We start from the raw sequence: 144179 nt of genomic DNA on the forward strand, positions 1-144179 counted from the left end.
GTGTCTACACTGCAGCACAGCAGTAGCAACTGCACTGCTGTAGCATTTTCAGAAGTCTTCCACTGACCTAGTGCTGTCTACACTGGGAGTTAAGTCAGTGTAGCTACAGCTCTCAGGGATGTGGAGTTTTCACACCCCTGAGATACACAGCTATACTGGTGTAAGTTCCTAGTGTAGGGCAACCCTTAGTAAGATTCAAAGAAAGTTTAGTGATTTCTATAAAAGAAAGCACCACTGTTACCATTACATTGGATACATAATTTGTATGGCATATAAACACCCATTAATTAGTAGTTAGGATGAAATGTTCTCAAAGTGCAGGTCATTTCATATTTGTTCATAAAAGATTTTTTGCACTTTCTTCTGAAGCATGAGTTAGTGGCCAATGTCAGAGACAGGACACTGTGAAAGATGGGGCGATTGCTCTGATCCAATATGTCAATTCCTATGTTCAAGATTCACTACAGTTTTTCTGCAGTGATGGGATGTACAGTAAACCTGCGCTTTTCATTTCAAATCCTGATTTCAGTAGAACAAAGTGCCATTTAAAAATTACACTGGGTGTTCTTCTAAATACTTATTCAAAACCACAGTTAAATTATTGAACGAACTCTCTGCCTACACCCGAGTTTCCCTGTGCTTTAGTATTGTTTCTGACAGGATGTGCATACTACAGTTATTGAAAGCAAGGTGCACATCTGCTTCTGCCTGATACCATGCATAGTGAATTGGGGCTATATGGCTCCAGTCTGGAGATGGGAAGCTGTCTGTGTACACTGGATCCTTCCTATAGCTAAGGGGTATGCTGTGAAACTACTTTAAGGCAATAGGTAAATTGTATTAGAAAAATAATTTAATCTAATGTGGAAATGCAAAACCTGAGGTTGCGACTTTAAGTTTGGTTTCTGTGTAACCTGCATGTGTTTGCTCTCCTTTTCTATGTCATCTCTGAATCTGTGGGCTTTCTATTAAATGAACTTTTTTTTCCCGAGCAGGTCTCTGACGTGCAAACTGTGTGGCACATGTATACCAAACTGAGCTGGTAACTGGGGGGCTGGTTTCACACCTTTGGGAGATAACGAACCAGAGGGGAATGATCCAAGTGTCTGGCAATTAGAAATGCAGGGAGGACAGATTTGGGGAGACTCAGGACTGGAAGGACTGTTAGCGTCACCCTGCAATGAGTAACTAAGCTGGTGAGAGCCAGGGTGAGACCTTGTACTTGTGGGCTGGTTCCTGGTGTCAGGGATCTGAACTGCACAGCACAAAGTTCCCCTACACTACAGGGCAGGCAGTGACAGAATCCCTTACTGGCCTAGGGACTACCTAGCCTGGCTTGCCATCTGAGCTCTGAGGGAGCTGGATTCTAGCCCAGTTGTCACCTACTGCCTGCACTATAATCATGTGACAGACTCTGTGGGCCCTATCCTGCTCCCATTGAAGCCAATGACAGCAGGATAAAGCCTTAAATTACTTATCTAGAAAGACAGAAATCAATAGCAATGGCCTGGAAAGGCTATCAATGCAAGTAGCATATATTCTTTTGCAAGGTTGATATTGTTGCTTGTGATAAAACAGGTGGGTTAAGAGAAGCTTCAGAAGAGTCCTCTTTTTGGGCTACCTGCTCTTTTTTTTTTTCAGGCTATCAATTCCATATTAGGTCCATAGGTTCCTCCAGGAATTAACTGTCTTGTTAGAAGCAATTATCTCTTTGGAGCTCCAGGCCAGGGCTAATTTTATCTAACGTATTTTAAAGGTGCTGAGATTACAATACAGCAGATGTTTCTGGACAGTTTGAGTTTTTATCACTTGAAGATAAACTTGAAGGCAAAACAAGACCAAAAAAAAGAGAGGTGAAGGACTCAACTCTCATACCATACACACTACAATAGTGAGGGTAAAATGGGAATATGATTTTGAAAAGAATGCAGCTGACTAGTAATTTATACAGAACATATCCTGACTCTCCATTGCTGTCTGCCCCCTCTACATTACTCCAGGGGTAAGCAAGGTAGGGGTGTGTGTGTGTGTGTGTGTGTGTGTGTGTGTGTGTGTGTGTGTGTGTGTGTGTGTGTGTGTGTGTGTGTGTGTGTGTGTGTGTGTGTGTGTGTGTGTGTGTGTGTGTGTGGCGGGACATAGCTGGTGGAGAGACTTCCTGGGAATACCTCCTTTGCAGGACCCTCCTTAGCTGACAGGGAGGTCTTATGGGAAGGCTGGGAACAGGAAGGGGATGTTCCATTCCCAGGAAGGTGCATGGTGGCGTTGCACTGTGCTCTAAGCCTGTTCTGCCCAATGGCTCATACAAGGGCCATGGAAAGGACACCATTACTTAAAGAAGCCTCAGGGCTTCTCTAACTTATACCAGGAATGCCCCCAGCTGCTACAGTATATGGGAGTACTAAGGAAATTTAAAGCCATATTTGTGCCCTTCTTGTACTTAGCTCATGAATAGAGCTGCTCAGAATCAGATCAGGCCAGTTATCTTTATCAACTTAACTTATGGTTTCCCATGCACCAGAATGGGGCCATCATATTCGTGGCTCCTCAGGAAGTCCTGTGCATTATTTTTCATTCACACCTTCAGGACGTGGATGCTTTATGTTTACTTATTTCAATTGGGAGAAACCACTTCCAGATCAATAGGTAACAATGTGTTAACTGCCTACATACAATGAGAATTCAGCTGTGCCTAGAATATTTCTGTTTAAACTGCAGGGTACTTGGCTAGCATGGTGATGAGCATGCTATATATACACAGGCAAGCTAATATGGTTACTGGAGATTATATTAAATTACTCCGCCTGAGTTCAAAGACACCAGATCCATCAAACAGCAGGCAAATTACTTCAACGTAGGGTTGCCAACATTGTATTTCAAAAATAAGGACTTGTTTTTAGCACCCCTACCCTATGCCTCCTCCGATATTATCATGATTATCCTTATTGTTACTATTAATATAAGATGTTAATTATATAAAAGTATTATTAATAATAAGCAGTTCTCAATTACATTCAACAGGGGTATTTTTTTATGCTTTTTGCAGCACTCAGCAACTTTCGAGCTTGTTGTACAGAGATGAGAAAATAAGGGATGTCCCTGGCAATAAGGGACTGCTGCAATGCTACAACTGTGTCAAGTTTCATCAGCGGACACGGTGCTTAAACTGCAGCAACCCCTGCCAATGAGCCTCAAACATTACTGGAGATGCAAAGTTACAAATGGCACTTTGCTAAAGGATACACCCTACGGAGACAGATTTTAAAAACCGCCAGCAGCAGTATTGGTCAGTTTCCACAAACGCTCAGGAACAGTTATAAAATAAGATTAAAATGGCTGCTGTCTCTGCAAATAGGCTGGAGGTCTTAAATGTAAAGGTGCAGTGCAAAGAAAGCAGAATCATACCTAAATACAGCACATGTTCCAATTTTTTAAATATTGAATGCAAGTCCATATCCCTCAATATTCTTTCCATTTCCTCCTGCTTTCCGTCATTCGAACATAAGAATGGCCATACAGGGTCAGATCAATGGTCCGTCTGGCTCAGTATCTTGTCTTCTGACAGTGGCCAATGCCAGATGCTTCAAAGGGAATGAATGGAACAGGGAAATTATCAAATGTCCATCCCCTGTCATCTAGTCCCAGCATCTGGCAGTTGGAAGTTTAGGGACACGCAGAGCATTGGTTTGCATTCTTGACCATCTTTGCTAATAGCCATTGATGGACCTATTCTTCATGAACTTAATTATTTTTGAACCCAGTTATACAACCTCCTTTGGCAACGAGTTCTACACGTTGAATCTGTGTTGTTTCAAGAAGTACTTCCTTACGTTTGTTTTCAACTTGCTGCCTATTGATTTCATTGGGTGATGTCTGGTTCTTGTGTTATATGAAGGGTAAATAACACTTCCTTATTCATGATTTTATAGACCTCTATCAAATCCCCCCTCAGTCATCTCTTTTCCAAGCTAAACGGTCCAAGCCTTTTAATATATCACCATATGGAAGCTGTTACATACCCTTAAATCAATTGTGTTGCCCTTCTCTGCACCTTTTCCAATTCTAATACATCTTTTTTTTGAAGTGAGGTAACCAGAACTGCATGCAGTATTCAAGGTGTGGGTGTACCATGGATTTAGATAGTGGTATGATGATAGTCTGTTTAATTTTCTATCCCTTTCCTAATGGTTCCTAATATTCTGTTAGCTTTTTGGATTGCCTGTGCATATGGAGTGAATGTTTTCAGAGATTTGTCCACAGTGACTCCAAGAGCTCTTTCTTGAGAGGTAACAGCTAATTTAGACCCCCATCATTTTGTAGGTACAGGATAGTTGGTATTATGTTTTCCCATTTGCATTACTTTTCATTACCAACACTGAATTTCATTGCCATTTTGTTTCCCAATCACCTAGTTTTATGAGATCCCTCCATATCTCTTTGCAGTCTGCTTTGGACTTAACTATCTTGAGTTGTTTTGTATCATCTGCAAACTCTGCCACCTCACTGTTTACCCCTTTTTTCAGATCATTTATAAATTACTTGAACAGCATTGGTCCAAATACAGATACTTGGAGAACTCCACTATTTACCTCTCTCCACTCTGAAAACTGACCATTTATTCCTACCCTTTGTATCCTATCTTTTAGCCAGTTACTGATCCATGAGAGGACCTTCCCTCTTATTCCATGTTTGTTTACCCTGCTTAACAGCCTGCAGTGAGGGATCTTGTCAAAGGCTTTCTGAACGTCCAAGTATACTATGTCCACTGAATCACCCTTGTCCACATATCTGTTGACTCCTCAAAGCATTGTAAAAGGTTGGTGAGGTATGATTTCCTTTTTCAAAAGCTGTGTTGACTCTTCTGCAACAAATCGCTTTCATCTGTGTGTCTGAAAATTCTGTTCTTTACTACAGTTTTCACCAATTTGCCTGGTACTGAAGTTAGGCTCACTGGACTGTAATTGCCAGGATTCCTTCTGGAGCCTTTTTAAAAAAAAATCAGCATTACATTAGCTATCTGGTACAGAGGCTGATTTAAATGATAGGTTATATACCACAGTTAGCAGTTTTGCAATCTCATATTTGAGTTCCTTCAGAACTCTTGGGTGAATACCATCAGGTCTGTCCCAAGAACTCTTTATAATGTATGTATGTATGTATGTATGTATGTATGTATGTATGTATGTATTAACACTGTGACTGGGCTCCTCCTGGCAGCTGTCTAAATAAACATCTTCTGCTGCAATGAGTCTTCTTGAATTTTAATTAACTGCCTCCTCCACACCCCAAAAGGCAAGACATTCCCGGCTGTGGTTAAAACAAGTTTCCCCAACTCAGGAGTTTTCTTTGCTTTCTCGGATGCAGGTGAGATTAGCAGGATTTTGTATGCTCCAGAATTAGATTTACTACTGACTGCATCAAATAAGGTTCAGCTTAAGGGGCAACTCAGCTCATCACAGTACCATACAACTATTTTCAAATGACTTCCCCCCTCACTGCAGATCATCCCATCACATCTGATCCAGAAAACAGCTCATTTCTCATTATACCCATTTCATATCTGAGCTACTGAGTGAAACTGAGTGGCATAAATCAGTAAACTGGTTTAAATTACATGTGGGCCATGTTACAGATGTGCTGGGGAAAGCGTGTGTTTCTAGTCATGATACATTTCTCCAGGACAGATGAGGTCTGAGAAGAGGGGGCAGAAGTTTGGGGATCAATCGGCGAAAAAAGCAACCAACAGGAGGTTGGAAGAATGTGTCAAGTAAAGCAGCTCCCTTCCGTTGCCATCTCACACTCCCCTATTGGTTGGTTTTCCAGTTACAATATTCTGTGCATGTAACTTAGACCAGCTTACACTCACACCACCATTTATTGCATCTCTGAATGTGACCCAGAGTCATAGTCACTATGCCTAGATTCTGCCATCTTGACCCATACTAAATAAAGCCTTGCACCATGATTAGTTCCATTGAAACCTACAACCAACTACCTGAAATCAAGGAATTTCTCCATGGTTTAAATCACTGTTGCCACATCAGGCTCATGTTCCAGTTCCTCCACTGGCTCCCAGTTAGCTTTGAGGTCAATTTAAGATCTTCATCCTAATTTTAAAAGCAATTAATTAATCAAGCCCCAGCTCACCAAAGACTGAATTTTGCTTTAGGAACTACCATGACAGTTGTGCTCCTCTGGGGCAATGCAGATCACAAAGCATGTGAGAGCTGAGAACAAAGCATTCTCAGCCCAGGAGATCTGGGCTATAGACCAATCTGCCAGAGGAGATTAGGCAAATGCAGACCATCTTTACGAAACACTGCAAAAATCTTACACTTCAAAAATTCTCCACCATAAGAAGGAGACTCCCAGCATTGAGATCCTCTTCTAGCCAACAAACCCTTAACAATAAGGATAAAAACTCAACAAAACTTTAAAACCCAACAATCCTACCCCAAGCAGAGTTTTCACCCCCACTGGAGATAAATGCCAGGGTCTCCAGAAAGTCCACTAGGGACTTTTTAATTGATATTGCTCTTAAATGGAAGGTGCTTAGATACTCTGGTGATGGGTGGCGGTATAACACAGACAGCTACATACATATTATTCAGTGTGAGGCAAGGTGACAGAATCTGACCCTTTGAAAATCACCATATCATTTCCTTCTGCTATTACTTAAAGACTAGCCATTTTATCAGGGAGCTAAATGAATCGGCAATTGTTAATGAGATAAAAGCTCTTTCGCCTCTAGGTCATTGGCTCAAATTCAGCACAGGGCAGTCACTACTGAAAATCATCACCTTGCACAGCTGTTCTGTGGCTTGAGAGTAAAGAGTGCCAGTCCACTTTCTAATGGCATACATCACCATCACAGCTGGCCATGTTGGTGGAAGTCCTAACAGGAAGGCTCTAACTTCCCACTGAAGATAAAGACTGAAAGGGAACTGTGCTTTCCCTGATATCATTGTAAATTTGGACTAGCTTGTTCAGCCTCTAAGAAGTTACACCAGATTAATAGCACTGCAGTTCAGAACTTGGCTCTCAGGATTTGTCCTGCTGAGGGGTCAACTGAGATCATAGAGGATCAAGCCGTGTAGCCAGGCATAGCATCCCTTCTTTGTAATGACACCAGACTCTCTAGCAGATGTAGTAACACTTCCTTTTCCGCTGGGAGCTGTACATATTTTGGGCCCTTAGCCAAATCAAATCAACAGAAGACCCAGATCAGGTCCCCATTTTTCAGGTGCAACCCACTGTTTCTTTATAGTTTTATAACTACCGACGAAGTGGGTATTCACCCACGAAAGCTCATGCTCCAATACGTCTGTTAGTCTATAAGGTACCACAGGATGCTTTGCTGCTGTTTCTTTATAGTTTTAAACAGTCACTCTTATAACAACTAAAATCTAAATAGTCCAGAATATACAGCAGGAAAATTCCCTTCTCAGCTCTGAGTGAGACTTCTTGCATGGGCATTTCCTGGCTTCCTTACTAGGCTCGCCCTAGCCAACATCAGCAGGTTATATAGCTCCTACTGGCAAATTAGTCAACAAAACCCATTACTGTAATCTCTGCTGGTCCTTGATGAACCACTGTGGTGAAAGCAGGGATCCTGGAATTTCTCCCTCAGGTCCATTTAGAGTGAGGCTACCTCAGCCCAGACGAGTCATTCTCCTGAACCCCAAAGGGCCAGAACACACCTTCTCATAGGCCCTACTTGAGGAAAAAAATGAATTTCAGTAACGCGAATCAGGTAATCGGGGGAAAATATGGTACATATTTCATGTTGGAGTGGTAAGCAGGCCTGTAAGCCGGTAATTGAAGAAACAAACACATTGCAGCAAAGGCTGTGATATTTCAAAGAAATTGTGCCCCCTGCTGATTTAATTAGATTTTTATCTTCAGTTCTAAATCTGATGTGAACATTCTAACATCCTGATTAGTGTTCCAGATTAATAACTCAGATGTCCTGCTGGATAGTAAAATCTTTTCTTTCAGCTCTGAAATGATATGCTTAATACTGATTTTTAGAGAAAGAAAGCAAAAGATGAATGGCATATCTTTGTAGGGACATTCATTTTGAGACTATTCACAGCATTCTATGTGCCCTTTGTAGCATTCTATGGGGACATAAAAGTCTGGAATAATAATATGAACAGAGATGTGCTGCTAGGGATGTATTTGGGTTTATAACACGTCTGTGAAGACTCTGGACTTATTTGGATGCTAAACCGATCTGATTTCCCAAACTGTCTACAAAAGACATTAATCTACTTCCCATTCAAACTGATTGCAGGTATGCAGTATAATAAAATGGGATCATCTCTGAACAGTAATTAATGTTGTTTTGTGGGCTGGCCATTTATACACTAACATTTTATAAGCAACATAACCTGACTGAATGGCCAAAGTTTAAAAGAATGTCCATACCACTGGGTATGTCAAACTGCCTAACCAACATGTCATTCCCCAATGCTTCCCTCTTGACAGCTGTAGTGTATGTCCAGGAAAAATGTCATGGTACAAGCAGTGCTTGACCACTAACACTGTAGAATCTAACACCTTCAAGTTCAAGACAATAGTTCCAAGAAGGATGTCAGAACATGGTGTTGGTAGTTTTTGAGAAGGCCTGATGGGTAGCACGCTCCATTATCTATCTGTAGGCCTTTGCACAGGACACTCACTATTCTGTTGACAGTTTGCCATTTTTCCTAGGAAAATGATAAAAGGTCATGTAAAAACAGAAATGAACAATATTCTTGATTAGCTCTGTATAGCTACTAAGATACCTAATCACAGGCTGCTCTTAAAAAAATTATGATTAAGAAAAAAGGAGCCACTGTCATATTGCTAGCCTCTCTTCTAATATTCTAGCATTCACCTTGCAGAACATGGAAGGTGGATTAATCTAGGCATGGAAATTGACTAACCTTTTCCCCCATAGCTCCTTGTTTGCAATAGCCAACCTGAGTGGTCAGATAATCCTCCATATCTGTAGTACACTGCTGCGATGATCTAATCTGCAAAACCTGCAGGGTAGAACTTCAGTGACATACTGCCAAGCTGAGGTGCCCACCAGTCTCTAAACAGCTGCTTAGTCTTATACCATTCAGTACTACACAATACATGAGTTACATCCTGTTTGTGGAGCACCCCTGCCAGAGAGCTTCTTGCTATCACAGAGGTGCTGGAAAAGAGGGTAGGAGAGATGTCCTGCAGCCTGACACATCCAGGGTCTTCTGAGTCCTGAGGATTTGTGTGCAATTCTCTACTGGCTCCCACACAAGGCAGTCACGTCTCCACCACTTGTGCCATTTCTAGATACTCCACCAAGCATTTAATTGGAGAGTGGGATCTTCAGCTTTGACTGTATCAACATCACAGACTCTCTGGTATCTTCTGAAGTCAGGTAACTGCAGTTAATCCAAGTAACTAGTTAAGCCTGAGTGTGTGATCTGTACTTCTCTTCATATTGCTTATCCTCATATCCCATGTCATACCTCTCATGTCCTTCCCTTCTAGTACAAATTGCCTTTTCTTGTGAGATCTTGTTTTTACCCCTTTAATTTGGCTATTTGTTCTCACTCACCTTCAAAACATAAACAAAAACCAAACCAAACCTAAACCCAACCCTTCCAAACTGTGCCTCTCATCTCATAAAACAGATGTGTTCGAAAGTTTGAAGGAGACTCACTTTGCCCTGCTTCTTGCTCAAAAGGTGTCAAGTAAGGACACTTATTTCTTGGGTTAGTCCCAAAGTTACTCATGTTCCATTCGTATTTGGGGTCCTCTCACTTTTATTGATGAAAATTATTTGCATCAGAGATAAAGAACCACAAAACTGAAATTATAGGAAGGGTGATTTACGCTAAATGATTGAATCCCACAGAATTTTAAATTTCCTGCCTGAATTATTTTTTTGTGACTGGCAGTTGGGGTATTTGTCACACTTTGCATTCTATGTCCGGCACTTGGCCACTTGAACTGAACTTTGACGAGTGGCCATTCTACATAGGACAACAAACTTCACAGTGCACAGACAGCAAGAAAGAACCCTAATATAGGCCCCTGATCTAGCACCACCTTCCATACCCAAGAGCAGAGGAATGTATGGAGACAGACTGCAGCCACTGCCTCACCTATAGCCACAGTTAGCAGGGTAGAGAGTGAATAAGTCTCTTTCACATACCCCTTTTCTACTTAAAACTGCTGCTGCTGAAGGACAGAAGGTTGGGGTTGGGTTTGTACTCATTCTATTCCAGCAGAATTTAAAACTGAAAGCCTCCTGCCAAACCCCGTGGGATTGTCTGACTGTATGTGATATTAGCTGTCTAGTCACTGCGCTATCATTTAAGCATCTTAGTTTTGCACTAAGATTGTATATTAATTCTATCTTATTACTGTTTAGAATACTTTTGCTAAAACACATATTCATGTGGGATTTTACACTGCTAGCTTGCACATATTTTTCAGGGACCTTTTGGGAAGGGCTTGTTTAACACTGTATGTCATGGGCTTCATTCTCAGCCCTGATTCCACATGCTTTGAATTCCACTGGCAGAGGGGAATCATTACGTGGTATAGAGCTTGGGCAGTTGAGGTCTTACCATCACCATATAGGGAGTGTGATGGGGCAAGGCCATGGCATACTAGGGGCAGGATGAAAGCGGGTAGAATGCATGAACTCCATCTGATTCCTGATCAGTGCATGTGGCCTAATTGAAAGTGGTCCCTAGACTGCCTGCTAGTCAGCACAGGATCTGGAGAGCAGAAAAAATGGTTCAGTTGCCTTGACCACCCCACCCCCATTCAGTTCCCCAAAGTGCTCTCTTCAGCCACGCTGAGTGTCTCACCTTATGTCTTTACATATATTTTGGGCATGGTACATGCTTGGAATAGTGACAGTGGTTTTGTATGTACCAGGACAGACTTTTTAAAGAAAAAATACCTAATTTTGTAAATTGTGACAGAGCGGATCTTATTTAAAAAAAAAAAGGTAGATTGCTGTAGACATTTTATATTTTTCATTAGACAACATTTGTGTGTGGGTAAATATTAATTGTGCATCTTTTATAAAGAATAAACACTGGAAATTGCAATGTGTGTTTGCAACCCTAACAAATCACAGCTTTGTCCTAGCCTAAGTGTGCTATGATTAAAATGTAAGGCCAAATTTTTCAAAGATAGGCACTTACATTTCAACACGTAACTGAAAGCAGCTCAGGACTGAATGCTGCTGAGCTGAAGCCCCTGTTGACAACATCTGCATTGTGGGTGTTCAGCACCTCTAAAAGTATGGCCACTTTTATGTAGGTTTCTATATATGGATTATGGGGTCTATATTCAAAATATTGGCCTAACATCTAACCTTTTTCTTTTGTATAGCCATTTATATCATCCAATATTATGACCTGTTATTCCCTACAAAATCAGTGAGGGAGGCTTTCATGAGCATTGGCCTGGATCCTGCAAACACTCACATGCTTACTTTTACTGTTGGGCGTAGTCCCCATTGCAATCAAATGTGATGCTCACTGGTTCAAACTTTGGCATGACTGAAACTGTGGTAAGCAGACAATTAAATTGGATTCAAGACAATTTAATGTTTCTTTCGAGCCAAACTCCATTTCCTCTTCCTGTTTTATTGCATGATTGCTAAACCAAACCTGCATGATTTATTTGTGACATTTTCTTGTTTCTTCTTATTTTTAACCTTAAATCTCTGTACTGTAAACTTCTCTTCACCCAGAGGTTAATCAGTTATCATTGTTCATTCAGTCATTGATCACCCTCTAGTGGCTATTCTTGGAAGATAAATATCAGCATATTATTGGTCTTGAGAGACTGAATAGTGAGTCCTGGAAAATCTGATACCTACATTCAAGATACATACGAGCTGGAACAAGGTAAATACACATACTTAGAATTCCACCCTGCAAGATAGTTCCTTTTGCTTGGTAAAAACAAGTATTAAGTATACAAATTTAAAAATCAGCACACTAATGTAAAGATAATGATTTCTTTAAATCAGTAAAACACATTCACATGGGGCAATCATAAAAAGCAAAAATACTTGTAATTACCAAAAAAAACAAAACCACTTAACAATAATGCTCATCTGTGCTTTGTGGGAGAGCTAGGTTCTAGCTCTGATCTCTGCACATTCTCCATGTCAGCATTTTGAATTCATAATGATGCGTAATTTCACCTGGGGTGGGGAAGGTTGACAGGGGGAGAAGGTACTGGTGCCCCAAGCTCAGCAGTGTACTAAACAGCCTATGTATATGAACGTGGTCTAGGTGATCATGATCTACCCTTCTTCCAAACTTACCCCCAAAAAAAGATGTGCACAAAAAGAAGAGGTTCTAATGTAACTATTTAAATAATGCATATTGCATGCATGTATTGTAAGAGTAAACATTCACTTTTGCTTCTTAAGTGAATAGCCTTAACTTTATATTTTAAAGGCTAACCTGCAGTGCAGTAGAATGAGCTGCTTTCTAAAGAAGAATTAACTTAATCCTGTAGATTTTATGTAGTTAGTAAGATCTCCAAATCTTTATTTTTCTTGTAGTAATATTTTTTTTGTGCCTGTCATAGTAATCTGCATGTATCTTACAGAGGAACAGCATTTTCTTTTAATTTTCCCAGTACTGTATAGATATATGGGGCTTCTTTTTCTTTCTTCTTCTTCTTTTTTTTTTTTTTAAGGATCTGAAACAAATCTTTGGTGAGTTAACAGCCATCATTAAGTGAAATAACGAGTAAAGCAGCAATGCAATCAGTGCTTCAGAACAGAATTTTCCTTCTTATTACTGAACACTGACAATTGCAAGCACTACAATGATACAAATCCCTTGGGACTAGATTGTAAGATAACTATCTGCCCTGAGGAAGTAACAAGTGTGCGGTTGCACTGCCCCGAGAGCAACCAGGATGGAAATTGTGACTCAGTCTCCTCATGCTCCAGATAGGGAGTAAACTGCATCATTTAGCAGAATACACTGTTTTCCTACCAGAATAGCTATGCCATTGGGTGCACTGCATAGGGGAAATAGCAGGGGAGGAGACCCAAGGCTCTGTTCATTCTATATCCCATTCTGTCCCTTCCTGCCCACCTGCACTATGCAGAAGTAGTAACTCTGCGGAATCTGCTTCCACTCTCGTCTTGCTACCAGTGATGCAGGTAGCTGGAGGAGGGGTATGAGGAGTTGCAAAGCATCCCCTCCCACACCATACTGTTCTGCTAGCCTTGCCACAATTTGGACCTAAGGGTGCAACTTTGATGTGCTTGCTTTCTTCTTAGAAGGAACAAGAACATTAAATGATGAATACCTTTGTCATCAGTCAAGTTCTTGTAAACAATTTATTTAAAGTAGGATTTGCACAATATATCAGCCACCTTATAAACTCTCTTTTATTATGGGCAACATTTGTGTAGCACAGATGGGAACCAGCTATATCACTTTTCATTGCTTTGACAATGTATCCCTAATGTAATATCCCCCAGAGAAGCACTATTACACTCCTAGCATTTCAGTTACACTCTAGGTCTGTCCATTTCATACACTTCAGTCTTCCTTCCTAAGCATTATTTTATATTGATTAAGTCTTAAATTGGTCTTCTCAGAATAGTCATAAGTTGCTCTGAGAACCAGAGACGATATTCATTTTCAGTGATATTGTGGGACATGGAAAATCTATTTTAAGATTATCCACTGGTTGAAACTCTTGATGCTAAGGAGAAATTGGAGAAGCATTGCCCCGCTCTTCTCATGAGAATTTCGGGAGTTAACTAGGGCTTGAGGCTGTCCTGAAGAGACATCAAAGTCAGATGTGTCAGAAATGCCTTCACCAATAATAATAAGATGTACCCTTTAATAAAGAATTTAATTTAATGGAAAAAAGCTAATGTTGTGCCAATATTTTAAAAAGAGTAAACAGAATGACCTGGGTAATTATAGTAATTTCAGTCTGAAACTGACCCTGGGCAAGGTAATGGAGCAGTTGATACAGGACTCGATTAATAAAGAGTTAAAGGAGGGCCATATAATTAATGCCTATAAACATGGGTTTGTGGAAAATAGATCTTCTCAAACAAACAATTTTTTTTTGAGTTTACAAGTTTGGTTGCTAAAGTTAACAGTGCTGATGTAACATATTTAGACTTCTCCAAGGTGCTAGAATTGGTACCACATGACATTTTCATTTAAAAAACTAGAATGGATATAAAATTAACATAGCACATATTAAATGGACTAAAAACTGGCTAACTGATAGGTTTCAAAATGTAACTGTAAATAGGGAATCATCATGGAATGGAGGTATTTCTAGTAGTGTCCCACATGGTTCAGTTCTTGGCCCTATGCTATTTAACATTTTTATCAATGACCTGGAAGCAAACAAAATCATCACTGATAAAGTTTGCAGATAACACAAAAATTTGGGGAGGTGACATATAGTTGATACTGAGCAATCTGGACCAATTTATAGGAGGGGGACAAGCACATATTTACATTTAGCTGTATTAAAACTATCTAGGAAAAAAGAATGTAGGACATGCTTACAGAATGGGGGGCTCTCTCCTGGGCAGCAATGACTCTGAAAACGATATGGGGGTGAAAGTGGATAATCAGCTAAACATGAGCTCTCAGTGCAAAGTTGTGGACAAAAGGGTTAATGCAATCCTTGAATGCATAAACAGGGGAATCTCCAGTACAAGTAGAGAAATTATTTTACCTCTGTATTTGCCACTGGAGTGACTGCTGCAGTGTCCAGTTTTGGTTTCCACAATTCTTCGAGTGCTTGCTCATATCGATTCCAATTAGGTGTGTGAGCGCCGTGTGCACGCTCGTTGGAAGATTTTTACCCTAGTAACCCTCAGTGGGTCGGCTGGGTCGCCCCCTGGAGTGGCGCTGTTATGGCGCTGGATATATACCGCGGCCGGCCCATCGCCCCTTCAGTTCCTTCTAACCGCCCATGATGGTTGTTGGAACTGTGGAGCGCGGCATAGCTGATCTCCACTTCCCTAGCTTTCCTCGTGTTTTCTCTATAGATAGTTGTAGATAGTTCACTAGTTTACATTTATAGTTAGCCCCACATAGACCTCTTGGCCTCTTGCGACAATCGGAAGTGCCACGTGTTCTGCTCCTTCCAGGGATGCTCCCTGGGCTCCCTCTCGGACACATTCCTGATAACCGGGGAAAGACCATCTCCTTTACGCCTTTCCACCTTTCCCGCTGGTCCAGAAGGTCCTACTCAAGCTCCGCAGAGACAAGGCCCACTTAATCCTGATTGCTCCAGCGTGGCTGAGACAGCACTGGTACACTATGTTGTTCGACCTGTCGGTGACCGACCCCATTCCCCTACCACTCTGGCCGGATCTCATAACCCAGGAGCACGGCAGGCTTCACCACCCAGACCTGCAGTCACTCCATTTCACAGCATGGATGCTGCATGGTTAAGTCAATCTGAGCTGCGTTGCTCCGCCTCAATTCAACAGGTGCTCCTAGGTAGTAGGAAGCCTTCTACTAGGTCGACATACCTGGCCAAGTGGAAGCATTTCTCCTGCTGGTGTGGTCAACATGATACTGTCCCCACACAGGTACCAGTCCCAACTATCCTGGAATATCTCTGGTCCTTGAAACAGCATGGCCTAGTGGTCTCGTCCATAAAAGTTCACCTGGTAGCCATCTCGGCTTTCCATCCAGGGGAGAACGGGCATTCGCTCTTTTCGAACCCTATGGTTACCAGATTCCTCAAGGGCCTGGAGCTCTTGTACTCGCAGACTCGACACCCGTCCCCATCGTGGGACCTCAATCTAGTTCTATCCAAGCTCATGGGTGCCCCCTTTGAGCCTATGGCCACCCGCTTGCTGCAGTACCTTTCCTGGAAGACAACCTTCCTCGTCGCCATTACATCGGCAAGGCGAGTGTTGGAACTTCGGGCCCTCACAGTGGACCCCCCATATACGGTGTTTCATAAGGACAAGGGGCACCTGCGACCACACCCCGCCTTCCTCCCTAAGGTGGTGTCTGCCTTCCATGTCAACCAGGACATCTTCCTCCCGGTCTTCTTCCCAAAACCGCATTCCTCACGTTGGGAACAGCAGTTGCATTCCCTGGATGTTCGTAGGGCTCTTGCCTTTTACATCGAGAGGACAAAACCCTTTTGAAAAACACCTCAACTCTTCGTAGCGGTGCAGAACGAATGAAAGATCTTCCGGTCTCTTCGCGGCGAATTTCATCTTGTGTGATGTCTTGCATCTGTGCCTGTTATGACTTGGCTCGCGTTCCAACTAGCCAACTCACCGCCCATTCTACTCGGGCTCAAGCTTCATCTACCACCTTCCTGGTCCACGTACCCACCCAGGAGATATGTCGAGCAGCTACATCGTCATCTGTGCACACCTTTGCGTCACACTACGCATTGGTGCAACAGTCCAGAGATGACGCGGCATTTGGTTCAGCAGTTTTACATTCTGCGACATTTCGCTCCGACCCCACTGCCTAGGTGAGGCGTGGGAGTCACCTAATTGGAATCTATATGAGCAAGCACTTGAAGAAGAAAAGATGGTTACTCACCTTTGTAACTGTTGTTCTTTGAGATGTGTTGCTCATATCCATTCCAAACCTGCCCTCCTTCCACTCTGTTAGAGTAGCCGGCAAGAAGGAACTGAAGGGGCGATGGGCCGGCAGGGGTATATATATGGCACCATAACAGCACCACTCCAGGGGGCGACCCAGCCAACCCACTGAGGGTTGCTAGGGTAAAAATCTTCCGACAAGCATGCATGCGGTGCACGCACACCTAATTAGAATGGATATAAGCAACACATCTAATTAGAATGGATATAAGCAACACATCTCGAAGAACTACAGTTACAAAGGTGAGTAACTGTCTTTTCAAGAGGACGTTGATAAATTGGAGAGTGTTCAAAGAAGAGCCACGAGAACGATTAAAGGATTAGAAAACACGCCTTATAGTGATTGAGCTCCTTGAGTCTATCTATTTAGTTCAACAAAGAAGATTAAGGGCTGACTTGATTACAGTTTATAAGTACCTGCCTGGGAAACAAATACTTGATAACGGGCTCTTCAGTCTAGCAGAGAAAGGCACAACATGGTCCAAGGCTGAAAGTTGAAGCTAGACAAACTCTGACTGGAAATAAGGAGTACATTTTTACCAGTGATGGCAATTAACCATTTGAACATTTTACCAACATTTGTGGTGGATTCTCCATCCCTGGCAATTTTTAAATCCAGATTGATGTTTTTCTGAAAGATATGCTCTAGGAGAAGTTCTATGGCCTGTTGCCTTTTTTTGACCCAAGTGTTTAGGTGAAGTTTAGGGCATTGTGGGTATTCCAGTTGGGAGTAGAAATTGGAGGTAGTCAGATATTTCTTTAAAAGCAGCAAAGAGTCCTGTGGCACCTTATAGACTAACAGACATTTTGGAGCATGAGCTTTCGTGGGTGAATAGCTACTTTGTTGGATGCATCTGATGAAGTGGGTATTCACCCACAAAAGCTCATGCTCCAATACGTCTGTTAGTCTATAAGGTGCCACAGGACTCTTTGCTGCTTTTACAGATCCAGACTAACACAGCTACCCCTCAGGTATTTCTTTGATGCAATCATGTTTATTTACAAGAAATGTACAAACTCCTGTGTTTCATGCAGCATGAACCAAGAGAAAAGGAGCCCTTTCTTAGCTTACCAAGCACCCAAATCCTTCTAGCCAACACCAGATCCCAAAAGCTCTCTCCCTAGATTTCCCCAGGGTCACACTGTGTTTACAGGCTCCTGCCTGGTTTTTTCTTGCCTTTTTTCCTCTGCCGTTTTTCTGTTCTTGCCTGTGACCTCAGAATCTGTGTGTTCACCCACACAGCTCTACTCTAAACAATACTCTAAACAAACACTCCTGGAAGAAACTATAAAAGAGTGGAAGTGACATCATCACTTGCCCTCCCCCCACCCTCCCCAACTCAATGCCTGGAGGACTGTCTGGAGGACAAAGACTTAGTCTCTAAGGTGCCACAAGGACTCCTCATTGTTTGAGCTGGGGAAGGTGATCTCAGGCTGGAAATGGAGTCCCGTCTGTGTATTGAGGATCTGTTACCTGCTTGTACCATCCGTCAGGGTGAGACACAGCTTGAGTCAAATCCGTTTAGTGTGTAGAACTTAGACTGAATTTATTTTTGTTTATTAAGTAACCAACTCTGATCTCTATGCCTTCAAAGCTATCATTCTGTAGTTAATAAACCTGATTTATATTTTATCTAAAACAGTGTGTTTTGGCTGAAGTACTTGGGAAATTTCAGTTCAGTTTACAAAGGCTAGCATGTGTCCATTCCACATGGAAGAAGTGGCTAACTAAATGACCTTGCACTGGCCAGGCTTCTGACCAGGGCAAGACAATACAGTTCTGGGGTACAAGACTGGAGAGCTGGGGGAAATTGCCTGGAGCTTCCCTACTGATGGTTCATGAGTGGCTCGGAGATCATTCATGTAACACAGCTGGGGGTGTTCCTGTCTATGGATGTCTGTGTAAGTGCCCTGCCTGCCAGAGGTTTCTAGCTTGACATCAGTATCATAGTGTGAGTGCAAGCTCAGGTTGGTGGAACAGAGGGATCAGTGATCTCACAGTCCAGGTTGCGCCCCACAGACCCCATCACACTTATATTTACAGTTAATGTTAACTGAAGGGAGAGTTCACACCTCTCAATCTCAATAGGGTTTTAACCCAACTAACCAAGGTTTTACCTGGCTCATAAGAGGCCTGCGTTATATAGGAGGTTTGCAGAGTTGTAGCTGTGTGGGTCCAAGGATCTTAGAGAGATGGAGTGAGTGAGATAATATCTTTTATTGGACCAACTTGTTGGTGAAAGAGACAAGCTTTCAAGCTACATGGTCACCTAAAGCGCTTTATATAGCTCCAAAGCTTGGTCCAATAAAAGATATTACCTCACCTACCTTGTGTCTCCTATATAGGAGGTCAGACTAGGTGATCACAATGGTCCCATCTGGCCTTGGAATCTATTCATCTTAATCTTTGATTGTTTCAAATAACATGCTAAATTTTTCAAACAATTTCATAGATTGTACTTGAAAGTAGCTGCATTTCATCATTATTTTCCAGTGTCCAGAATGGTGTCCCCATTCCCAAGCACTCACAAGCAAACCCAGCACTGGTAAATGGAAGTGGCCAGTGATTTGGGTTGCAGGCTGCACTTATTAAAGGGAGCTGGTCAAGTACACTTTTAGAATTTCTAATTCTTTCAATCTATAAATGTTTTTAATCCTCTAAAAACAAATATTTTTTTCTTAACAGTTTACCCCTTTTCTTTAGGGTCTAGTGGTTCCATTTATGGTTCAAGGGCAGCTTGAAAGAGTTTTGTATTTTACCCATTCCACTGGCGCAGCCCACGTTGTCAGCACAGCTTTGTAAATAATGGTGCCAAATTTAGACTCAGCGTAAGCACCGGCAACTGTATTGTAACTGTGTGGTTCCAGTTGAAAGTTGCACCTTGATTACAACAGGTCTGATTCTGGTTCAGTACTGCCAATCCCAAGCACTGAAAACTCTTGAGTCAGGCCCCAGAAATCATAACATTGTCTTAAATATCATGAGAGAGGAACAAATAATATTTTTTTAGTTTTTATTTGCCTTTTACTTTTGAAGCCTTTAAAGTCCATGTTTTCAAACTCTTCTCTACAACCATTAGGGCTAAAAAGTTATTTTAATGAAAGCTGAGATTCCCATTTAATCATACGACTCCAGGAGTTGGGGCTTTAAATTACAAAATATCTCAAGATTCATGGTAAAATTGTGACAATTAGCTGCACCGCCTGTGTTCCTTGACTATAGTTACTTTTGCTACCAGGATAGCAGAGAGGTACAGAAGTGTGCTAGGCAATGGACTCCGTACACACCATCTACTGACTTTTTCTTAATTTTTTTTCTTTGTATAGGTCCTTTGTTACACTAGAAAGAAGACTCAGCTGTAGTGAATACAATGATGATTCTTTATTGAAGATATAGGAAACAAACAGGAGCTTGTACTTCTTTCAGGCTCAGTAACTCCCAGACTAAACAGAGCCTGTTGTACTTTAGTATCATTATAAAGAGTTTCTCTGTGTCCTGGCCTGGGACTTCACAGTCACTGGAAGAGGCTGCTGCATATATTACATTTTCCAAGTGGTGGGTTATTGACAAAAATAAGTATTTAAAGTTCTGAATATATTGCCTTCTGAATTATAACAATGTTAAGGTAGGCAATGTTTGTGCCTAAATGGCAACACATTATTCTTGTAATGCAATTATAGACAGAGGAATAAGCTGTCATATGGCACACAGTGCATACTATATATTAAAACTTATATTCATAATGCCTCAAGATACTATGCAGTCAAAATGACTATCCTAACTATTTACATTGGGAACATAGAGTTCAAACTAGTTTGTCAAGCTGGAACAAGGCAATATTTTCACTGTCCCGGTGATTTAAGAGCCAGCAAACCCTGACTAGTGCTTTTGCATTCATAATCTCAATACAGTCACTCACTTCTAGCCTTAAATTCTGCATATCATCACATTTAACATTAACACATTGTTGCTACGATTATTAGCACATCTTGATTGCCCCCCTACCAGTGGTTTATCAGCATTTACATATTCTCTCCTTGTGAAAGCTTTACTAGTAAAGATAGGTCCAAACCTCCTCCAAAGTTCAAGGGCTCTCAGTGACATGATTCTAGTTTGGCCCATTACAGACATAGAAGTCAGTTGTCAGGTTAGTATCTAGGCTGCCCCAAAGTCCAGGGTTACTTACTAGACATCCATCCTTTGCTTATTATTTTCTATGCTCTTCTATATTAAGTATTCAATACATAACTGCTCAAAGCATATTCACTAATTCACTTCCTGCAAGTTTGCCTTTTCAACATGAAACTTTTTTTAAACAATACTTTTCTGTGCTAACATGTACTTTCCAAACTGCGATACAATATTTTAACTTTCAATACAGCACCAAAACTGAGGAGAGAAATATTTTTTAATCTATATGCCATCTCTGCTTCTTTCATTTTACCCCAGTTCAAAATGCATGCCAGCTAATGGAAATATTTATTGTAATTCCAAAAGTTAATGTTAAGCAGGTTGTAATTTACAGAGCAGAACCCAGCATTCATCGACCCTGCTGGGAGGTGACTGTGTCCATCAGGTTGAGCTGGCAGTGCGGCTGGGGCTGGTTGGGGATCGCTCTGGCCGCTTGGGAACAGCGCGATCAGTCATGCTGGAGCAGAAGCGGAGCCTGCCCAGGAGGCCGGGCTCCCTCACGATTCACTTGCCCAGCAGGGCCCCCTACATTGGATTGCTGAGCTCTTCCCCTGCCACAGTGGGCTGCTCCGCCTTCCCTGCTGGCAGGAACGCTGGAATACGGCTGCATGATGCTGTTTCCCCCTAGGCTGGCCCCGCCCCCTGCCAAACCAGAGTGGGAAACTTTGGATTTTTTTTAAACACACAGCTGGGCTGCAACTGTGTGCTAGGGCTTGGCTACACTGGAGAGTTGCAGCGCTGGTGGTGGGTTTACAGCGCTGCAACTTACTCACCGTCCACAATTGCAAGGCACATACAGCACTGCATCTCCCTGGCTGCAGCACTGGCTGTACTCCTGCTCTGCCTGGGGTATAAGGATTGCAGTGCTGGTGATGCAGCGCTGCTCTGCCAGTGTGGCCACCAAAAGTGCTGTAATTGGCCTCCGCAGTATTCGGAGGTATCCCAGAATGCCTGTTCAGCCACTCTGCTGTTTTGTTGTGAACTCCGGGCTCCTAGAGCTGCTTATCTGAAAAACAAACACAGCTCGTTTGCTCGAGCAGAGGCAGGCAGGGGGATTCCTTTGGAATGTTCACAGTTTGCTTGAGGAGAGAAGCAACATGGTCGGGGGGTGAGGGGGGAGTCCGTTTTGGAGCAGCTGCAAAAGAGGGGCGGGGGAAGGGGGTGAAACTTTTAAAATGATTGAAGGTTGGTGCTGTGTATCTTCCAGTCCTTACAACTTGCAAGGCAGGGAGTGGACACAGTGTCAGCTCCAAAAATCCACTCTCTCTGTCTCCCCCATGCTCCCTGTCACACTCCACCCCACCCCCTCTTTTGAAAAGCACGTTGCAGCCACTTGAACGCTGGGATAGCTGCCCACAATGCACCACTCCCAACAGCGCTGCAAATGCTGCAAATGTGGCCACACTGCAGTGCTGGTAGCTGTCAGTGTGGCCACACTGCAGCGCTTTCCCTACACAGCTGTACGAAGACAGCTGTAACTCCCAGCGCTTTACAGCTGTAAGTGTAGCCATACCCCTAATTGTGCCAAATGCGGTCCATGGCCCTGAGTTGAGAACCACTGCTCTAGCTCTTATCTACCAATCCTCTCCATTTATTCCATAAAGAAAGCAGTCTGCTACAGTTTCTACAAACTGTAAACAGTAGGGGCCAGACTGACACTCTTACTCATACTGAATAGCACCTTTGTCCACAAGCAGCCCAATTGACCTCGGCAGTACTACTCCAGGAGTAAGATTCTATTCCATGTGAATAAGGGAATCAGAATCTGGCCCTAAGAGAGTACAGCCGTTGTACTTGTGTGCTACGACATAACAACGAATGTCTCAAATTGCAATATAAAAAAGTTAACACGAAGCAAAATCTCTCACATTTAATACACAATCTACTAGGTTGCTGGACAACTGTCTCTTTAATATTTACAGCAAAACGCTGAACCATGATTGCTACTGTGGGCCCATTCCCACTCATTTGGGAGTCAATGGGAGCCAGGGTCAAGCCCTAAAGCTGTACGCCAGGGTGCATGTTGCTAAACATGAGTGCCCTGACAGAGAAATATTCTCCTAAATTTCGACTGAAAAATAAACAGAACTATACCTTTGCTAAGGCAATATTTGAGCCCCAAAATATAAAAATACTTAAAGGCTTACAATAATTTAAAAACAAAAATGCCCTGATATATGTTTGGTGAATAATAGTGCAGAAACAAAAGCTATTAGAAAATAAATGCCTTTTCCAGCTTTCAGTGGGCTCTGGATCAGGCTATTGGAGCAAAACAATATAGCTTTTAGACCTATAAGATAAAACACTGTTACAAAAAATGCATAGATTAATGTTGTAACAATAATCTATAGTTCTAACGGAGTTCTTGGAATCTGCTAAAGCCTGAGCTACCGGTGCAAATTTGAAACTGATATGGCTTCTAATTATGAAGACAATTGTTAATGAAAATGCACAGATGGAGAAAAAGCTTGTTTTTCTGCTCCTCTGCAATATGCAGCAGACTATTTCTTCAGTGACTTACATAAACTATAATTGATATGCTGGTTTGTCATGTGTTGTATGTGGGGGCTGATATTCAGATATATGTGGCTATCACACGTTCTGTTTCAGTACTGAAGTAATTTCCAGGTAACTGCAATTTCATTTTCATTCTTTAAAAATGTTTAAGAACATAAGAATGGCCATTCAGGATCAGACCGATGTTCCATCTAGCATGGTATCTTGGCTCTGGTAGTAACCAGTGCCAAATGTTTCAGAGGGAATGAACAGAACAAGGCAACTTCGAGTAATCTATCCCATCCTCCAATTCAGCTTCTGAAGCATGGGTATATATCCCTGATCATCTTGGCAAGTAGCCATTGATGGACATATCCTCCATTAACTTATCTAATTCTTTTTTGAATCCAGTGTGACAGACCCAGACTGGTTGGGTGGAGGAGTCTGGTAGAAGGAAAACATACTGGACACTGGATGAATAGTTTTCTGTTCTCTAAGTGACCAGGGCAGGAGTTGCCCCAGAGCAGTCAGGATGGTGCTAAAGCAATTAAGTCAGGCAGACTCCATAAGACACCTGGAACCAATTAAGAACTGATTAGAAGCAATCAAGGGAAACAGGCTAATCAGATCACCTGAAGCCCATTTAGAACCAGCTGGGACTAGTTTAAAAGGAAGCCCCTTCAGAGAGGCTGGTTGGTAGGAGCTGGGAGTAAGGTGTGTTGGGGAAAGACTGAGAGAAAGACAGTGTGCAGTGAAAGAGCCAGGAGGACAAGCATGGTCAGGTACCAAGGAGGGTGCTAGGAGGGTCCATTTAGGGAAGTAGCCCAGGGAAGGGCTATAGCTCCGGTAGTTGTCCAGGAAACTACTATTGCTGGTGCCATTAGGGTCCCTGGGCTAGAACCCGGAGAAGAGGATGGGCCTGGGTTCCCCACGACACTACAAAAACACTCCCTGAGTAGGAAGACTGGGACAAAAGAGGGCTCTTACACCAAATCCATGGACTGGCTGATGATGAAGGTGGATCAGTAAGCTGTAACCCTTGCCTCTAGGAGGGAAGAGAGGCTACACTGAGGGTCATAGCAAACCTCTGAGGCGAGCCCTAACTGCCTAGAAGTGCAAGACCCCCACCCCCATTCCCGAGGCAAAGCCGGAGCTCTGCAACACCAGTTATACTTCTGGCCTTCACAACATCTCCTGGCAACATGTTCCACAGGTTGATTGTTGTGTGAAGAAGTACTGCCTTTTGTTTGTTTTAAATCTGCTGCCTATTAAATAGCAAGATTAATAGGATGCCTTTTTAACTTTGAATTTTCTATTATTTCCAGATTTTACTCATGTGTATGGTAAAATACATGAAGAGTTTGAACTTTGTAAAATCCATGCCTTTAAGGTTTGCTATGCACCATGTGTCTTAGCAATCCTATTTAAACATTTTGGGCAGAATGCTGCTGTCCTTGATCAGCCAGGACATCCACTGAAATCAGCCAGAAGTGAAAGACAGTTTTGCTCAAATCCAGAGTGAGCCAAGAACATCCACTGATTTCAATAGGACAAGGATTTGGTCCTATGCAAGAAATATTAAATTTTTGCTGATTGCCTGCAATTAACATGACAAGGTTGGAAGGCTTTTTCTTTTTTTCTTAAACTTTGATAGATCACAGAATACCTCATTACAAAATCTCTAACAATATTTTTATTATTTAATAAACACTCATTCCCCCATAGTCCTAAACTCTTGCAAGCAGTGTATAATATGTATGTTGACATCACAGAGTACAAAACTGCAATTTGTCCCTGTAACCCAATAATTAGTGACAAAATTTAAACCAAATATTGTAATGATCTGAAAAGAACTTGTTTGCTCTATTGTATAAAAAAATGCCCACTTTTCTAAAGTGTTTTGACATATTTGGTTTGAAAGCACTATGTAAGTTCAGAGTATTTTTTTCTATTTAATCCACTAACACTATACAGCTTTCTATTTATTAGACATTCTAAAATAAATAAGTAAATTTGATTGCTTTGAATTATGAATGACAAACTGTAAAAGTATAACTGTTTCCTCAGTGCACACAGCAATTTTCTTCTAGGCTTTATAAATTAACTCATGATAACATTTCAGGGCAAAAAGACAGACATGCACATTGGTTAAAGAGAGCTGAGAGAGACAAGTTTCCATTAAAAATTTAGCTGCTATTAAGAACAATTTTTATTGCTTTCTTGGGAAAACCCGGATACATTTTGCTTACACCCAGCCATTGGAAACTGGAGGTTGAACTGAAGAACAGACTAGATGCTAAACTGAAGAAACATGAATCTGGAACTAAATTCTGCAACCCAAGCTGCAGATTTCAAATTTTCAAACATACTGGGCAACAGTTGCTCATGTGTCAATATATGCTAGGGACTACTCTAACTTATAGCAGCTGGCTATGGCTCCTAAGGGGCCATATGTCAGCTGAGAATTGCAGTGAGGGAACTCTGCTCTACCGCTCCCATCCCAGTCTCCCTGCCCCTTATGCCTAGGAATGAATGAAGGAGAGTGTGGTCTAGGAACCAGCTCTGATAGCTTTATGCCAGTTGAGTATTCACCTCCACCAGGGAAATTGTCAACAAGTCAGCTGTGGCCAGATTATGTTCCCTCTGTGCTACTCAGCAGACACAAAAGTGACAGAGAAGGGACTGGGTTGGCCCAAAGTTTATACCTCAACGTGAATTAAAATGGCAATATTCCCTTGGAATCTATTTTATTACATCACATGTCCTCCTACACTCTGTAACATAAAAAAAAAAAAAAGAGGAGAAGCCCACAGAACATATTGTAAGAGTAGGCATCTGACTAGGAGACACAAGCACAAAAAGAAACAAAGCAGATGTAAAGGAACTCTATAGAATAATACTTAGCACTTGTATAGCACCCTTCACCTGCAAAGAGCTTTACAATATTTTAAAAGTCTGACAGATCAAAAGTCAAAGAATTCAGAGCAAACGTTTACTTGTTTATGTACGCATTGTATGTGTGCAGATCTAACACTCTAACTTAAGCAGTTGTGGCCAGGAATTGAGATGCTTGTCATCATTCTAAGTCATTTGTAAAGAGCCGAGTATGTTCACAAAATACTGTTATAGGATATATACATAATAAATAGGTAGCAATAATAATATCGTAATGGTCTCAGAGCGCTGCAGTAGCCAAATACAATAGCAAAAGTTAAGGGAAGAATGAACCTCAGCTCTGAAATTTCCAACTTTTGCTCTGACTCACCATTTGTATCCAGTTTGTTTTCTTACCTTTAAAAAGAAACTAGTAGATGTAGTTCACTTACAAAACACAGGTCTGACATGGAATCATCTGATACTGTTACTGTCTTAATGGCCCTCAATCTAAGGATCAAACCCAAGCTGCATTAGTCTATTAAAAGTCGCTAATAGTCACTAATCTATTTTTTAAAAAAATCAATTTTCCCTCTTTATGTAGCAGGCTACAATCTGTCACATATTGATTTGACAGACAATAGTGATTCTGAATGAGGCATAATCATTTCCATCATACTGAATCTAAAATGAAATTGCTTTTGTTTTCATTTAAGGCTGTCTTAACTCCACTGGTGTTCAGTCCATCAATCAGGGACACCAAAGTCTTAATACTATCAAGACAATGTGTACTAGCAGCCTACAGACAATTGATACAACAGTGCTCAATGCAAGAACCATAATCCATCACATGAATAAGTTTCTGTAATTAACTAATATGTGATTCTCTCAACACATTAAGTAATCAATGTATAATCATATTTGTAGCCATTAGGCCACTTAACAAGAACATAATAACGGCCATACTGGGTCAGACCAAAGGTCCATTTAGCCCAGTATCCTGTCTACCAACATTGGCCAATGCCAGGTGCCCCAGAGGGAGTGAACCTAAGAGGTAATGATCAAGTGATCTCTCTCTTGCCATCCATCTCCACCCTCTGACAAACAGAAGCTAGGGACATCATTCCTTACCCATCCTGGCTAATAGCCATTAATGGACTTAACCTCTATGAATTTATCCAGTTCTCTTTTAAAGGCTGTTATAGTCCTAGCCTTCACAACCTCCTCAGGCAAGGAGTTCCACAAGTTGACTGTGCGCTGCGTGAACTACTTCCTTTTACTTGTTTTAAACCTGCTGCCCATTAATTTTATTTGGTGGCCTCTAGTTCTTGTATGATGGGAATAAGTAAATAGTTTTTCCTTACCTACTTTCTCCACATCACTCCTGATGACCCCCTTCAAAGAACTCTAACAGATTAGTAAGACACAATTTCCCTTTACAGAAACCATGTTGACTTTTGCCCAACAATTTATGTTCTATGCATCTGACAATTTTATTCTTTACTATTGTTTCAACTAATTTGCCCGGTACTGACGTTTGACTTACCGGTCTGTAATTGCCAGGATCACCTCACTACGAAGTGAACCACAACGACACTCAAAGGCACTAGTCCATATAAAGAATTTAGTTTGAAAAACTGACCTTTAACTAAATGCTTTATCTGAGTAATGGCATTCAAGACTGCATCTCAAACCACAGAATATATTGATCCAATTCAACCTTTGTCTTTAGCCCCCTTTGATCTTAATAGAGGAAACGGATAAGTAGTTAATCAGAAACAAGGAAAACAACAAAAAAAACAACCAACCTGACAGCTAAAGATGTAGGTGACATGATAAAATAAATACATAAAATACAGTAGATCCTTTGTTTTCTATCAAATCATTTAATTCCAGAACACTTAACTTGGTCACAAATACCAGCTCTTGGTATATATATAGAGGGAGTAAGTATTGTGCCATATATTACAGAAAAAAATCCACATCTCAGAATGTTTAATTATCTAATTAACTGTAGTATGCATTTTCCTACCTAACTAAGGGCCAAGTTCTGCCCTGACATACACCCCCATATCAGCCCTCTGATTTCAGTGGAGTTGCAAAAAGTGTGAGTCAAAGCAGAATTTGGTCATAACTGTCAACTAAAAATCCTACTTTGGTATCTTTATCACTAAGGGTATGTCTATATTTCATAGTAAATTGGGTCTGTGGGACATACGCATGCAGACTTGATCTTAGCAAGCTCATGCTTGACCACTCACACTGCATTATAAACACGAGTCTCGCACTTGTGTGTTGTGTCCGTACTGCATTCTGCAGACACGAGTAGACAATGTGGCTTCTGGGGTCTGTGACAAAGTTCCTCCACCACCTTGGTGGGTCCTGCGCTTATTTGGCAGATTTGCTCACCTCAGTGATCTTCCCCACAATCTGAGTCAACTTCTCCTGTGTCTGATCAGGAGTTGGGAGGTTTGGGGGGAACCCGGGCCCACCCTCTACTCCAGGTTCTAGCCCAGGACCCTGGGGATTGCAGCTGTATATAGTGCCTCCTGTAACAGCTGCATGACAGCTACAACTCCCTGGGCTACTTTCCTATGGCCTCCTCCAAATACCTTCTTTATCCTCACCACAGGACCTTCCTCCTGGTGTCTGATAATGCTTGTACTCTTTAGTCCTCCAGCAACTCTCAGCTCCTTGCACCTCTTGCTCCTAGCTCCTCACATGCACTTCCTCTCCTTTTAAAACCCAGGTGCCCTGATTAGCCTGCCTTGATTGGCTGCAGGTGTTCTAATCAGCCTGTCTGCCTTAATTGGTTCTAGCAGGTTCCTGATTACTCTAGTGCAGTCCCTGCTCTGGTCACTCAGGGAACAGAAAACTCATCCAGTGACCTGTATATTTGCCCTCTACCAGACTCCTGTACCCCACTGGTTTGGATCTGTCACAGGTCATATCCCAGGATTCTTAGTGCCCTTGCTACCTGTAGCCACTCTGGGGCTTGGTTCATGGTGCGTTGTGGGAGAATTGCCTGGCACTTACCAGAAGTGCTCTTATCCCACCACCACATTCAGTGGAGCCATTTTTGAGTCTGCACTCTCCCTGCAACCAGAACCTGTAAGCTGGATCTAGCACCAATGGGAGAACTGCTCCAACTTGCCCTATCATTGCTATTTCAGCATGCAAGCCGAGCCTCTGTGAGACACTGATGGAGATTTTGGAGGCTGTATTTGTCCTATCAAAGGCACCTCTCCGAGGGGGGTAGAGAAATGGCATCCATGACCCAGCTGATGCAGATCATGCTTGCTGACATAACTGCAGATACCCCTTACGCAGACCAGTGCTTCTGGAACACCACCACAAGGACAGACGGGTTGGATTGCATCGTCATGTGGACCCGGGGAGTATCAGCAGTGGTTCCAGAACTCTTGCACGAAGAAGCAGGAGTTCCTGGAGCTATGTGATCAACTTGTTCTGACCCTTCAGCATCAGGACATACACAAGAGAGGCCACGCCAGTCCAAAAATGGGTTGCTTTGGCCATCCAGCTACAGGTCTGTGACTAACCAGTTTAGTGTTGGCAAGTCAGCTGTAGGAGTTATGGTAGTGGAGGTTTGTGAGGCAATCAGGACTGTGGTTTACCCAAAGGTGGTGGGCATAAACAATGTTCCTGAAATAACTGCCAGCTTTGAGAGAATGGGCTTCCCAGACTGCTCTGGGTCTACTGATGGGACTCATGAGCTCAGTGTTTTTCCTCCACAAGGAGTGCATGGAGTACATAAACCACAAAGGGTACCACTCCATCATTATGCAGGTCAACCACAGAGCAAGTTCCTGGACACCAATGTGGGATGTACTAGCAAGTTGCTACAGACTAACACGGCTGCTACTCTGAAACTTGTCATGATGCCAGGGTTTCCAAGCGATCAGAACTTTACCTTCATGGACAAGTTGGGACATTATTCCCTCCAAAATGGCATTGATATAAATGGAGCCATTGTCCCCACTGTTATTCTAGGGGATCCTGCATAGCCTGTTCTGCTGCAGCTTATGAAACTGTACCCTTATTTCAGAGGCCCTGACAAAAGAAGGTTCAATTACATGCTCACTAGCAGTCAGAGGGTGGTGGAATGTGCATTTGGTTGCTTGAAATCCAGATGGCGTTATCTCTAGAACTGTTTGGATGCCTATCTTGTCAATACCGATCACATTATTGTGTCCTGCTGTGCACTGCACAATGTCTGCAAAGCTAAACCAATTTACCAGGAGTGGACTCAAGACACTGCTGGATTGCTGCAATGGCATATGCATTCAGAAAGTACACCTGTCATTACTGGGACTGAGGCAGGATACACACACACACACACAAATCCAGAGGTACTTTGTGTATTCACATAGTTGACATGGATGAAAGGGAGTGACATAATATAATTTCTGACTGCCATGTAGAATTTTTACAGACAACTATGTTAGAATTTTTATGATTTTTGTTATGTGTTTTATAGAGAGAGTGTTAATGTACAATAAATGGCTTATGGATTACTGTAATGAGGTTCTCTGAATTTTGTTTTGTATTTTATAAAACTGATTTATCTCAAATGAAATTTATGGATTACTACGATCAGGTTTCTTTGTATCAATTTTGACAAAAATGACTCGTATCCTTGTTTACAAATGTTTATTTTAAACATGCATGTAAATAAGTTACATTTTAAAAATCTTTGAGGCAGATTAGTTGCCATCAAGATGTAAAAGACAATAAATAAAAAACAGAGCATAGTAAGAAACCAAATGAAAAAAATGAAAAAAGAGGGGAAAAAAGAGGGGAAACAGCCAAACCATATACATTGCCACTATATTAGTTTCAGTGTTTCTGTGTGTCCCCTGTTCTCCTTGGCCCTTCTAGCATGTTTCAAATGCATGGGCTCTGGTTGAATAGAAATGGAGGAATATACAGGATACATATGACTGTTCAATGTTATGTTCATTGCCTTTGCCATGGACCAGCCAACCCTAAAAGGCTGTCAAAAGGCTGCATAGCCTGCAGGACACGGTAGCATGGAGGGGACTCAGAGCATGAAGCTGGTGCCGAAGACTGCAGCCTGATTGCCAGGGGAATAAGCAACTTCTCAAACAGCTCCTGTTGCTGCACTGTCTTCTTCCCTCAACCTCCACTCTCACTCTATGAACTGGGCTGCCAATCTCTCCTTTGGCTGGGCAGTCTCACCGGCTTTCTTGCCTTCTTTCTTCCTTCATTCTTGGATAAGAAAGTTGCTCATCAGCTTTGCCCAAAATGTCCAGCCTCATTTAATCTGTGACTCTCTCCGCTTGTACGCTGGTGTCAGTCTGCTCCCTCAGACTGCTAGTTCCTTCCCTCGGCCCAGCAGAGTGGAAGGGCCTGCCAATAAAAATGAAAGAGTGCATTATTGTCTATGAAAATAAACGAGGGTTTCTACAGTTTTCCTGGGGCTATGTCACTTTAAGGTCAAAAGATGATATGTGTTATCTTTTGGTTTTACTTTATTCACATAAAATTCATTGCCCTGCACAGAAGTTCCTGAATGTCACAGTTCAAGCCAACATACCAAAACTAAATTAAAAGCATTTATAAATCCCCCTTTTTTGGTGGGCGGGGGTGACGTGGAATCCTATGAAGGACTCTGTTACTAGCTATGATTTCATAATCCTTCCAGGCAGGACAAGCTCTGGAGGACATCGTGGTCTTGACAGTGCCTCAATGGAAGCAAGAACTTTAATTCCAGGCCAGCAGTGGAGAGCCATCAACCTATGAAAAGGAGATGTTTTGGCATCAGGTGACCGATCTACGAATGAATAGGGCTCATAAACTACAGAGGCAGCCCTAAAAGGATTCCCTAGCCCAGAATGTAACCATCTGGAGTTTGCATTCTATGAGAAGTTTGCATGCATGACCACCCAGAAATGGGGGGAAATTAGTGGCAAAATAAGATGCTGATTTTGGATGGGGACACCTTCTTAAAAGTATCCTGAATTACTTGTACAGACTCAACTAGCAGCCTCGGACTAAATATATCCTCAACTGCCATGAGGACTCATATTACAGGTACTGTAGACTAAATACTATTCATACCCATAATACTAGATACTTACTCTGATGCCATGAGGGCTGGCAATACAGGGAGTCTGGGACACTTCAGCTATGCTAGGAGGATGGTCGAGCATGGCCAAATTCGAAGCTGTGTTGTACTTGCAAGAAAGGGAAAGTAAGATGCATAAGTTTAATAACTCAAACCTATGTTTCTAACAATAAGTGTGCAACTAGTAAAATTTCATGCTGTTTAACCCCCCCCATTTCCCAGTATCCATTTTGAATCCCATGTGGTACCTCCCATGTGGGAGGAGGCCAGGGTCGCTAGGGAAATGGTGTGGCTTCTGCCCTCAATGGAAGCACACTCCAACCCAGAGCTTGTACTCATATTTCAATTTCACATAATCCAGAAATCCCTCCCACTATTATTATTTATAACAAAATATATGGCAGCCAATACATACCAGGCTCCGGCTTCAGTGCAACTTCTTCTTGCTGCTGCTTCAGTTGCAGGCTGCTTTCCCCCAGGCCATCTGCAAACAGGTCTTCTGAATATGGACCCAGGATGTGCTGTAGATGCTCTGGCAGCATAGCCTGACCCTTGACAAGCATGTCCAGGGTTACTTCAGCTGCTGGATCCTATGGCTGCAGGCTCTCCTTTGATCTGCCTGAGACTGAGGGGTTGTAAGTGTGTTACCGCTCCTCAGCAGATTGTCATGCAACACTGCTGGCTCTGTGCTTGCTGCAGTTCCAACCACCAACCTCTTCACAGAAGAGGCAGGTAGACAGGGAGTTTCCTCAGGTGCAGTTGTCATCTCTGGCTTCACAGTACTCGGTCTTCAGCTGCTTTACTCATTCCCGGCATTGATAGGCAGTCCAGCAGATCCCCAATGCTGCCAGCCTTGCCTAGATACTTTTGTATACATGGTTGTTTCTGGTGCTTTTGCAGAAGTTGAAGCTCTTCTCTCTTCACACCACATTTTCACCAGAATTTGGCTGTGTTCCTCTGACCAGCTAGCAGTGTGTTTGATGTAGGACTTCTTGTTAGTGCAGGCCATAGCTGAAATACCAGAGGGGTAAGTGTGTTTCCAGTTAAGTATTCTGAGTGGCAATGAAGGGTTAAATGCTGAGCAGCTGCATTGGAATCAGGCAGGTGCTTCTGGTTCCTAGGAATCAAGTGAGAAATTGGGGATGGAAGGACTGGGATACACAGGCCTAAGGGTTTGGGGGATAGCATTGGCAGACTATGGACAGGAGCCTGGTGACCTAAGCTTCAGCTACCTCCACACTGCAAACTGAATGGGTTTGGACCCATAATCCTAGGTAATCCTCAAACCTGAGCCATGAGAGGTTTCTGGCATGAGTCAGAAGACTATGTGGCTGGTGAGAGGGTTGGTCTTAAACCTCAGTTTAAGCCGGGTTTACTAAGCAACACAGACATACCCTTGAGGTATGCCTACATTGCATTTGGAAGCAAGCCTCCTGGCTTGGGTCCACAAACTTGTGCTGATGGAGCTCACAACAGTGCACTAAAAATAGATAGACAGAGGTTGCTTGAGAGCACGTGCCAGCCTGAGCCGCTATGTCAAAGCAACATCTGTCCACCTATTTTTAGTGCACTGTGAGCACTAGCACAAGTCTGTGCTAACACAAGTCTATGGACCTAAGCTGGGTGGCTCGCTCCCGGATGCAGTGTAGACATACCTCTATTAAGCCTGCTTTACCAATGCTTTGTATCTTGTGGGTAGTCATTTGCACCTGAGCAATGAGGGAGCAAAGTAGGTATAAAGCGCTATTAAGTCACAGTTTTCCATTCCTACCAATGATGGGATTGTAAAGGTGTAAATGACTATGCAAAGGACAAGGCCATGGGGAACCAGGCCCAATGTCTGTAAAGCACTTTGAGAGTTTCAGATGAAAGGTGCTGTATAATTACAAAGCATTATGATGCAATTACTAAATCACTTAGCTTTACTTTTTAATTTCTCTTTTCTTAGTATTAATACTGCAAAGAAAGAAGTGTCTACGGCCCTCAGATGGTGCAAGGTTTCTCTACTCAACACTTTCTCCAGCGTACAATAGGAGAGGAGAGGCTGGATTCAGAGGGCTTCCATCAACATGATCATTATACTCAGTCATTTCACTGGCTTCCTTTACTTATTTGAATTACTCTCTCTTCTGCTCATGTAACTAAGGCACAATATTATTGCTGTTACAACAAGCTGGAAAAGCATCAAATGCTAACTCTGCCTAGCAGACAGTACGAGCTTCTGCTGGCCTAAGCTGACATTCAGGACCACATATGGCACACTGTACAACCTCTAAGACATCTATGGAGTGCACAGAATCTAAATTGAAGCCAAATTCTTCACTAAGTTTTCAGTTCCCTGACTAGGACTCCAAAGCCTCCAGACTAATCTGCTCAGCCCCACGCTTAGTTTAGAAAATCACCCAAATCATAAAGTGGAAGAATGTGCCTGAAAAATGTTTCTTGTGAAGTACTGTGCTGTGTGACAAGTTACATTAGAACAAATGATGCAATTAGAGTTGACAAGTTTCACAAAGCCAGTGGGACACTGAGAGAAAAAAAACCTAATCTATATGAAAATCATAACCAGTGAACTCCTGAACAGAATGAAAAATAAATTTTATTTTAATGTTTACAAAAGCAAAGCATCCTATGCACAAGAAGCCTCCCTAACCACTCATTATCTCTATTTACATGCATTATTGGCAAATAAACACACAGAAAGCAAGCATTTTTTCATTCTTTGGAAATAGAAGTAATTGGAACAAATTCTCTGCTGATGTAAATGGGCACAACTCCACTGACTTTAGTGGAATTTCAAGAGCTTATACTAGCAGAAAATTTGTCCGATTAATTCTGGCACCACATTGCTGGGTGACTAGAAGCAGAGATGACTTGCTACTTTTCACCCCTTCTAGACTTCCATTGTTTGTGCTTGCAACTGATCAAAGACACTCAGTAATAAATCTCCCTTCCATCCAAACTGCAACATGCCAAATTACAAGCTTTAATTTGCAAGTTATGGCCTCAGTATTGCACCAAAGCAATGCCTGGTTTAACTTTACACACCATGAGCAATCCCACTGCAGTTGGTAAAGGTGCATAAAGCTAAGCATGTTCATAAATCTTTACAGAATAGGGGCCTGTAAACCCGTATCCATTCCCAGCTTTGAGCACATGGCTGCCAGATGTACTAGAAGCATATTTTGAGGAAGAGACTTTTCCCTTATCCCATTAACTGTGTAGTTTTCTTAAAGTGCTCTCTACCATTGAATGGAGTCGTTGGTCAGCTATCAGAGCATGCATGACATGTGATGTCTGTAGGTATGGATGACAATGATCCCCAATTACTGTGCATTTGAGACATCAATATTTATTTTCATAGAATATCAGGGTTGGAAGGGACCTCAGGAGGTCATCTAGTCCAACCCCCTGCTCAAAGCAGGACCAATTCCCAACTAAATCATCCCAGCCAGGGCTTTGTCAAGCCTGACCTTAAAAACCTCTAAGGAAGGAGATTCCACCACCTCCCTCGGTAACCCATTTCAGTGCTTCATCACCCTTCTAGTGAAAAAGTTTTTCTTAATATCCAACTTAAACCTCCCCCACTGCAACTTGAGACCATTACTTCTTGTTCTGTCATCTGGTACCACTGAGAACAGTCTAGATCCATCATCTTTGGAACCCCCTTTCAGGTAGTTGAAAGCAGCTATCAAATCCCCCCTCATTCTTCTCTTCTGCAGACTAAACAAGCCCAGTTCCCTCAGCCTCTCCTCATAAGTCATGTGCTCTGGAACCCTAATAATCTTTGTTGCCCTTCGCTGGATTTTTTCCAATTTTTCCACATTCTTCTTGTAGTGTGGGGCCCAAACCTGGACACAGTACTCCAGATGAGGCCTCACGAATGTCAAATAGAGGGGAAAGAGCACATCCCTTGATCTGCTGTTTTACATTTGAACAAGTGACATTGTGAGGTTCCCAGTAGCCTATGCCTAAAATGACCAACAAATGCCATTCATGTTTTAAATGCCTGGCATCAGAGCTATAATCAATGAAAGTAGCTTGGTTTTGGTGGTTAATCCCTAGAAGCATCCAAAAGTCCTATTTAAAACTCATCAGTTACTTCTCAAATTAGGAGTACCTGTTAAGAACATATATAAATCCTAGTTTGCTTTAAAAAAATATTAAGTTATCTAGAGATGAAGTTTCACTATGGGAAATTGGGTTGAGAAGATATGTGTGGGATCAAGTACAAATGGTGTGACAGCTGATTGGTCCAAAGGTTTCAAAATTTCTTAGGAAAGACATCCCTTTCAATGGAAAAGTCCTAGGTGCCAAATGGTTAAATAGAGTCATGATTATATAAAAAGTGCATAGCAAAAAAAAAATCACTATACACATTTTCAGCACTGTAGTTTTAATTTTGTGTATATGTACACGTATTTTCACATGCACTCTACTTTGTCTACATCTGGAGCCAAATTCTGAGGTGCCATGGACAATCAGGCAAGGCACAGAATGGGCAAGACAGTGAGTTTTTAGCAGTGCATACATGTGCATTACTGCCTCAAACCGGAGGAAAGAGGATGAACTGCAAGCTGTCAACTTTGGCTGTGTTCTGCAGCTCAGGCTTCTCAGACACAGGAAGGAATAGAAAGAAAGTACAAGTATTCCACTTCAGAACACTCCACCAATAAGAGACATCGTACTCAGGCTTAAAGCAGGACTGAATCATACGGACATCGACAGACAAGAACTGGATCAAGGAAAACCCTGTAGCAGAGGATGGATGCTGCAAGCTCAATGCTATCTCAGTGACAGTGTTGGTAAACTCTATATATAGCAGTGTGCCAGGAAAGATCTCTATAACTGGCTTTGCCTGTGAGCCCAAGTGACATGAGAGCTGTGCCTGCACCTAGATTCACTCAGAATGTAGTTTTACCTCTAGCAAGCTCCTCTTTTACAAGCACCAGCTGACCCAGAATTCCAGTGTCCTAGACCCAAAATTCCAATGCAAGATTTGCCTAACCTCCTGTCATAGGCTTCAGCTGTTTTCATCCTTAAGTGCATTTTTGATGCATACAGTAAGTGGGAATTTGGCTCCCAAATACTGGTCAACATGCAAGATGAAATTTTTATTTCAAAGATGTGGCAGTACCAGAACATTTCTCAAGAGGCTCTTTAGGAGCCAGAAGATGTTACATGTTGCATCACTTCATTTAATTTGGCTTAAAAAGAAAGGAAATAAAAACATCCAAGCCAAATGCTAGTTTACTAGAAGTAGGGAGAATACATGCAGATTTGTTTGAGAAAGACCTCGACCCTTTTCCCCTCCCACATGCTTTATGACTATTGTTACACAGAAATATACATTTGTACAAATCCAGAGGTTTTTTTGGAAAGCATCAAGACTAAGCTAATAGGATAATTAATGCAATTCCAGTGCAATAAAGCTTCTATGCTCTAGCCATCCAGCACCCTGTCATGTATTCTGCTTGGGGGCAGGAAGAGGGCTTACTACTGAAGAACTGACTTCCAATTTAACCCATTTCCAGTACTACAGGCTATGTCCTCAAGTTCTCTTCCTTGCATTTCTATCTTGGTATTTGGATACAGAGAGAGTTTTTGGTAAAATGGGGAAGGACAGAAACATAGTAACAGAAAAGGTGTTGGTTTTGTTTGCCTATTCTTTATTATACGGTGGATGGATAACAGTTGAAAATTTTAAATTGTGTTAGATATTTTAACTTCTACAGATAGAACTTTTTATACATTCTTTACTTGAAAAACTGTACCATTTCCCCAGTGTAAGAGAGCTGACTAGTGATACACCTGTTTTTAACCACGAATGTCAGAAATGTATCTGGGAACTAGCAGGAGTCTAAACAGAGAACTAGGAGTTAAGAGACCTACGTTCTAGTCCCAGTTCTACATCATATTCATTGTGAGCTGGAACAAGTGACAATTCTCCATGCGTCAGTATCCATGTAAACAGAAAAGGAATAAGAAATACTGCCATGCTTTCCTCACATAAGGAAAGATTAATCTTAGTGAAGTGCTATATAAAAAGACTGTCTTCTTATAACTGTTTTGACTAAGGAATGATAGGCAGAGCAACCCCAGAACATAGACTGACAAGAGCCAGCAATACTGGAGGAATGCCAGCCAATCTACTTCTATCATTTGCATTAGGCGGTGGCCTGCAAACAATACCAGATGTGTAGTCTACAATCAAAGACTAACGTATGGGCAGATATTTCCAGAACATACTCACAATGTATTTACTGTAAAGACATATTTTAACTGCAGATTCTCTCTCCTGATGAAGTGTGCCTGTTTTCTATTTAAACATGACTGGCATCGAATGCACGTAGCATTTGCAAAAGAAGGATTAAGTTCTACAGTATGTTCCCCCTCACCATAACACCATACAATCATTTTGAGTGTTATAAGAGTTAGCACCATGGGTTTAATGCAGGTAGGGGACAAGGCAGAATAACCTTACATTGAATGTATTATCTTAGGCTATGAGATGTACTTTGTTTCATATAAATATATTTTTTTAAAGTTTTCTCTCCATTTAACCACATTCAAAATACCATTCCAAGCTTGCACTGAAAGAGACAGATGATAATTCTACAAAACAGGTGAAAATGTATTTTTTCAGGAAAGCAATTTCTTTCTCCAATTAGCATTAACTGACATTTATATTAGAAGACTCCATATTTCAGAAATTAAAGTTATTTAATGTTAAATGTTCTTTTCAGCAGATTAAGAGGTAGGTATATTTCCACAATAGAAGAAAAATTGTAGCAGACACTAAATCAAAACAAAGAGTGTCTGATAGGTCAACAGACTCTGTTCATAACTGTGAACATAACTGTCTTGAGATCTCTCTAATTAATAATGAGAGCTTGTATCTTCAGATAAAAGCAAACAGCATCATAATTTGGAATTTAATAAATTTCTGGCAGAAACAGAAATATTCAAAAGCTGCCTTTTTCCACATAGAAATGTGGGCTTCAACAAACCACTGGATCACTGGTAATATTAACCTTTGGACTGCTAAAACATGTTATTTACTGCAATTCTTTCTTACATTCATCAGCACCCGCGGTCTAAAAGTTTACACAGAGATCATCAAATGCTTGATAATTACATAATTATAACAGAAATTTAACTTGAAATATTTTTGTTAAAACAATCTTCATAAATAATGAAAATATCTGTGTTCTAGCTCTTCAGTAACCTAAGGGTTAATTGGTACAATACTTTTCTTTTTTTAATCTTTTTCTTTTTAAACCAAACTGGAGGTTTCCCACTGCCAGCAATGGTTAAGGCTTGGATATGTTACTCTCCTTTTGCTTTTCCCTTTTTCTGCTTTGTTCCATTTTCCACCACTAGATTGTTTTCTAGTTTGCTTACACCGTTTGCAACAGCACCATTCACTATTTTGCCATTCTTAATGGGTTCCTTGGGCACTTTATATGTCCGATAGTAGAAGTTACCAAACAAGAAAATAAAGGTGACAGCATAGATCATTAAACCCCAGTGCATCCATTTAGGGAAGGGACAGTCGATATAAATAGACATGGCTGTGTGGCCAAGAGTCACATAGAACTGAATCTGAAAAAAAGAAAATATTGCATAATAAACCATTTGATGCCATGTTCGGTTTGACTATATCAACTTTTATTGAAAGTACAATAACGTATTAATTATAAAGAAAAAACTGTCTGTTGTGAAACACAATTCCTGGTTTACATAAGTAATCTATAATTGCAATATTTCTCTACACTAACAAATACAAACAGTAGTAAAACATTTACATTCACAGCATTTTAAGTCTTATAGGGAAGTTCCCAGAGATTAGACAGCTGTTCTTTTACAGTATCTGTCAGAGATCATGGAAGCTGCACAGCAGCTATACAAGTCTCTGTACTCTAGGAACCAGTACTCTGGTCACAAAACAATGTATGCATATGCTGATATAAAGATGGGCACCTCAATTTCTGATATCCTCCAAACTCTGTTGCCAAAGATGGCTCCACTCCCCACTATTCTCTCCTTCTACTGCTGAGGAAGGTCAAGCCTTCAATGCTTACAAATAATTCTTTTTAAATTTAATACAATTATTTTAAAAAGCTCTTCCTTTCCCTCAGCTCCGACCACTATTTTTATTTACCAGACAGAGACAACTATTGTAAAGGCCTGGCTAAGGGCTACTCTAAACCTCACTCCAAAATAACTAATTAAATGAGTCTTAATTTACATTGTCTGTTAATTCAGTGGAAGTCTGCTTGTGGACACGTCTTTCAGAACACAAATATCCTATTCTGACTGAATTAAGAGTGTCCACACATAGACTTGCACTGAATTAACAAAAGGTGTGTATTAAAACTGATTCACTTATTTTGGTGCAAGTTTGTGCATAGATAAGTCCTATAAAATCAACAGGAAAAAGCCTTTAAAATTTTACATCTGCCAGTTAACTTAAGCTTACCTTTTGAAGCTGATAAGGAATACAGAATTACTTTTCTGTTCTGAGGCCCCATGATTAAAAAAAATATGGACATGGATTGGTGCACAGGTACTTACTGTAAAAAGTAGCATATAATATACAACCTTCGGTCTATATATTTTTAAATATTTATTATATAAAACAGCATGTAGATCATAATTTAATACAATACATGCTATCATCACGTTCAAACAGAAAAGACAAAGCTTGGGCAAAGAAGAAATTATTTAAGAAAAATCTTTGATCAGTGACATTAAAAAATAAAAACGGGAGTGACTGCTTATCGCTTACCCCATTATATGCCACAGTCCAACAGTGATTGCAAGTAAATACCTCTTGGCTGCTGTTTGGTAGTTCATGTGGAAAGAGTAAGTGGACTCATTCTAGCACATTATGGATTTTTGTTCAACACAAAACCTATAATTCACAGCTGGAACCAAAGGACACTCTTGTTGACAGTCTGAGAACCCAGGAAATGAATAGACCTGGAGGCTTTCTCCCCTTAGAGGAGATCCCTGGTAGTTCAGAGCTGAAACAGCTCAGTAGGGCACCATTAGGAAATGATCATCACTCTGTGTGTTGCACCTGCTCTGAGGTTTGAAATACATGCTTCAATCTCCAAAGCTGTTTCACTAACATTAAAATTTAAAAATGTAAAAAGAACTAATGGAAACATCATCAGACCCTTAACTACAGTCTGCATTAGCAGGTGCTGCTGTGTAAATAATAAGATTAAATATCAAACTTTACAGTGATTGTCTTTTCCTTTGAAATAAATGATTACGTTAAGGGCACAGAATAGTTTCACAGTATAACTGCCTTCTGGTAATCAGGTGTTCATTATTTCTGTCATGCTGCTATAATCAAAGTAATACTGATTTGATTATTTTGCAAAAGCAAAACAACAGTTTAATTACTATTATTGGCTAATTGCATATTTTGACTGTTTTAAAGAATAATCAAAGAGCAATTTTATGTGTAATTATTTCAAAAGTCCATTGCACTTCTAAAAATACATCAGCTTCTGACCTGATCTGTGAATAAATGACAGACATCCAGCCTCATGCTTAGCTAGTACATGTTTCATTTGACACAGAGAGAGAGACACACAGACAGACAGACAGAGCAAATTTAGAGAGAGATTTTACTTACCAATTGTAATATGGTCAAGTATCGTTTCCACCACAGATATTTCTGCAATTTAGGGCCACAGGCAGCTAATCCGTAGTACATGTACATAACAACATGAATAAAAGAATTCATTTGGGCTCCAAAAAAAGCTGTCCAGATATAAAAAATATCCATATAGTGTTATTTTTAAACATGAAAACCAAAAAGTTATCTTTACTTTTTTTGTATTACACAGTAAAAATAAAATTGGCACATTTTGTACTTACAATCTTCTATGTATTGTCAGCACTAAATAGTAATATGCATAAAAACGGAACTTAAGATGAAATTCACATCTTTTGTCCGTTAGACAGGTTTGACTATGTAGTCTTGAGCCTATAAACATGTATCAAAATTAAGTAATTTGGTCATGTGAGTAGTCCCATTGACTTCAATGGGACTACTCACATGAGCAAGGTTATATGGGTATTTGCAACATGCAATACACCACTTTTAACAATCCATTGTTAAAAAAATAAAAGAATGTTAAAATAATAGCACTGATATTTCAGGATTGCCCTTAACATTTAATAATTCTTTACATTTAGGCTAATATTGCCATCTATGGATGCCTAAAATTAGGCACCCAAATACATAGAATCATTTTCAAAACAACTGAGCACCCAGCAACATCCATTAACATCAATGAATTACAGTCTCCTGAAAAACCAGAACCACTTACACTTGAGTATCGATGGCATTGTTCCCAATTAACTCCATGTGTGGATACTCTTATTTCAGAATAAGAGTGCTTTGTTCTTGTGGGTTAACCTAACCAGAAGTAGCACCGCAAATATGGAGTTCATTAGGAACATGTGTAGACAAGCCCTTAAAATATGAACTTGAATGTCAAACTTTAGGCACTCACTCTTGAAAATCTTGGCCTGAAAACTTTTCAGTAGAAAGCACTGTTTGATAGGATGCAACAGCAGGAGAGGCTATTCTCAATTTGATTTTGACAAATAGGGACAAACTGGTTGAGAATTTGAAAGTAGAAGGCAACTTGGGTGAAAGTGATCATGAAATGGTAGAGTTCATGATTCTAAGGAATGGTAGAAGGGAGAACAGCACAATAAAAGACAATGGATTTCAAGAAGGCAGATTTTAGCAAACTCAGGGAGTTGATAGGTAAAATCCCATGGGAAGCAAATCTAAGGGGAAAAACAATTGAAGACAGTTGGCAGTTTTTCAAAGAGACACTATTAAGGGCACAAGAGCAAACTATTCTACTGCATAGGAAAGATCAGAAGTATGGCAAGAGACCACCCTGGGTTAACCAGAAGATCTAAAACTCAAAAAAGAGTCTTACAAAAAGTGGAAACTCGGTCACATTACAAAGAATGAATATAAACAAATAAGTATGTAGGGACAAAATTTGAAAAGTCAAAGCACAAAACGAGATCAAACTAGCTAGGGACATAAAAGAAAAAAAAAAGAAAAAACATTCTACAAATATATTAGAAGCAAGAGGAAGACCAAGAACAGAGTAGGTCCGTTACTCAACGAGGGAGGAAAGACGACAACAGAAAATGTGGAAATGGCAGAGTGCTTAATAATTTCTTTGTTTCGGTTTTCACCAAGAAGGCTGGTGGCAATTGGACGTCTAACATAATGAATGCCAGTGAAAATGAGGTAGGATCAGAGTCTAAAATAGGGAGAGAGCAAGTCAAACATTACTTAGACAAGTTAGATGTCTTCAAATCACCAGGGCCTGATAAAATTTATCCTAGAATACTCAAGGAGCTGACTGAGGAGACATCTGAGCCATTAACAATTATCTTTGAAAAGTCATGGAAGACTGGAGAGATTCCAGAAGACTGGAAAGGGGCAAATATAGTCCCCACCTATAAAAAGGGAAATAAAGACAACCCGGGGAATTACAGACCAGTCAACTTAACTTCTGTACCCAGAAAGAGAACAGAGCAAATAATTAAGCAATTAATTTGCAAAAATGTAGATTATAATAAGGTGATAAATAACAGTCAGCATGGATTTGTCAAGAACAAGTCGTGTCAAACCAACCTGATAGCTTTCTTTGACAGAGTAACAAGCCTTGTAGATAGGGGGGAGCGGTAGATGTGGTATATCTTGACTTTAGTAAGGCTTTTGATACTGTCTCACAGGACCTTTTCATAAACAATTACAACCTAGATGGAGCTACTATAAGGTGGTGGCAAAACTAGTTGGAAACCTGTTCCCAGAGAGTAGTTGTCAGTGGTTCACAGTCATGCTGGAAGGGCATAATGAGTGGGGTCCTGCAGGGATCAGTTCTGGGTCTGATTCTGTTCAGTATCTTCATCAATGATTTAAATACTGGCATAGAGAGTACACTTACAAAGTTTGCAGACGATATCAAGCTGAGAGGGGTTGCAAGTGCTTTGGAGGATAGGATTAAAATTCAAAATGACCTGGACAAACTGGAGAAATGGTCTGAAGTAAATAGGATGAAATTCAATAAGGACAAATACAAAGTACTCCACTTAGGAAGGAACAATCAGTTGCACACATACAAAATGGGAAATGACTGCCCAGGAAGGAGTACTGCGGAAAGGGATCTGGGTGTCACAGTGGATCACAAGCTAAATATGAGTCAACAGTGTAACACTGTTGCAAAAAAAGCAAACATCGTTCTGGGATGTATTAGCAGGACTTCTGTAAATAAGACATGAGAAGTAATTCTTCTGCTCTACTCCATGCTGATTAGGCCTCAACTGGAGTATTGTGTCCAATTCTGGGTGCCACATCTCAGGAAAGATGTGGACAAATTGGAGAAAGTCCAGAAAAGAGCCAACAAAAATTATTAAAGGTCTAGAAAACATGACCTATGAGGGAAGATTGAAAAAATTGGGTTTATTTAGTCTGGAGAAGAGAAGACTGAGAGGGGACATGATAACAGTTTTCAAGTACATAAAAGATTGTTACAAGGAGGAGGGAGAAAAATTGTTCTTCTTAACTTCTGAGGATAGAACAAGAAGCAATGGGCTTAAATTGCAGCAAGGGCTATTTAGGTTGGACATTAGGAAAAACTTCCTAACTGTCAGAGTCATTAAGCATTGGAATAAATTGCCTAGGGAGGTTGTGAATCTCCACCATTGGGGATTTTTAAGAGCGAGTTGGACAAACACCTGTCAGGGATGGTCTAGATAATACTTAGTCCTGCCTTGAGTACAGGGGACTGGACTAGATGACCTCTCAAGGTCCCTTCCAGTTCTGTGATTCTATGAAAAGTATTATTTAGATAGTAAATATACTTCAATCTTTTAAAAAAATTAATGGTTGCACTACATTAATAAATACATGCATGTTTTAAGATAATATACATTTGCAAAAGTAGTGATGGCCTAGGATTCCAAATCACACATTGCTACACAGCTAACATTGCCTAAAGGATTACTGTCATGCAGGAGAGGGTGTCTTTTCTTGCCAGAACTTATGATAATTTCCTCTGCAGGGTAGGATATCCCTTACAAGAGAGTAATACTTTTTTTTGGCAACACAGACTGTAGGATTTCCCTGTAGTTTCATCTGAAAATCCTCAACCTTAAAGAGACACTTGTCAACTTAAATTTTCAAAAATTGATTCATCCAAAATATAGCATGTAAAGAGTTTTTACTTTTGAAAAACTTCTCACACACTTTTATAACATTTTTACTGCCCCCCTGCTGATGCTTCGAAAAGTCTTTTGGGTGGGCCCCAAAGCAACATTAAATAACATGCTTGAGCCCACTCCCTATTTGCTGTGCATATCCATGCCTGCCACTTCTTCAGTGCCACTTTTGCAGCTGCTGGTACTGGTGAATGATCTCTTGCAGGTCTTGAGGAAGAGCAAGTGGGGTGGGGACAAAGAAGTTAGCCTTCCTTGTAGCCTAGTGGTTAGGCTGTTCCCTCAGAATGTAGGGGACCCTAGTTCAATTCCTGTCTGGCTAATAAGCAGAAAGAATTAGAATTTAGTTCTCCCATCTCTCAGGAGAGTGTCCTGATATTATGGCATGAGTCTTACTCAATCTCTCCTGTTAAAGATGTATTACTTTGGAGAAATGAACAGTTACCGGGAGCAGGGACTTGCACTTGGGTCTCCTACATCATAGGGGAGTGGCCTAACCACCAGGCTATAGAATCATTCTCACTCTTTCCCTGACCCCATGACTATTCGTTGTCGTTATGAATTATTGTGAATTGGTACTCTGATACAAAATTTAGACCTGCTGGTATGCAGGCAATATGTCATCTGCTAGAACACAGTGGAACAGATATACATAAAGAAATCTGTAACAACCTGACACATATCCTAGTTTATATTGGGTGAAATCCTGACCCCATGCCAAGCCTCTGTTGCTGCATAAGGGCCGCAACACAGACCTGCTGCATTTCTTCTGTTGGAACCAGGAATTGTATAGACTGAAAAACTGGACCACAGAGTTGAGCTGAGCTTTGAAACGGCCCCTAGGTTTATGGGAGTTGAGGGCACTCAGCAACTTACAAGATCAAACTATAAAGGGCTAAAAGGTAAGGGGTTCACTGGAAAATGGTAGTTGGGACTACAAACTGCACATATTCAATGGCTACAAACCTCACATAATGAGTACAGTGAACAGCAATGACTGAAAGTGCAGTGAACCCAGGATTCCTCTCACCTTAAGGCTGGACTGGGGATTTAACCTCATGGGCTGAAATATTTATATAAACCTCACATTTTGTATTCAAATGTAAATATAGTGCATAAGTGTGTAAAAAATCCACAATACACATTTTAATACAGTATATGAATATTTTAACAAAGGATTAATTTTAGTCTGGATTACATGGATTATAATTGCAAATTATTTTTATTAGTTATTTTTACAGCCCTTTACAAACAGAATGGGACATTTTCTTCCAACTTCTGCCTCAGTAGAATTTGAGAGAGACAAGGCAAAACAAGCCATGACACAGGGGAACAATGCAGGAAAAGAAGGGTGTGGAGATAACAATGGAAGTAAAAGTTCCTTGATGTGAAATTTATAGGAACAGAAAAGAAAAGAACGTTAATTATAAATTTGCATAATTATAAAACTTCTACAAATGGTTGACAAGGGTTTATTGCTAACCTTCAAATAAGTAATTCAGAATTTGATACTTGTTTTATTATAAAACAAAACAAACCCCAAACTCAGATATAGGGCCAACTACTCTAGTAAAAATTCAGAATAGCTCCATTAACTTCAATGGATTTAGACTGGAGTAACAGAGAAGAAACTATCCCATAGTTCTGATTCCTAGTTCTCTGGAGCTGCAAAATGTTAGATTAGGTAGAGTTGTTGTAGCTGTGTCGGTCCCAGGATATTAGAGAGACAAGGTGGGTGAGGAATTATCTTTTATTGGACCAACTTCTGGTGAGAGAGACAAATTTATCTGCCTGCTCCATATAGCAAGGTGAAAATTTTTTTAAAGAGGGAATTTGTAAAAATGGAATCTCAGTCTTGCATTTGATACTTGTGAGTAAAGTGTTTTCCAATTCATAAAACTACATCTCGGTTCTCTCTTCCTCCCCCTCATTTCTCATAGAAGGAAGTTACACTATGTAACTGCTATGATCCGATGCTGTTTGAATAGACTTATCATATAGTATTCAGTTAACTCCATGAAATACTGGTTTCTTTATTAGTTCCAAACAGGCTGATTCTCACTATTACATCTATATTGCCTGAAGAGAAAAAAAGACAGTTCACTCACCTTGTCCTCCTGGAACCCACTTGATACCAATCCACCACAAGGTGAACATAGTGAAATGGTGATAGACATGAAGGAAACTGATTTGGTTAAATTTCTTCCTCAGGATGAAAAATATTGTGTCCAAGTACTCAATTCCTTTTGAGACAAAGTACCACCATAAAGCACCAGCTATCTGCAATATAGGAACAAAGATCCTAATGATTCTTAAAGAAATAATTGAATGAAATTAAGGTTAACTACATCAATGTGCTGTGAGGAAGAAATGGAAGATACGACTAGAATTTTGGCAGTTTCTATTCCATTTCTGAAAAATCCCCTGAATTCTGGGTTATGTACAGCAGGAGTGGAATCATAGGTTAGGAGAAGTCAGTTATGATTTAACTATTAAACATCTGGCAACATCAGAGCATTAGACTTCTTTGGATTTTACTCCAACCAAGGATGTAGTTTTTTGTAACTTCTGAACATGGGTTCAATATACTATTTTATAAAGGCTACCATATTGTACAATTCAGCCATCTCTAAAGAGAAAGCAGTTTACTATCTCTCATGTACTTCCTCTTTCCCTTAGACTCTTCTACAGAGATTGCTACTGAAAGTCCTGTATGCAAACAGACCACAATTTGACATGGACACAGAAACAAGGAGGCACATACACCACAATATGGTTAAATGCAGAGGCCACAACTTTACTAAAATCCTTAACCAGTGGAGACCATTCCCCAGTACTACTTAACTGGGCTGTTCCAGTGTGGATTTCAACTGAGTACCAATGGTGCCTGGTTCCACAAACCTGACAGGCACAAGTGAGGGCAATACCCTCTTTACATGCTCAGGCCTGCTCTGGAAGTCAGAGTCTCTCCTATCTTCTTCATGGAGGAAGGGAGCAGGATAACGGAGAAAAGGGGAGCCATACACTGAACAAGACACATCCCATCATCATGCAACAAACTGCTCTGAGCTCATGACTGTGCAGCCCACTGGGTTAAAGAGGATTCACATTTGACCATTTTTTAACCCACCAACCACAATGGACATGGAGCCCGCTAAAGTTGTGACAATGTAATTTACCTCGTCCAAATCCAGACCTCAGATATGCTGAATGGAAGGTGAAAAACCCTACACAGCAGTTTGCTAATTTCTTTCCAGTTTTTTTTTGCTAAATTCTTTCCAGTCACCAAACAAAGTTTGACTATTACCCTAGCCCAGGGATTGGCAACCTTTGGTACGCGGCCCATCAGGGAATCCGCTGGCGGGCTGGGATGGTTTGTTTACCTGCAGCGTCTGCAGGTTCAGCTGATCGCAGCTTCCACTGGCCATGGTTCACCGTTCCAGGCCAATGGGGGCTGCGGGAAGCGGCACGGGCTGAGGGATGTGCTGGGAGCTGCAATTGGCCGAACCTATGGACGCTGCAGGTAAATAAACCATCCCAGCCTGCCAGTGGATTTCCCTGATGGGCTGTGTGCCAAATGTTGTTGATCCCTGCTCTAGCTCTGGCATCGTAAAAGATCTAACTCATTAGATAAGGGTGAGTAAGATCAGGGCTCAGGGCTGGATTAAGAACTCTCATGGCCTTGGGCACATATTCTAAGTTACCTCCTGAAAAAACAATCAAAAAATCCCCAAAACTTCGAACCTTCCTGATACGATGAAAAACATGTCATTATTTAAAGAATTAACAGAATAAGAGAACAAAACATGCACCATAGTCGATATTAAGAATTAGGTTTAGGTAGCAATTAATATTTACAGTGAATAGGTTTCCTCAGAAGTGTTGCCTGCTCAGTATCGCATGTCAGTTTAAACACGAAAACACTTTAGCAATTCCATGCAAGGAATGACAGGGAAAACAGATAACTAGTTCACTACAGAGGAAGCAGAAATAGAGCAATTTGGTTTCATGTACAGACTACTGCTGCAGCCAAATATAGTGGAATTCAGATATAACAATATTCACTAGAGCAAGATCATGTAGAATTACTACCCAACTTTGCGCAGATTTTGTCTTACCAATTCTTCTCCAAAACAATTTACAAAAAAGCAAAAATAGGCATTGATATCAAAACAGCTCTCTCTAGAGACCTGATACACACTATTCTAATTCTCTGATATTTCACAAAAATGTAGTATTTCATACTGACACTGTGTTCAATAAACAACCCAAATTATAATCAGGCTTATTTTTCAAGCTTTGAAGACTAATTTCTAAGATAGTAATTTTTGTTTTTGATAAAGACATAACAGCAAAAAAATAGCGATAGAGGTAAAGCAATGCATTGTAAACACAAATAACTGAAATGCAGTAACAAACATACACTATCATTAATAATGTAACATAGTGAATGGTGTGTCCGATAGGTGAAAAAAACAAATACCATTGCTATGGGCATTTCTCTCAATGTAAAAGCTATACAAAACAATTCATACCTTTGTTTGCAGCTGTTTTTTTCCTGAGATTTAAGCAAACTAAAGTCAGTGATTAGGTTGGCAAAGTTCATTTCTTGGACCAACTCTGTTCCCTCAAAAGTATTCAAACTGTGAATCTCGGTTCTTTTTTTATACTATCCACCTTTGAAAATGACTGCTCTCCTTCACATTTAGTCATGGATAGGTTGAGAAAAATTCATAGGTCAGTGTCAACATTAGAAAATGTAGACATCAGACAACTGTGCAGTAGCAGCTGATGCAGTGCATATGGTAACTTGTTTCATTTTGTGCAGAGAACTGACACTGAAAGAGTTTGTCAAGAAAGTTTTGGTCCAAGTCTTGAGGATAAACTGCTGTATATCTGAGAACTTCATTGACATACACTGAACCCAGTTTGAACAGGACTTCAAAGTACTCATATAGCACATTGAAAGCATCCAGTCTGTGACACAGACAAGCTGCAAGTTTGTCAGTTCTAACAAAAAATGTTTCAGTGCAAAACTGATTACTTCATTCAAGTACTGGCTCTACTGCCTCTTCAGACTCACCCTCAATTGGTTTTCTTTTACAGTGACAACAAACTCATGTTGACAGTACAACAGATTCCACTTACTAGTGATCCGGATATTAACAACTTCCAGTTAATAGCAAAATTTTGCCAGGAACCAATCCCAACCCAATGAATTTAATATTAATGGGATTTGGATATTGGTAATGGCATGCCACTTATTAATAATATAGTTTTTTGAAGAAAGGCTACACCTGCTGGCAGATTTATGAGGTTGCAGCCAGGGAAGGAACACTGGCACATGCGGAGCACCTGCCACAGGAAGGTTTGCAGGGCTAAAGCCACAGAAGGCACATCCCAGCAATTCCTTCCCTAGCTGCAGCCTTGCAAACCTGCCTTTCGCTTATTAGCAACTGCCAGATAATGGGAATTTTTTTGTGGCAACTGAGGGATTGCTAATAAGTAGAATATACTGTATTCAGAAGTAGCATATGCATTTTCTTTGCACTGAATTCAAAATCCTCAAAACTGGTCACATAATATCCCAACAGATGTTTCCAGGGAGGACAGTACATTAACAGCAACACTTAGATCTATGTCCATCTTCTGTAGCTGGGTGCCGGTCAGTCTGAACTGCTGAAGCACAGTGTCCAAAAGAGTGCCATGACGCGATCTCCAATTGTTCCATTTTCATCTGAAGATACATTGCATAAAGTGTCAGGAGATTGATTTATATTTTTTGAAAGATCTTCCAAGGCTTGTTGAATACTGCTATAGTTTTGACACAATGGCTTGGTAGAATCGGCACAATTACACCACTGAGTATCTGACAGACTTTTGAGTCAACAATCTCTAGTTAGTATCAGTATTTATGTTGTGGAAATGGATTTCCATCAATATGTTGAGGCAGACCATAAAGAATAGAGTCACTGCATAACCCCCCTCCCCTCAAATGACTGCATCTGAGCAATTGTTAACACTGTTGACTCCGACTGAACGCAGTATTATCATACAGCAGACAGACACATCCAAAACTTATTTTTTTTTATCATAGCCACCACAGCTTTGGCCATTTGCACGTGTGGTTCTCAGGTAGCTGAAACTCAGTGAATTTCACAATTATATGCCCCTCTGAACTGAGAAATCAGAAGATGAATGTGAGCTGGTCTACATGCACTACATCAGGAGTTGTATCAACAATTACAGAAAAATATTTGGCTTGCTATAATTCCGCTGCTATCGTATTTTTAATTATCATTCCCATCAATTCAATGAATGTCAGAGACAGCTGACGACATATAGGAGGGCTTAATTTTCCCTTTCTGTTCAAATATACCTAGGTGGTCAGACAGAAATGACTCAAATTGTGATATCAGTTCCAAAATCCCAAAATAATTTCTAATGCTTTCGGATTCTAATACATCATCCTGGACATGGAAGCCAAACCCACGAGCACTTAAAAACTTGTTAACTGTCACCACATGCTGAAGAACATCTCTTTGATATTGCCCTTCTGAATTAAATTGGTGTGCCAGATCACAGTACACAGTCAACTAGTAGAATTCCTTGCCTGAGGAGGTTGTGAAGGCTAGGACTCTAAGAGCGTTTAAAAGAGAACTGGATAAATTCATGGAGGTTAAGTCCATTAATGGCTATTAGCCAAGATGGGTAAGGAATGGTGTCCCTAGCCTCTGTTTGTCAGAGGGTGGTGATGGATGGCAGAAGAGCGATTACTTGATCATTATCTGTTAGATGCACTCCCTCTGGGGCACCTGACATTGGCCATTGTCGGTAAACAAGATACTAGGCTGGCTGGACCTTTGGTCTGACCCAGTATGGTCATTCTTATGTTCTTAAAAATGGGACATCTGGTCACCCTACACAGAGGTACGTACATTAATTGACATATTAAAATTGTAGTTGAAGTACATTGTTTTTAGATGAATACCTGTCAGGCCACACATCAAAAATGCTCAAATCATTTTCAAGGGACAGGTCTGCCAGTGCTATTAAACAAATATGTAAAATCATGAACAGAAATTCCTGCTCTTACAGTAATAAACACACGATACATATATGTGTTAGGGCCACATAAATAAAAAATGGAAGATGAAATATGTAAGCTCATAATTAAAGGTCTCCCATGTCTTTTGGGGACCCTGTCCATTAAAATGGCCCTGGCAGGCCTGGAACAGAGTCAAAATGGCAGTAGGCCAGCAGAAAGCAAGAGCTCCCTGCAGTAAAAAGCAAGCAGAAGCGACCCTTTCCTCCACCTCCCTGGCAGGATGGCTCCACTGTTCAGTGGTGGTAGGTGTATTTGGCTCCATTACATGGAAGCCATGTAGGACAACCCCCTGCATGGGGGTGGAAGTAAAGAGAGAGAAGCTGCACACTCACCCTCAAATACATAAACAGAGTAGAGAGGAGAAGGAGGAAGGAGGAGGATATGTAGCACTGCCCTAGCTGTTTCTGCTTGGTGATGTCTCCCTCCCCAACCTGAGCAGGAGCAAGGGGGATGTCTTAATTGCCTCTGGATCCATCAAGTCACACCCTGGATAGTGAGGTGAGCATATCAGGTTAAGTAAAAGTTGGAAGAGAAAGCATCACAGGAGCAGAAACTACAGTTCTGCACTGCAGAATCAGTGAGCTCCCAGAAGGGTAACAACACAGTTTATTGTTGCCAAACTGCTGAATGCCTGCTTCATCATCTCCGCATATATTTTGAAACCAATGCAGATGCTAGGGAGGTGAGGCAGACTCATTAGTTATATGAACAGAGACAAAACTGGGTAATTTCTGTCATAAGAGGGAGAGGGAGAGTAGATGAAAGAAGTAAACAAAGAAGACCACCAGAGCTGGGAGTTCCCGGATATATGGACAAGCCAAAAGAATTTTTAAGATACATAATGCTCAATAAGTAGCACTCCTGCCTCTGGGCCAGGCAGTCATATATTTAACTCCTACAGCAAGGCTTGGCCTCACGCCCATTGATGGCACTGTAGTACAGTAACTGCTCTTAAAGAAACAGTGTTTGAAGATTAATGTGGATTACATAGTGTGAAAGTAAAAGTGAAGTCTGGTAGTCAGACAACCTGGTTCCTATGCCCAGCACACTGTAGGGTTGCTATAAGACCTTGACAGCTCACTCAATATTTATAGTCCAGGAGCCTTAGAATTCTACCTGTCCTGCAGATTATTCACATCCTGTTAGGTGAATTCAATTGAACTACACTGAATCTATTTAAAAGACATTCCCTTCCTGTAAGGCATGAAGAATTTGAAAGATCCAGGGTGGTATTTGCCTCCAGTTCCCCATTTCTCAGTGGGACTATGCCTATCCAGTTGTTTGTTTGTTTGTTTTTTTTAACAGAAACTCAAAATCCCCACTTAAAGGGTGCTACATAAGTAGAAAGTATCAGTTGCATGCTCTGCTCAACAGCTATAAATAATTCAGTTTTGCTACTACTTATCACTTACAAAGAAGTTGACAGGTGTCAAGTGCTGTAAAGTCTTTAATTATCCCAATACTCTTAAGGACTATTTTTATAGATGAAAAAATGAAACAAAGAAATATTAAGTTGCTTGTCCAAGGTCAAGCAGCCATTTGGAGATGGGGATAGGAAAGCATGCATGTCCATGCTCTGTTCAATTAAGTAATATATCAAGAACAGACAGGCACCATTAAACTTGCTTTGTAAAGTACCAAAAATGTAGGACCTAACTGATAGTTGTATTTTTGATAAAGTTGCTTCTTAATATCAAGTTCAACAGAAAGAGTAACAAAGAAATAATTCAATTAATAAAAATAGTTAAAAAAATATACATTATACAGTACTAAATATTCTTTAAACCAATAATGTTATTCTTATTATAAAATTTCTTCCTTGGGAGCTTTCATATGAGTCAAATCTAAGCCTGTTAGGACACCAGATGGCCCAGAAAGATTACATTACTGCCTAAGATTAAGGGGTCAGAACAGATCCAACTCCATGACCTCTGCACACTGCAAGCTTTTCTAAAGATGACTTCATGTTCACATGAACAATTTTAACCTAAGGCCTTGTCAGTAGTAGGTTTTTTCACCAGATCCAAACCAGGGTAAACTGCACTGGTACAAGGCCTATTTTACACTGGTGTAGTACAGCTATACTGATATTTGCACCAGCGTAGCTATGCAAGTGAAAATGCCCAGCATAGACAGGGCCTATTTTCATAGAGTTTAAAGGCCAGAAAAGACCATTAGATCATGTAGTTTAATCTGAAAGTATGTAATGCTTCATGAATTTGCATGTCATCCTTGCACAGGCACCATGCTAATTTTGTCCTATTTCATTCTAATTTTAATATACTTGCTGCCAAAACAAGCACGCGCGCGCACATCTTTCATGCCTGAATAGTTTTGTATCACATACTATGTTTATCATTCCATTTGAAAGGATATTTATTTAGTATGAGGGCAGAAATTAAAAAACAAACAAAAAAACCCCAATACACCACAGGGTTCTAAAGCGGAATCCCGCTTTTCCCTGCTTTCCCTTCAGAAGAACTCTAATTACTGGTTACAGAGGACTTGCAGGAGTATCTTTTATGAGATCATAAATATACTGTATATACTGTGAAGGAGAGGTTGTTGTTTTTTTTAACTCACATTTCCTTCTTATGGAGTTTTATAAGAGTTTAGAATCTTGTAATCCAAAATGTATTTGTAATCTGCAGTTACTTACATTATTTTGTTTATTTTACATTAAAAATACCTATTCAAGTTCTAGGCACTTGTACACTTATTAGAAATGCCAGAAAAGAGAAATACCCTTTATTCAAAAGATAACTATCCTAGTCCACTTCACACTACAGGCCAACTAGCATCAAAAGTAGCACATTTCAAAATTGCAAACTATTTATTACCCCCACAACAAATGACCCCAAATTCCTCAACCTATAGCTCCCTGTAAACCCCAATAGACTAGAGGAGCCTGACTATGTGCCCAAAGAAAGAATAAAACCAGTCTCTGTTGATCAAATGAGAATTGGAGGTTGGAATCCAGCAAAACAGATGCTTAATTTTAATTTATTTGAGGAATTTGTTCAGTTGATGAGAATTAAAGAGGAAATTCATAACTTTTGAAAAGACCATGCTGTAAATGCTGTAAAGAGCCTAAGGGAGTTGAACTTTAATGGGATTTCTGTAGTTATCGCTCTCTCTTTGAAGCACCTTTGAAAATTTCAGGTCTTTATCTTTAAATTTAATTGCAAAGCAGGACACACTGCTGATGTGGCAAAAAGTTGATTCTTCTTTCATCTCTTTTTGCCTCTGTATGAATGATGAATAGTTTAGCAGTCTAAATTAAATTCACTTTATACTTACAAGAGGTTACAAAAAAACCTCCATTGTGTTGGGGAGAGGGGATAAAATATCCTGCGGATTCTCATGTACTTAAATTTTCTAACAGTGCCAAACACTATAGCTCAGCTATTGTACCATGCTTCCTAATTGCACTTTTTGTTGCTATCTCTTTCAGAAAAAAAGGTTAAAACATTATTATTTGCCAACCCGTATATCTTAGCCTGATCCAAAAATCCCTCTGAATTACTCAAAGACTATTCTTCGTGAGAGAAAACTGCTCTCAGCTGAAGGCAATGTAAAGTTGTTGTATACTGTACGAGACTCAAGCAGTACAGATTCACAAAGACACGGTCAACTCTTCCTTAAAATGTTCATAATGTTCACATTTGGTTTTGTACTTACTTTTCCCCTTCTACATGACCACCTATCCCCTGATCCTTCTGCTTCATATTTTATTTCTATTTTTTACTGTAAATCCTGCTACATCAAACATTTGCATTAAATTGTGCATATATTTAATCATTTCACCTTGTTTTTAAAACTAGTAAAAATACTAATTGGAAAGGCAAAAGCAACAGAAAGAACAAAATGTTTCAGATTTAGACAAGTTTAGTAATATACTTAAAAGACAACAAGAGAAAATGTGAGCAGAAAATGCATATTGAAATAGAAGACACTGCCAGGACAGACATCAACAGGGGAACACTGCTCACGTGTAGTTTCCCTTCTTTGAAAAAAGTTCCAATGTAAGGTATTAGCTGAATGTTTCTCAATTCCGTAATGTAACACAAAATAGAAAAGATTTTTTCAGATTTTCAGGAAAGGCAATGAGGGCATAGAACTTCATATACATATCTTGGAGGAATGTGCAGGATTTTGAAGAGGTCCCATAAGGCTGCTGAAAATGTTCTCTCTGGGTAAAATTCTCAAATCCCAGCACTGGTTCTCTGCATACTCTAGATCAGCAGAATTTTCAAAAAAGTTAACTGTAAGAAGTAGGTTTTGTTAAAAGTTGGTAACAAGTCTTTTAAAGATAATTAGGGTGTGCTGAATCCAAAAATGGTTGTTACCAAGCTGTATGTTGTGTATAAAGGCCTCTACAAAGACAGAAAAGAAACAAAATACAGAAATCGCTGAAATGTCTTTATTTCGTTTTTGTTTGGGATTAACATCCTTCAGTTCAATCATAATGAGCTGTAGGATGTAAGAAAAGTAATCAAATATGCACAATCTTTTTATAAAGCTACTGAATTTCAGTTTCTTATTTGCAAGAGGTACTAGAAATATTTTAGTATGTTATAAAACCACAAAAGAGAATTTTTACATGGCTCTTAACCTGAGCATTTGCACTTTGACACAAAAGTGTGCAAGCTGATTCAATTATCAGAAATACATCATGTACTCCGAAAACACCTGTTTTTAAAAAAACTGAATATATTTCTTGACTAAATATTAAGTAAACATTTTAATGCACACAAGTTAAGCACACGTATCAATGTACTATTTCCATAAACTTTGGTATTCAGTGGCAGATTGAATCAACATCTTATTGGGTCACTTATGACATTTACTTATTTCATAATACTGTCCGTAAACATGGTCAGGTACATTGACACAACCTTGTTCCAGTTTTCTACATTGGCATGCTTCTGTGCAAACAAGTTGTGCTGTCCTGTTCTTGCAACGTTGACTTCTGCACCCTTTGGTGAAGCCACAGAATATTGCCTCCAGGCAGTCGCTGGTACTGATGCCAATGACCTGAGCTGTGGCACCAGACCTCTATTCTCCTGTTTTCAACCCAATGTATTTGGAAGAGGAAGAATTAGATTTCGGTAGTGGGCCGTCTAGTGCCAAACTAGTGCCTGGTAATAAGCTCTCTGTATGTGGAAGAAAAGAGCACCATTTGTTGGGGTATAGCTTCCAATAACTGCAAACATGTGAACAAAATGGCACGAGTTTTATAAGTACTGTGGACTGCTGACCAGTCTTACCTCTGACAAATCAACTCTTTTGCACTTTTGACTTTCTATGAGTGCACGACACCCTATCCAAGATGTGTTAGAAGCTGACGGTGTTGCTGAAACACTTTCCATGCAGTCATCTTATTGTGTCCAGTGATAAAAAAAAAAAAAAAAGAGGTAACATCATAACTAGTCAGTACATGAAATGGGAGCAGAGTTTCCAGAACAGGGGGTCCATTCTGTAGTTTCTCACAAATGGCACGAACAGGAAAATATTTTGGTTCCTTTGATGTGCCAGCTTTCATCCAAACTGTTTATCTGCCATTTTGTTATAGTATGCCAGCAAAAAAATAAGCACATCAGTGTCCCTGGCTGCAATCACCACGTTGTTGGCATCAGCATCACTGTGGACATGGTGTAAAATCTTTCTTGTGTCTCATTCTTCTTCATGAGCACCAGTCAATTGGTGTGAACTGTTGCTGTTGAGCCCTATGCTTCAGCCTTATCCTGAAAGCCACCAGCCAGAATTTTATCAGGTGATCCTTGTGTCATTAGTTGCTCAGATAAAAATATTTTCTGAAAACACAGTGAAATTCCTCCGGTTACTTGGAAGAAGCACATATATGCCTTCTGCTACTCCTTGCATGGGTCTTGTACCTCTTGAGCATTTTTATTTTGTACCACCCTTAACAGAGTCCTGGTAGTACCTGCCAAACACAACATCTATACTGTGGAAGTCTTCTCCACTCTTAATTATTGTTTTTACAAATGTGTCTGCAAAGTCTCCAATGTTTTGGCTCTGGATGGCTTTTCTATGGGGGCTAACACAACCAGCCCATTAGCCACTCAAGCACCCTCCTCTGGACTATACCAACCCTGCTTCCTGCAGGTTGACAATAGATATATCCCAGCCCCCAAATCCTTCAAATCCAGATCCTGATCAAATCCCACATCCTTGTTCCCAAAGAAAGTGTATCCCAGTTCACCAATTTTACCTAAGACCACCGCTCCTGTAACACACACAACCCTTGAGTTCAATTATAATGAAACAAAAAGAATTTTATTTCAGAAAGAACAGAGATTGAAACAGAAACAAGTGTGAGTGATGGCAACAAATGGTGACACACAAAACAATATCATAAAATGCAAAATAGGGCCTACACTTATTAACAGTTACTTTTCCTATCTTATACAGTAGATTCTCACCACACAGTTGAGTCTTTTGCAGTGCTTGCAACCCCAATGAGTTACGATCCAATTTTTCATGAAATATGCCCATGCATCCAGGTACCTCCTCAATGAATGTTCCAGAGTGTGTTTCTCCACCCTATGATCTACTGAATTAGTCTTACTTTTATTCACAGACAGTGAGTCATATTTTCCTTGCAAGTGGTTTTGAGGGAAACCTTTGATAACTTTCCAATAACTTTTGTTTCTTGGGGAAAAGGTGGACAATTAAGCAATATACTGCATAATCAGATAGCCACGGCTGGCACTGAGACATACTGTTCCCATGTGACTCAATTTTACTCCAAAACCGTACGACCTAATTTTCAATATTATTGCATTATTCCTTAGCTATTACCCATACACACATCTCACAGTGTTTATGAGTATTGATAAACTACAAGCTTTCATTAGAGACCTTACCTGACATGGATTAATACCATGAAAGTGGTTTATTTGGTGTAGCGAGTTTGTAAGATCTAAAACAGGAGTTGCTCCTAAAGAACAGTAAACCTCTTAATTGTAAACCCATCAATGGGCTCAGGGTAACTGTTGGTGGACAGTGGACATTAGCTGTCATTACATTGCCCAGTATTGCTTTTGTGCCTGTTCTTAGACTGCCAATACCAAAGGGACAGGCATTAACTCATGTTTCAAATTTTATTGCAAATTCACAGTCCTGCTGGCTTCACAGCCTGTGTTTAGTCACTGAAGAATATTTCTGTCTGCCTTCATGGTTAAAGCCTTTCCTTTTACTTCTTTTCTCACCTCATATAGCGCAGAAAAAAGTTGGAGCATTATTTTTTGTCAGTGACACATGAATGTGTACATGTCCAGGCATCCCCTCTTATGTTATAAGCTTTCTCTACAAAGCTGTCCAAATGTACTTGTCTTAGGATCTTTGCATTCAACAGTGTGCTTTACATGGCTTCAGTAGCCAGATTTCTTGTTGAAACATTTTGCAATGAAGTGGGTGGTTCCTCCCAAGAGAAAACTTTAAGCCTTTGAAGTATTAGTCAGAGTGCATCCTCTGTCATGTTGCTTTCTTGCCTTTCTTGACTCATTGCAACTAAACTGGTCATCCAAGCCAACGTAGAACTTGGCTTTGATGTCTGCTGCAATATGGGCTCTCAGCTTGTAAGACAGGCTCATCTGCTGGGGGCTGACCAAATCTTGGTGATCCCTATAATTCCACCTCCTTTCTTTCTTATGCCATTAAGCCACTTATGGGTCTGATCAAGGTCCATTCAGTTGAACTTCTGACATGATTTCTAGACAATAAAGCTCCCTTGCTGGAACTCCTTGAGCACTTCAGGTGGTAGTGGATGTATTTCTACAGTGCAGATGGTACCCCAACTTGCATAGATTGTGTGGTCATCTCTCATGAAGAATGACATCGCACATTTGAAGGTGAAGAGATGCAGCTCCCAAATTCCTTCTCTCTGGGCATGGTTAAGCATGAGCAGTAGGGCCACCATTTCCATGTATCACCACCAAAACCTGAAGTTCCGACTACCTTCACCTCAACTGGTCACCAATGTGGAGGTGGGATTTCAAAATTTTAGTGAATCACAAAGATGAAGTGACATGAACTCACCATAAGAATGTGACTGATTGGCTTTGACAATATCCTCTTTAAGCTCTTGATCATGTGCTACTATAAAGTCCAAGAGTTGTGGAGAAGTAGGCAACACAATGCTTGAAACATTGCTTGTAGTCCTGCGTCATCCTGGCATGTTATTTGACATCACAGCTTGTTCTGACGATTTGGTCCAAAAACTCCACTTTCAATACAGTCATCTGCTAGCCCTCAAGCCTGTATGTGCTGGCCTATACGTCTTTGAAAGTTAAGGGAGATATGGAGGCCACCTAATCATGGAATAAGCCATTCTCTGTAGCCTGGTGTGTCCTTTTTAGTTCCATCAGTTGACAGTACAGAGCTTCATCAATGTTCAGAACCACATACTACTGGCCAAGCACTGACACACATTTGCATCTCTGTACAACAACACTGAGGATGTCTAGCTCTTGGGCAGGCATGTGAATGATTGGCCAGTATTCAGTGCTAGTTGTCATGTGCAACTGGCTGAAACCCAAATCTTGGGGTCTCATTTTGATGTTTAACAATAAAAGCCAAATCAGAAGCTCTTGCCTGCATCGCAGCTTTGCAGTTTTCTTCAGATTCAGAGTATCATTCTTTGCAAATACGGTCCATGAATACTGGTTTATCGTTACCATTTCTTACAATGGCTAATAGGATTGCGTCAATTGCATCAGCAACATTAAAGTGTGCTGTTATTTGATGGTTTTAAATGATTCAGCATCAGATATGGGGCAAGTCCTCTTTGCCAAGCAGTAACTTGGGCGGCATGGATTTTGTTTTTGACATCCAGAAAACGCATAATTTGTGTCAGTATTAGTGGCTGCATAGAGAAAAAAACATCCTGAGAACAAGCTGGAAGGAATATCATAATCATTCTCATCTTCCATACTTTGTAGGGTTTTCTCTGCTAGAGCTGTGCCCACCTTTGCAGTGGCTAGACTTATGGAAAAGCTGAACAAGTTGTTTTGACCTTGTTGCGTGACGGAGGGTTCACCCAAGACCAATATGCTTTAGTGTCCATTTCCTGCCAATACTCACACCATATACAAAATATTGAGCTACACTAAGCACCTTGCATTTCACTGATTCTTGTTTCTCAGAGCACTGAAGGAACATGTGCAGGCTATCTGGAATGCAACACACATCATCCTCACTGACCCTGAAACCTTTGTGGCCAGGGAGTGACAAAGTATCTCCTAGAATTTCAAATGCAACATGTACCCAGTGACAGAAATATGTCTCCTGGGGGATTGCAAATGAGGACAGCTTTCTTATCATCTTGGCAAGAATCATTAGTGAGCTGAATATGTATTTATACTTGGTTGGAATTAAGAGTGTTTGTTTCTCAGAAGGAGACCAATCAGACAATGAAAGAAACTGAAATAAGTATCCAATATGAGCTTGGAGTTTGTCCTTAAATGATGATCTATGACTTAAGTAGCAGTGTGGAATTGCAGTGCCAGTTCTCTTAACAAGATTGCAGTAATGATGCTGTACCTCAGATGGCTGCATGCTGAAGCTCACTTTCAAGCCAATGTATTGCTGTATCAGTAATTTTGGTGCCCTCACGCTTCTTCATCATTAACCTCATGAACAGGATGTAACAAGTTAGATTCAGCAGCTATGAGGTCATTTACTCCAGCTAAATGAACACTTGTTTTGTGGGTGAAATACACCTGCCCCATTATCTGTTTACTCATCCTGAATGTCGTTACAGAGATGAGTTTCTTTTATGGTGCATGTCTTGTCAAAACATGCAGCATCTCCAGTTCATAAGTTTCACAAAACTGGACTGTCTTGTATTACGGACACTGACTGTTTTTATTGGGAAAACTACAGCTTGCCATGTGATAAATCAGTTGCAGATACTCTTGTGTTCTGTAACCTCTGGATTTTGCCTTTGTCAGTGTATTGGGCATAGCAATTTCTGTGCCGCACAACTGAGGCTGCCTGTTCTGAATGAATGATGAACTCAGTTCTGTCAATGGCCTCACCGTATATGACACTGTGTAGTTTCTTTCGAATGGCTGTTGCCTCCCTTATTCTATGCAATCCTTGTTCACTGACTTCAGGCCCATCTTCTCTGTGTTATTTGTCAAGAATCAAGAAGAGACTGTAGGAAACTAGGTTTGATCTGTTGAGACTTACTACCAGTTCCATTACTACCAGTTTATCTTCAGCTGTAACCAATATGAGTGTCATAAACCACCACCTCGGCTAACTACTGTTGCTCTGTTTGTAAAAAAAATACCATTGCTAGAACGTCTATCTTAATTCTGGTCAAACTACAAAGCATTACATACTATACAACAAATACTAAGCATGCAAGAAATTGAGAAAATGATTTCACTTTTTATAGGAAAATAACTTCTGTGTTTGATTAACTTATTTCTAATATTATGACATACAGATGACTTAAAGCTATAAAAAGTTGAATATTAGGGTGCAATAGGTGTTGAAACCATGATTTATGTCTTCTCCTTTCTCTTCTTAATAGAAGCAATGATAAGATCATGCACAAATCATTGGTATATCAAACATGTCTGATGAATTTTGATGGCCATATATATCTGCAGGTTTGAGGGTCTAAACATCAAAATTCAGCTTGGTAGCAGCCCCTTTCAAAATCAACAGATTCAAATTTGGTTAGAAAAAGTGGTTAACTTCTAGAGGATTGATTCTGAGATTTCTGTCTAGTCTACTATGCCACCTGATAGGCTGGAGTTGTAGCTGCTGAACCTCTCCACCACCTAGAGGGTTGAAGTTGCTGGTTACTAGTACAAGCTCCACAACTGCATTTAGGGTTTGATCCTGCTGCCATTCCAATCAATGGAAGAACTCTCATTGATTTGAATAGTGCAGGATCAAGCCATTAATTTTCCTATACGCCTGACAACTTTATCCACTGGTTATTCTATCACCACTGAGAATATATATTCCAATACAGACACTCTTCTTCAGTGAGATCTTTGGGCTATTAAATTAGCAGTCTTGATTCAAACCTAAAATTAGTGTTTTTTCATCTATATCTATTAGAACATATGCCTCCAATTTAAGATATGATAAAAAGTTTACACACGGTAAACTTTCAAGTGAAAGAGCAACCAGAACTGATTTGGATACCCCTAGTTATTTTTACTAATTTAATTAAAGAAAAGTGAGTATCAGGAAATATTTTGTTTTAAATTAAAGATTTCTATCTGGTCAAAGAAAGGATTCATGAGATTAAGTCCTTACTACAGATGTAGGACCTACTGAAATTCTGTCTGGAAATTAAATTTGAGCTCTTTATTTAGGTAACAACACTTGGAATGTCTTGTATTATAGGAGGAGGAAATGTACCTATGAAACTGTGCAGATTTAATGGTGTTATGTCTTTATCGAACACAAAGTTTTAAAAAAATAATTATATCTAAATGTAAGTAGCATATCATTGATTCGTCATAAATTTGGAATATACTTAGCAGAATGATCAGATATTTTATTATGAAAATCAACTTTTGATATTGGACAAAGTCTATAAAAGATTGGTTTGGTATTCCCAACCAATTACTGCTATTTTAGTAAAATAATAGGTATAATTCAATTTGTATTTTTCCCCACCATATTTCAGCTAGATCAACCGGAAACCTAGGGATTATGGTTTAGAATCTTTGAATTCATTTAAGCTTCTTTTCTGAAAGTTTATCAAGAACTTACGAAGTTTGAAAAAGTTAAGGTTCCTTAGCCATGTTATCTTGCTCACACTGGGCATAAGTAATGTCTGTGGCATATACCATTTTTTTTATTAGCTGTATTGTGTTTTTGATGTATTATGGCAGGTGACCTCTCTTCCTCAGAGGGGTTTCAGAAGGCCCAAAATGCAACAGAATTATTTTGATTACATTGTGCAAGAGGTGAGCCATCGAGAGGTCATGCAAAAGTAATAGGACATCCAGTCCTTCACAGAACTGAGCTCTGCAGCAGTGCTCTGCATGAGGCAAAGAACATAGTAATGACGAAGGTGAAGCTGAAGGATTTCTGATGACATAGCCTATAAATCCTGTACACAGAGTCACTATTCCTGCTCACACTTTGCAATATTGACCATTCAACTGATAAAAGGTGGGGGTGATGACAACAACAATTGTGATTCTTTTCTTCACAGAATATCCAGGTTGGAAGGGACCTCAGGAGGTCATCTAGTCCAACCCCCTGCTCAAAGCAGGACCAATTCCCAACTAAATCATCCCAGCCAGGGCTTTGTCAAGCCTGACCTTAAAAACCTCTAAGGAAGGAGATTCCACCACCTCCCTAGGTAACCCATTCCAGTGCTTCACCACCCTCCTAGTGAAAAAGTTTTTCCTAATATCCAACCTAAACCTCCCCCACTGCAACTTGAGACCATTACTCCTTGTTCTGTCATCGGGTACCACTGAGAACAGTCTAGATCCATCATCTTTGGAACGCCCTTTTAGATAGTTGAAAGCAGCTATCAAATCCCCCCTCATTCTTCTCTTCTGCAGACTAAACAATGACAGTTCCCTCAGCCTCTCCTCATAAGTCATGTGCTCTGGAACCCTAATAATTTTTGTTGCCCTTCGCTGGACTTTTTCCAATTTTTCCACATCCTTCTTGTAGTGTGGGGCCCAAAACTGGACACAGTGCTCCAAATGTCGAATAGAAGGAAATGATCACGTCCCTCGATCTGCTGGCATTTCCATGTTGTTATGGATGTTAAAACAAGCTGTGGACTTTTTGAGTTTCACCCACAGCTAGACAACAGTTCGGGGCAGGGATTTGGTTCCCGGTATATTTTACTAATTCTATAAGTATATTCTACTAATTAAACATTATATACATTTACAGCACTATATAAACAGTATTTTGGATTAGACTGTTAAAAGTAAGTTTTCATGTTCAGTGGCCAAAACCTTCAGAAGCACTTAAGTCCCACTGAATCATTTAAGTACTTTTGAAAATATGGGATGTTCAGAGTGTCACCTTAAAATCATGGAAGAACATTTTTTATACTGGAGGCTAAAACCAAACCCCTCTAAGACTATTGTGTCAGCATTTTTCCAAACAATCAAAAGGTAAGCTGGACCTCCATGCAGATTTCTGCAGCCAGCAGATGGGAAACATTCTCACCCTGAAGTATCTTGGTGTGACATTAGACTGAAGCTTCACATGCCAACAGTATCTGAAAAATATTCATGACAAAATAAAAATGTGTGTAAATCTCATCCAGAAACTAGCAGGAATGACCTGGAGAGCTGATGCAAAAACTCTGTGCTCCTCTTCACCGGTCCTTGTCTCCTCTACAGAGAATACTGCTAACCAATCTGGATACACCGCTCCTACACATCACTTGTCTATTCTCAATTTAACACCATCGTGTAGATTATTACAGGAACAGTGAAGTCAATGACACAACCATGGCGTCCTGTAGTAGTGCATATCTACCCACCTCAAAGTCATTGAAACATGAGAATTCTTCAGGAGTACAATCTTATTTAAGGAAACAAGAATCTTCCAATATAATGAAGACCTAAATGAAGACCAAACATGGCACCGATTTTGAGCAGCACACAGCTGCCTGCAGCTGTCCCAGCCCCCAGCCTAACTCAGCCCACCCGCTCACCGCTCTCCCCTGAGGGAGCAGGAGGCAGAAGTTTAGTTCTGTGACAACCAAACTTCCCACGCTCCCACTTCTTCCCCCAGCATGGTGCTTTCCTGCCCTGCCCCCTCTCCGTCCCTGAGCCAATCAGTTGATGGCCCTTGCGATGGGGAGGGGGGGGAAGAGCAGCAGCGTGTACACAGCTCCATACAGGACGCAGAGAGAGGTAGAGACAAAGCCTGGGGGAAGGGGGTGGAACAAGGCATATCCCTTCCAGCCCCCTGCCATGAGCTGCTCAGGGCAGGGGGCTGGGAGCACCCTACGAGCTGAGCACCCCAGCCCTCTGCTCTGACCCCCCACACACACCCAGCCTTCTACCCTGCACCCCCATGCCCCTCAGCCCTCTGCCCTGACCCCCACACACACTCAGCATTCTGCTCTGCACCCCTCATGCCCCTCAGCCCTCTGCCCTGACCGCTCCACACACTCAGCATTCTACTCTGCACTCCCATGCCCCATAGCTCTGAACCCCCCCACACTCAGCGTTCTGCCCTGCACCCCCCCAGCCCTCTGCCCTTACCTCACACACACCCAGCCTTCTACCCTGCACCCCCCATGCCTCTCAGCCCTCTGCCCTGATCCCCCACATACACTCAGCATTCTGCTCTGCACCCCCATGCCCCTCAGCCCTCTGCCCTGAACCCCCCTACACACTCAGCATTTTGCCCTGCACCCCCCCACACCAGCCTTCTGCCCTGACCCCCACACACACACTCAGCCTTCTGCCCTTCACCTCCCATACCCCACAGACCTCTGCCTGACCCTTGAACCCACCCCACTCACCCAGCCTTCTGCCCTGCACCCCCATCCCTCTGCCTTGAACCCCTCCACCCCAACACACACCCAGCCTTCTGCCCTGCATCCCCACAGTCCCATCCCTCTGCCCTGAACCCCCCAACACACCCAGCCCTCTGCCCTGCATCCCCACACACCCCCAGCCCTCTGCCCTGACCCTTGAACCCCCCCACACCCAGCCTTCTGCCCTACACCCTCCCACCCCAGCCTTCTGCACTGAACCCTGAACAACCCCCTCCCCAGGTCTGGAGTCCCAGGGTCCCGGTCGCAGGCTCTGCTCAGCCCGCTGCCAGCCTAGGTGAACACAACTCCAGGCTGGCAGCGAGCTGAGCAGGCTGGCAGAAAAAGATCAGCATTTTAATTTAATTTTAAATGACACTTCTTGAACATTTTGAAAACCTTATTTACTTTACATACAATAGCTTAGTTATATAATATAGACTTATAGAAAGAGACCTTCTAAAATGTTAAAATGTATTACCGGCACGCAAAACCTTAAATTAGAGTGAATAAATGAAGACTTGGCACACCACTTCTGAAAGGTTGCCGACCCCTGACCTAAATAATATACCGACATTCCAACTCAAATCCAGAAAACCTTTTTGTGGGTTACAGCTCAAGAGCTCAAAGATTTGGGTTTTCCTCCAAAGACTACAGGTAAGCAAGGTGGAAAGATGTCAACGAATAAATGCCTCAGCAAGGACTCAACCAAAGAATCCTGTGGCTTTTCACTCCCACAGAAAATATGATTCACTCTGAATCATATCCACACATCAGATGGCAGATGCACCTATACCTCTACCCCGATATAACGCTGTCGTCCGGAGCCAAAAAATCTTACCGCGTTATAGGTGACACCGCATTATATCGAACTTGCTTTGATCCACCAGAGCACTGCTTTACCGCATTATATCCGAATTCGTGTTATATCAGGGTCATGTTATATCGTGGTAGAGGTGTACTTTCTCTATAAATGGGCACTGAGACACAAACCTATCTGTGACTGTGAAAATAGACTTCAAACTATGGGACTCCTTGTCAATCAATGTACCAATCATATCCCAGTGGTATCTCTGAAGTCTCCTCTTGCACCTGAAACAATCAGTTGGATTACTTGCACATCTAACACTGCTATTTTTAAACCATACAAAAGTAGAAGTATGTGAGCAAATCCACAATGGTATGAGAATTTTAATATTTGCATTTCCTGACTTTATTTAGAACGTATATCTTGAAACACATATTCATATAAATTTATGCAATATATGTTATTATCTGGTATTGGTCTGTCTTTCAGAAGTGAGCAAAAGATGACATGAAGCTAACCTTGGTAGAAGACAGAGTATTGCAGAGGGGTGGAGAGAGGGAAGATTGATCAATATATTTTGATTCTAAACATGTGGTTTTCAGACTTGCTGAATTAAAGCTTAAAATAACACCCTTGTCTGTGCAGAATAACAGTACATAAAAAGGGTACTCACCCTGACTTCATAAATATTATCTGAATAATCCACAGTTTGGCAGATATAGCTGTATCCTCGAGCTCTGGATGCCAAAAATAGCTGAAAATATTAAAATTATATATGAGGGGAAAGAGTACATACAATGATAATTTTATTATTAGTGATTTTAGTATTATTATAAATTTACTCCAAAAGCAGCATTTTAAATAATTTTTATTTACAATACAAAGATGCTATTTTTAAAAGTGGTCAATATTTAGTTTTAACAGTGTACTTATTCATATCTCATGATGTCAAAACAAGTGGTCCCCTAAATTAAACATAAAATAGTCAGAAAAAATAAACTGAATAGTCTGCAAGATATTTAGAGAACAGACTAAATTACGACAACTTCCGCTGTGACCTATAGCCATTCATACATAGATCCTGCCACCAGAGTGAGCAAGTTTTTGAGACACAGAATCCCTTAATGAAACCAACAAGAAGAGTAACTTTATGATGGGATATAGGGAGAGAAAATGATCTCTCAGATAGCTGGGAACTACATCATTCAGGGCAATAATACTGTAACCAACACTTGGAACTGTACATAGAAGCAAATACAAAACTAGTAAAAAGCAGCAGTATAATGTGTTCATATATACCCCACTTTGAGGCTAACTGCTGCATTCTGTACCAGCAGAAGTACTGCTCTAAGTGCTCTAGAAGGGTCACCCCAAATAACGCACTTTGCAGTAATTTAGCCTGAAGGAGATAAAGGTTTCAATCACTGTGATGAGTTCTCATCAGAAGGGACAGGCCACAGTCTCTTGGTCAACTTTAAAGGTGTGTCATGCTGCCTCCCTCCCCCGCCATGTCCAAATCCAAAGACAGCAGTGAATCAGGTCCGACTTCTAGGCTGTCAGCCATAATGGCAAAGAGTGATTATATAGATGGCCTCCAGAAGAGAATGAAGCCCCTATTCCAGCCTCTACAGAGCAGTCACTTCTATCTTATTCAGATCAATCTTCAATGAATTTACTGCTCTGTGTCCCCATCTGTCAGATACTGGAAGAGGAGGAAAATAACAGAGTAGCTAATAAAGAGATGATGTAAAGTTGCATGTCATTCAGATACTGATAAATCTGCAGCCCAAGGCACCCAGCTTCACTAGTTGCAGTATATACATGCTGAAAGAGAGAGATGACAAAAATGACCCTTCACAAAAGAGTTGAAAGGGAGAGAGAACAATTAAATCAGCACAGTCTACTGAGTCCTCTTACAACTCATTGTAAGGCCAGCACATTTACTGGCCTGATCCCACCTATGAATTCACATAGTCAAAACAGGGGTAAGTGGGTAAAATTCTATAGCTTGTGTTATACAGGTGAGACAAGATGACCTAAATGGTCCTTTCTGGCCTTAACAATCTGTAAGTGTCATAGTCAAAAGGTATCTAAGGCTGTTGACGGATTTAGCCATCAGGAAGGATACCTGGACAGTATTTTGAAGTTTACATGGTACCTAATGTCTACTGAGTTTACTGGGTAATTTGATTTGTTTCAACTCTAAAGGACATTTCAGGCCAAATTCTGTCATTTGCTATGAAATGCTTACCTGTGAACTTTGTGATAATTCACAATGGTGGGAATCTTGCATCATGTTACTAATGTAAGTTAAAATGTCCTTGAATCAGTAAATCTAACTTGCATGGCTATAAACCATGCAGCTCTGAAAACTCAAGGTGTAAATGTTTATTTCAAATGCTCTTCTCTGATCGGTCTCTAAGATCAATAAAACATGCATTTTGATACTACAAACCTTTCATTTACTCCTGCTTAGCACATACTGAATACTTGGGATAATGATCTTAAACTAGAGTAACAAAGTTAAAAGCTTACTACACACAGTATCCCAATTTATTTCTTGCAAAATAAAAGAACTCAGAGTATCACCAGCTAATATATATTAGAATTTGATATGTTAAGAATACACAAATCTGATTCATTTCCTATGTGAATCCAGTCTTTCTGGGACTATTTGAAATTCCCAGTAGTAGACAAATCTTGAGTAGTCACCTGAGTATACCTATTGCTGTGCAACTGCATCTGCCATGCTAGGAGTGACCTGGTTTTAAAACTAACAGATCAATATGAACTAGTATGAGACCCCCAGAAACTTATTTGAGCAGAATGTCACTCTGCTTACCCACGTCAGGCAATAAGAAAACAAAATGTAAAGGCTCAGACACAAACTTGTAACAAAAAAGTGTTGCAAACATGGAGAAATATAGCTCATTTTTTCATCTTTCAAGGCTATCAGACTCTTCACTATACTAACAATTAAAACCTAGGTTAAACTGCTACATTTTACTTCATCCTCCAGTTTTACTTTATTGCTCTCTGAGCTTGTACTAGTTAGGAGTGATAGCTTAACATTAGATAAACACACCAGAGATGTTTCAATGATAGCAGTAGGCAGTGGAACCATTTTTTTTGTTTGTTTGCTTGTTTTGTTTTGTTTTTGAAGCTGAACTTGATGCAGTGGGGGATCTCCAATAGCACTCTGGTAACTTTAAAGATTCTACCACAGGAGCAGAGTAACACATTGAAAGTATCCTGAAATTGGTCTCGCTATTCATTAAAAGAATGGAGAAGAGTCTTGAGGATTTTGATTTGCAGCTTCTGCACCAGTGTTCTTCAATGCAAAGTTCACAAGATAAGCAGTGCTTGTGACCATGAATAAACTGACATTACGTTTTTAATTAGCACTAACATTTCTAAACTTTGTGCTGAAGATGGCCATCTACCTGAAAAAGTGATGTAGGGTGACATCAACTACAGAATGTATTATTTTTAGATCAACCATCTCTCTTTCCCCCTCTCCAGCATACACTATCTATAGTCCAAGTCTTCAGAGAGGACCTTGTAGTTGCCTTCACCTTTCCCACTTTTAGCTGAAGAAATCAAATGTAGTGCTGACACTGCACTGTTTATTCTTTGCAATTAGATGAGACACACACTGAGTCAAATTCTGCTATAACATATACTCTTTGTAATCCTATTGCCTTTAGTGGGTGGTGTAAACAGGAGAGGAATGTATTCCAGTATGTTCTGAATAATTTAATAGGGAGAGGAATTTCACTGAGGAGTCATGGTTAAAATTCAATCTACTGAAATATGTCTTGACACAAACAGCTTCCACATAGCCCAACAATGCTGTAAAAGAAGCCCTAGGTCTATAGGAAAAAAATAAATGTCAGGAACAATTTGAGAACAGATTCAATGGTGAACACATAAAAATAGATTTTTAAGAGTTCAGTTCCAAAAAGCTGTTAGTTTCAACTGCACAGTTCACTTGTTTAATTCCAGGCTCCTGGCAACAGATCTTGTGCTAGCAAAATGTAAATTCTTCCATCAAGAAGTTAATCCGAAGAAAGATTTTCAGCAAGTGAATGAAGATAGTCACATATTTTAAATAAGCAAAAGGTTTGCTGAACTGATGTGAATTGCACTAAAAAGCAGTAAGGGATGTTCTAATAATCAGAGCATTCAGGTGAACTTTTCTCACCTTATAAAGTTGTATGCAAGATAATTCAAGCTCAGGTCACTGACCATGATCCCATTAAGGCCTTGCCCACACAAGGAAATTCACTATCCTAACTGTAGCGGAATAAAATATTCTGTGATAGCTATTCCTTAATAACTCCGCTTAGGAATACTCTATTCTGGAATAAAGTGCCCACATGGGAGCTATTTCAGAATAGCTATTGAGGAGTAATATACTGTTTTAGCCATGCTGGTCAATTAACCCAGGTAGACAAGGCCTAAGAAAGGTGAAGTGAGGCAGGCAGTAAGACCAAGTAACTTGGTTATCATAAATCCATGTTCGTGAAATCTCGTGTTTTTCAATAGACGACTCCATGAACTGAATAGGAATACTATTGTAAGATTTTGCCTCGCTGCCCTTAACTGAAAGAAAATACGATTTACCTCTTTTGTTCTCATTCTAAAGATCAAGAAAAGTATGAATTTCCATTACCTCATTAATATTTTGCAGACATACACAGAAAATACAAGCTAATATAATGTAGCTATCCTTCAGTTTCTAACATAAGAGCTTGTCTGAGACCTTGCAGAAAAAAATAAAGACGGGGTGCCAAATTCTGATTTTAGTGATACTGGTATAAGTCTAGAATAACTCCACTGACTTCCGCTGATATGTTCCAGAACTGGGTAATTGTGCGAAGAAATTGATGCAGGGACAGACATACCTTCCACTCAAAAAGGATTTTTACCATCAGTGTTAAACAAAGTATTAATAAGTCAAGCTATTCTACATGACTCCTACATATATGCTTTCACAGTATGCTGACTCACAAAATCATGATATATACAGTACCAATTTCAACAACACCATTACCAGGAGAGCTCTAAAAATCCAGTCATCAACGTATTCAGCTTCCAAAACAGGCAGTAAAATTATCCAGAGAATACAAAAATTATACAATTTAAATAACACTCTCAAAGTTGTGAATTCTACCACAATTCAAAAGCATAAAAATACAAGACCAACCTCTTTGAAAATATAGAAGTTAAGTAGAACCATTCCAAAGTTGTAGCTAATCAGCAAGAAGCGCAATTGGAAGGGTTCTCTTCTCCTCATCCACTTGGGACCCAGCCAGACAGTGAGGAGGTAGAGAGTGCTTATAGTCAGTGTTGGAAATGGAGATTGCATCAAGAACCAGTCATCAACACGTTTGTCTGAGGGAAATAAAACATAACAAATTAACTGAAATAACAAACTACATTTTTTTCATTAAGTTTAAATAAAATATATTCATTGTAAGTTTAGGCATCACATTTCTTAAAGTTAAGAACATAAGAACAGCCATATTGGATCAGATCAAAGGTACTGGTAGCCCAGTACTGTCTTCCAACAACGGCCAATGTCAGGCACCCAAGAGGGAGTGAACAGAACAAGAAATCATCAAGAGATTCATCACATCACCCATTCCCAGCTTCTGGCAAACAGATGCTAGGGACACCATCCCTGCCCAAACTGGCTAATAGCAATTGATGGACCTGTTCTTCATGAACTTATTTAGTTCTTTTTTTGAACCCTGTTATAGTCTTGGCCTTCACAACATCCTCTGGCAAGGAGTTTCACGGGTTGACCGTGTGTTGTGTGAAAAAATACTTCCTTTTGTTTGTTTTAAACCCACTATCTATTAATTTTATTTGGTGACCCCTAGTTCTTGTGTTATGAGGAGTAAATAATACTTCCTTATTTACTTTCTCCTTACCAGTCATGATTTTATAGACTCTATCACACGCCCCTCTCCCCCAGCTGAAAAGTCTCAGTCTTATTAATCTTTCCTCATATGGAAGCTGTTCCATACCTTTTTTGTTGCCCTTTTCTGAACCTTTTCCAATTCCAATGTATCTTTTTTGGGATAGGGCGACCAAATCTGCATGCAGTATTAAAGATGTTGGCATGCCATGGATTTATATAGAGGCAATATGATATTTTCTGTCTTATTATCTATCCCTTTCTTAATGACTCCCAACATTCTGTTAGCTTTTTTGACTGCCACTGCACACTGAGTGGATATTTTCAGAGAACTATCCACAATGACTCCAAGAGCTCTTTCTTGAGTGGTAACAGTTAATTTAGACCCCGTCATTTTGTATGTATAATTGAGATGATGTTTTCCAGTGTGAATTACTTTGCATTTATCAACATTGAATTTCATCTGCCATTTTCTTGCCCAGTCACCCAGTTTTGTGAGATCCTTTTGTAGCTCTTCGCAGTGTGCCTGGGATTTAACCATCTTGAGTAGTTTTGTATCATCTGCAAATTTTGCCCCTCACGATTTACCTTGTTTCCAGATCATTTATGAATCTGTTAAATAGGACTGGTCCCAGTATAGACCCCTGGAGGACACCCCTATTTACCTCTTTCCATTCTGAAATCTGACCATTTATTCCTACCTTTTGTTTCCTATCTTTTAACCAGTTACCAATCCATGAGAGGACCTTCCCTCTTATCCCATGATAGTTTACTTTGCTTAAGAGACTTTGGTGAGGGACTGCATCAAAGGCTTTCTGAAAATCTAAGTATATTATATCCACTGGATTTCCCTTGTCCAGATGCTTGTTGACCCACTCAAAGAATTCTAGTAGATTGCTGAGGCATGATTTCCCTTTACAAAAACCATGTTGACTCTTCCCCAACAAATTATGTTAATCTATGTGTCTGACAATTTTGTTCTTTACTATACTTTCAACCAGTTTGCCCAGTACTGAAGTCAGGTTTACTGGCCTGTAACTGCTGGGATTACGTCTGGAGCCCTTTTTAAAAATTGGAGTCACATTAGCTATTGTCCAGTCATCTGGTATAGAAGCTGATTTAAATGACAGGTCTCAGATCTAGAGGTAATGATAAGAGATTGGAAAACTACTAAATAAAACAGTTTAAAGGGCTGGCTTAGTGAGAGTACCTTTATTTACAGACTCAGTGAGTCATTTGAGCACCACTCCAGAGATCTGAAGTTATACTTAAAGGCCCAGAATTTGCTATACTAAGTCCTGGTTTGGTGTCAAAAAAGCATTGCTAGTCTGAGGACCTTGTGACACCTTTGAGATACAGTAATTAAAGATTAGCTCCACTTTGAAAAATAACCCTATAAAAAATGACACCTGTTTAATCAGCAGATCTGCTTTTTATCTGTACTCAGAATTGTATCTAGTTACTTTACATACAAAGAGTAACTTTTTCATTACCATAAGCACAGCTGTAGGAGAGTGAACAGGATTATTTTCTGGCTCACGAACTATCAGTGGTATTGTTAGCTGAATTTCAATTACAGGGCCACTTGTGGAATATCATTGTTTTAAAATTTTGCCCTTGGTTACTCTTGTGCAACCTCACTGAAAGAAATATAGTTGTACATATGCAACTAAGGGTAAAATTTGGCATGCAGAATCTCTATTACTGGTCATGTTACATAACCTTGAACTAATACATGATCCCAGATTAAGCTGCAGGGCTGACAGAAACCCCATCTTTTTATTTGTAAATTGTGCAATTCTAATACAGAATCGATGAGAAAAATATAAAACACAACATTTCCATTTTTACAAATTAGAACCACATTTTAGGGTCAGATATATCAAATCCATCTGGACTTTTAACAAGTTCTATATAGCAGAATTTCCATGACTGTAGCCTGCAGAAAGGACAAATCACATGGTGCTGGTGTTGGCGCTTCCTTCCCGCTTCCAGCCACTTTTACAAATGTCCAAGCTCTTCTTTGCAATGAAGAGCTTGGAGGCTAGATAGGATTAAGGAAGAGAAACCAGGCTAACTACATCCAATAGAGGGCTGTTGCTATTTAATAGAAAGAGAAAAGGGAAGAGACAGCCTCAAAAACTGCAGTCACTAGCACAGGGGTGGGCAAACTTTTTGGCCACATCAGGGTTCCAAAACTGTATGGAGGGCTGGGTAGGGAATGCTGTGCATCCCAAAACAGCCTTGTCCCCCTCTCCCTCCCCCTGTCCACCCCGTCCCACTTCCCATCCTCTGACTTCCCCCCTGAGAACCCCCCACCATTCAACCCCCCCTGCTCCTTGTCTCCTGACTGCCCCCTCTCAGGACCCCCCACCCCTAACCGCCCTCCCAGGACCCCACCCCCTATCCAACCCCTCCTACTCTCTGTTCCCTGACTGCCCCACCCCCTATCAACACCTCAACCCCCTTACAGCCCCCCCCCCCACAACGCCACCTATCCAACCCCTCATGCTTCCCATCCCCTGACAGCCCACCCCGAGCCTCAGCTCCATCCAACCACTCCCTGCTCCCTGTCCCCTAGACTGCCCCCCCGGGACTCCCTACCCTTATCCAAACCCCCAACGCCTCACCCCCTTATCATGCCGCTCAGAGCAGCATGTCTGGAAGCCCCACCCCCGCACTGCCCGGCAGGAGCTCACAGCCCCGCAACCCAGAGCGTTGGCAGCATGGTAAGCTAAGGCTGCAGGGGAAGGGTGACAGCAGGGGATGGGATGGGGGCTAGCCTCCCCAGCTGGGAGTTCAAGGGCCGGGCAGGATGGTCCCATGGGCCGGATGTTGCCTGCAGGCCTTAGTTTTACCACCTCTGCACTAGCAGGAATGGTGCTGTTAGAATAAGAGGAGCCAATGGGATAAGGGAACCAGGCAGCTAGGCAACTTGTGCAGGAGAGAGAAGACCCAAGCGTCAGGGAAGCATGTATAGGCAAAAGAGAAGTGGACCAGGTGGCAGAGAAATATTTACTGTGAACCAGAGAGCAGACATGCCAACCCGAGGGGAGTGGGGTGGGAGCAGAAATTGGGCTTGTTTTTGGCTTAACTGGCTTGTGAGTTGCTTGTTGGCTAGTTTTTGGCTTGTAACTTGTTTGGCTTGTAGCTTTTTTTTTTTTGTTTTGACTGGCTCCCGGCAAGCACGGGCAAGCGGGGGCAAACAGCGGCAAGGGTGGGGGGAGAGAGTCAGGGGTGCACAGCGGACCCACCACAGTCCCAGACTGAAAGCTGCGGGAATCTAGTCACATAGAGTGTTGGGGTTCTTAGGGATTAGCTTTTTTTGGCCTTGTTTTAAATGGGATTAGCTTGATTTTTGGCTTATTGTGAAAGTTGAAGTGTTTATTTACCACAAGAAAGTTGGCAACTGAGCCAGAGAGATATAGTGGAACAGACCAGGGGAGAATGGGAGAAAACATGAAGGGCAAGACTGTAGTTAACATAGTTCTTCAGACAGTATCTCTATTAAAATATGATCCAACCTGTGACCATGACTGAGAACCATGACTTTACAGTACTCAAAGTCTGGGATACTCAGCACTGCAGCATTTGTTTCTAGCCCTAGCAAGACGCTAAATATTTTCCCAGAAATCACATTGTGATGATTACCATTTTACCATTCCACCCACACTTCTATTACCATTCAATTCTAGCTACTGCTTTCTCTCTAGCAAACTGAGATAAACAAGTGCAACACTTATCCCACCAGAAAGAACAGAACCTCAGCTTCCCAACAGAATGAAATTATTGGCGCAGAGTCTGTGCTCAGCCTCTGCCAAGCAAAGATAAGAGGGCGTCTGCAATGGAACCAATTATGGCTTCTAGATTTTGGAGTCAGTTCTGAGCCATCTGAGAGCTGGGAGCAGCCAAGAAGTAGCTTGCTCTGGCCACATCACCTTCTCATCTCATACATGGAGGCTGCCAGAGTGTGGTAACACAGAAACCAAAAGAGATCCAGTTGCTTTGCAGCTTCTTTGCTCTGCCTGAGCAGCACAAAGGGTCAAGATTGCATCAGTGAATCTGATTTGAGTCCCAGCAACTGCCAACATATTAAGCAACTCCTTCTTCTGCATCAATGGGAACTACAACCCAATGGAAATAACAGGAGAAAACGTCTGGCACAGAAAACCTCTGAATCAAATACCATATGTGCAAAGAAACCAGAGTGGAGATGGACAATGCAGGCACTAGGAAGGGCATAACCCACAACTTTAACTCTAAAAGGTGACTAGGCTCTGGTAAGAGTTCCCATTATCATCCTCTTTCCAGGCAGGGAAAAAGTAAAACAAATCAATCTGCTTTGATGAGCTAATTCTCCTAGTTGTAAATTGGGCATTATATTGTTACCATCTGAGACAGGTCAGGTTCTTCCCTCTTTGGCAGTACTCGGCAGTGTTCAGCTTCTGGTGGGGTAGAATTCAGGCTATTCCTATATATCTATTGGTTTAATTCAGAGATCTGCAACCTTTGACACGTGGCCGGCAGGGTAAGCACCCTGGCAGGCCGGGCCAGTTTGTTTACCTGCCGCTTCCGCGGCTTCAGCCAATCGCGGGCTCCCACTGGCTGCTGTTTGCTGCTCCAGGCCAATAGGGGCTGCGGAAGCGGTGGTTAGCATATCCTTCGGCCCACACCACTTCCCGCAGCCCCCATTGGCCTGGAGTGGCAAACTACAGCCAGTGGGAGCCACAATCGGCCAAACCTGCAGATACGGCAGGTAAACAAACCGGCCTGGCCTGCCAGGTCACTTACCCTGCCGGGCCACGTGCCAAAGGTGGCTGATCCCTGGCTTAATTAGTAAAAACACTTTATGTTGAGATAAAAATGAAACTGATCCTGAAATCCACAGATTTCAGAAGTGGTCCAGGATTGCATTCTCTAGTTCTGCCAAAGCACAAATTCACATTGGCCTTAAGGGGACTTTAGTACTAATACTTATAACAGTATCATTCACATTCATAGCTAAATGTGAATGGGTGTTGTGCCTCCACTGATGTTAGGCCTGTCAGAACTGACTGGGCTTGCTCTCTCCCAAAGAAATGCAAAGATCATAGGCCTGCTTGTCTGACATCTCGTTTCAAAATCCTTGTAAACACCCATACTCTGCATATGCACACACTTTGGGTGCATTCTTGTTAGGCATATGGCAGGGGTGGAGAAACCAAGAGAGGTTGGGGCTACACCCCTGCAATGAAAATATTGTGGGAGCTGATCTATATTTCTGCTCCAGCACATGTCACACACCACCCTGTAACCCTGAGCCCTGGCCAGGGAGTATATAGGAACCAGGGTGATTGGGATGCGAGCAGCTACCCACAGGGAGAGATATACCCTGACCTCCCCACACTGCCTCTGATGCTGTCCCTGTCCCCATCCCCTCTAGTCTATGGTCTTTTTCAGGTTGCCTATATATACATACAGGGACCTCAAAAACAGGCACACGACTGGACCTTATAAAACTGCCTCTGGATTCTTCATGTCCTGTCAAACTCCTGCCTACCGTTACTGTGAGGTTTTGGACAATGGACATTTTTCACCCAGAGGGGAAGCCCTCAGTGAAGTTCAGTGAGAACCTGACAATGAATGCATTTAAGGGGAAGGAGAAGTGATTCTTGAGTTTAGTTTGTATATCAGTATAGCTATGTTTGTAAAGTGCTTGGGCATAAAAGGTGCATGGATTAGACACAATTATAATCAAGAAATTACTAGTCAATCTCCTCTGCTGTTTTATCCTTGTTTTCTGCGCACACACACACCCCCCGTAATATTTTTGCATGCTTAGAGCATAATTAACACAATAAAGTCTGGCTAATTTAATTTGGGAAATATAGGACAGAAATATGAATAATAAATACAAATAATTACATTTTCATCTGTAAAAAAAATTATTAAGAGGGTAAAGATCTATATAAGTGTCATACAAACAGGGGAAAAGGGGGCAGTGAAGGTCAAATGACTTGTCCTAGCTAATACTGAGGCAGTGGAGTCCTGTGCTCAGGCTGGCATGGTATTTAGTACATACATAAGAGCTGGCATACTGGGTCAGACCATGGTCCATCTTGCACTTTATCCTGTCTCTGACTGGCCCATACCAGAGCTTCAGGAGGAGAGCACAGAACAGGGCAATTATGGAGTGATCCATGCCTGTCTTACATTCAGATGTTCAGGGTTGCCCAACCATGGGGTTGCATCCCTGACCATCCTGGCTAATAGCTATTGATGGATCTTCCTATGTTAACTTACCTAGTTCTTTTTTTAACCCAGTTATATTTTCGGCCATCACAATCTCTCATAGCAATGAGTTCCATAAGTTATTTGTACATTAAAGTACTTCTTCTTGTTTATATTAAATCTGCTGCCTATTAATTTAATCAGGTGACTCCTGCTTTTTGTATTGTGTGAAAGGATAAATAACACTTCTCTGTTCACTTTCTCCACATCATTCATGATTTTATAGAACTCCTGCATCTCCCCCCTTAGTTATCTCTTTTAAGCGGCACAGCCATAATCCTTTTAATCTCTCCTTGTATGGAAGCCATTCCATACCCCTGATTGTCTTTGCTGCCCTTCTCTGAACCTTTTCCAATTCCACTATATCCTTTTTGAGATGGGATACAGTATTCAAGGTATGGATTTATATAGCGGCATTATGATACTCCTCTTTCATTTTCTGTCCCTTTCCTAATAGTCCCTAACAGTCTCTTAGCCTTTTTAACTGCTGCTATGCATTAAGCTGAAGTTTTCAGAGAACTATTCACAGTGACTCCCAGGATTTCTTGGGTGGTAATGGTTAAGTTAGAACACATCATTGTGTAGATAGACAGATAGATAAATAAGACACAATTTTTTTTCTGGTGTGCATTACTTTGGACTTATCAATGGTGAATTTCATTTGCCATTTTGTTGCCCAGTCACCTAGTTTTGTGAGATTCCTTTGTGACAGCTTTGGACTTAATTATCTTGAGTAATTTTGTATCATCTGCAAACTTTGCCACTTCACTGTTCATTCCCTTTTCCAGATCATTAATGAACATGTTGAACTGCACAGGTCTCAGTACAGATCATTAGGGGACTTCGCAGTTTACCTTTCTCCATTGCGAAAACTGACCGTTTGTTCCTACCTTTTGTTTCCTATCTTTTAACCAGGTACTGATCCATGAGAGGACTCTCTCTTTTATCCTATGACTGCAGTGGTGCTGGAACAATATGTAGAGTGGGGGTGCTGGCTTTCACTGAAACCAAAAGCCACTGAATCAAACTGTAAATCCTGTATATGATGGAAACCACTTCAAGCTGAGAGGTACTGAAGCACCACCCGCACTCCTATGCATGACTGTCTGCTTTACTTAAGAACCTTGTCAAAGGCTTTCTGAAAGTTCAAGTACATTACATTGACTGGATTACCCTGATCCACATGCTCATTGACTCCCTCAAAGAATTCCAATAGATTAGTGAGGAATGATTTAGCTTTATAAAAGCCGAGTTGACTCTGTCCCAGCACATTATGTTTATCTATGTGTCCGATAATTCTATTCTCTACTATAGTTTCTACCAATTTGCCCAATTGGTCTGACTGACCTGTAACTGCAGGATTGCCTCTGGAGCACTTTTTTAAAAATTGGTATTACATTAGCTACCTTCCAGTCACCTTGTTTCAACAATAGGTTACATACTACAGTTAGTTGTTCTACCATTTCATATCAGAGTTCCTTCAGAACCAAATACCTGATGACTTCTTACTGTTTAATTTATCAATTTGTTCTCAAACCTCTTCTATTGACACATTAATTTGTGACAGTACTTCAGATGTGTCACCCAAAAAGAATAGCTCTGATGTGGGTATCTTCACCACATCCTCTGAAGTGAAGACCAATGCAAATAATTAATTTAGCTTTTTTGCAGTGGCCTTATCTTCCTTGAGTGCTTCTTTAACACCTGTGTCATCCAGTGGCTCCACTGCTTGTTGGGCAGCCTTCCTGCTTCTAATGTACTTTAAAAAATTATTCTTAGCTTATGTGTATTTATCACGTTGCTTCTGAAATTCTTTGCTGGCCTGCCTTATAGTTGTACATTTTATTTGCCAGAGTTTGTACTCCATCCTATTAGGATTTGACTTCGAAATTTTAAAGGATGCCTTTTTGCCTCTAATGGCCTCCACTATCCTGTTGTTTAGCCATGGTGGCATTCTCTTGGTCCACCTATTCTCCTTTCTGATTTGGTGTATACGTTTAGTTTGAACATCTATTATGGAGCCTCTATTATTTTTAAGTAGTCTCCATGCTACTTTACCCTTGACTGCTCTTTTTAATTTCTGCCTAACTAGCATTCTCATTCCTGTGTATTTCCGCTTTTCAAAGTTAAATATTACTATGGATTGTTTTTTGTTTTAATATATTTTCCCTCTACAAGGATGTTAAATTTAAATACATTATGGTTGCTATCACAGAGCAGTTCAGCTATATCACCTCTTGGACCAAATCCTGTTCTATTTAGGATTAAATCAAAAACTGCCTCTTCCTTTATGGATTCCAGGATTAGCTATTCCAAGAAACAGTCATTTATGGAGTCTAGAAATTTTACCTGTGCATCACACTCTGAGATAACATTTACCTAATCAACAAAAGGATAGTTGAAATCACCCATTACTATTGCTTTTTGTGGTTTTGTAGCCTAACCTCTCACAGCATTTCATAATCACCAACATCATCCCGGTCAGGTATCAGTAGTATATTCCTACTGTTATTCTCTTATTATTCAAGCATGTAATTTCTATCTATAGAGATTCCATGGTGCAGTTTCATTCATTTAAGATTTTCACATTATTTGACTATGCTTTTTGCCTTTTTTTTTTAAACATATAGTGCCACTCCCCCAGCAGCACAACACACACTGTCATTCCTATATATTTTGTATCTTGGCATAACCGTGTCCCATTGATTTTCCTCATTCCACCAAGCTTCTGTGATGCCTATTATGTCAATAGCCTCATTTAATGCCAAGTACTCTATTTTACCCATTTTAGCATTTAGACTTCTAGAATTTGCAGTTGTACATTTTGTCGGTATTTAGTTGCTTCCCTTCGTTTTTTACGTTTAAGTGAGACTCTTATGTTTGACTGTTCCTCACTACATCCTACCCGCACTTTACCAATTTCTTTCCTATCTTCTACACTAGGATATAAAGTATCTCTTTTAATAAATCCTCCCTAGGGGTGTCTCTGATCCAACCATGTGTTCCTCCATACCTGTTAGCTTTCCCCCATCCCTTAGTTAAAAGTTTAAAAAGTTGTAGAGGATTTCTTTAATGTACTAGTAGTCTGGTTCCATTCTGGTTAAGGTGGAGCCCATCCCTCCAGTATAAGCTATTCCTTCCCCAGAAGGTTCCCCAGTTCCTAATAAACCTAAGTTCCTCTACCTTACATCATTGTCTCATCCACACATTTACACCTTGCAGTTCTTCCCGCCTTACTGGCCCTGTGAGTGGAATCTAAAGCATTTCAGAGAATGCTACTAGGGAAGTCCTGGACCATACTCTCTTACCTAGCAGCCTTTACTTTGTTACCTTTCCCTACGTCAGTGATCAAACCAACAGGTACTATGACCACTGGCTCCTCCCTAGTGCTAGTAGAAGGCTATCTAGATGTCTCATGAGATCCGCAGCCTTTGCCATGAGGTTCTCCTGGTCATCAAAACCCCTCAAGTACCTTTATTTCTAATAAAAGAATCCCCCACTACTATTACCGATCTCTTCCTACAAACTGGGCCTCCACTCATGGAAGGGCATCCTCAGTGTGAGAGAATATCATGACATCATCTGGAAGGTGGGTCCCAACTATGGGACCATTTCCCTCTGCTTCAGGTTGATGCTCTCCTGCCTTGACACTTTCATCCTCCTTAACAATACTATGTCCCCAGAAGTCTGCTTTGTGTACCTTCAGTTCATCTATTCTGGCCTTGAGAGCTCATACTCTATCTCTGAGGGCTGTGAGTTGCTAACACCATATGCACACATATGGCACGTGCCCATGAGGCAGGTAATCATACATGTTGCACTCGGTGCAATAAACTGGGTAGCCTCCCTCCTCCCTTGCTGCTGGTCTTCTACCTGAATTTTTTTTTAAACCACTCTGGGGGCTTTTTATGTAGCCTATGTTTAGGGTATGTCTGGTGGATTAGGGTTTGGGTTCTTTCTATTATTTCCTTTGAACAGAATATATTAAAATGATTCAAGATCTTCTGTACAAGTGGAGTTCCATAGCATAATTTCTTTTCCTACTCTGGAGCAAGCTATCTCACTGTAATCCAGAAATGCTTTGTCATGCATGAATAGAATGGAATAAAAAGAGGATCCTATTAGATTGTGAACTCCTTGGAGCAGAGAATGTGCCCCTTATTATTAGAAATCATAATCCTAAACAAACCTTAAGAAAGAAGACAAAAGTAAAGAGAGACAGGTAAATTTTTAGTTACTAGTCCAATAGTTTATTGAACTAGGTGCTCCACCCATGACAAAAATAGCCAGATATAAAATCTTCTCCTATATTTTCATTTCCTTCCATAAGAAAAAATATGGGTGACATATCACCACCACCTTCCTTTCACAAATACTAACTGCACTCAATGCCATTAAACTTAAAAGAATTAGATAGTTTCTAGAAGGGTTTTGAAGTTCCCCCTCCTCTGGGATAGACAAAGCCAAAGAAGACCTGGATCTGGCAACTGGATCTTGATGGACAGACACCACTACCCAGTGATGAGCCCTCATGACTTTATTAGGGCTGCACACTGCTACTGGTGCCTGCCCATGCAGATCTGTTTCAGGATTACGGCCGAAGGTTTCATACAGGACTCTGAAATTCAAAAATAGGATTAAAACTTGATAAAATGCAAAAAAGGCTAGTAAAGCTGAAGTCTCCAAGTGACAAGAAAAATAGGTTTCTTAGTGTAATTATGTTCTCTTTTGTGTAAAGGTGCAAAGCTATGCCTTTAATAGGTCACCAAATCACAAAGTATAATGCTACAAGTTATACAACATCAGGTACCAAAAAAAAAAAAAAAAAGAAAGAAAGAGAGAGAGAGAGATGGATATGTTCTACTTATGGTAAAATCTTCACCACTTATACAATACCTGAGGAAACATCTCAGTGGGGTGGCAACCCTCCCCACAACGTACAGAGCAAATCACACAGCAGCTACACAGTTGCTGTTACAATTCCTGAACTGTAACCGTGCTTGCAGCTTGAACAACGGATCTGCATAGTTCAGATACACAGTTAATAGTTGTTCCCCCGTCTATCCAAAAGATTTTCAAAGAGAGCACAAAGTAGTATCACTCTTCATTGTGCACTGACGTTCCAAGTCTGCCTGGGTGGCCTTTCTGTGGCCTGTCTCTCCCCCCGTTCCCCCCCCCCCGCCCCCCGGACTGTTCTAACAGGCGTGCTGGAACAATTTTTATAGTGAGGGTGCTAGAAGCCATTTAGCCAAACCGTAAATCCTATATATAATGGAAACACTTCAAGCCAGAGGGCACAGCCGCACCCCCAGCAACCGTAGTTCCAGAATCTACCAGTTCTACTGTGTTTTGGTGTAATGTGCCTGCACGAGGGGTGACAAGATCCCACTCACTTCCACTACACTGAAAGCAATTTGAGATATGCTTTGAATAATCAATTCTACTATTGACATACTACCACTGATAAGTTAGTTGTTGGTAACTTCTATCACACCTACTACACCATGGTTTCTTATATTTATTTATGAGACTCAATACTAAATGCAAAGATATTTTTACAGTAGAGCTACTAGAATGTATTCAATATATCAAGAAATATAGTAGTCCTTTGGAGATGTGAATCATGTCTCAACATTTCTTTTATAAGTTACTTTGCATGTCCATGCAAAACCCATTTATAATAGCTTAAATTAACTCACACAGCTATGGTCAAATCAGGCAATACATAATAAGTATCTTAAATAAAACAACTTCACTACAGTTTACTGATTTAAGGTTGCTTGACTGAAGTATACAAAAGAACATAGTCTTCTGTCACTCTGATGTTTCCCTGAGTTTCTTTTAAAAAAAAATTAATTCACACAGTCAGATAATATATCATACTTATAATGAATTCAAACATATTTGTTAAAATGCAAAAAAAAAGTCAGAAACATCCTTACATCAGCAAAATCAGTACTATTATGCACCCTATTCATTAGACAGTGTGATAACCATAAATGACATCTGCTGGGCACAAAAAACTATGGTTTTTAAAGTGACTTACTGACTTATTAAATCCAGCAAATTCACATGAATTTGAGAAATGAATCTTCCCATGAAAATTAAATATGAAAGCAAGAAAGCTGACCCCTCCAAATGCTTCATTTCAAAATTACCAATGCCTTTATCTGATTAGAATTGACAGAAAGTGACTGAATGTTTCAGTGGATTAATGCATTTATCTTCCAAATCCTAAAACCCAGATTCTAATTTGATCACAAGTAAAATGACTTGTTACAGCATAGCCAACAACACAACTACATCTCTTTTTGTAAGAAAAATAAAATGTATATTCCAAAAAGGTAAGAGTTTTAATTTGCACTTAGCCAAAAGAATGAACTCAGAAAATAAAACAAACAAACCAAGGAGTCTAGCAGTCACAAATGTTAATGTTTTTACCACATGAGAAATATACAAAATTCAGACCTTCATATGGAGTAAGTTTTACAGTAATTGTCGGTGGGTGGACAGGGGTGAAAGTTCTTATAATCCCACATTATAAATCTGAAGCAAGAGATAAACATATATTTTAATCTTTATTTTTAAAGTACCTATCTTTGTGGTATTTAATTCTCCTTATGAGACACATGCTGCTTTAGCATTAGTGGAAGTTACACACATGCACTGAGGGAAGAATCTCAATAAAGGGACTTAAATAAAACACCTACATGCTAAGAAAACAAAGAACTCACGGATGCTAAGGACACAAAATTAATCTATCTTCCAAAGTTTTTAATGGGGGGGAAAAAATCAATAATGTGGTGAGCGAAAGCTGAAACAGAAAGAAGCTCAACCAAATCATAGTATACGGTGTTCAATTTTTTTGGTGTGAAATATGCTTCTGTCAAATCTAAGGGCTATTTTCTTTATAATTTCCTGTAAGTTATTATACAGACTCAAACATTAATCTTTCCAAAATTATTTTAACCAGTTAAGTATAAACTCTGGAAAGAGGCAGAAGAACACTGTACCTTTAAATATATATTGAAGGGGAAAATCCTGCATTGGCAGAAAGGTGACTGCATGGTCTAAGGTGTCTTTTCCATCCAATTTCTATATTAGCTTTGGAAAGCACTATACATTTAAAAATACATAATGCAGGTTTAAAATATCCTTGCATTTATATTTCATGTAATATAAACACACAATAGTCTAGGTTTTTAGATTAAGAGCATATTCATTCCTTAGCTAGAAGGTTGCTACTCACTAATTTATCTGGGGAGCCTTTCAAAGTATTAATAGCTATGGCTACTATTCTCAGCGCAAAGACACTTACAGTGCCAATCCAGCATATCCATCTGTCCAATTACCATCGCTTCTGCAGATGTCTTTAAACAATTACATTTCTAAAGGCATGCTTCATGAGTAAGCTTTTTTAGCTCATTCAGGGTATTTTGACAAAATTTAAACTGATATTTTAATAATTCCATCGAAAATGATAGTATCCCAGATATTACTAACCAGTTGTTCACTTCCTGAGGTACTGTATTTTATTTGACTTTTCAGATACCTTTAGTCAGCCCTCCTATTGCTATCATTAAGCAAGGACTTTACAAAACAAAAGAGTACCATTGCAAGAAAGCAAGTCAGGATTAATGAGCTCACACATATTAAACTACAACAAAATGTTTATAAAGGCTTTAAATTAGCTTCCTTCTGATGGAGATTTTAAGAATTAAAACTGCTAAAAGAAACACTATGCTTCAGAAATAACGGCCCAAATGTTTACTAAATAACAGTCCTGCAAACATTTACTAACAAGTACAGTATTTACTACTGCACATAATCTACTTGACCTGAAGGGAATCACTCACGGTACAAAGCCTGAATAAGTGTCTGCAACACTCGGTCCTAAGCTTGTAAAGTGAAGAATTAGCACACATAATAAACATGTCAAATACATTTATTGAAATACATTTTATCACATTTTTTTAGCCTGTCAAGAGTCTGCCAGGATGTTAAAAGAATCCTCACCTGGAGGGGTTATGGTAGCTAGGAAGGGGCCAATCAACTTAGCAGGCTGCACCTAGGGGAGAATTAGGCTGGGTAGGCAAGCCATAATAGAAGATGAAGCTCAGCTGAGCAGGTGTAGGGTGGGCTAATCAGAGGCGGCTCTAGGCATTCTGCCGCCCCAGGCACGGCAGGCAGGCTGCCCTTTGCGGCTTGCCTGTGGAGGGTCCGCAGGACCAGCGGCCCCTCCTCAGGCAAGCCTCCAGGAGGTCCGCCAAATCCGCGGGATCAGCAGACCCTCCGCAGGCAAGCTGCCAAGGACAGCCTGCCTGCCGCCCTTGCGGTGCCGGCAGAGCGCCCCCCCGCAGCTTGCCGCCCCAAGCTCAGAATAGAAGGGGACTACAGGGGAAGTAGTCTGCAATCATTCCCTGGGAGCAGGGAAGTATGTTTGGAATCTAGACTCTGGCAAGCACCTGAGAGGAGTGAAGCAGCCACTGAGTGCTCCAGTAGTATCCTGGAGGACCAGTGCTAGAGGACAAAATAAGGAATGAGCACAGGGTAATAGTAACAGAGTCTGGGAGTAAGCAGACTGTGGTTGCTGAACAGAGGGTCCCTGTACTGGAACCTGGATTACTGGCTGGGCTTGGGTTTCCTCAGTGGTGGGCTGGGGAAGTGCCCTAGTCTTGAATTAAAGGATGACCTGGAAAGGCAGCCAGACAGTTCATCTGGAGAGACTTTGATATGCAGCCATCCTGCCCCAGAAGGGACAACACACAGTGACCCAGCTGGAGGACCAAGTCATGAAGAGGGAGTGTGCTGAGTCTCAATGAGATGGAACACTGAGAGCAAAGAATGTAAGGGGATACCAGGCCTTGAGCAGCCAGGAAGAAGTGCTCTAGAGGCGAGTGAATCCTGTTGCTCAGTAGTTCAAGATAATGGAAACCTCAGAATGGACAAGAGAAATGCTTTCCAGAGGAACTGCAAATATGCCCTTAAACCCTTTGGCGAATGACTAACCAGTCTGTTCAATTTGAGTTTAAAGGTGAACTCATATCTCAGTTTCCTTAAACACCACCAAACAGGAGAAAAAAGCAATGCTTTTCCCACCCAGGCCTCTGCTAAATTCCTCTTCTGACACTTCAGCCAGTTGTGCCATAGACAGCACTTCAAGCGATGCTATTGCGTCTAGTTTGTTCCAAAGCTTAAATCTGACAAAAAATTAGCTTTTTGCAAAACCCAAGACCAATAGAAATGTCAGACTTCCAAAATTTCAGCAGAAACAATTTTCAAAAATAAACTTTTCCCTATGGCATTTGCAATCCAAACATTTCAGTATTTTGCTGTTGTATGAAAAGATGCTACTGAACCAGAGTAACAAATTTCTATAAACAGAAGTAAAACTGACTAATTCAAGCCAAGAAAAATGCAAAAAGTAAATAAAATTATTTCACTTCTAATAACATGAGATATTGGTAACATGGACAATTTTTTTAAAAGGATTTTAACATGACTGTCTTCTTAGGAATTGATGCTCCTCTTCTTCTACCACTGTACTATGTGTGACTCAGAAGCATTAATTAATTTATTAGCATTCTGTGACTCTTACAGATGGAGAATTAAGGCATAGATTTATCACTGAGCTGAAGGCACATAACAGACAACAGGACTATTAATGCCTGAAACGGAGCATGTTTTTTAGAAAAACACCCAGTCTTGATTTAACAATGTCCAGTGATGGCAATCCACCACAACTCTTCATCAAGTGTTCCAATGGTGGTTACTGTTACAAATGTGAACCTTATTAATTTGTCTAGCTTCAAATTCCAGCACTGGATCTTGTTATATCTTTTGTCTGTTAGACTGAAGGGACCTCTAATCAAATTTCTGTTCCCTATGTAGGTACTTACAGATTGTGATCAAGTCACTCAGTTCTCTTTGATAAAATAAACAGACTGAGCTCCTTGTGTCTTTTGCTATAAGGCATGTTTTTCAGTCCTTTAATCAATCTCATGGCCCTTCCCTGAACCAATTCCAACCTTAACCAGCCTTACTGGCTGTTTGATCGGGCTTATCTTCACTCAGCAGCATTTCAACTATGTTAATAAGGAAAACAGCATAGGCCTATAGTAAGAGGATTCTACATAAACCATTGTTGTGACAGTCATGGTAGGTGCTCTGGTGAATTATATGGATAGTAGACCAAAAATGAGTATGGGAGCCAAGTAACTGACCTTTGTGAATTACTTCCCATTTTTAAAAACAGGCAGACAGATTTAGTTTAATTTTTCCCCCTCTCCATAATTCTAATTAAAAAAAACCTCCTTCTTCGAGCTGGATACAAGCAGTATTAAAAATGTCAAGCCAAAAATTAAAAGCAGCCAAGAGTCCTGTGGCGTCTTATAGACTAACAGACGTATTGGAGCATCAGCTTTCGTGAGTGAATACCCACTTCGTTGGAGGCATGGCGTCATGCATCCGACGAAGTGGGTATTCACCCATGAAAGCTGATGCTCCAATACGTCTGTTAGTCTATAAGACGCCACAGGACTTTTGGCTGCTTTTACAGATCCAGACTAACACGGCTACCCCTGTGATACCTGAAGCCAAAGACTGTTAAAAAGGTATAAGCCACCAAGAGAGGTTTGTAGAATGAAACCCGCAATTTCAATCATACTTGAAATATAACTAGTAAATGTATACATTTTAAACTTATTCTTTCTAGAAGACTGCACAGATACGTCTAAGGACTCCTTTCCAGTAAGAAATGGGATGGAGCAACTTTGGACCCCAAACCAGTAGAGCTACCTAGAAAACTAAATATGACCATGCTGTTTCTCAGTAGCAATCTTGAGTCAGAGAACAAATGGGGTGGGAGCGTGGGAGAGGTCTTTATTGTACAGTTCCTAAACATATTAAAAGGAGTTTGTCTTTTGAAAGAAAGCCTTGCTATTAATTTCACACTCTATACCAATAATAAAGCAACATGTACACTTAAAATAGGACTATATAAATCACATGACTATAAAAGAAACCCCATGCATCTATTAAAAAATTACATGTATGTGTATTACACAGATCCCCATTAAAATACTAAAGAAGCCCATCCCTGATGTAATATCATAAGAATATTTGTAACCTGTTAAAATATCCTAGAAATACTTCAGCTTGTGACTCCCATAATATACTTATCCCAAGAATAACCTTCTATTGCTGCATGACATCATCTTTCAAAGGGTATAGGTTACAATAAAAGAGAGCAGTTGCTTCAAGAAAAGGGTGAAACCATTGCACACTGAATAAAGGAGCCAAGCTCACAGGGTATATAAACTTGCTGTGAGGTCAAGAAGATTAAGTCTAAAAGATCACCTCCTTCAAGCCACCTCCTGACTTGCATCCTTCCCCGTTTTCCCCAGTCCCCATAACACTGACTACAATCATTGGTGAGTGACTGCAAATTCATATGCAAATAGTGCATTCTTCAGTGCAGGAAACATATCAAGCCTACGCAGTACATGGCTTTCATACATTCCTCACTTTGTTATTGCCAAACCAAATTTCTCTAAACAAGGCAAAGTTTACTAAGATTGGCATTCCTGCATGCCACATCTGAAGCTTTAAAACAAAGTTTAGTTTATTAGCTATGAGCAGGCATACACAAATCAAAACACTCATCCTAAAGGTTTCTTAACTGATTCAAAATACCTAGGACTAACCCAGTGCCAACATAATTCTAAAACCATACAGTCTATTTTTGTGAAACATTGTGGAAGGAAAGGCTAGTGGGAAACTTTCCTGAAACCAGGAATGAGAAGCTTCAGACAAACAAAAAAAATGTTTTTGAGAAGTGTAAGCAACTAAAATAAGAACTTTAGAATGGAAATATCACCATCTTTAATTTGCAGTATCACTTTAACTCATTCCTTGGTTGTGATTAGCAAACCAAATTTGAATAAAAAGACAGTGAGTTATATGAGCATTAGTTGGCACCAGTGTATATGCATGCATTCCACACTTATGGAATAAACTGCAGTACCAGATCAGACCACAAGGTCATCTAGTTTAGTTTATATTTGGAAATCCTGAAATGGGAAGCTATTAAAAGATACTTCCTCATGGGCAGGTCTTCCTAGCCCACTTGGCTAAAGACCAACTTATATCCAGAAGCGGGGGGGTTTACATCTTTTAAACTTTTATAATCCTTACTAATGTAACTCTGTTCTCATCCATCTAAATGAATATTTTTCACATACTTACAAGCACCAGAAGACTGTAGGCATAGTGCTGAAATGCTTCCTTGACATGCACTAGCACAATGAAGTGACATTAGACTAGATTAATCACATGGCAATCCTAGCAGAGACTTTTCAAAAAAATTGTTACAATGATGCTGTGGGCACAGAAGGATTTGGGGGCTGGAGGTAGTTACAGTTTGTAGGTGCCACAGATAGGCAACACTGTTGTGAGGGCCTGCAGCCACGTATGACATCTACCATAAGTTCCTCTGCTGAGCCAAAAGCTCTACTTAAGGTCACAATGGAGAAAGGAAACAGCTCAGTGGAGAAATGACATTTCCACCATAAAACAAAAAAACCAAAACCCACTAACCACAAGTTTTTGGTTTTTTTAATGCTACAGAACTGCCAATGCCAAAGGTCAGCAGTGTCCTTGCTGAGAACTAGTGACGTTGCTCATGGATGGGGTGGGGTGAACACTGATTAAACAATTACTTCTAACTTAAAAAAAAAATTCCAAACCAAATCATTTCTGGGTGCATACAGTGAGCATCAGTGAAAACCTTACATTTAAAATTAGGCTGTTTTTTCTTTGACACCATCACACTTTTATCCCTACTCACTTTGCCAAATATGGGAAGGATGCTTTTGGGACAATGCAAATGGTTCAAGGCAGGTATACCATATATTCTTACTATGTGGCATGCTGGGGTGCAAATCTAAAGTGCTTCCGCATGCCATTCAGTAACTGTCCATGTGGGCTCTGCTTATGCACACTAAAAGCTCTTTAGTGCACTTTGACATACTAGGTTGAATCAGCTGTATGCCAAAGCACACTAGCATACTTTCAGCATGCAGTAGTAGATTCTGCACAGACACTTAGCATACTGGACCACTCCAGATTTACACCCCTGAGTGCCATGCAGTATGTGTACATGTAGAAATGCCCTCGGTAAAGAACACACTGAAAAATGTTTAAAATAGAACTTGTATGGCTTTAACATCAGTGACAGTACTACGGGCATGAAAGAAAAATGTGGACCTTAGAATTTCATGGTCTCAGCTTTCTTATTACATCCTACAACATTCTGAAAGTCCATTTTTTACCTCTCACATTTGCAAAGATGCAGCCATATGAACAGGGACCTGCTGTTCTTCTAACCTAGGCCCACTAAAAATACTCTCTAATCATACAGCAATAGTAAAGGTTTACGTCCCATTCACTTCAGAGACTTGAACTTTAAAACCTATTTGGAGCCATTTAAATGCTTATTAAACAAAGAATTTTTTCTTTAAAAACAAGCAAGTTAAATGCAGAAAGCTATATTAATACAACATTATGATCGAACAAACACAAGAAGTCAACACGCAAGTTAAAAATCCAGCAGCATTAATTAACAAGGCACATTACACTTGCTGTATATTTTGTCAGTTTTCAAACTGGTTCATGTACCACCAGTGTTCCACGTAGCACTCATGGGTCATGTGGTGATGCTTGTGTTTTGTTGCTTCAAAAAAAAAAAAGTTAATATATTAATTCTTTTCTGCTACTAGTTTTGCATGTAAGGAATTGCTTTTTCACACTGACATATGTAAGCACAAGCAGGGAGGGAAGTGATCCACAAAAGACATGGCCCATGCTATGAAAAAGTTTGTGAACCTATTTTGTTGTATATTTTAATGATATGAGTGTATTACACCTGACACTTAACAAAAAATTTACAGGAATAGACAATACTTTCATATGTACAATTCAACTTAAGTTAATATTGCTGTTGGAACTTAATTTTGCCAGTTTAACTTCTTGAGATTTTAAACTGCATTAGCTTTATGGTAACAGCTTTCCATGTTAATTTCCTTTTAAAACAAAGTATGATGCAATGTTGTCTTCCTGTGTGGTTGCAGATATTCTAAAACAATTCTTGATCAGACTGATGTGAATTCATTCTTCTCAAAGGAGTGTTAATTCTGAAAACTAAAGATAAACATGCCAGTGCTTGACTTGTTAACTATGTTGTTGCTGATGATCATTTCAGTACCATCATCTAGCTACTTTTGTAACGGGTACGATTACATAGCCTGATTGTCCAAACTGCCTCTGTCACCTCTTGAGCTCCCAAAAGCCCCAGATGTCCCGTACACAGAGATATAGGGTTGAGGAAAGAGATCGTGTGGGAGAGGAGAACAGATAATTAAAATAGTAAGGGGAGAATAAGCTATAGACAGAATGGGGAAAAAAAAGATAACTAAGATTAAACAGAAGAATAAATAGGAGGGATAGGGTCTCCATTGTGTTAGGTGTTGTGTGTTTCTGTGTGTGCGTATATACACAAGCAAGATGTAGTCCCTGCCCTGGAGAGTTTAAAACGGGGAAGGGGAGAGGAAGAAATTTTTTTTTTAAATTCTGATTTTTTTTCATTTAAACTGGATTTTTTAAATATAAATTAAACAGGTTTCACTTTTTTAACAAGATCATATAAAGGTAAATTTGAAATTATGACCACTTATTCTAAGGCATAAACTTAGTACAATATAATAGTTCAGATCAAATCAATATTCAAGCAGCACAGGTCACTTGCAGGTTTAAACTAGAGTAATAGTGGATTCTCTGTAACTTGAAGTCTTTAAATCATGGCTTGAGGACTTCAGTAACTCGACAGAGGTTATGGGTCTATTACAGGAGTGGGTGAGTGCAGTTCTATGACCGACAATGTGCAGGAGGTCAGACCATACTATCACAATGGTCCCTTCTGGCCTTAAGTATGAGTTTGCTTGACATTCTTTAAAATGAGCTGGTGGAAATCACTGGCTTACCATCTGGAACCAGAGCTGGAAGTGCTAAACCAGCTTTTGACAACAGTGGCCTCTGCTGTGGGTGCAGTCAGACTATTTTCTTGTTTTCTGTTTATTCAATTGATTCAGTTCGATGACTAACTCATTCAAAACTGAGAACCTGATTGGAAGTTGAAAAGTAGGAAAGCTTGTTTTCCTCTTCCACTCTGTGAATAAAAATGAGCTGCGAGGATGAGAGATGCTAATTCTAAAAATCTTGAAGGATGTGGTGACAAACAATCAGTTCAATTCACTAACTACAAAGAACATTTTTTCAATAAAACTGTGTTTTGTTCAATTTAAAACTTTTTACATCTATTTCCTTATGTATCCAGCACATTTAAAGTAGATTTAACTAATAAAACCAGCATTTTAAAATTGTGTTGTTTCTTTAATTCCTACTTTCATCCACATGCTGTTAGACCCACATTATAAGTGTGACCCAAGAACCAATTAATGCCAAATGGCAAGGAGGCATGCAGGGATTACAGGGTTTGCCTGGGTCTGGTATGTATATTCTAGTTCAAAGGATGCCATGTGAGGTCCCAGATCAAAGCTGGTGTCCATGCTCATCATCAGTATTATTGCAAAATGCACGTACAGATACTGTGTAAGGAATTATGTATATACACTGAAAATTACGTTCTATGTCTATCTAGGGTGACTGAGCAAACAAAATGGCAAAAAATAGACAAACCTGGGTGAGTGGACAACAAAATGGCAGAGCAAATCCAATGTTAAGTGCAAAGTAACACATACCGGAAAACAAATCCCAACTATACATACAATTACATTCAAGAAAGGCTCATAGTGGATAGTTCTCTGAAAACATCTGTTCAATGTGCAGTGGCAGCCAAAAGAGCTAACAATGTTAGGAACCATTAGGAAAGGAATAGATAAACACAGAAAATATAATGCCATTATATAAATCAATGGTACGCCCACACCTTGAATACTGTATGCAGATCTGATTGCCTCATCTCAATAAATATATTAGAAATGGAAGAGGTACAGAGAAGGGCAACAAAAATGACTGGGGCTATGAAACAGCTTCCATAGGAGGAGAGATTAAAAAGACTGGGACTTTTCAGCTTGGAAAAGAGATGGCTAATGGGGAGGATATGATAGAGAGCTACAAAATCATGAATTTTGGGGAGAAAGTGAATACAGAAGTGTTATTTACCTCTTCACATAACACAAGAACCAGAGGCCACCCAGTGAAATTAATAGGCAGTAGATTTAAAATGAAAACAAAGAATTACTTCACACACTGCACAGTCAACCTGTGGCACTTGTTGCCAAAGGATGTTGTGAAGGCCAAAAGTGTAACTGGATTTTAAAAAAATTAAATAAATTCATGAAGGATAGGTCTACTAATGGCTATTAGCTAAGATGATCAGGGATGCAACCCCATGCTTGGGTGTCTCTAAACCTCCAACTGTGAAAAGCTGCGTCTGGATGACAGGATGAATCATTTGTAATTTCCCTGGTCTGTTCATTTTCTTTGAAGCATCTGGCACTGGCCACTGCCAGAAGACTGGATAGTGTGCTAGATGATCCAGTGGTCTGGCCCAGTATGGCCAGTTCTCATGTTCTTAGGGACTGATCACCAGCAAAGGTGAAAAACACATGTGTCAGACAAGAAGTGTTTACCAGTTGTGCTGTTCACATGTAAATTAAGTATTATAGTTCACAGTAGGTCTCCCCCTCCATAGTCTTATCTAAATGCTAAAGAGTTATATATTAAAAAAAAAACTTCTTCAAAGACAGAAAAGTAACAGGAAGAAGCAAACAGCAAGGCGGGGGGAACTGACCATATCTTGAGTTGCACATCAGAGGTTTACTCTACTATATTTTGGGGGGACAAAGAAGACAACCAGTCATCCTTCACTAAATGGACAGCAAGTTTGCTTCATAAAAGAGGGGTCTAAGCCAGGCTTGGTTGAAAATGCTGGAGAGAACTTTCGGTGAGGTATCCTCCTGTTTAAAGAAGCTTAACTTGTTAGTTAAATTTGTCTCTAGAAATAATTTGTTTCCAATATTCTTACATTTTAAAGAAGATTCAAGTCACAGTATTTTCACTATAAACATTCTAAGTGCTGTGGTATTAAGCAAAGTGGCGATCCTGAGTTGACTCTTACAATCTGGTATATACTGTTCCTTTGGGAACAGCAGGTCTGGTAATTCTGTTAGTGTCTAATGGATAAGGGGCTAGATTCTACAAGGAATGCTGCATGGACTTGAAGGTTGGTATGTGCCTATCACTACTTGTACAGAAAGGCAGGCCTGCAAGGTGGTGCTTGTGTTTGCAGAGACTAGTGAGTTTCAGGGAGATGATCCACAGCAGGCACAGAAAAGACTTCCTTATGCTGAGGGCAGGTAGGGCTTAGGTGTCTCTGAACTCTGGGTACCCTTGGTGAGCATCACAATGAGTAATATCTAGTAAATAATTGTCACTTACATTTTTATGTTAGACGTAAATTTAAGAATCTCTGAATAATTAAGCTATAAATGTAGAGTGTCCTCCCTACAAAAAGTAGTACCAAATTATACCAACTAATGAGAATCAATTTTTTTTAAGAGAAAGTAAGAAATACAAATGCAAAATACAAACTGAAGTTGATTTAAATCAAGGCTTCCTGATTTAAATCAATCCATCCTAGTTTAATGTTTAAGATCAGACTTTAAAGTTATACATGTGCTTCTCATGGAAATACTCCCATATACTCCAATAAGACTACTCACGTGAGTAGTTACACGTGCTTAAGTATCTGCAGGACTGGGGCCTAAAGAGACAAGAAAGAATAGAAAAGTATTCCAAGACCAAAAAGCTACATTACAGGATATTAAAGCTGCAATATCCCTGTAACTTTATCTCAAAACCAAGCCTTTTAAATACAGAAATTCAGCGTGAAGGTTAAACTTACAAGAAATCCAAACACATTAAAGAATGGAATGTACATTTAGGGCATCCAAATGACCTTAACGCTGCCTGGAGAAATTCATTGTAATGGTTAGACAATTCCATGATGGCATACTCGCTCGTGTTATGTATGACTGCGAGTCATCTGAACCATTCTCAATGCAGTAAAGCAGGGCTGTGTGCTGGCCCAGGCCTCTTCTGCCATGCTTCAGATGCCTTTCATGACTGTGACATTGGGACTGGCATCAGATACCAGACTGATGGCAAATTTTTCAACCTGAGGAGACTACAGGCAAAGACGAAGATACAGAAAGTGACTGTTCACAATTTTCTGTTTGCTGATGAGACTGTTCCCTGAATGACAAATCTGAGTCTGACATTGAGTGGAGTGTGGAGTATTTCTCTTCATCTTGTGACAATTTTGGCTTCACAATCAACATCAAGAAGATACAAGTGATATACCAGCCTGCACCAGGGAAGCCTTGCATAGACCCTACTATCACAGTGAATGGCCAAGCACTCCAGGCAGTGGACAAGTTCACCTATTTTGGCAGTAAACTCACATGCAGTTCTCATGGATGATGAAACCAATGCCAGATTTGTCAAAGCAAGTATGGCCTTTGGCAGCTTACAAGCAAATGTGTGGGAGTGCAGAGGAATTAGTCAAACAATTCTGAAGGTCTACAAAGCCATTGTGTTTGTATGCACTTTGATGTAGGCATGCAAAAACGGACAGTATACAGGTGCCATGTTATGAAGCTGAATCACTTTCATTTGGGCTGTCTGAGGAAACTGATAAGGATAAGAAAGCAAGACAAATTTCCAGATACTGAGGTTGTCATATAGGCAAGTATTCCAACCATCCATACTGTGATGAAATCACAGGTGAAATGCACAGGCCATGTCCCCAAAATGTTAGATGAGCGATTGCCGAAGATCTTTTATAGTGGAGCTAAAGGAGAGAATATGCTCTCAGGGAGGCCAGAAGAAATGGTTCAAAGACTCCTTCAAGTTACCCTTCCAGCATTTCAGCAATGACCCAGAGTTTTGGGAAGATCTCACATGTGATCGTTCTACTTGGCGAAGTCTCATCCATACCAGAGCTACTGTCTATGAGCAGAGGAGAACTACTGAGGCATAGCAGAAGTGCCAGCAGTATAAATATCACAACAGCAGCATGTCCGCTCTTAATCAAGTAACTCATAGTGGCATCTCTCGTTCAGTGTGTTACAGAAAGTTCAAAGCTCAAACTGGCCTAATCAGCCACTCTCTTGTTCACAGAAACCAAACCAACCAGTAATGTCATGGTCATCTTTGAATATGAAGGACAAACAAACAACAACTTTGCCCTATAGTGACACCATGAAAAAAGTACAATGGGGATTATCACAATAATCCCAGGACAGATAAAACTGATTTAAAAAAAAAACCAACAATATTTTTCTCTTCCTGGTGGTCTTATGACAGGGGGGAGCTATGGTAGCACAGGAAGTCTATGCCAAAGTTGAGAAGTGAGCCAAGATATTCCTGGATTTTTGGGGCAGCAAAAGGAAAGAAAGCTGGCCACATTGCAAAGTGGCAGGAAGGTCTGGTTGTGCATTATAGCAGAACCTCAGTTACGAACACTTCAGGAATGGAGGTTGTTTATAATTCTGAAATGCCTGTAACTCTGAAGTTGAGCAAAACATTATGGCTTTTCAAAAGTTTACAAATGCACATTGACTTAATACAGCTTTGAAACTTCACTATGCAGAAGAAAAATGCTGTTTTTTTAAAGTAGTTAACACAGTAATGTACTATTTATTTTTGTGTCTGCTGCCTGATTGCATACATCCAGTTCCAAATGGGGTATGTGGTTGACTGGTAAATTCGTAGCTCTGAGGTTCTATTGTATGAGGAGAGGTAAGAGGGTGGGATGCATGATTACGAATGATGGGGAAAACAAAAAGTAATGTGGGAAGGCTGGAATAAACAGGTTGTAATGGGAATCAATTATAATAATTATTTATAAGTATATATTATAATTATAAAAATAATTTATAATTATAAATTTCTTTTTTAGTAAGTATGCCCAGTGGTCTCTGACGGGATGTTAGATGGGATGGGATCTGAGTTACTACAGAGAATTCTTTCCTGGGTGCTGGCTGGTGAGTCTTTCCCACATTCTCAGGGTTTAACTGATCGCCATATTTGGAGTCGGGAAGGAATTTTCTTTCAGGACAGATTGGCAGAGGCTCTGGAGGTTTTTCACCTTCCTCTGCAGCATGGGGCATGGGTCACTTGCTGGAGGATTCTCTGCAGCTTGAAGTCTTCTTCAAACCACAATTTGAGGACTTCAATAACTCAGACATAGGTTAGGGGTTTGTTACAGGAGTGGGTGGGTGAGATTCTGTGGCCTGCACTGTGCAGGAGGTCAGACTAGATGATCATAATGGTCCCTTCCGACCTTAAAGTCTATGAGTCTATAATGTTCCTGTAGTGAAGTTTCAATATGGTTTCATTCAGTAATAGTGATCCAAGGTATCACTAGTTGATGAAATTATACCACGTAGTGATGTTTGCCCATACTCTGTGCTGTGAAATGTGATTGCATGACATAATTTCTTCTGTGTTGGTTGTTGAACAATATCGCTGCTATGGTTCTTCAAGACATGGTGGTGGTAAATTCATGATTTTAAAATGGATTAGTTTAGCAAGAGGGGCATCCAGATGCTCCATGTCCTTCTTCCCCAAGTAAAAGCATATACAGAATAGCAGTGAACTTAGCAAGACTGCCACACATCCATAAACTGAATTTGGGGCATTGTCATGTCTTATCTGATGACATAGCATTTTCATGTGATGACACTACAGTTGTCATGAATTGAAACATCACATCACACACAGACTATGTAATAACATGAGGCAATATTTTTTATATTACTGCATTTGATTGTGCAGAAACACATATTACCACTATATAAATAAGAAACCATAAAATAATTATGGTATGGCTTAGGTCCCTTCCACGACTGTCCTCGCAGGGAGCCTCCAAGAAACAGTCTCCCCCTCTCCAATGTAACTGACATTTAATTTTTTTTAAATCCTATATTAGAATACTATTTCAGTACCAGCAATTAACTGAATAATGAAAAATTATTGAAGATCTAATTAGAAAAAAGCTCAGCATACTTTTAGAAATATCAAAAGGGCATCTATTAGTGCCTATGGCACAAAGAAACTGCATAGTGTCAGAAAGTTTTCTCTAATATGCAGTTTTAATAGAAGAGAGCCATCTCTTTTGCTGCTGTTTTTTGTAATAACCCTTTTCTTGGATTTTCTTTCTTCTATCTCTGTCTTTTGATCACTACCGTTATTGTACTGTACCACAGTAGCCAGTAAAAACACACATTCAGTAAGCAGGAAAACTACAAAAATTCTTCTCTATAAAAAGGCTGTAAGGAGATCCTTACTACTATTTTCTTTCAGTCTGACTACAGCACTGATCAGGGAGAAGAGAGTATCTTTCATGTTTACATGGGTATATGCAAATAGATTCAGTGTAGCACACACTGGCTCATTGCAATGCATTTCTGCTGCAGCTTTTCCATTTGATCCTGTCTTCTGGAAGATTTGAACCATAGCAGAGATGAGTGCATTGGATTAATTTAATATTTAAAATATGTCAAGGTAAAACCAGAAGCTAGGGTAGAAAGGCAGATCATGAAATATGCTCTCTGTATCTATAACATAAGCTTAATTTATTATCTGACAGATGGCTGTGGGGTGGGGGGCTGCAGAGCAGGAAGGGGAAAGGCAGCTCATGAAGTAGTGAGTTCCCAGGATTTGTAACCAAGGCTCCATACATTGTCATTGCACAGCTGTGGAATCCGTTGCCTGTTATAGACAACCAAAAAAAACCCACCACAAACTAAGAATAAACAGATGCATTATTGTCATCCTGAGCCTGAAGCCTGCCTGGAAAAGCAACTCTGACAAGTGTGAACCTATCCCATGTCATATCATTGGGATAACTCTGCAACCTAAAGATGACCACTTGAACATCAATTACTGTTAACTATTCCACTGCTGATCATTTTAGCAGAAACATCCACTTAACAGGCCTATCCCAAAACAGCAAACTGCTTCCTACCTTGCCCAAGGTTCCAAAACCTCCAGGTTTCCCCTTCGCAATTTCTACACCAATAAGCTCTCAGTATTTATAACTGAACAGGGACCCCAACAGAGAAAGCTGAGGCAGAAGAGACTAATATTTCATAATTCACCTGCAAGGATGGAGGGCACCTTGCTCTTTCCCTCATCCCCACTGACTGGCTAAAACCAGAACTGTTCAATGCACTATTAATGGACTGAGAGTCCTGTCACCCACGAAAGCTCATGCTCCAAAACGTCTGTTAGTCTATAAGGTGCCACAGGACTCTCTGCTGCTTTTGCAGATCCAGACTAACACAGCTACCCCTCTGATACCTGTGTGCTCTGTACAGAGAGATGGTGCCTAGAGGAATGGAGCCATTTTGACCGCTGTATGACAGTGACAGTGAGTAAAGGGGGAAGACAGGGAGGGACAGCCACTCTCCAGAGTGGACTGGAGGAAGAAAAGAGCGGTAGAAAGGCTGAAGATAGTAGGCATGGCAGGGGCAGGTGGAGAGTAGCAGGGGCCAAGAAGAAAGCATAGATAGTGGTAACAGGGGATGATGGGGTCAGCAGGGGTTGGCAAAGGAAGACTTAAGTGGAGAGCGAGGGATGATCGGACAGGAATGCTGGGGGAGATGAGGAGAACGGGGAGGGGAACACAATACTGTACAGCAGAAGGCGCTCGACATAGGCAGGTTCCATCAGGGCAGGGAAAGAGATCCATAGGGGATATACAGTAATAGGGGCTGGAGAGCTAACAATGAGCGGAGAGCTGGGGCAAGGCAGAGAATGGGGTGGGAAACAGAGGCTAGATGGGAAGCAGTGGCTGCGGCCCCGCGGAGGCTAGGAAGGACCACAGGTTGGGGCCCGGCGGGGAATAACGGGATCAGAGATGGGCAAGGCAGGGGCTAGGAGGGGGCACAGGCTGGGACCCGGCAGGGAATAACGGGATCAGAGATGGGCAAGGCAGGGGCTAGGAGGGAGCACAGGCTGGGGCCCGGCGGGGAATAGGGAGCAGAGACGGGCACGGCGGGGGCTAGGAGGGAGCACAGGCTGGGGCCCGGCGGGGTAGGGGGAAGCACTGGCTGGGGCACGGCACTGGCTGGGCGCTGAAGCCACAGCTGCGGAGAAGCAGGGTCGGGGCACGGCACTGGCTGCGGCGCAGTGGAGGCTGGGGCACAGCAGGTGCGTGCAAGCGGCGCCGGGTACCTCGGATGCTCCAGCTCCAGCGGCAGAACTCGAGGGTGTCGTTCAGCAGGCTGGACACGAGGCCTGTGGCCCTGCCCGGCTGCTCGGCGGCGGATCCCATGGCGAGCAGCAGCAGAGGTGTCTGGGGCGGGTGCGCTGCGGTGCCTCAGTGCCGGAGCTGCTGCTGCTGCTGGCGCCGGGCACGTAATTTAAGTGTGTGCCGCTGCTGGGTCTCTCGCCGCAGACTCCACCTCGCGCTGACCGGCCTGTGCCCGCGGGCAGGGCGCGCGGGCGGGCGCAGCGGAGCAGGCGCCGGGCTCCGAGTCCGGCGGCGGGGGCAGGTCCGCAGCGCTCGGCTCGAATCATGTGACCTAGCCTCCAGCCTCCCCCCCTGTCTCGCCGCAGCATCCCACAGACACGGCTCCATCACCGGCCGCGCAGGCGCAGACGGCCGGGGGCTCAGCCTCTGCCTGCGACGGGAGTTCGCCCGGCAGTGGTAGGTGCGGGGGCTGGTTGCCGGGGTTGGGTCCGGTTAGGGCGAACGCGGCAGTTGCCAGCTCCTTCCCCTCCCCCCCCGCCACGGTCCCTCCTCCCGCTTGGCTGGGGACCCCTAGGTCACCTGGCCCCGCGGGGTCTGGCAGGTGTTTGTCTAACCTGTGCTTGTCCCAGTGCTTTCCCACCCGGACAGCCCGCTGTCCTGCCCTGGGTGGCTAGCCATCCCTCGCCTCCTTATAGCAACCTTTATGTACTGCTGACTGTTCCCAGCCCTCTCCCGTCCAGACCAAACAACCCCCTTTTATTGTTCAGTCCTTCCTCATAGGTCATGTTTTCTAGACCTTTCACATTGTTGTTGTTCTCCTCTGGACTGTCTCTTGTTTGTCCACAGCCTTCCCAAAGTGAGGTGCCCAGAACGGGACACTGAACACCAGCGGAGTCCATATGAGTGCTGAGACAGCAGAAGAATTACTTCCCACGTCTTACTTACAACACTCCTGCTAATACATGCCACAATGATGATCACTTTTTTTTGCAACAGTGTTACACTGTTGACTCTTATAATGGATCATAAACTAAATAACCCCTCAGATCCTTTTCCACAGTACTCTTTCCTTGGCAGTCATTTCCCATTCTATGTATGTTCAATTGATTATTCCTTCTTAAGTGTAGTATTTTGCATTTGTCCTTACTGAATTTCATCCTATTTATTTCAGACCATTTCTTCAGTCTGACAAGAACATCCTGTCCTCCAAAGCACTTCTAACCCCACCCAGCTTGGTATAGTCTGCATATTTTATAAATATGCTCTCTATGCCATTATTCAAATCATTTATGAAAATAATGAATAGACCCAGGACTGAGCCCTGCAGGACCTAACTTGATATGTCCTTGCACCTTGCTGTGAACCACTGATAACTACTCTCTGAGTATACTTTTCCATCCAGTTGTGCACCCACCATACAGTATGTTGATCTAGGCTATATTTCTAGATGTTTATGAGAAGGCTATGTGAGACTGTATCAAAAGCCTTACTAAAGTAGAGAGGGATCACATCTACTCCTTCCCCCCATCCTCCAATCCAAAAGACTTGTTATCCTATCGGAGAAGGATATTAAGTTGGTTTAACAAGATTGATTTTTGACAAACCCATGATACTCTTACTTATCAATTTATGTACTTCTAGGTGCTTGCAAATTGATTGTTTGAATATTTGCTCCATTATCTTTCCCAGTACCAAAGTTAAGCTGACTGGTCTATAATTCCCTGGGTTGTCTTATTCCCCTTTACCTTGATAGGTACTATATTTGCTCTTTTCCAGTCCTCTGGGATCTCATGCATCCACCACAAAATCTCAGAGATAAACTTCTCAAACTTTTGATCAAAATGAAACATTTAGTGGAAGGATACTGAACTAGATGGACCACTGGGAGGTGACAGAGCCCAGTTCAAATCCCTTCTCCCATTCAGGTGGGGGGAGACTTAAACTAGGGTTCTCCCACATCCCAGGTGAGTACCCTAACCACTGAACTAAAAGTTATAAAGGACGGCCACCCCTTTCCTTGCCCCCTGGGCCAGCCACAAGGGCCTAAACTGGTAGATGAGCTCTTATTGCCCTTAGTGGGTTGGGCCCTACAAGTGAGTTTGGTGGAGTAACACACATTTATGCCCCTGGTTCATGCATTACTCTGGGGTTTAGGCATGGGGCTACAGTACATATGCGCACAAGGATAGGCACAGAGGAACTTCTACTGAAAAAATTTAGTTGCTGGGCAAGTTTAGGTAGTTACAGGGCTCAGTCAGTGACTGGATGATCCAAGGTGCTTCAGAGGAAGATGCAAGAAATCCTTGCAAAATAAAAGTTTCCTCTCCACTTCTCTCAGACATTTGCATATTTCCTGAATCACATGTACTTATCTCTGTGATATAGTGTACTAATCCTTTAAACAATGATAGCCTGGAGTGTAATCAAGGAGGCCCTGCCCTGGGATTGGGCTACATAAAGAGGAAGAGGCAACCAGGTGGAGAATAAAAGTCGTGCAGGGTAGTTTGTGTATTTCCTCAGGTTCTAGACTAGCTTGAGGCTTTGTTTTGGACTTTAAGTTTGGGAGCTGTGAACCAGGGTTCTGAGATAAGGGCCTTTGAACTATTATTCCAAGTGCTCCTTCCCTGGGCTATGTTAAAGGAAATATACTTATTCTGATTAGTTAGTTTTGGTTTCTCATTGAGTTGATCTCCGCAAGACAATTGATTAATGCTGCATTGAGAGGAAAATTTAAGTAAGGTGTACCTGCAGTGCCACTGCTGGCCATAAGAGGCCCACCCCTTTACAATATCCCTTTCAACCCTTTTAAACAAAACAAAAAAAAAAGTTGTTACTGACCTTCTAAGATGGGGTGGGCAAACTATGGCTTGTGGGCCGGATCTGGCCTCTTGTGGCTTTGGATCCAGCCCGCGGGACTGCCCCCCCGTGGCACCACAGGCCCCGCGCCGCTGTCCAGAAGCTGCCGGCAGCACACCCCCGTGGTCCCCAGGCGGGAGGGGCAGAGGGCTCCATGTGTTGCTCTTGCCTCCAGGCACCGCCCCCACAGATCCCATTGGCTGGGAACAGGCCAATGGGAGCTTTGAGGAAGGTACCTGGAGGCGCAGCAAGGGCAGCACACATGGAGCCCTCTGCCCGCCTCCCCCGTCCCAGGGGCCACAGTGCTTCCTAGAGCAGTGCGGGGCTGGGGACAGGGCAGGTAGGCAGGGAGCCTGCTCTGGCTCTGGTGCATGCCGCTGCCACCCTGGAGCCTGAAGCCCTCCTGCACCCTGCCCCCAACTCCCTGCCCTGAGCCCCCTGCCTGCACCTCACACCCCTCCTACACCCCAACCCACTTCCCTGAACCCCTTCATACACCCTGCACCCCTCCTCTGGCCCAATACCTTGCCCTGAGCCCCTTCCTGCACACAGCACCCCCTCCCACATCACGCACTCCCTCCCGCACCCCAAACCCCTGCCCCGGCCCTGCATACAATTTCCCCACTCAGATGTGGCCCTTGTCCCAAAAAGTTTGCCCACCAGTTCTGAGATGTCTCAGTCCAGAAATTCTTCAGCTTGCTTTTGGTTTGATACGATAACTCTCTGTAGGATGAAAAATCTTATAATTTGCAGACCACCAGTAGTGTGTGATAAGAAAAATAACAAAAATGTAACAGGGCATAGATTTCTGCAGAATTTGACATCTTGTTTGTATGGAAAGATGAAAACTTTTCATTGGCTTTCTATTGGTAGTAGTGATGAGAGACTTGGGTGCAGTCATAAGGAAGTAATTTAGGTAACTCTTTACAAAATGTACAGAAGATCTTGTAAGGAAGCATCCTGGGCCCTGAGGTTTTCTTTGCTATTGACCACTCCAGCTGCTCAAGGACTGATACAGAGTACACTGGAGCCTTCCTCTGCTACAGAGAGATTCTACAGTTCAAGACCTTTGAAAGTAAGGAAAGAGTAAAAAAGATATAAATTAATGGATCTGAGGGGGATCTTGTCAATTTTCTAAGTGTATATGAATAACAAGTAATAAGCTCGTACTTCAGAGGGAACAAAAGGAATAGAAAATCCTACATATGTATGTGAAAGTAGGCCAAGTTAATGTTGCCACAGTGACCTTAACCTTTGAAATTTAGTGACTTTTCAGTGCTTTGAATGTTGTATTACCATTAGTTTTTTGCACTTAATTTTTAAACATTACTTCCACATTTTCTTTTTTTTTCTTTTAAGGAATCAATTTTCACAGTTTGAGGTCTTCTGACTTAACCACTAGAGTTTGTAAGCTACTTGTATTGCAACTATTAACTTGTATATCTCACTAACTATACTGGTGGTGTCAACAGAGCTTGTATGCTCATTGAATAAACAAGTGCAAACTGGTCTGCACAGGAGCTGCAATAATGCATCTGTTCTATTCTTAAATAAACTTCAGTTGGCTTAAGGGAACTTTCTGCTGTATGAGCTCAGTATGCAATATTCAAATAATTATAACAGTTACAATAATATTACTAATTACAATGTTTTGTCTATATATGTCAAGTGCTTTACTATGCACAGCATGGTTTGCTCCATTGTTAGGGTTGCCAGGTGCCAGGGAGTTGCGAGGGCAGTGCCTGTGCACAGAGGCAGCTTGCACCATGCAGAGCCGCCTGGTCATGCCTAATCCTAGGAGCTGAGGAACATGTCACCGCTTCCGAGCCCCCGGAAGTAAGAGCTGCCCAGAGTCCACACCCTCTCCCACAGCCCAACCCCTGCCCCAGCCTGGAGCTCCCTCCCGGAGCCCGCACCTCCTCCCATGCCTCTGCGCTAGCCCTGAGCCCCCTCCCACACCTAAACTCCCTCCTGGAGCCTGCACCCTGCCTCCTCTCCCACACCCCAGCCCTGAGCTCCTTCCCACACCCAAACTCCCTCCCAGAGCCTGCACCCCTTTCACCTCTGCCCTGGCCTAGAGCCCCTCCTGCACCCAGAACCCCTAGTTTCTGGCCCACCCCAGAACCCACACCCCTAACCCAGAGCCCATACCCCCTCCCACACTCTGACCCCCTCGGCTCCCAGCCCCCCCTCCAGCTCCTGCCTGGAGCCCCCTCCCACACCCTAAGCCCCTCACTTCTGGCTTCACCCTGGAGCCCACACCCCCAGCCAGAGCCTTCTCCCCATAGGCGCTGACTCCATGGGTGCTCCAGCCCTGGAGCACCCATGGGGAAAAATGGGTCAATGCTTAGCATCCACTGGCAGCTCCCCGCCCCACCCCATCTCACCTCCGCCTCCACTTCCTCCCCTGAGCACACTGCATGCCCGGTTTTTTCTCCTCCCAGCTTCTGGGAGGAAGCAGGGAGGAGGAGGAATGCGGCGCACTCGGGGAAAAAGGCAGGTCCGGTGTGGGGATTGTGGAAGGGGTCCAATAGGGGCAGGGAGGGAGCAGAGTTGGGATGGGGACTTTTGGGAAGGGGTTGGATTCGGGGTGGGGCAGGGGCTGGGAAAGAGTGGAGTCGGGGCAGGGTGCGAGCACCCACTGGCACCGGGGAAAGCTGGCACCTATGCTTGTCTCCCTCTTACATCCCAACCCTGACCCAGCCCAGTAAAAATGAGTGAGTGAGGGAGGGAGAGAGCGAGCAACAGAGGGAGGGGGAATGGAGTCAACAGGGTGTGGGGCCTCAGAAAAGGGGTGTGGCAGGGGTGAGGTCTTGTAGAAGGGGCAGGGCAGGAACGGGGCAAGGGTGTTCAATTTTCTGCAGTTAGAAAGTTGACAACCCTATCATATATATGGAGTAACTGATGCACAAAGAGATGGAATAGCTTTTGCAGGATCACACAGTGAATCTTTAGCAGAGTCAGGAATATATCTTCTGTCTATAATCTACCCTATAGTCAATTCACTAGACCACATCTTTCCTTTCCTATGTTTCTGTAAAACAACAGAAAAGTTTCCTGAATCAAACAAATTGGGTGCTGTATCAGAAATTATACAAAGGTGCTAGTTCTCAATGAGGAATATGGGAAAAATTCAGCCCTGGTGTAACAGATAACAGCTCACACCAATTTCAATGAAAACTACACTGGTGTAGACCAGCATAGATAGAGAAACAAATTCAGTGCTACTTCAGGTTTCAAACTTCTACCATTTTTGCTATGGCTCTATCCAATATTATAGTTACATTATATCCAGTAATATTTTTGTTTACATTTTCAAAGTTCAAACCCCACAGACTTAACTCCCAATGAAGTAAATACATCTTTTGTTTGAGTAAAGGCTAAGACCAACAGAATTTAAAGAGCAGAAATTGAAATCTGTCTGTCTCTCAAGTGCACAGCAAACGTACCTGAACAGTTTAGCACTGAACATGAAATAATACAGTTGGTAGTAGGCTGGGGAGCACAGCTTTCTTCTAAGCAGTTGACCCAGATTTGATTCCGTGTCCCTTGCAACTACAATTTTACATAGATTGTAAATTCTCATGGCTAAAACTTTTCATCTATTTATATAGGGCCTAGCTCAACAGAGCCACCAGTGCTTAATTTGTAAAGAAAGAGGTGCCTGGGCTCAAAAAAATATTTTACTTTCATTACTGATGTGGCAAGACCAGAGGTGTCAGGGCTATCACCTGCTAAGCCTACAAGTGCACTGGCAAGCCCTGGCACAAATTAAGCACTAGGGGGCCACTATCCCAAACTGGGTCCAACTGCAACCGCTGAGGCCGTAGAAAGTAGGAAGAATGTAATTATCCATGTTGGAATTTAGCCAGGACAGAAGGCAGACATCACTATTTTTAAGGAAAATACTGTGAAATTTTTAAAGGAATGCTATCTTAAGAACATATTGTTTTAGTAAACACTTTTTAAAATCTAAGCTTACAAATAAAAGTTCAAATTATTAAAAGTTTAATAAGTATTTTCACATTGTCAAGTTGGTTTACCTTTTGCATTTCTCTCATTATGGACAATGAAAACAAACTTGTAAACTTTTGTTTCTAGCTAGTTGCTTATTTTCATTCAAGAAGAGTGCTGAAATCTTTGGGTGCAGTCACCACAGTGGAGTGTATAAATGTTTGTTTTAAAATGTATCTATTGTAATTTAAATATCAGGTAAACATTGCTATGGGACTTAGATTTTTGTAGTGGCTTTTTTAAAAAAACAAACTGGAATTCTTGTGCCAAATTTCACCTGATAGATAATATCCTTTCAACAATCAAAAGTGATAAGGATCTTTGTTCTGGGTTGATCCAAAAGATGAACCCTCCATTTCAGATGTGCTCCCTAGCCTCATCCTGACATTGATTCATAACTAATTGCTGGAGGTTTTATCCTAAGAAGGAGCCTTTTATTTAATGTGTTATCCACAGTGTATTTATGTGTGTTCATAGGTGCAAGTGCATGTTCATAGCCTTATTTGTATTTCAGTGCAGCTTCTTTTGACAACTACTGTTACAGACATAAGAACTGTGATAACCTCAGTAAAATGAAGATAGTGGTAACCTCAGAAAAGTGTGCATGCTCTTACTGGCTCTTCCTCCCAAGTCCCAAACACAATGTAAATTTCTCTTACCTTTACAGAGCCAAGTATTGGCTATAATATCTGCCACAGCATCCACCTTTTTTCCCCAGGTGTGGCAAGCACATTTTTGCAATGAAAGATGCATATGCATAAATGTATGGTGAATTACCTGGTGTACTAAGGGCATTATGATGAAACTAGATAAACCTGTATGGTCACATCTATAGCACCTTGCTAACTAACAAATGCAACATTTTCCTGGCTCTTACACCACAGCTGTAGTACACCCACCTTAGTAACTGTGTAACTGTTTAAGGATGAAGTGTATCTTGGCTTCTATTCTAGTATTTGGCTGAAATGTAGGGAATATTTCCCAACAGACGCCACTTGTGGCAATGTAGTTAGGTGAAGATGTATTGGTTGTGCAAGGTGTATACTATGGCTCAAAGTGGTTTCATTATATACTGGGTTTACAGTTCAGTTCAATGGCTCTCAGCACCCCCACTTTAAAAATTATCCAGCACCCCTGCTCTGGCTGCTTCTGTAACTACCTGAATATGGGTGTAAATGTCATTGCTAGGCATACCCTTATTTATGTGATGTATTGGGGGAGAAAAGTTGTGGCAGAAGAGTTACACCCTGTAGTGGAGTGGTGACCTGCTCCAGCCCTGACAGGGTTGGAACCAGCCCTGGGATAGGGCTGGCAGGCTGGGAGAACAGCCGAGGCTGAGTGGGGAAACAGTCACAGCTGTGGCCACACCCCAAATGGACTCAGCTGGCCCTATAAAAGAACTGCTGGGCTGGAGCAGTCTTAGTCTCTCTCTGTTTACAGAGGGAGATGGGCCTGGTTGCAGGGAGCTAGAGAAAGGGTACCTGAGTGGAGCAGGGCTGGGGAAAGGCAGAGGAGTTGGGGAGCTCCAGCCTGGAAAGCCCCAGGCTGCGGCCTAGCATAAGGCCAATGGGTACTGGGAGTTGCAGAGGGCAGCCCAGGGATAGGCAAAGGCAGCAGGTCCAAACCCAACCTTTCCAGTGATGAGTAGACTGATACTGCAGTCTGCCCCAGAGCATGGGGGCTAGACAATGACTGGCAGTAGCCGTATACTGAGGTGAGGTGGGGATAGTAGGTGGGGGTTCCCTGGGGAGGGGAGACACTAAGACTGAGGGGTTACTGCCAGGGGGTAGCGCCTCAGATAACAGGGCACTGGGTCCAGGGAGGGACACGGGGCCAGAGGACAGGTGGATCACTAGCCTATAGAGGGTGCTCCAGATCTGGAATGAGCTAATTCCCAGAAGTCACCAGCAGGAGGTGCCACAGAGGTGAGTCCGCACGTCTACACACCCTTTATTTATCAGCCATGAATTAAGGGTCTGAACCTGACTGACCCTGAATACATGCAACACTTTATCTGCATACTATTCTCAAGATTTAAGTTCTTCAGAGGGAGTATCCAGCTGCCACAAGCATGTCTATGATGAGAAATGTTATCTGCCATTGCATTATATACTTAATAAACATTAATTTACATACAAGAGCCTCAGGAGATAGGTAGGTATTATTATCTTTGTTTTAAAAAGGAGGAAATGGTCTCAGAGAACACATGACTTGCTGGCAAGCCCTAGCTCTCTGGAATCAGTTAAAGAAAGCATGTGGGACTCCCAACAAATGTAACCAATTCTTGTCCATTATTATCAAACCAAGATGCATTGGACTTGCCTCAAGATTATAAGGTGGGTCACTGTGATGTTTGACTAAAGCTTATCTTCCAGAAAGGCATCTAGTTTTGATTTGAAGACTCAAGAGAAGGAGGATAAACTACTTCCCTTGATAGTTTGTTCCAAAGGTGAATCATATACTATTATTATTATTTATTTATTTATTATTTTATTTATTTTATTATTTCTAATTTGAATTTTCTGGCTTCAGCTTCCAGCCATTGGTTCTTGTTATGCTTTCTCTGGTACATAAAGATCCTTTACTATTCAATAATTTCTCCTTCTGAAGGTACTTAAACGCACTTATCAAGTCACCTTTCAATCTTCTTATTTAAATGGAAGTATATGTAACATGGATAAATCCATATTGCATTTCATCCCAAGACAGATCATGCTAGACTAATTTGATGTCTTGAGATAGAAAGAAAGAGGAAATGCAGTAGATCTATCTGGACTTCAAAAAGGCATTTGATATGGCACTATGTGAGAAACTAGTTAACTGAGAGATGATGAGGATTAGTATGAGAATTGTAAGGTGAGTATGAACCTGCTAAAGGGGAGGAGGAGACAATGGGTTGTGCTGAAAGGACTCTCAAGGTGGAGGGAGATTACTATCAAGTGGGGTCCCACAGGGATCAGTTCAGGTCCAGTTCTGTTCAATATCTTCATAAATGATTTAGATAATGACAGAGTATACTTACAAAGTTTGTGGACAATACCAAGATGGGAGGAGTTTCAAGTGCTTGGAGGATAGGATTAAAATTCAAAATGATCTGGACAAACTGGAGAAATGGTCTGAAGTAAATAAGATGAAATTCAATAGGGACAAATATAAAGTACTCCACTTAGGGCTGGTCTACACTACGGGGGAAAATCGATCTTAGATACGCAACTTCAGCTACGTGAATAACATAGCTGAAGTCGAAGTATCTAAGATCGAATTACTTACCGTCCTCACGGTGCGGGATCGATGTCCGCGGCTCCCCCTGTCGATTCCGCAACTCAGTTCGAGTTGGTGGAGTTACGGAATTGATATAAGCGCGTTCGGGGATCGATATATCGCGTCTAGATGAGATGCGATATATTGATCCCCGAGCAATCGATTGCTACCCGCCGATACGGCTGGTAGTGAAGACGTACCCTTAGGAAGGAACAATCAGCTGCACCCATACAAAATGGGAAATGACTACCTAAGAAGGAATACAGCAGAAAGAGATCTGGGGGGCTTATATGATCACAAGCTGAATGTAAGTCAACAGTGTAAGTGTTGCACGCATAAAAAAAAAGTGAACAGCATTCTGGGATATATTAGCAGAAGTGTTGTAAGCAAGATATAAGAAGTAATTCTTCCACTCTACTCCACGCTGATAAGGCCTCATATTCAGAGTGCCTTACTTCAGGAAAGATGTGCACAAATTGGAAAAAGTCCAGAGGAGAGCAACAAAAATGATTAAAGGTCTAGAAAACATGACCTATAAGGAAAGATTGAAAAAAATAGGATTTGCTTAGTCTGGAAAAGAGAAGACCTAGAGGGGACATAACAGTTTTCAAGTACATAAAAAGTTGTTACAAGGAGGAGGGTGAGAAATTGTTCTCAACCTCTGATGATAGGACAAGAAGCCATGGGCTTAAATTGCAGCAAGGGAGGTTTAGGTTGGACATTAGGAAAAACTTCCTGTCAGTAGTTAATTCTGGAACAAATTGCCTAGGGAGGTTGTGGAATTTCTGTCATTGGAGGTTTTTAAGAACATGTTAGACAAACACCTATCAGTAATGATCTAGTTATTATGTAGTCCTGCTTTGAGTACAAGGGACTGGACTAGATGACCTACTGAGGTCCCTTCCAGTCTTGCACTTTGATGATTCTAGGAAGCAGCTGAGTCAGTAACAGTCTGAACAATACATAATAATAGTCCAAACAGCAGGTATGTAGCAGCAGGTCCTGACTAATTCCACACACCCAACTCTATGTACACATAGAGACAGGAACACTGAGTTCATGGAGTAGGAACCAGGAAAGAGCCAGGAGTAGGGAGCAATAAGCAGGAAGGGAACGAACACAAACACATGTTCAAGCATCAAACATCAGGATGACTCAACAGAAGAACCCTGAATTCACATGCTACATCCAAGAATCTACTTCTTCTGTTGTACAATCTTAATACTTCCTCTCCCTTCTTGATGATAGGACCCTTCAAATCTTTTAAAGTTGTGAAAACAGCCTACTTTGTTATCACCCAGCCAAGTTACACATATTTAAGTGATTTAATTTTTTTCATAAGTTAGTCTTTCCAACTTCCTGATTTTTCTTAAGGTTTCTCTGGATTCTCTCCATTTTGTAAATACATTTCTGATAATATGCTATCCAAAGGAAGTGACTGATATTCCTGATAGTATGAGCAGCTTTTTTGTAGCCATGTTGGTTCCAGAATATATTGGAGAGACAAGGCAGGGGGTGTGGTAATATCTTTTACTGGATCAAATAAATTCTGATGAAGTCTGTCCAAAGCTGTACAGAGAAGGAATATTACTCCCTTCTCTATTAACTGCAGCCCAAAATTACACTGGCCTTTTTCATTGCCAATAAAACATGTCTAACTTACTCTCCACTATCACAATGATCTATTCTGCAGTATTACTGATTTCTCCTTCTTATTAGATGTTGGTGTATCAGATTATTTTACTTCTAGATGTTCTAAATGGTACTTTTCTGTGTAGAATATCATTTTGTTTTCTGCTCTGTTTTCTTTTCTTTCAAGGTCTTTTTATTACTCTGTCCTCACTGGTGTGCAAATTCCTCCCAATTTAGCATCATTTATCAACTTCATTAATGCATTGTTTACTTTCTCTTTCAGATCATTAAATAAGGTATGATATAAGACTGGTCCTAACAGCAGTCCCTGTGGTACCCTACTTGATACATTGTTTGGGAGTGCTGTTTATCTGATAGATGAAGTATTTACTGGTAGTTTGCTTCTTGAAGTATTTAATCTTATCTCTGCTAAAGTCTATGTGGAGTCGTTTCACCCCATCACAAATATGTAATAATCATACTTTGTACTTATAGTGCATTCCATAGGAGGAGCTGAAATCATTACAAAGGTAGCTATTATCCCATTTTATGTCTAGGGAAACTGAAGGACAGAGACTTAATTCACATAAATCAGTTGTGGAATCATGAAGAAAACTCAGGGCTCCTGATTACCAATCCTTTGTTGTGACTGTTAGACCTTATCCTCATCCTCATAGACCTTCACACAGACCTGCCAAGGCTGCTTTTCCTATTAGATTACTGCTTTGGGCCCTTTTTAAAGGGCTACTGGGAAATCTGGCTCATCTACTGTTGTTTTTTTTCTGGTGCGAAGCACCATGCTGAGGATGAAGAGTGTTGCATATGAAATAAGTGTGTTAAGAAATAAATCCTGGCACTAAAATATTTAAATATCAGTGTGACAATCTGCATCCTTATGTCCACCCCATTTTCAAGACTATGATAAATTTTGTATGAAATATGTTTTGAAAGGTATCGTTTGAAAACTCATGATTTGCTGATCATTATTGTCCCAGTAAAATATGTGTCAATTAAATCAAGTGGACTATCACATGGTTAAGTGGCCATTCTTTGACAGGAAAAGGGATGAAAGCAAGAAATGTATAGCTTAGCAAAGAAACAGCTGGAGGTTCTGATCCCCACAGACCCCCAACTGGAGATGATTCTCAAAGAAGAGGAAAAGGTATAAGAATGGGGAGCAGATGCCCCATGATATCTCTCCTTTTATTTCTACCCAGAGCAGCCCAACACCTGAGGAACAAAGAAACAGCTTTGGATTAAAGGCGGGATCCTGTCTGAAAGGAGTTCAGTCAGTAAGACTATAACTTGTGGTGAGAGAGATCCTTTGCTTTGAATTTGCTTTAACTTGTTAAGTTAGCTATTAGTTACATTTTACTTTTATTGCAGCCAATTTTGACGTTTATGCCTCATTATTTGTAATCTCTTAAAATATATCTTTCTGTAGTTAATGAACTTCTTTTATTTAGACCTGTGTTTGGATTGAAGTGCTTGAGAAATTTCATTTGGGATAACAGGATTTTTGCATGTCATTTACTATTAATAAAATGACAAACTTTATATGAGCTTGTATTTTCCAGGAGAGGACTGGGCAGTACAAGATGCACATTTCTAGGGGAAAATCTGGGACTGGGAATGTGCTGGTGTTGCACTGCAAGGTAATACAAGAGTAGCAGGCCATAGCACTCAGACAGCATAGCTGGCAGTAATTTACATGCTGGAGGCTGTGTTTGGGCAGACCAGGAGTGGTTGCTCTCACAGCAAAGCAGGGTAAAAGGCTCCCCACGCTGGAGAAGTGAGGGGACACAGCTGTTTACCAGTCCAGATTGTTCCCTGGGTAATGTCACAGTCATAGTCTGTTCTTCTAACTTTTTTCTCATAATTTAGATTATCTAAATCTAGATTTCCTGGACACTTTCAGAGGACAGGATTCTGAGAAACCACACTTCTTTGTTTTTTATTTTCACATTTCTCAGATTTTCCAGTTCCTCCCATTACAGTTTGAAATGGCTCTGAAAACTTTTTTGGGATATCTTAAAATTGTTCAGGTTTTCTCTGGAGACAAAGAACAAACTCTTCTGTAGAAAAAATCCCTGGGAATGCATGTTTTGTATATAATAGAGATGCCGAAGCAGGAGGGCCAGAGGGCCATGGCCCCATCACTTTTTATTGGCTGTAAGGGCGAATGATGGGGAAGAGAGGAGCAGGCAGCATCATGGGTTAGGTTGGGGGAAGAGATGGCGCGAGAATGGGGCATCGGGGGAAGAGGCAGTGTGGGGCCAGGGCCCTGGGGGAGGGGGAATGGGTGCCACAGGAGCAGGGCCTCAGGAGGAAGGGGCAGCATGGGGGTTTGGCCTGGGAGGAAGGAGTGGCGCAGGAGGTAGGTATCATAACCTTAGTCCCAGATTTGGACTTTAGCGTCCAAAATATGGGGGTTAGCATGAAAACCTTCAAGCTTAGTCACCAGCTTGGACCTGGTACTTGCTGCCACCACCCAAAAAATTAGAGTGTTTTGGGGCACTCTGGTCCCCCCGAAAAACCTTCCCTGGGGACCCCAAGACCCAAATCCCTTGAGTCTCACAACAAAGGGAAATAATCCTTTTTCCCTTCCCCCCTCCAGGTGCTCCTGGAGAGATACACAGACACAAGCTCTGTGAATCCCAACAGAGTGACTCCCCCTCTCTGTTCCCAGTCCTGGAACAAAAAGTACTTTCCTCTTCACCCAGAGGGAATGCAAAATCAGGCTAGCCACTTCAACACACACAGATCTCCCCTGATTTCTTCCTCCCACCAATTCCCTGGTGAGTACAGACTCAATTTCCCTGAAGTAAAGAAAAACTCCAACAGGTCTTAAAAGAAAGCTTTATATAAAAAAGAAAGAAAAAATACAAATGGTCTCTCTGTATTAAGATGACGAATACAGGGTCAATTGCTTAAAAGAATATTGAATAAACAGCCTTATTCAAAAAGAATACAAATCAAAGCACTCCAGCACTTATATTCATGCAAATACCAAAGAAAAGAAACCATATAACTTACTATCTGATCTCTTTGTCCTTACACTTAGAAACAGAAGATTAGAAAACAGAACTACTTCTCCAAAGCTCAGAGAAAGCAGGCAGCCAGAAAACAAAGACCCCAGACACACAATTCCCTCCACCCAAAGTTGAAAAAATCCGGTTTCCTGATTGGTCCTCCAGTCAGGTGCTCCAGGTGAAAGAGACATTAACCCTTAGCTATCTGTTTATGACACGCCCCCCAAATTGCAGACAGTGGGGAAGCTCACTGGCGGCGATTTCCTTCTAGAACTTGAAAATAAACAGATTAATACAACACATGCACCTTTACATATACTACTAAGTATATAACTAACAGACTTTTACATTTTAAGAACACTTTTTAACTACTGAATTCTGGGAAACTCTCACGGGAGAGTGCATCAGCAACTTTGTTAGAAGCTCCTGTGATGTGTTGAATTTCAAAATCAAAATCTTGGAGAGCTAAACTCCAATGAAGAAGTTTCTTGTTTTTCCCCTTGGCAGTATGAAGCCACGTTAGTGCAGCATGGTCAGTTTGTAGTTTGAACCACCGTTCCCAAACATATGGGCGTAGCTTTTCCAGGGCGTACACAATGGCATAGCATTCCTTTTCACTGACTGACCAGTGACTTTCCCTCTCAGACAGTTTCTTGCTGAGAAACACGACAGGATGGAAGTTGTGATCTGTTGCTTCCTGCATGAGCACTGCTCCTATACCACGCTCAGATGCATTTGTGGTTACTAGGAATGGCTTGTCAAAGTCCGGGGCCCTGAGCACAGGGTCAGACACGAGCATCGCCTTAAGCTGGGTAAAGGCCTTTTGACACTCATCAGTCCACTTAACGGCATTTGGCTGGGTCTTTTTGGTCAGGTCGGTCAATGGGGCAGCGATTTGGCTGTAGTGTGGCACAAATTGCCGGTAGTATCCGGCCAAGCCTAAGAAGGATTGGACCTGTTTCTTTGACCTTGGGACAGGCCACTTTTGGATAGCATCCACCTTGGCCTGTAGGGGGTTTATGGTTCCTCGACCCACCTGGTGCCCCAGGTAAGTCACTCTGTTTTGGCCTATTTGACACTTTTTGGCCTTAACAGTTAGTCCTGCCTGCCTGATGCGCTCAAAGACCTTTTGCAGGTGGAGTAGGTGTTCGGGCCAGGAGTCTGAAAAAATGGCCACATCATCGAGGTAGGCAACTATAAATTCTCCCAGTCCAGCTAGTAGACCATCTACCAGCCTCTGGAAGGTGGCGGGTGCATTTCGAAGGCCAAAAGGAAGGACATGGAATTCATACATCCCCGCATGGGTGACGAATGCTGACCTCTCCTTGGCAGGTTCATCTAGCGGTACTTGCCAGTACCCCTTGGTTAAGTCTATTGTAGAGATGAACTGGGCACGTCCCAACTTCTCCAATAGCTCATCGGTGCGTGGCATTGGATAGTTGTCCGGACGAGTTACCGCATTTAGCTTACGGTAGTCCACGCAAAAGCGTATTTCCCCATCTGGTTTGGGTACCAGAACCACTGGAGATGCCCATGCACTGGTAGATGAGCGGATTATACCCATCTGTAGCATGTTCTGGATTTCCCGTTCTATAGCAGCTTGGGCATGAGGAGACACCCGGTAGGGTGGGGTTCTGATTGGGTGAGCATTAACTGTATCAATGGAGTGGTATGCCCGTTCAGTCCGTCCTGGGGTGGCTGAGAACAATGGGGCGAAGCTAGTGCACAGCTCCTTGATTTGTTGCCGCTGCAGACGTTCCAGGGTGGTTGAGAGGTTCACCTCTTCCACTCCACCGTCTTTTTTTCCGTCGTAGTAGACACCGTCAGGCCACTCAGCATCATTTCCCTGGACTGTAAACTGACAAACCTGTAAGTCTCTGGAATAGAAAGGCTTGAGAGAATTAACATGGTACACTTTAGGCTTTAGTGGGGAATTGGGAAATGCTATGAGGTAGTTTACATTTCCCAGGCGCTCTTGGACTGTGAATGGCCCTTCCCATGATGCTTCCATCTTATGGGCCTGTTGTGCCTTCAAGACCATAACCTGGTCTCCTACCTTGAAGGAACGTTCTCTGGCATGTCTGTCATACCAGGCCTTTTGCTCTTCCTGAGCATTTTTTAGGTTTTCTCTAGCAAGGGCTAAAGAGTGTCGGAGGGTGCTTTGTAGGTTGCTTACAAAGTCCAGAATGTTAGTTCCTGGAGAAGGCGTAAACCCCTCCCATTGCTGCTTCACCAACTGTAATGGCCCCTTAACCTCGTGACCATACACAAGTTCAAATGGTGAAAACCCTAAACTGGGATGTGGTACAGCCCTGTAGGCAAACAGCAACTGCTGCAACACTAGGTCCCAATTATTGGAGAATTCGTTGATGAATTTTCGTATCATGGCCCCCAAAGTTCCATTGAACCTTTCCACCAGGCCATTGGTTTGATGGTGGTACGGGGTGGCAACCAAGTGATTCACCCCATGAGTTTCCAACAGTTTTTCCATGGTCCCTGCCAGGAAATTAGACCCTGAATCTGTAAGGATGTCAGAGGGCCAACCTACCCTGGCAAAGATGTCTGTTAGGGCCAGGCACACAGTGTTAGCTCTGGTGTTGCCTAGAGCTACTGCTTCTGGCCATCGGGTAGCAAAGTCCACTAAAGTCAGTACGTACTGCTTTCCTCTGGGCGTCTTTTTTGGGAAAGGGCCCAGAATATCCACAGCTACTCGCTGAAATGGGACCTCAATTATGGGGAGTGGCTGGAGAGGGGCCTTGACCTGGTCTTGAGGCTTTCCCACTCTTTGGCATACCTCACAAGACCGGACATACTTGGCAACATCCTTGCCCATCCCCTCCCAGTGGAAGGAGTTCCCCAACCGGTCCTTGGTTCTGTTCACCCCAGCATGGCCACTGGGATGATCATGGGCTAAGCTTAAGAGCTTCCCCCGGTACTTAGTTGGAACCACCAACTGTTTTTGCGGCTGCCATTTTTCCCGGTGTCCACCAGAAAGAATTTCCTTGTATAAAAGTCCTTGGTCTATAACAAACCGGGATCGATTAGAAGAGCTGAGAGGCGGTGGGGTGCTCCGTGCCGCCGCCCAAGCTTTATGAAGGCTGTCATCCGCTTCCTGCTCAGCCTGGAACTGTTCCCTTGAGACTGGGGTCACCAGTTCTTCCTCAGACTGTGGACTTGGGCTTGGTCCCTCTGGAAGCGATGTAGGTGAGGGGGTTGTTTCCGTTGCTGGTGAACCGCTCTCCGCTGGTGCACCTGAGGTTATTTCAGGCTCTGGCTGAGCCTTTTAGGTATGGCTGTCTGTTGCTTCTGCCAGTTTTGGCTCGCTGTCGTCCTCTGGCTTTGAGTTTGAAGATGTGGTTGCACTTGCTGGTGCTGGTTGCTGTTCCAGTTCTGGGCCTGGGACTGGAGATGCTGTGGCTGTTTCAGTGGTAGGCATGGAATCCGGGTCCACTACGTCTGTCTGGGTCTCTGGTAACACAGACGAGGCCTCTGTGGACGGCTCAGGAACAGGAATGGGTCTGGAAGCTTGCCTGGTTTGGCTACGGGTAACCATTCCCACTCTCTTGGCCCGCCTCACCTGGTTGGCCAAGTCTTCCCCCAGTAGCATGGGGATAGGATAATTGTCATAGACTGCAAAAGTCCACATTCCTGACCAGCCTTTGTACTGGACAGGCAGTTCAGCTGTAGGCAAGTCTACAGCTTGTGACATGAAGGGGTAAATTGTAACTTTGGCCTTTGGGTTGATGAATTTGGGGTCAACGAAGGATTGGTGGATAGCTGACACTTGTGACCCCGTGTCTCTCCACGCAGTAACCTTCTTTCCGCCCACTCTCAAATTTTCCCTTCGCTCCAAGGGTATTTGAGAGGCATCCGGGCCTGGGGATCTTTGGTGTGATGGTGGTGTAATGAATTGCACTCGCATGGTGTTCTTGGGACAGTTGGCCTTGATATGTCCCAGTTCATTACACTTAAAGCATCTTCCATCTGATGGGTCACTGGGCCGAGGTGAGTTACTGGAGACTGGTGAGGTGGAAGGGTAGGGTGTCTGTGGCTTTACTTGGGTGGTATGTGGGGTCTTTGGCTGTCCTCGGTTGTAGGGTTTATGGTCTGTGTGCCCCCTGGGGTAATCGTTCCCCTTGACAGTAGCTTTCTTGCTTTCTGCCAGTTCCATCCATTTGGCTCCAATCTCCCCCGCCTCAGCGATATCTTTGGGTTTTCCATCTTGTATGTACCGTGTGATGTCTTCAGGAACACCATCCAAGAACTGCTCCATTTGTATGAGGAGGTTCAGTTCTTCCAAGGTTTGAATGTTGTTTCCTGTTATCCAGGCCTCATAGTTTTTTGCAATGTAGTAGGCGTGTTTGGGAAATGACACCTCTGGTTTCCACTTTTGGGTTCTAAAGTGCTGACGGGCATGATCTGGGGTTATCCCCATCCTGTATCTGGCCTTGGTTTGAAAAAGTTTATAGTCATTCATTTGCTGCTTAGGCATTTCAGCTGCCACCTCTGCTAAAGGTCCACTGAGTTGTGGCCTTAATTCTACCATGTACTGGTCTTCGGGGATGCTGTACCCAAGACAGGCTCTTTCAAAATTTTCCAAGAAGGCCTCGGTGTCATCACATGCCTTGTAGGTGGGAAATTTCCTGTGCTGTGGAGCAATAATTGGCACCGGGTTGTTAGGGTTGGCTGGCACATGCAGCCCAGCTTTTGCCAAGTCCAGTTCATGTTTTCTCTGTTTTTCCTTCTCTTCATACTCTTTTTGTTGTTTTTCCATTTCTTTTTGTTGTTTTTCCATTTCTCGGCGGTGGGCCAACTCTTCTTCTGCTTGTTTCCTTCGGTAGGCCACCTCTTCTTCTTCTAGTTTTCTTTTGTGTGCTGCCTCTTTGGCCGCCTGTTTTCTTTGGAAGGCTGCCAGTTTGATGCTTTCTTCCTTTTCTTTCAGCTCCATCTCTTTTTGTTTTATTTCTAGTTCCTGTTTGTGTTTTTCCATCTCTCGCCTGTGTTCAGCTTCTTTGAAGTGCTCTTCAGCCTCCATTTTTGTCTTGGTAGACATGGTTCCTGTTTTCTTGTGTTGGGGTGCCCTCCGGTGTTTATCTTCTGAACTGCAGGCTCTGTTGCCTCCTGAAGTCTGCCTAGCAACAGTGCCTTTAGCTAATCTTCAATGTTAAGTAAACCTGAAAAACCACTTTATTTGCATTTATATAGTGCTGGTATGACTCTCAATGGGAGTGCTATTGTGTGACAAAAGACTCGTGATAGCCCTTAACGACTTCTTGCTTAACATGCAAGCCACAAACTGCCAGAGAGAGCAGAAAAAAAAATTCTCTCTGGTTCCCTTTTAAAACCAAACTGTTTCTCTCTGCTAAAAAGCCCTTAGCAGAGAAAAGAAAAATATAATCTTCCTACTGGCTTCTGGATTCTGTCTAGATCCCACCACTGCTACACCATATCATAACCTTAGTCCCAGATTTGGACCTTAGCGTCCAAAATATGGGGGTTAGCATGAAAACCTTCAAGCTTAGTCACCAGCTTGGACCTGGTACTTGCTGCCACCACCCAAAAAATTAGTGTTTTGGGGCACTCTGGTCCCCCCGAAAAACCTTCCCTGGGGACCCCAAGACCCAAATCCCTTGAGTCTCACAACAAAGGGAAATAATCCTTTTTCCCTTCCCCCCTCCAGGTGCTCCTGGAGAGATACACAGACACAAGCTCTGTGAATCCCAACAGAGTGACTCCCCCTCTCTGTTCCCAGTCCTGGAACAAAAAGTACTTTCCTCTTCACCCAGAGGGAATGCAAAATCAGGCTAGCCACTTCAACACACACGGATCTCCCCTGATTTCTTCCTCCCACCAATTCCCTGGTGAGTACAGACTCAATTTCCCTGAAGTAAAGAAAAACTCCAACAGGTCTTAAAAGAAAGCTTTATATAAAAAAGAAAGAAAAAATACAAATGATCTCTCTGTATTAAGATGACGAATACAGGGTCAATTGCTTAAAAGAATATTGAATAAACAGCCTTATTCAAAAAGAATACAAATCAAAGCACTCCAGCACTTATATTCATGCAAATACCAAAGAAAAGAAACCATATAACTTACTATCTGATCTCTTTGTCCTTACACTTAGAAACAGAAGATTAGAAAACAGAACTACTTCTCCAAAGCTCAGAGAAAGCAGGCAGCCAGAAAACAAAGACCCCAGACACACAATTCCCTCCACCCAAAGTTGAAAAAATCCGGTTTCCTGATTGGTCCTCCGGTCAGGTGCTCCAGGTGAAAGAGACATTAACCCTTAGCTATCTGTTTATGACAGTAGGGCCACAGTTCGAGCGCTAATATCAGTCCTTCAGACTTTGGGCAGGAGCATCAGCAGACTGGCCTCACCTTCTCTCCTTTTGTACTGCTGCAGCAGCCAGTAGATACTGAAGGAGATACTGCAGTGTGTCCTGCATGCACTCTTACCAACAGTGGTGAAGAAAACAGCAAGGGAGCTCCATGACCCACAACAATAGTGGGTGAAGTTGTATGAGAGTAGCAGCTAGCTAACTCTAGCCTCAGAAAGGGTCAAAAATGTTAATAAGTACAGCTAGCATCAATATTTTTAGATAGGCTGGCTCCAGCAGGGCTGTGAACTCCTGCTGCTCTGAGCAGCATGGTAAGGGAGCGGGGGAGTTGGATAAGGGCAGAGGGTCCGGGGGGTGGGGGCAGTTGGACAGGGACTGGGGTCCTGGAGGAAGTTAGGGGCAGGAGTGTGGATAGGGGTTGGGGCAGTCAGGGGACAGGCAGCAGCGGGAGGTTGGATGGGTGGAGGTTCTGGCAGGGGGTCAGAGGACAAGGAACAGGGGGGATTAAATAGGTGTGGAGACCTGGGGGGCCCGCCAGGGGGCAGGGGTGTGGATAGGGGTCAGGGCAGTCAGGGGACAGGGATCATGGGGGTTGGATAGGGGGTGGGATCCCAGGGGGGCAGTTGAGGTGGGGTCCCAGGAGGGGGCAGTCCAGGGACAAGGAGCAGTGGGGATAGGATGGGTCGGGGATTCTGAGGGGGGCAGTCAGGGGGCAAGAAGTGGGAGGGGGCGGGGGGTCAGGCTGTCTGGGGAGGCACAGCCTTCCCTACGCGGCCCTCTATATAGTTTTGCAACCCCAATGTGGCCCGCAGGCCAAAAAGTTTGCCCACCCCTTCTATAGGCACTTAAAAATCCTTACTAGTGAATACTTTTCATCTAAACTGAATCAATTTGGGTATATCCCAGAATAAACTTGCTAATTATCTCCAGAATCTATAGACCAGACTTCTACATAGTAATGGGACAATAAACAATAATTGATTGTAGTGGGGGAGGTAAATATAGTGGCAAAATATTTCACAAGCCTATCTAAAAATATTGATGCTAGCTGTACTTCAGTAGATGCTGAAGGAGATACTGCAGTGTGTCCTGCACGCGCTCTTATCAACAGTGGTGAAGAAAACAGCAAGGGAGTTGCTTTTGCCTCCCTGGAATTGAAACCTCCTCTCCAATTATTGGGAGTGGACTACATCCATCCTGATTGAACTGGCCCTGTCAACACTGGTTCTCCACTTGTGAGGTAACTCCCTTCTCTTCGTGTGTCCATATAATAATGCCTGCATCTGTAATTTTCACTCCATGCATCTGAAGAAGTGGGTTTTTTACCCATGAAAGCTTATGCCCAAATAAATCTGTTAGTCTTTAAGGTGCCACCAGACTTCACGTTGGTTTTGTTGTTACCTAGACATCCAACAGCAGCTGAGGATCCAACATGACCCAAAGCTGAGAACCCAAATAATAAATTGTTGACATGATTGAGGAATCTCCAGGAGGCAATAATACTTCTAGCTCTCAGCCACATCCCAGTTTGGAACGACATGAACTGAACTGCTAATCTACACCAAACTGATTTACATCTCTGATTGAATGGAGAAGTGTCCTCCTCCTGAAGGTACCACAGTCCACACACTTCCTAAATGATTTCCTTAATGGCCTCTGTGATAGTCCAAGGCCAGCTGGAAACAGCAGAGTAGTAGAAGGGAGATATACTGGCCACTGGATAAACAGTTTTCTGTTCCCTGAGTGACCGGAGCAGGGGCTGCTCCAGGCTGATGAGAACACCTGAATCCAATTAACATGCTAAGAGTCAGGTGAGGCTGTTAAGCACCTGACTCTAATTAAGACCCCTCATAAAAGAGCTCACTTCAGTCAGGCCAGAGGGAGCCAGAGAGCCAGAGGGGAGGAAGTGCTTGTGAGCGAGCGAGGAACTGGGAGCAAGAGGCGTGCAAGAAGCTGAGAGTGAGTAGGCATAGTGCTGGAGGACTGAGAAGTACAAGCGTTATCAGATATCAGAAGGAAGGTCCAGTAGTGAGGACAAAGCTGGTGTTGGGCGGATGCCATGGGGAAGTAGCCCAGGGAATTGTAGCTGATGCGCAGCTGTTCCAGGAGGCACTCTAGACAGCTGCAGTCCACAGGGCCCTGGGCTGGAACCTGGAGTAGAGGGTGAGCCTGGGTTCCTCCCAACTCCTGATCAAACACAGGAGGAATTGACCTGGACTGTGGCTTCTACCAGAGGGGAAGGTCTCTGGGCTGTTTCCCAACGCGCAGGGTGAATCTGTGAGGCGAGAAAATCCACCAATAAGTGCAGGACCCACCAAAGTAGAGAAGGAACTTTGTCACAGGTGGTGTCAGGAGTGGGATTTCATGCGCACAGCACGGCGGAAGGAGAGTAATTTAAAAAAATAAAAAGAGGGAGAGGGTTTTTTTTTTCACCACAATGGATGACGTAGTACAGGTATTGATACAAGCTACGGCGGCCCAGCAGGAGGCTACCCTTGTCCAGGCAGCTGCCAAACACTAATCGTCTGCGGATGGACCAGGCTGCTCAAGACTGAGCTATGTTGCGGGAACTGGTAAACCAGGTAAAGACCCTTACAGAGCTGAACCGTGGCCATGATGGGATGCAGACCATACGGGCCAGCCATTGGCTGCAGAAAATGACGTGGGAGGATGATGTAGAGGCATACCTTCTGGCCTTTGAGAGGACAGCCTTACGGGAGGCCTGGCCTCAAGATCAGTGGTCTGACATCCTTGCCCCATTCCTGTGTGGGGAGGCCCAGAAGGCCTACCATGATCTGCCCAAAGAGGCTGCAGCAGACTACCCCCAGCTAAAAGCAGAGACCCTGGCCAGATCTGCGGTAACGACCACAGTGTGGGCCCAGTGGTATCACAAATGGAGATACCAGGAAGATGAAACCCTGCGGTCCCAATTATATGACCTCATCCATCTTGCACGAAAGTGGTTGTGAACTGAGTCCCGGAATCTTGAAGAGATACTAGAGGTTCTGGTCATCAACCAATACATGAGGGGACTACCTCCAGACCGTCACACCTGGGTAAGCCAGAACGAACCCTCCACCTATGATGAGGTTGTTGCCCTGGTAGAGAGGCAAAGGACAGCGAGGGAGCTGACCTAACCAGTTAAGGAAGAGGCACCCCTGGTTAAACTAGTAGCACTAAGCCCTAAAGCTCAGGTGACTGGGCCACCAGGAGGGCCCAGGTGGAAAAAGAGAAGGTATGAAGGCCGACCGGAGGCCACAAAGAGTCGTAGCACTGAGGGAGAAGACGATCGTGATGTTAGACTGCCCAATCCAAGAGACCGGGGAATGCCTAGGGTTCCATACAGATGTTATGCCTGCAGGGAGTGGGGACACATAGCTCCATAGTGTCCCAATGCTGAGGAGCCTACGCAGTGTAACCTGGGGAACTGGGCAGACCCATGCTCCCTAATCCACCTTGTGAGTGTCTCACTAACCCCACATATGTACACCAGACCAGTGAAACTAAAGGGGGCAGAGACCACAGCACTGGTTGATTCGGGAAGTGCTATCACGCTTATGTTAGGGAAGCTCGTGAAGCATAGTCAGCTGCTGCAGGCTAAATGTACAGGGATAAATGCATCCATGCAGGACCGTCACTAGGGGTTTGAGCGCCGTAGGCACACGGCAATTTCGCCACCCCGCGCGCTGGTCCCGCGGCTCCGGTGGAGCTGCCGCAGTGGTGCCTGTGCAGGGTCCGGTGCTCCGCGGCTCCAGTGGAGCTGCCGCAGTCATGCCTGTGGGCGGTCCACCGGAGCTGCGCGAGGAGCCGACCGTCCGCAGGCACGACTGCGGCAGCTCCACTGGAGCCGCGGAGCACCAGACCCTGCACAGGCACCACTGTGGCAGCTCCACCGGAGCCGCCTGCCGCCCCCTCCGGCAAAACGGCTCCCACCAATTATTCTGGCGCCCTAGGCGATTGCCTAGGCTGCCTAAATGGTAGCGCCGGCCCTGCGTCCATGGGACTGTTAGTTACTACCCCTCCATCCCAGTAAAAATCAAGATCCCCAAGGGAACACTACTGAGGTAGCAGCAGGTGTAGTCCCTAAACTCCCATACCTGGTGCTAATAGGGAGAGACTTCCCAGGGTTTGGAGACTTACTCCCAGTAGGGGAATTTGAGAAAGAGGGGAACCCTGAAATTAGTGAGGCATCCACAGCAGACTGTCAACCCCCAATCTTCTCTGAAATATCTCCAGATTTGTTCTTCACTCACAGACAGGGTAGAAAGACGAAAAGGGAAAGAAGGGCAGCTCAGGCCTTGAGAACCCAGATACTGACCCCAAGCCAGAGGGTCGCTTTCGTAGATGTTGACAGATGCTACCGATGTGGTGCTCTGCTCTGTTCAATGCTGATATCACTCGGCTGCGTGTGTGTGTTCCCTTTGTGTGCTGTCCCAGCTCTTCGAAGACAGCTGACACAGCAGACCCGAAGAGAATCCCCAATGACCACAGACTCTAGTAAGGTACGAAGGCACGCTGGCCAAGTTTATTGTCGAAGAGAAAAACAGTGTCCTGCTCCCTGGCAAACGAAGTCCAAGGTGCTGCTAAGGTGCAGCTAGCCAGTATTTATGTGCTCCCTGGCAATGGACTCAGCTCAGTCAGTGGCGGGACTTTCCACTGCCCTCTAGGCTGGGCAAAGACACTGCCCCAGGGATACATTCTTATACACCGGTACAAACAAGTTACACATCACTCCTGACGTATTGAGGTGTAGCCCTTCTACGTAGCAAGGTACAACCCCTCTACATAGTAAGGTGCCGCCTCTCACCTTGTACATGTTGGTTCGAACAAAACAACTCTATCCATCATATTACCCTTTTGGCCCTGTCATTGGGATGGATCAGCTTGTTCCTTGTTATCTGTGTGGAGTGTACAAGCATGCGAATGTTCTGATATCTGGTGTCCGGTACCTTTTAGATATGTCTCTTTCTGCAGCATCAGCCCTTTCCTTGCCAGCTTCTGTGAGCAGGGCCTGTCTCTGGCTGACAGCTTAACTTTGCCTTTATGTTAGCAAAGTTTTGACCATTACTTTAGTTCAGGCCTTAGGCCTCATACTGGGCCTCTGATACCAAGGTTTATATCTCAGGGCCTCATCTTACTAAAGTAGGTAGGCAGACCCGAGCAGCTGAAAATGAAGCCACCCAGGTGAGAGAAGCACACGAGTCTGACCCCCACCCTAATGCCTCTGAATCAGTAGAGGCAACAGAAACTGGGTCCTTAGATCTTGGGCAGATTAGCTCCAGGAGAGGAAATTTTGGACGGGACCAGGCTGAAGACCCAAAGTATTACAATATCAGGAAGGAGGAGACCAAAATAGATGGGGTCCCCATGGAAGAGAGAACCCAGGGGCCAGGACCCTACTTCATAATGAAGAAGAATCTCTTATACCGGGTTGCACCAGTACAGGGGCAGAAGATACAGTAGATCCTAGTACCTCAAAAACACCAGAATGCTGTATTAAGTCTTGCCCATAGTCATCTTTTTGGGGGTATTTGAGGGTAGAGAATACCCTGGCACAGGTCCTGTGATAGTTCTTCTGGCCCGGAGTACATGAAGAAGTGTGGAGGTACTGTGCATCTTGCCCAGAGTGTCAGCTGCACAGTTCCCGTCTCCACTTGAGGGCATCTTTAATTCCCCTTCCCATCATAGAGGTCCCCTTCGAGCGAATAGCCATGGACCTAGTGGGGCCTCTGGAGAAGACAGCTCAGGGCCACCAATATATACTTGTTGTTTTGGACTATGCTACTAGCTACCCAGAAGCCGTCCCCCTGTGGAACACGGCCTCTAAAACGGTAGCCAAAGAGCTGGTGGAGATCTTTGCCCGAGTAGGGCTGCCGAAGGAGATATTAACAGACCAAGGAACCCCATTTATGTCGAAGCTAATGAAAGACCTCTGTACGCTGTTCCATATACATACCCTGAGAACTTCAGTCTATCATCTGCAGACTGATGGATTGGTAGAAAGGTTAACTGAACCCTCAAGGTTCTGATAAGGAAGGTGGTAAGTCGGGACGGGAAGGACTGGGACACCCTCCTACCTTACCTTATGTTTGCACTCTGGGAGGTACCTCAGGCCTCAACTGGATTCTCCCCCTTTGAGCTGTTATATGGGCGCAACTCCTGAGGCATCCTGGACATAGCCAAGTAAATTTGGGAGGAGGAACGCTGTGAGGGGAAGAAGATAATAGAGCATGTGCTACAGATGAGGGGCCGGATAGCCCGGGTCACTCCCATAGTGAGGGAGCACCTAGAGGAGGCCCAGGAGACCCAGCAAACCTACTACAACTGTCAAGCCAAGGTTTGTCAGTTTCAGCCCAGTGACCGAGTAATGGTACTGGTACTCACAGCCAAAAGTAAGCTGTTGGCCCAGTGGCAAGGGCCCTATGAAACAGCTGAATCTGTAGGGGAAGTAAATTACAAGGTGCGACAACCAGGATGTCAAAAACCAGAGCACATATCATGTCAACCTTCTGAAACCCTGGCATACCCGAGAGATCAGGAAGTGTGGGGCCCAATTCGAGCAGTTTTTAAGTCATCCCTGGCAGGGATGACTTAAAAACACGTGGGGCTTGTACTCGCCAGGTGGTGCTCTGAGTCTTCGGCGGCACTTCGGCGACAGATCCTTCACTTGCTCCAGGTCTTTGGCGGCATTGAAGGACCCGCCACTGAAATGCCACTGAAGACCCAGAGCAAGCAAAGGACCCGCCGCCAAAATGCCACTAAAGACCTGAAGCGCCGCCAGGTAGGTAAAAATTTAAAAGGCACCTCTAGCCAGGGAAGGGATTCTCACTGGGCACAGAGCCCTCTTAGGCGTGGGGCCTGATTCAGGGGAATTGGTGGAATAGGCCTAAAGCCGGCCCTGTGAGAGATGTGCACAGTGATTCAGGAAGACCTGCACCCAGGGAACAAAAGCCCTGAACAGGTGAGGGTGTCTCCCAATCTAATGACAGCTGAGAAGAAAGAGATGCTCACCCAATATCAAGACATATTCTCAACAAAGTCAGATCGCACAACTGGGACATATCACCACATCATCACAAACCCTGAGGCCAGAGTAACAATGAGGCCCTACTGGGTGCAGCAGTCAAAAGGGAGGAAATAAAAGTGGAAGTCAGGAAAATGCTGGAGATGGGGATCATTGAAGAATCTCTCTGTCAGTGGTCCAGCCCAATAGTGTTGGTGCCCAAACCTGATGGCACCACGAGGTTCTGCAATGACTTCTGTCAACTACATGAGATATTCCAGTTTGATGCTACCCTATACCCCACATAGATGAATTAGTGGACCGTATGGGGAATGCCCAGTTCTTATGAGTTCAGTACTTGAGGGGGTCACTTAGGGATCTGGAGTACTTGGTCCTGCTAGTGAAGGCAGGGGGCTGGACTCGATGACCTTTCAAGGTCCCTTCCAGTTCTAGGAGATAGGATATCTCCATTAATTTAAATTTAATTTAAATTACCCTAGGCTTGACAAAGGAGTACTGGCAGATTCCCCTAGCCAAAGATGCAAAGGAGAAGACAGCGTTCTCTACACTAGAGGGTCTTTTCCAGTTTACAGTCCTTCCTTTTGGACTACGTGGGGCCCCAGCTACCTTTCAGCACCTCATGGACAAGTTATTATGCCCCCATGCCAGCTATGCCGCAGCCTATTTGGAAGACGTTGTGATTCATACCCCAGACTGGGAAACCCACTTGAAGAAGGTGGGGGGCAGTCCTTGATACCTTCAGGCGAGCTGGCCTTATGGCAAACCCTGTTAAGTGTGCTGTGGGGTTCACGGAGGCCAAATATCTTGGCTACCTGGTAGGAAAAGGTCTGGTAAAACCTCAACTGAACAAGTTAGAGGTCATTCAAAATTGGCCACGACCAAGTAGTAAGAAGCAAATCCAAGCATTCCTAGGAGTGGTGGGGTATTACCGGCGTTTCATCCCCCAGTTTGCCACAAAGGCAAGTCCCCTAACGGATTTAGTGAAGGCCTGTGGTCCGGATCCAGTCAGATGGTCCGACACAGCAGAGAGGGCATTCGCAGACCTACGGACTGATCTCTGCAGTAACTCCATATTGATAGCCCCGGATTTCACCAAGGAATTCATCCTTCAGACAGATGCATCTGAGGTGGGGTTAGGAGCTGTCCTGTCGCAGATGGCTGGGGAAGAGGAACACCCAATTCTCTACCTCAGCAGGAAACTCCTTCCGAGGGAACAAAAATATGCAGTGGTAGAGAGAGAGTGCCTCGCCATAAAATGGGCCAAGGAAACATTGCATTACTACCTGCTGAGTTGCAGATTTTTCCTCATGACCAACCATGTCCCTCTTCAATGGATGCAACAGAACGAGGAAAAGAACACAAGGGTAACCTGGTGTTTCTTATCCCTCCAACCTTTCCAGTTCCGCATGCAGCACAGAGCAGGGAGTCACCATGGCAATGCCGATGGCTTATCATGTGTACACTGTCTGGCATCCCAAGCTGTCCAACACCTTGGTGTTGAGCAGGGGGGAGGGATATGTGATAGACCTAGATGCTCTGGAACTGCTCCCCACAAAACCAGTCAGGACTTTGGGGAGCCTCCTCTTCCTTGGAGCAGACTATCTCCAGGGCAAGAAGCTCACATGTCTTCACTTCCTGAGTCTCTCCTTGGAGCATTCAGCATCCTCTGCCCCTCCATGCGCTGCCCACAGCAAGCCTGCCCCAGTGGGGTCCTGGGAAAGCCATAGGGTCCTGCACCTCCACTTTGCAGTCAGACGTGACTCTCAAGCTAGCCAGTAAAACAGAGGTTTATTTGATTACAGGAACACTGTCTAAAACAGAGCTTGTAGGTGCAGAGAACTGGACCCCTCGGCTGAGTCCATTCTGGGACCCAGTGAGGCAGACCCCCATGTCTGCCCTCACTTCTCGTCCCCAGCCAGCTCCCAAACTGAAACCCCCCTCCAGCCCCTCCTCTCTGGGCTTTGTCTCTTTCCCAGGCCAGGAGATCACCTGATCTTTGTTCTCCCAAACCTTTAGCATCCCCTTGCAGGAGGGAAGGGCCTGGGCCATTAGTTGCCACGGAGACAGAGTGTCGGCCATAACTGAGGCACCCACACAGTATTCAAAGGAAACATTAAAACCAGTCCCACTTCGTCACATCTCTCCCCCCTTCGAGACCGAACTGAGTGAGGTCACTTTAGCCAGTGACCTGGGGAAGTTTGAACCCACCAACGTTCCCATGGATGCCCCAGCATCTCTCCCATTCCTTGGTGGGAGTTACACCAGGCCCTTCAAGTTTCACACCCTCCTGTGGGTCTGTTGTGCTTGATGGTGCTTGCAGGCTGCATGTGGGAAGGTTTATGCATCCCATACCCTTTTTCCACCCCAATACCCCTGGGGTTTAAACTGAGATTGGATCTTTTCCCAGCACTCCAGTTTGAAGGGCTGCAATTCGGGCTCTCTTGGTTAAGAGCTCCCATCTGGACCTTGGCCACCCTCTGAACAGGTGTCTCTGTCCCCAGCAGCTCAGCATTAGCCCCTTGCATGTGATGCCACCCAAAAATGATACAGCTGCAGCTTTCTAAGGGCCTGCACCATGGTCAGGCATTTCTTCTCTAAGGCCGCATAGTTCTGCTCCCGGGGCAGCAATTTCTTGCTCAGGTACCTGATGGGGTGTCTCCCTCCTTTCCACATCGGCTTGCATCAGCACCGTGCCCAGCCCTGCATCTGAGGTGTCGGTGAACACTGCAAAAGGCTTGGCAAAGTCTACATTTGCCAGATTTACCGGGCCCTGGATTAGAGCCCTCTTAAGTACACAGAGAGCCTTCTGGCACTGCTCAGTCCAGACCACCTCGTCTGGCTTACTCCTCTCACCTAGCTCAGGATGGGGGCAGTTAGGGGGCTAACGTGGGGTGCAAACCTCTGGTTGCCCTCCACCTTCCTGATAAAGGCCTGGACTTGTTTCTTGGTCTGGGGAATAGGTCAATCTCTGATCATCTCCACCTTGCACTTCTCGGCTTTTACCATCAGTCCTGCCTGCTGGAGGCAGCCCAGCACCCTCTTCACCTGGGACATGTGTTCATCCCAGGTCTGGTTAAAGACACACATGTCATCGTACGCCAGGGCCACGTTCTTCATCCCCCCCAGCTTGTCTAGAATCTCCCCAGGCCTAGGTATGGGGTAGGCATCGGACACGGTGATGGCTTTAAGCTTCTGATAGTCCCTACAGAACCAGATCATCCTGTCTCCCTTGGGGACCAGCCCCACAGGCGAGGCCCCTGGGCTGTTGAACGGCTGGATTACATCTAAAGCCAACATGTCCTTGACCTCTCTCTTGAGGTTCTGGGCTGCTTTCCCAGTGACTCTGAGCGGGGAACACCTGATGGGGAGATTGGCTCCCACGCAGGGAAGAGATCCATCAGGGGATCTTCTCCCTTCTCCTCCCAATCCTCCCTTTCCAGGTCCAAGGGTCCCCTCACTCTCCTCCCATACAGCAGCTCAAACGGGAAGAACCCTGTGTATTCCTGGAGCACCACCAGCTGCCTCTCAATTCCCCACAGTTAGACTTCCCCTTGGGGAGCCCATTCCCGGTACAGGAATCCCTTCTCCCGCAGGACTCTGTCTCTGCAGCCTTCCCCAAGGGGGTTTGCAGCGCTGTGGCCAGCAAGGTCCCTGAGTTTCTCCAAGGAGGGATCCTTCTGCAGCTCAGTCTGGAATTCAGCTGCTGGGGAAGGGAGTGGGACCTGCTCCTTCTCACTGCCTGGACCTGGGGTCACAGCCGATCTGAGCCCTGTCCCTGGTAGCTCCTTCCCTGCTATGTAATCACTTCCCAGCAGCACGCCTGGATCAGGCAAACCTGGTTGGCAGCAGACCTACCCTGCCTGGGTGTCCCTCCACTCAGCTGGGGTCTCCTTCTCCAAAGGATAGTTTGGCACAGGGATGATCATTTGATAGAGGGTGACTTACTGGAGAGAGCAGCAAAATAGAACAGCAGCTCCAGCCTTCCCATGGTTGATCCTCTCCCTTCCAATTACTGTTCACTTAAATGCCAGCACTTGCTATTGCCCTATTTTTCTCTTTCTTCCCAACATGCAGTCCACTCCTATTCCCCCCCTACTGCTTCCTATGCCAAGTAGTCAGTTACTGACATAAAACAGCCTAAAAAACATGGAGTTGACAGGTAACCAGTCCATTCTAATGACTTTTTTCTTTATGTATAACAGACTAATTTTCTATTTTGACTCTTGTTTTGAGGCTTCAATGGGGAGGCCATCCCAATCAACACATTTCTGAAATGACACGCAGTAGACAGGGAAATATATCATTCTATATCTATCTTCTAACACAGTAACTGACTGGAAAATGTGATCTAAATGTGAAAATGTAAACTAGCTGCAGAACTGTTTCTTTGTAAACATGTCTGAATGACAGAAGAAATGGATGATTTGTCCATGCAGCCTGTTACTTTGCTTAATATTTTCCTTTGTCTCAACCTAGCCAATTGCTTCCCAGCTGCAAATGGGAAAAATGCCCATGACTAATTAGCTACACGCATTACCCGAAATATTTAGTATGCAGTTTAATTACTATTAAATTACACTTACAAGCAAACTGGTGCCATGTCTACTCTAGAAGTACTGTACAAGTATACCTGTATATCATACTGGCAAAGCTGGACTTTATACCAGTATAGTAAAACCATTCCCGACAAATGAAAAGCTGTACTAGTAAAACCACAACTTTGTCAGAACAGCTGCATCTACACTAGGAGCTTCTGCTAGTATAGGTACATCGGTCTTGGATCACACACCTTCACATCCCTGACCCATACATCTATGCCACCAAAAGTCTTTAGTGTAGATCCCATCAAAGGCAGGAGGTCAGTTTCCACTGTCAGCCTCATGTCTGACTTGCAAGGTATCTAACATACTCAGGACTTTAAGTGCAGTTTTTAAAGATCGGCAACCTGATTTTGTGAGACTTTCATACAGCATACATAAAACATAACTAAATAATTCATTTTTACCCTAAAGGGTTTGTTTTCCTCTGCATCTCTGAAAGTAATAAATGACAAGGCTGAAGTTGGTTCCTTATTCCCATTTCCTTATTTGTTGCTCTGAGTTCCTTATTCAAAAGACCAAAATTTTTTAAAAAATCAGCGAAAGATTACATTTTCAGTAATTTCACCCTATTAAGTGATTGAATTTTTGAACAAGTTATATTAGTAATTAAATATTGCTTATTTAATAATTAATTAACTAGGGAACTGGGCTTTCACTTGACAAAATACTAATTGGGTCACCCCCGATGACATAACCCAGCAACCATTAGGCTATTCTGAAGAAGCTGGGATAGGTCACCATCCAACCCGAAGCGTTATTCCTGAGCAATATGCTGATATATGTCACACCCACTTATGTACCATTTTATAAACGGTGCTTAAATAAAAAACTGGGATCCGTGAATAAGGAGCTAACTTTCAGCCTTGTTAGAAAATGACGGTTATTCAACTGCAACCAGAGTTTTTTGTGTGGCCTCTGCATATTCGCACACCCCTTCTTGGCTGTGCCTGCACATTCCATGAGTGTGAATATGCAGCACTCAAATAATGTTTTTAAATGTAAAATGCGATTCTCACTAATTCCATAAGTCTGGGAGTTGAGGCTTTAAGAAAGACACCAAATTTTGTGAGACGCCCTATAATCTGGAGAGTTGGTGATGCTTGTTTGTTGCTGAGCTCAGATAACTCTAGCAGCCTGGTGAAGCACAATTTCCCTTTCCAACCACAGGACTGGTCAGTCCCCATCCCATGAGAGTTTAAGACCAGAAGATACAACCAGGTCATCTTTTTTGACCTCCTTGTAAATCACAGGCCACCACCACTCACAAGCTAAACCCAACAAACAAAATTAGATCAAAGTATTGCAACCCACAGGTAATTAAACTATTACGTACCACAGGTAGAGAATAGGAGGGACTGACGTGCACCAATGCCTGAGGCCCCTGCAATGGCAAAGAACTGATTAAATGAGATATGCCCAGATAATCTTGTCAAGTGACCTCTACCTCATGCTGCAGAGGAAGGCCAAAAAAAAAAAAATAAAATAAAAAGTCCAAAGTCACTGTCTATTTGACCTGAAAGAAAATTCCTTCCCAACCCCCACTTATGGGGATGAGTTAGATCTTGAGCATGTGAGCAAGAACCAGCCAATTAAGCACATACAAGAGGAAGAGAATGCTTGGTTCCCATCAGAGTCCTGGACCATCTGTCCAGCCTCTTCAGCTGTGGGTGTGTTTCAAGGTGTTTGAGCATTTGATTCTCCAATGAATCGCTCCGGATTTGGACGATGTCTTGCAGGTTGAGCAGGCAGGGTTCAGGAAAGGATGTTGCATATGTGATCAAGTTCTGGCCTTCCAACAAAATCTAAAGATGGGATCTGACTTCTTGGATTTGACCACCACTTACAACACAGTTTGTCACAAATACCTTTTGTTTAAACTCTGTCATGTTGTTCCGCGTTAGGTGGTCGAAGTAGTAGAGCTCTTTCTCCATAACGGGTGGTTTCGAGTACACATGGGCAACTGATGCAGCTCTTGGAAATGTCAGATCAACGGCCTTCTTCAAGGCTCCGTTCTTTCACTGATACTGTTCAATGTGTACATCAATGACCTGCCAGCTACACTCTCACACAAGTTTATCTATGCTGATGACATCTACTGCAGCTACCATGCTCAGTCCGTCTCAGAAATTGACAAGGTCTTGAATGATGATAGGAAGCTGATGGCAGACTATTGTAGCCATGAGTTAAAAATTTTTCTCAATGGCCAACACATAGCATAAGACAAACCCAGGTGTGTTACGATTGGTAGCCGTCATCGTCGTATTCCTGGGTGCTCTTTTAACCAACTTTGGTGAGGTCAGTCATGGGCGCCTGGGCAGACTCCTCCTGCTGAGCACCCAGGAGATGATAATGGCTGGCAGTCATAATGCAGCATCTTCTGCCAAGCACTCAGGAGCTGACAATGGCTAGCAGTCAAACTGCACCATCTGCTGCCACCCTAAAGATATAAAAGATAGATGGAGTGGATCAAAACAAGAAATAGACCTGATTTGTTTTGTATTCATTTGCTTCCTCCTGCCCTCTGTGAAATCAATGGCCTGCTAAACCCAGGGTTTTGAGTTCGATCTTTGAGGGGGCCATTCTGTGTGTGATAGTTGTTTTTGTTTCTCCTTGATGCAAAGCCACCTCCATTGTGGACTGTAATTCCCTGTAAGCCATGTCGTCAGTCGCCCCTCCCTCCAACAGAGCAGACAATCGTTTCGCGCCTTTTTCATCCCAGACGCCATAGCACTGGGATCATGGAGCCCACTGATATCACCGTGGCAATTATGAGCACTGTAAACACCACACACAGTATCCTGGAGTATATGCAGAACCAGAACCTGCCAAAGCAAAACCAGGCGAGGAGGTGTCGGCTGGTTTTGCTAAGACTGATGAGACTGATGAGGACATAGACATGGACATAGACTTCTCGCAAAGTATGGGCCCCGGCAATGTGCACATCATGGTGTTAATGGGGCAGGTTCATGCTGTGGAACGCCGATTTTGGGCCTGGGAAACAAGCACAGACTGGTGGGACCGCATATTATTGAAGGTCTGGGACGATTCCCAATGGCTGCGAAACTTTTGCATGCGTAAGGGCACTTTCATGGAACTTTGTGACTTGCTTTCCCCTGCCCTAAAGTACCAGAATGCCAAGATGAGAGCAGCCCTCACAGTTGAGAAGCGAGTGGTGATAGCCCTGTGGAAGCTTGCAACGCCAGACAGCTACCGGTAAGTCGGGCATCAATTTGGAGTTGGCAAATCTACTGTGGGGGCTGCTGTGATCCAAGTAGCCCATGCAATAAAAGATCTGCTGATATCAAAGGTTGTGACTATGGGAAATGTGCAGGTCATAGTTGATGGTTTTGCTGCAATGGGATTCCTTAACTGTGATGGGGCAATAGATGGAACCCATATCTCTATCTTGGCACTGGAGCACCAAGCCAGCGAGTACATAAACCGAAAGGGGTTGATCACAAGGGATGTTTCACCAACATCAACGTGGGATGGCCGGAAAAGGCACATAACGCTCGCATCTTCAGGAACTCTGGTCTGTTTCAAAAACTGCAGGAAGGGACTTTTTTCCCAGACCAGAAAATAACCATTGGGGATGTTCAAATGCCTATCGTTATCCTTGGGGACCCAGCCTACCCGTTAATGCCATGGCTCATGAAGCCATACACAGGCAACCTGTACAGTAGTCAGGAGCTGTTCAACTATAGGCTGAGCAACTGAAGAATGGTGGTGGAATGTGCATTTGGACATTTAAAAGCACGCTGGCACAGTTTACTGACTCAGATAGACCTCAGTGAAACCAATATTCCCATTGTTATTACTGCTTGCTGTGCGCTCCACAATATCTGTGAGAGTAAAGGGAGGATGTTTATGGCGGGGTGAGAGGTTTAGGCAAATTGCCTGGCCGCTGATTAAGCACAGCCAGACACCAGGGCGGTTAGAAGAGCACAGCAGAATGTGCTGTGCATCAGAGAAACTTTGAAAACCAGTTTCATGATTGGCCAGGCTACAGTGTGAAAGTTCTGTTTTTCTCTCCTTGATGAACACTCTCCCCCTCCTTGGTTCACTCTACTTCCCTGTAAGCTAAACACCCTCCCTTCCTTTCCCCCCTTCGATCATTGGTTGCAGATGCAATAAAGTCATTGTTGCTTCACATTCATGCATTCTTTATTAATTCATCACACAAATAGGGGGATAACAGCCAAGGTAGCCCGGGAGGGGTAGGGGCGGAGGGAAGTGCAGGGTGGGGTGGAGGAGGAGAGAAGGACAAGGCCACATTGCACTTTAAAACTTAAACTTAAAAACTTTAAAACTTAAACTTAAAAACTTTAAAACTTATCGAAGTCCAGCCTTCTGTTGCTTGGGCAATCCTCTGGGGTGGAGCGACTGGGTGGCCGGAGGCCCCCCACCACGTTCTTGGGCATCTGGGTGAGGAGGCTATGGAACTTGGGGAGGAGAGCAGTTGGTTTCACAGGGGCTGTAGTGGTGGTCTGTGCTCCTGCCTTTCCTGCAGCTCAACCATACGCTGGAGCATATCAGTTTGATGCGCCAGCAGTCGGAGCATCGACTCTTGCCTTCTATCAGCAAGCTGATGCCACCTATCCTCTTGGGCCCTCCACCTCTCCTCACGTTCCTGTTGTGCTTTCCTGCACTCTGACATCGTCTGTCTCCACACATTCTGGTGTGCTCTGTCAGTCTGTCAGCCCACACACCCAGGTCTCTTTCCTTCTCTGTTACTTCCAAGTGAACAGATGAAACCCCCAGATTATAGCAGAAATTCTTATTATTAGCCCCTAAGTGCATGACCTTGCACTTTATACAACTGAATTTCATCCCATTTTCATGAATCCTTTTTTCACTCAGCTCTTCCTATTTAATAATCCAATCCTCCTCTGTATTGATGATGCCTCTCAACTTTGTATCATCAGCAAATTTCATTAGCACACTCTTTCTTCTTGTGCCAACGTCATTAACATAAATATTGAGTAAGATTGGTTTTAAGACCAATGTTTGAGGAACTCCACTAATAACCACCCTCCAGTTCAAACGTTCACCATTCAGCACAACCCATTTGCCTTCTCTTCTAGTTCCTTATCTACCTTGTGATGCTCGTACTGATCCCCATCTTCTCTAACTATTGTAATACCTTCCCATGTGGTACTTGATCAAATGCTTTAATGAAGTCTGATTACATCAGCTCTACTGCACATCCCTCAACTAAAAATAAACAACAAAAATGATTAGAGGGCTGGGGCACATGACTTACTAGGAGAGGCTGAGGAAACTGGGGTTATGTAATCTGCAGAAGAGAAGAGCGAGGGGGGTTTTGATAGCAGCCTTCAACTTCCTGAAGGGGGGTTCCAAAAAGGATGGAGCTAGGCTGTTCTCAGTGGTGGTAGATGACAGAACAAGGAGCAATGGTCCCAAGTTGCAGTGGGAGAGGTCTAGATTGGATATTAGGAAACACTATTTCATTTGCAGGGTGGTGAAACATTGGAATGAGTTACCTAGGGAGGTGGTGGAATCTCCATCCTTAGAGGTTTTTAAGGCTCGGATTGACAAAGCCCTGGCTAGGAAGGTGGTGGTTGGGGATTCCCTCCTTAGGGAGAATGAGTCATCTATCTGCTGCCCTGACTGAGAAAACTGAGAAGTCTGCTGCTTGCCAGGACCTAGGATTCACGACGTGACGGAGAGACTGCTGAGACTCATAAAGCCCTCGGATCGCTACCCCTTCCTGCTTCTCCACATGGGCACCAGTGATACTGCCAAGAATGAACTTGAGCAGATCACTACAGACTACGTGGCTCTGGGAAGAAGGATAAAGGAGTTTGAGGCGCAAGTGGTGTTCTTGTCCATCCTCCCTGTGGAGGGAAAAGGCCTGGGTAGAGACCATTGAATTGTGGAAGTCAACAAATGGCTACGCAGGTGGTGTCGGAGAGAAGGCTTTGGATTCTTCGACCATGGGATGGTGTTCCAAGAAGGAGGAGTGCTAGGCAGAGATGGGCTCCACCTAATGAAGAGCATCTTTGCAAGCAGGCTGGCTAACCTAGTGAGGAGGGCTTTAAACTAGGTTCACCGGGGGAAGGAGACCAAAGCCCTGAGGTAAGTGGGGAAATGGGATACCGGGAGGAAGCATGAGCAGGAGAGTGCAAGAGGGGAGGACTCCTGTGTCAGACTGAGAAAGCGGGACAATTAGCGAGTTATCTTAAGTGCCTATACACAAATGCAAGAAGCCTGGGAAACAAGCATGGAGAACTGGAAGTCCTGGCACAGTCAAGCAACTATGATGTGATTGGAATAACAGAGACTTGGTGGGATAACTAACTCACATGACTGGAGTACTGTCATGGATGGATATAAACTGTTCAGGAAGGACAGGCAGGGCAGAAAAGATGGGGGAGTTGCATTGTACGTAAGAGAGGAGTATGACTGCTCCGAGCTCCGATATAAAACTGCAGAAAAACTTGAGAGTCTCTGGATTAAGTTTAGAAGTGTGAGCAACAAGGGTGATGTTGTGGTGGAGTCTGCTATAGACCACCAGACCAGAGGATGAGGTGGATTAGGCTTTCTTCCGGCAACTAGCAGAAGTTACTAGATCGCAGGCCCTGGTTCTCACAAGAGACTTTAATCACTCTGATATCTGCCGGGAGAGCAATACAGCGGTGCACAGACAATCCAGGAAGTTTTTGGAAACTGTAGGGGACAATTTCCTGGGGCAAGTGCAGGAGGAACCAACTAGAGGCAGAGCTCTTCTAGACCTGCTGCTCACAAACTGAGAAGAATTAGTAGAGGAAGCAAAAGTGAATGGGAACCTGGGAGGCAGTGACCATGAGATGATCGAGTTCAGGATCCTGACACAAGGAAGAAAGGAGAGCAGCAGAATATGGACCCTGGACTTCAGAAAAGCAGACTTTGACTCCCTCAGGGAACTGATGGGCAGGATCCCCTGGAAGAATAACATGAGAGGCAAAGGAGTCCAGGAGAGCTGGGTGTTTTTTAAAGAATCCTTATTGAGGTTGCAGGAAAAAAACATCCCAATGTGTAGAAAGAATAGTAAATATGGCAGATGACTAGCTTGGCTTAACAGTGAAATCCTTGCTGATCTTAAATGCAAAAAAGAAGCTTAAAAGAAGTGGAAGATTGGACAAATGACCAGGGAGGAGTATAAAAATATTACTCAGGCATGCAGGAGTGAAATCAGGAAGGCCAAATCACACTTGGAGTTGCAGCTAGCAACAGATGTTAAGAGTAAAAAGAAGGGTTTCTTCAGGTATGTTAGCAACAAGAAGAAAGTTAAGGAAAGTGTGGGCCCCTTACTGAATGAGGGAGGCAACCTGGTGACAGAGGATGTGGAAAAAGCTAATGTACTCAATGCTTTTTTTGCCTTCATGAACAAGGTCAGCTCCCAGAATGCTGCACTGGGCAGCACAGCATGGGGAGGAAGGGACCAGCCCTCTGTGGAGAAAGAACTGGTTCAGGACTATTTAGAAAAGCTGGATAAGCACAAGTCCATGAGGCCGGATGCACTGCATCTGAGGGTGCTAAAGAAGTTAGCAGATGTGATTGCAGAGCCATTGGCCATTATCTTTGAAAACTCATGGCAATCCAGGAGGTTCTGGATTACTGGAAAAAGGCTAATGTAGTGCCCATCTTTAAAAAAGGGAAGGAGGAGGATCAGGGGAACTACAGGCCAGTCAGCCTCACCTCAGTCCCTGGAAAATCATGGAGCAGGTCCTCAAGGAATCAATTCTGAAGCACTTAGAGAAGAAAGTGATCAGGAACAGTCAGCATGGACTCACCAAGGGCAAGTCATGCCTGACTAACCTAATTGCCTTCTATGAGGAGATAACTGG

The 144179-nt window shown here is 42.5% G+C and overlaps 1 protein-coding gene and 1 non-coding gene across 2 annotated transcripts; both read right to left on the bottom strand.

Annotated features, from left to right (window-relative positions):
* Nucleotides 1-36164: 36164 nt before the first annotated feature.
* ELOVL4 (ELOVL fatty acid elongase 4) lies at nt 36165-103794 on the bottom strand. The gene is made up of 6 exons (XM_030555802.1): nt 103547-103794; nt 73238-73425; nt 68702-68782; nt 47697-47868; nt 41966-42093; nt 36165-39918 (listed from the first exon to the last, which is right to left on the bottom strand). Exons 1-6 carry the CDS (start codon nt 103644-103646, stop codon nt 39643-39645), a joined length of 945 nt encoding a protein of 314 aa, XP_030411662.1. The 5' UTR covers nt 103647-103794; the 3' UTR covers nt 36165-39642.
* Nucleotides 54892-54995, bottom strand: LOC115649545. The gene has a single exon (XR_003999859.1). It is a non-coding gene; the product is annotated as a U6 spliceosomal RNA (small nuclear RNA).
* Nucleotides 103795-144179: the final 40385 nt, after the last annotated feature.

Source organism: Gopherus evgoodei, chromosome 3 (genome assembly GCF_007399415.2).
Source record: "Gopherus evgoodei ecotype Sinaloan lineage chromosome 3, rGopEvg1_v1.p, whole genome shotgun sequence".
Taxonomy (NCBI): Eukaryota; Metazoa; Chordata; order Testudines; family Testudinidae; genus Gopherus; species Gopherus evgoodei.

Coding starts and splice junctions, on each gene's coding strand:
- ELOVL4 (XM_030555802.1), bottom strand. CDS start 103,646: ATGGGATCCGCCGCCGAGCAGCCGGGCAGGGCCACAGGCCTCGTGTCC. Junction 47,869..68,701: donor ATAATATTTATGAAGTCAGG/GTGAGTACCCTT, acceptor CCTATATTGCAG/ATAGCTGGTGCTTTATGGTG. Junction 42,094..47,696: donor GTGGGTTCCAGGAGGACAAG/GTGAGTGAACTG, acceptor ATATCTGGACAG/CTTTTTTTGGAGCCCAAATG.